Here is a 144,179-nt window from a genome sequence, read left to right on the forward strand (position 1 = left end):
CGCGATTCAGGCCGCGGAGCCACCGCGAAAAGGATACAGCGGGTCTCGCCCATGGTGCAGCAAATGCAAGTATCACCACGAGGGTGAATGCGCAAGAATCGAATGCGCCAAATGTGGCAGACCAGGGCACAAGACGATGAATTGCCGTATCAGAGAAGCTGGAGCGAGCGACAACTGCTACGCATGCGGGAAGCCGGGGCATTTTAGTCGGGATTGCCCGCAAAAGGGAAACCAAGCTCGCGGGAGAGCTTTTGTGATCGGCGCGGGCGAAGCAAAAGAAGAGCCGAATGTGGTAACCGGTACGTTTTTGCTTAACGGCCATTTTGCATCTGTCTTATTTGATACTGGAGCTGACCTAAGTTTTATATCCGCCGAGTTTAAAGACTCCCTAGGCCTAGCAACCAGTAGGCTAGACACACCTTATACTATAGAACTAGCCAATGGTAGGCAGTTATGCGCGAACGAAAGAACTGAACAATGTGTAATAGTCATGGGAGGTCACGGGTTCAATATTAACTTGTTGCCAATAGACTTGGGAAGTTTTGACATTGTGATAGGTATGGATTGGTTAGTCGAGAACCACGCGGAGGTTATTTGCCATGAGAAGCAGGTTCGGATCCCACTGTTGAACGGAGAAACCTTGGTGATTCAAGGGGAAAGAAGGGGAGTTGCGACGAAACTGATTTCGTGCCTAAAGGCGCGCAAGTGCCTAAGGAAAGGGTGCTACGCCTTCCTGGCGCATGTAGTATAGAAGAAAGGAGATGAGCGAAAAATTGAAGACTTACCAGTAGTGCGCGAATTTCCAGAAGTTTTTCCTGAAGATTTGCCCGGATTACCGCCGCCGCGACAAGTCGAGTTTCGTATTGATTTAGTCCCAGGAGCTGCGCCAGTAGCTCGAGCGCCTTATCGACTAGCTCCATCTGAGATGCAAGAGCTATCCAATCAGTTACAGGAACTATTGGATAAGGGTTTCATACGCCCAAGCTTTTCACCTTGGGGAGCTCCAGTACTGTTTGTTAAAAAGAAGGATGGTTCGTTCAGAATGTGTATTGACTACAGGGAGCTGAACAAGCTGACAGTCAAGAATCGGTACCCCTTGCCGAGGATTGACGACTTATTTGACCAGTTGCAGGGATCCAGTTATTATTCGAAGATAGATCTACGGTCAGGATACCACCAACTTAGGGTCCATGAGGAAGATGTGCCGAAAACAGCCTTCCGAACTAGATACGGCCATTATGAGTTCTTAGTGATGCCTTTCGGGCTAACTAATGCGCCGGCTGTATTCATGGATCTGATGAACCGCGTGTGCAAGCCATACTTGGATAAGTTTGTGATTGTATTTATAGATGATATTCTGATTTACTCTCGGACCAAGGCCGAGCATGAGCAACACCTGAGATTGATTTTGGAATTGTTGAGGAAAGAAAAGTTGTATGCGAAGTTTTCAAAGTGTGAGTTTTGGCTTAGAGAAGTTCACTTTCTCGGTCACGTTGTAAACGAGAAAGGAATACACGTTGATCCTTCCAAGGTCAAGGCCATCGAAAACTGGGAAGCGCCAAAAACCCCAACTGAGGTGAGGCAATTCCTAGGACTAGCTGGCTACTATCGACGCTTCATTGAGAACTTCTCCAAGATAGCTCTACCTCTGACCGCGCTAACTCAGAAAGACAAGAAGTTTGTTTGGGGCGAAAATCAGGAAGCGGCGTTTCAAATGTTGAAACAGAAGTTATGTAGTGCGCCAATTTTGTCTCTGCCCGAGGGGACGGATGACATCGTCGTTTACTGCGACGCTTCACATCAGGGACTCGGATGTGTCCTTATGCAGCGAAACAAAGTCATAGCGTATGCCTCGCGCCAACTCAAGACCAATGAAAAGAACTACACAACGCATGATCTGGAACTTGGAGCGGTTGTCTTCGCGCTAAAGATTTGGCGCCATTACCTCTATGGTACAAAGTGTATAATCTTCACGGATCACAAGAGCCTTCAACATATATTCGATCAAAAGGATTTAAACATGAGGCAACGAAGATGGGTGGAGTTGTTGAATGATTATGATTGTGAAATAAAGTATCACCCTGGAAAGGCGAATGTGGTAGCAGACGCGCTAAGTAGGAAGGAGCGAATAAAAACGCTACGAGTCAAGGCTCTAAGGTTGACCATTCGCGCAGAGCTCTCTACCCGCATCCGAGACGCTCAGCAAGAAGCCTTGAAACCAGAGTTTGCTAAAAACGAATCCCTTGGGGGTATGATTAAGAGTTTGGAACTTAAAGAGAACGGCAATCTATATTTCGCTAACCGCATATGGGTCCCTCTCAAGGGAGGATTGCGCGAGCAAGTATTAAACGAAGCTCACAAGACGCGGTATTCCGTACATCCTGGCGCAGACAAGATGTACCAAGATGTTAAAGTGCTGTATTGGTGGCCCAATCTTAAAGGCGCCATCGCGATGTATGTCAGTAAGTGCCTGACGTGTTCGAAGGTAAAGGCTGAATACCAGAAACCATCAGGGTTGCTTCAACAGCCAGAAATTCCCATGTGGAAGTGGGAACAAATCTCTATGGACTTCATTACCAAACTGCCAAGGACACCTGGGGGTTACGACACGATCTGGGTTATTGTAGATCGGCTAACTAAGTCAGCGCACTTCCTGCCGATCAAGGAAACCGATAAGATGGAAAAGTTAGCCCGATTGTATATTCGAGAAGTAGTTTCAAAACATGGAGTCCCAGTGTCCATCATTTCTGATAGAGATAGTCGGTTCACCTCAAGGTTTTGGAGATCGTTACAAGGGGCTTTAGGTACTCGTCTTGACATGAGTACGGCTTATCATCCCCAAACGGATGGGCAAAGCGAGCGAACAATCCAGACATTGGAAGATATGCTGCGCGCGTGCGCAATCGATTTCGGAGGTAGCTGGGATACTCATCTCCCATTGGTTGAATTTTCTTACAACAACAGTTATCACACAAGCCTCAAGGCTGCGCCGTTTGAAGCTTTGTATGGGCGCAAGTGTAGATCCCCACTGTGCTGGGCTGAAGTGGGTGACAAGCAAATGACTGGTCCAGAATTGATCCAAGAAACAACAGACAAGATTTTTCAGATACGGGATCGCCTTAAGACAGCGCGCGACAGACAGAAGAGCTACGCAGATGTGCGAAGGAAACCGTTGGAGTTTCAAGTAGGGGATAGAGTACTTTTGAAAGTCTCTCCATGGAAAGGAGTCCCCCGTTTCGGCAAGCGAGGAAAGTTGAATCCGCGCTACATTGGACCATTTGAGATCCTGGAAAGGATCGGTCCGGTTGCTTATAAACTCCGTTTACCCGCCGAACTCAGTGGAGTTCATGATACGTTTCATGTGTCCAACCTCAAAAAGTGTTTATCTGACGAAACGTTGATTCTACCGTTGGAAGAGATTCACATCGACAAACAACTGCACTTCGTAGAAGAACCTATAGCAGTAACCGATTGGAAAGAACAAAAGTTGCGCAGAAGTCGAATCAAGTTAGTAAAGGTTCAATGGAACTCAAGGCGTGGGCCTGAATTCACTTGGGAAAGAGAAGATCAAATGCGCCAGAAATACCCACACCTCTTTCAGAGCATGGCTTCTGCCAGCGACGTCTCCTAAATTTCGGGACGAAATTCTCTTAACAGGGGGAAAATGTGACACCCGGTAATTTCCCAACCCTATAAACTAAGTAATCAACCTAATAATTAGGTGATTGTGAATATTATGCGCGCTATATTAGAATCAGCGCGGGCATGTGTTATGTGCGCCGTGCGCGAGCGCGCTATATTAGAATCAGAGCGGGCATGTGTTATGTGCGCCGTGCGCGAGCGCGCTATATTAGAATCAGCGCGGGCATGTGTTATGTGCGCCCTGCGCGAGCGCGCTATATTAGAATCAGCGCGGGCATGTGTTATGTGCGCCCTGCGCGAGCGCGCTATGTTGGAGTCAGCGCGGGCACGTTATGTGCGCCCTGCAATGTAAGAACCAGCGTGCGCATATGTTATATGCGCCATGCGCGAATGTTTTGGCTTTATGTTTTCATGTAACTTAACTTTATGTTGTCTAATGGGTTGACCGTCCCGCATGATGCTAAGGCGGGTGCATCCCAAATCGTTTATGCGCGTGCGGAAGGGGAACTAACCTCCCCGCATGGCGGGAACATTGAGAGCTAGTTTGTCTGAAGCTCCAAGATGGAATTGACTTCAACATGACTGATCACTATGTTGAAATACCAAGACCACCTGGAGAATTTACAAATGAAACTCAATGTCCCTGACTGCGAGAAGGTTACGTACCTACCCGCAGCAAAGAAATGTCCTTCACGCAGAAAGCTATGCGCACAAAGTGATACGCGCAGAACACTTAGTCTATTCTCCAGATGTAAGGAGATTACTCCCGCCCAAAAGGAAACACTAGCGTGTTTCAGAGATTTTCCACTCTTTACTGTACACTGACAAAAGTACCTGAAAAAGCACACTGTAACATGAAAAGTCAACTGTCAGCCACCCTACTCCCACCAACCACAGACCTGCATGTCCTGTCCAAATCAAATCAAAATCTTTTATCCACTACTCCACTTTTAAATAAATAATAATAATTTCCATACTTTACCATCATTACACCTAGATATGAAAAGATTACAATCCCCTAAAGCAAGGGATTGTGTTCCCTGAATCTTGCCTATAAATATGTAACCCAAATTATCACCCAAAACACACTTCAAACTTCTCTCTTAAGAACTGCAAACTTGCACTAATCATCTCCCAAGCATCCGTTGTTTTCATTTCCGATCCTGTTACTAGGTAAGCCGAGATTATAACCTTGAGATCTACTTTCCAACCCTTATATTCTCCTATTTCTTATATACTTCTTGTTATTTAATCGTATTCTAGACCTTCAATTCCGAGGCCAACACCAAGAAAACCCGAATCTCGATTAATCCCTTAACAAGAACCACAGGTGAGTCTCACAGCCCCTATTTTCACTGTTTTTAAACTGTTTTCGGGGCGAGGGACACGTACTTAAATTACGATTTATCATGGTATACTTACAAGTTATGCGAACGATTGTGTTTAAATTATGTTTCATGATGAGCAATGCAAACGGTTATCTATGGTTTACGATGTATGTGCGCCAGAATTCGAGTAAGTGATCACTTTACCATTGGAACTCTAAGGGTAGGGACTGCTGGTTTGATCCACCCACTCGTAGGGGTCGCACCTCTTTGCATGGACGAGTGCCTAGTATGGTCATGGGGCAGTACTATGGGGTTGAGCCCGCTCGTAGGGGTCGCACCTCTTTGCATGGACGAGCGCCTTGTTTTCCAGCACAACGTCCGCGCGTAACCCGCGGAACGGAATTATTGATTAGCTCGTAGGGGCAGCGCCTCTTTGCATAGACGAGCACGGTTTTTCAGAAATGTCCACGCGTAACCCGCGGGACGGCATTACATTATTTAGCTCGTAGTGGCAGCGCCACTTTGCATGGACGAGCACGTTTTCCAGAAACGTTCGCGCGTAACCCGCGGAACGGATCTATCAGAAATATGTTGTCAGATCTATGTTTTCATACGGATTATCAAGCATATGTTTAGACATGAAATCAGAAATGTGTTTCAATATGATTTTTATCAAGACTATGATGCAATACGATTTATCAAGTTACTAAAACTTGTGAACTCACTCAGTTTATACTGATTCAAATGTTTTACGTGTCTTTCAGGAGATAACTAGGTAGCGCATGGAGTCACACTTAGAGCACCTCACGCTGAACATCTAAAACTAGCTTTTTGGAAGATTTTAGTTCTATCCCTTCGATGCGCGTGGTTGTTCCCGCCGCGCAAAGGGGATATGGCATGGAAATCTTCAACAGTTTTTATACTTGGATGTTTTATTGTAATTTTTAAACAATGTAATGTATTTGTATTAAACTTTTCATGCGCAATGAAAATCTTATTTTGAATGTTTGCAATGGCCCGTGCTTAATTATCAATCCCCACTCGCGCGCGCCCGGCTGTTTCCGCCGCTCAGGGCCGGGTGTGACAAAATGGAATGTGTTAAATTAATTTTTAACTCTAATTTTCTTATATATATGTTAAATTTTGGTATCTAAGCGTTAGACAATTTTTAATGGGGGGTTTTGTTTTGAGTAGGGATGAGCATAAAATCGAATTAACCGAACCAAAACCGTATAACCGAAAAAACCGAATCGAAAAAAACCGAACCGAAGCATTAACCGGCGGTTAAATTTTTAGTTTTTCAGAAAACCGCTTTTTGGGTTTAGGTTAGGTTATCCATTTTAAAAAAACCAAAAAAAACCGAACCGAACCGATTAATCGAACCTATGTTTTCTACGTGTTTTTTTTAAGATGTTATGACCAGAAACATAACAACAAAAGAATCTACCATTAACGGTGATGAAGATGATCAAGATTGAGTCTAAACTTTGAAGATAAATAAGACAATGAATGAAGATTCGGGAAACCTTTAGTTTTTTTATTAAGAACGTTATTGAATTTTAAACTCTACTACTCAAACAACTTTGTATTTGTTTAGTTCCACATAACACGTGCCTATTTTTGTATTTTGAATTCAATACGTATGAGGTACTCTATTTTTTTTTTTTTGAATTTTTTTTTTTTTTGTAATGTCTACTCACAATAAAAAAACCGAAAATAACCTAAACCGAAACCGAAAATAACCGAAAACCGAATAACCGAATAATCGAATAACCAAAAACTGATTGGTTGGTATTCTAAAATAACCGATAGCTTAGGTTTAGGTTTGGGTTTTACCCAATGACCGAACCGAACCAAACCGTGCTCACCCCTAGTTTTGAGTACCGTCACGAGCCTAATTGATACCGATTAAATTTGCGTCAACTATCAACCGAATTCTTGTCGTGTTAAATATGTTTTTTTTGTCATAAATCATACGAGTTTCAATACTATTATGTGTGTTTACTAATTTATTTTTTGGATTTACCGTCGTTACTATAATAAACTTGATCGATACTGATATGTGGTGCCACTGCAACGTGACGGTTTTTTACCTAGTTTAATTTAAACGTTATGGGTTTAACGGTTTTAGTTTTTTACACAATATTTGGTTTAATGCTAAGTTAAAAGATGTCCTCATATTTGGACACACATAAGTCGCTTGTCCATTGAGCCTCATCACATCCCACATAAGTTAGTTACGTTAGTTATGTCTTAAATGGCTTGTATTTCCTCTTTTCTTTTCTTTACTTTCTTTATCAATCAAGTTTCTTCATTTCCTTCAAACTTTTTGGTTCTTTTCATTATCAATCATCATCATCATACTCTACCCATCAAACATAATGATCACATAACAATCCATCAATCCCTGCGGCCAAATCAACCGGAAAACACCATCTCGCCATCATGAAAGCAATAGAACACGAAATATCGGGTGATCAACATCCCAAAGCTCGAATTCTTCTTGGCCTATGGTCTTTCTCCCTTTTTACTCTTTTCGTCATTTATCTTGGATCAAACAAGGACGGATCCTTGTCGATAGCAAACATGACCAATAAATTTTACCGTTCCAATCCCCTAATATTACCATCAGAATCAGAATCAGAACCAGAACCAGAATTACCATCACAATCACAATCACAATCACAACCATCTATGGTGAGCTTCCTCATGATATCCTCAAGCCCTATACATGATTTCATGGATCCCTTATGATCATTAGCGCTTAACCGTGTATGTTCATGTCAACATTTTGTAGCCCGACATGCACGAAAATACATGTAGAGATGAGTTAGGAGAGGCATTGGCAGGAGCTTCAACCAAAACCAATACCGTGATCATAGTCGTTGCTAATAAAGCCTACACTGAAGGCGATAAACCCATGCTTGACATATTCCTAGACGCCTTTTGGCTAGGTGAAGGCACTCACTCGCTTAAGGAACATCTTTTGATCATTGCGGTTGATCAAACTGCCTATGACAAATGCATGTTTCTAAAACTACACTGCTACAAATTGGAAACCGAGGGTGTCGAGTTTGATGGTGGTGAGAAGATGTTCATGTCCGATGATTTCATAAAGATGATGTGGAGAAGAATACTTTTCCTTGGAGATGTTCTTAAACATGGTTACAACTTTATTTTCACGGTAAGCTACTCAATTCAACTTTTCTATTTTATAAAAACTTAAAAAATATAACATATTTCACCTTTCTAATTGTTTAAAACTATGTTCATTTGTGTGCTAATTTATTGATTGCAACATACTTGTGTTATCAGCTTTTAAATTTGGTGTCTGATCCTTCATATCAACTAATATCGTTTGTTTTGTCCATTAAAATTCGCACAACTTTCTTTACCAATCACCTAAACGGAGTCTTTTTTTTCAACCACATTCAGCGCGTCCAAAAGCGTTATGTACTGCGTTCAAAAACGTGTTACTGTCAAATTTCTTATAAACCGAATATCTCCCGTTCATGACCGATATGAAATCTGCCTAGGGACCTGCTATATATAATAACCGCATCAATACCACTTAATATAATACATTGCACACAATTGTACTAGACATGATTAACTATTTTGAATCCAATATATAGTGAAAAGAAGTGTAAGTTTTATACATTAATAAGCAAAATAAAAGATATATTAAATTTTGATGTAATTTATTTTCTTCAACATATTGATGATATTCTATATCTAACTCTATGTTCTTCAAATTTGTAGGATATGGATATATTATGGCTAAGGAATCCATTTCCACAGCTAATGATGGACGAAACCTTGGACCTTCAAATCAGCGTAGATCGTTTTAACGGTGATCAATGGTCACACAACAACCCGATCAACACAGGTTTCTACATGATCAGATCAAACAAAAAAACCATTGCATTGTACGACGAATGGTATCAAGAGAAAGATAACTCAGAAGGGAAGAAAGAACAAGATGTTCTATACGATTTAATGAGAAAAGGCGCTTTTAAACGGTTAGGCCTTCGAGTTAGGTTTTTAGACACGGTATGTTTCAGTGGATTTTGTCAAAATAGTAGAGATGTTAAGGAGGTTTCGACGGTTCATGCGAATTGTTGCCAGAGTATTAAAGCTAAAGTCACTTATTTGATCAAGGTTCTTCATGATTGGAAAAGGTTTAAGGCTTCTTGTGAGGATGATATGTTGAAGTTTCACTGGTCTGATCACGCAGCATGTCGACATTCATGGAAACAATGATGTTGAGAATTGAGAGAAATGGAGTGTGTATATATTATCTTTTGTAAAGTTTTGTATAATGTGCAACAAATTATTTTGATCAGAAGTTGTATTATGTTTATTTTATAAGTTTTAGAAATTTCATCTGTATTTTGTTTTTAAACCACAAGATTTTTGTATATTTGGCTTTGATATATGGACCTTTGAACTTTTTATTTTATTTAATTTGTAAAATGTAACAAACTATTTTCATAGTTATTTTCATAATAAGTCATATTGGGGCTTATGATCCACATCTATTAAGACTTTACGCTTTGGGCCTTATTATGTGTTAGTGGTAGAGGTGTACAAAACCGGTTTTCCCAAACAGAACCGGTTTGGTCAAACCATGGTCCAAACCGGTTTGGTTTAGAAACCAATTTAAAGTAGAGCTGGTCCAAGTCGGTTCGATTCGGTTTAGAACCGGTTTGGTAGATCATAAGGGGAGCTGGTACTAGAACCGACGGTTTTGGTCGGCTTGGTTTATAACAAATCATTTTAAGACATATGATCTATGATCCGTGTGTTGTTACTACATAATTTGGTCTCATGTCTCATTGATAGTGGGTTGTTTGGGTTATACAAACACACCTTGGGACAAGTATTTTGAGCCTTATGATCTATATGTGTTGTAGTTGTCGTAGATGGCTACAAATTGTTTGTCAAATTAAAATTCAAACTTGGATATAAAGAATAAGTATTAGTTATGCTTAACTAACTGTTGTTCATCCGGTAACGGTAAGGTTAAATTATGGTTTCGCTCTCAAAACTTTATGAAAATTACACGTTTGGTCCTTTAAGTTGGACGTTAAAAATATATTAAAATTGACATAAAAATTACTTTTAACAGTTATAAAAGAATACATAATATAAATTCTTCATTTTCTTCTCATACGATCTTTAACAACACATAAGGGATGCAATGATGCACCCAGATCTTAAGTAATAATCAGATCATCAAAGTCATCTACAACGACGATGCATATATATAGCTTGTGTGAGAAATACGACAATAATTTTTTTCTACATCCCGCTTAAACGATTAATATGTTACAACAATAATCTTGACATGTCAGGTAAACTAGATAACAAAATCTTGGGTCACGGACACGATTCGGTTTTTAGTTTATTTTTTTTCGGTTTTCTTTTTCCACACCCGAGCTGCTAGGCAAAACACGACCAAACCACGCTATATCAAATAAAGTACCAATACCGAAAATCCCATTATAAAAAATGTTCGGGTTCAATGCTAGTTTCGAATCCAAAATTTGAAAAATATCTAAATTACCAAATACAGAGTTGATGACGTAATAACCGTCCCAGTCGCCGGTCATCAAACTCTCCAATCTCGCCGGAAACACACACTCTCCACGTCACCATGGGCTAGCTAATTCACACAGTTCAGGTAATTATAATAATAATAATCTATCGTTGATTTAATTTGTGAAGTTGAATCTATTAATTATTTCTAAAACCTCAATCAAACATTTAAATAGGCCAAAATTAGGGCTTGAAATTGAACCTAGGGTCACTTACTCGATAGTATAGTATTCGTTCATATATGTATCTGTTGAATGTTGATTTGGTTTTTAATTGTATGCATTATATGCTATAATTGGATATATTCATCAGTAATCTGGACTACAGTTGTAATGAGAATCACATTACTTGAGATCGGTTCGATTAAAAGGCTCGAAATGAACCGAGGTTTATCGAGCTCAAGCTGAGCCTCAAATAAAGCGCGCTTAGTTATCGAGCTCGAGCGTTGTTTGGGAAGCTTGTTTAGACTCGTTGAGGCTTGTATATATTTAGGTTTAATCTCGTTTGGACTACGGGTGCAAATGAGCCGAGCCGAGCCAAGCCCGAGCTCGACTAGGCTCGAGCTCGGCTCGGCTCGTTTAACTTACACAGAGCTCGAGCTCAAGCTCGGCTCGTTTCGAGCTCTATTTTCAAAGCTCGAGCTCGGCTCGTGAATGGATTTTGAAGCTCGAGCTCGGCTCGGGCTCGGCTCGTTTACTATTTATCAATTATTTTTATATATAATTATAATTATTTTATATATTTTTTTCTATTATAATTTTATGTATAAAAGAATATATATTATTTAGTTATTTTAATTTATTTATTCATAACATTAATTTATTAATTAATAATTATTAAATATATATTATAAAAAAATTATATAAATGGTAGGCTCATTTAGGCTCGCGAGCCGGCTCGAGCTCGATAAGTAAAGCTTGGGCTCGGGCTCGATAAAGCTCGGTTCGAACGAGCTTTTTAACAAGCCGATCTCGAGTAGCTCGGCTCATTTATCCCCTAGTTTGGACTTCTATTATTAGTTTTACACTGCACAACCGAGCTCGAGCCTAGCTTTGGCTTGTATAAGGTACTACATGACCTCGAGCGGAGCTTCAGCTTGTTTAAGGTTTTTCTCAAAGTTATAAATATAATTAAAAACATGTATAAAATAATTGATAACCGAGCCGAGCTTAAGCTATCATAGGTCAAAACAAGCCTAAAAGAAAACTCGTTTAGTTATTGAGCTTGAGCTCGAAACTTGTATGGGAAGCTTGTTCAGGATCGTTGTGCGTTAACAAGGCTTGTATATTTCTAGGCTTAATCTCGTTTGGACTTCTATGTATTAGTTTTACGCTGCACAACAAGCTCGAGCCGAGATTGGCTCGTTTAAGGTACACAAGCTCGAGCTGAGCTTAGGCTCGTTTAAGGTTTTTCTCTAAGTTATATATATAATTACAAAAAAATGTGTATAGAATAATTAATAAATGAGCTGAGAGTAAGCTTCCATAGGTCAAAACGAACCGAGCTCGGTCTTGACTTGGCTCGTTTACACCCCTAGACTAGGGTGCTTGAGAGTTAAGATGCTTATTACGAATCTCTTTTGAGATGAGTGAACCAGAACTTTTTCTTAAGTGGTCAAAATCTGGTGTTTTTGTAGTTGGTCAAAATGTAGACAAAACAAGCAACTGATTTGGAAGTTTGCGTGATGAATTCCAGTTAGGTACACTCTTTGTTTCTTCGAGTCACATAAAAATTGATTGTTGAATTTTAAACGTGTACACTGTACAGGGCTAAAATAAACATATCATTGTTCTGAGAGCTTTTGATTGTTGAATTTTTATTAAATTCTTCGGTACACAAAATAAAATTTAGTTTTTACTTGATAATGAAGTCCTCTAAGTTTACTATTAATCTTGAGACTATTGTAGCCTAAATTTTATCGTAGAAGGTTTAAAACAACATTTAATGTAACTGGCTTCTGTAAATTAATACAAAATCTATTATAATCTTATTGAGTTGATTCCTGATCTTTTGTATCATGGTGAAAACATTAGTTGAAACATAAATCTGTCAACTGCAAAATAAGAGAAGTGATTAAATGTCACCTCTAAAACAAATGTTAGCTTCATGATTAATTTCCCTCAAGTTGAATAAAGTTTGTAAAACAATTATTGACTGGTATACTATAAGATTGCCTACTATGAGAGACAATGTCATTTGATAATCTCAGGACAGTTGTTTCTTAAACTCACTTAATTTGGATGACATTTAAGTTGTGTCTTAAATGGTTCTCTTCAGTCACAACCGATAGTACATCATCCACTTTGATTGGTAGTTCTGCTCATAGTTACCAAATACGCTCCATGAAGCGCGAATAGCGTATTGGTATGGAGTGTGCCGAGACGCAATACGGTAGCGTACCGAACGCTAATGAAATCGCGTACCAATTCCGATGGTACGTCGATTCAATACGGTAATTTAATCAATCAATACACTAATGAAATCGTGTTTCCGGTGATGTGAAATTCGTCAATTGGATCGTTTTTTTAGCGTTCCGATCGATTAGAGTTCCCTGATTTTTAGCGTTCCGTCAAAATTGGCCACGCTTCTGTTCAACTTCTACGTATTTGGAGGGAAAAAGGAAACGTGCTGATTAGTAATTTTAAAATCTGTTTCTATTTTCGTGTTTTGGAACTTTCGTTTTAAGAATCTGTTTCTGTTTTGGAACTTTTGTTTTGGATTATCTGTTATGGTTCTTATTGAATTATGCATAATATTGTAATATGTTATGGAATTATGGATAATCTTTTTTGGATAATATGTTATGGAATTTTAGTTTTGGATAATATGTTATGGATAGCATTTTGTTATAGGTTATGGAATTAATGTTTTGGTAATTTTTGTTTTAAATTGGTTACACCGAACCGGATACTATGGTACACCGTACCGGTTCGTACCGAAATGAACCCACCCCCCTCCGTACCGAATACGTCACGTTGAGCGAATTGCGTACCCGTATTTCGTTCCCGTACCCGGAGCGTACCGCGATTTAGGTAACTATGGTTCTGCTACAAGAAGTTATTATATGACACCCTTTGTTAATTTCTTGATTCATAATGGCAACTTTAGGACACTGGTTGTATGATTGTGTTACGGTTATGAGACGTTGCGAGGCATTGTCTATTGTGAATCTGTGTCACTTTGTTTATAGTGTCGGTATTTGAAATATTAGGCCCTCAATGAATACATTGTTATTTGAGATATATCTTGTATTACACGGTACTTTAGTGTTTACTATCTTGTAGGGTGTTAAGTTTTAATTATTCTGCCTTTGGGGCCTTGGGGGTTGTAGTTGCATTGTTTATTAATGCGAAGTTTGATTGTTATTAATTAAGATGTAGGGGTTAAGTTGAAACTTGTACGATTATATATACGATGTTAGATTTATAGCCCAACACACTAAAAACTACATCATACATTTGAAGAGGGGAAAAGTTAGGGTTTGAAGTAAAATCAATCTTGAAGAGTTTGAAAATGGCGTCAGTAGCTACAAGTTCAGGGTACAAATTCCTTTTATTCATTTGATATGCGTTAATTGTTAATCGATTAGATCTAATATCTTTATGTTAATTTCATTTGTTTCTCGCCCGATTAGGTATTTGTTGATTGGTTTATACTTGTATGAGTTCTCTTTGATTAGATCTATCGATCAGTAATGTGGATCGCATTAGTTATGTGTCTGAAATCCTTGATATGTTTATTACGAATCTTTGAGATAGAAATTTGTTTCTAAGGTGGTCAAGATCTCGGTTTTTGTGTTCGTCGAAACTATACTAGAAAAGGAAATGATTTTAAAATGAAATTCATATAAAATCGGTTTTAATACCGATCGGGTACACTCTTCATTGTCGGAATCACAAAATGTTATCTACAACTTTTGTTTAGAAATAATTTTCTGAAAGTGTTTTAAAACAGGGGAAAGTCTTGGACTTTTAAAATGCACATCATTTTAACTGGATTAGTTCAACATTTGTAATATGCAGGCTTGCAGGGGACCGAAGTGCCGAAAATACGGAGTTTGTGATATGGCGTCAAACAAGAACAGCCCCAGTCTCACCTGTTGTTTCTCATGAAATCGAGTATGTTTACCTTGCATTTTGTTGTATCTATCTTGACAATTAAGCTTTCTTTAGACAGTATATGGCGTCTATTGCATGTGCAGTATTATTTGCTTGTGTTTTTTCTTATATTGTTATTGGTTCTCCAATCAGTTATTTGTGTCTGATTGCCAAATTATCATTTTTGCAGTTACTTCAGTGATTCGGAACATATTCTTTCTCAATTGCCCGAGGAAGAAAGAGAAGCAGCAAAAGAAAGCCTGTCAATTTATTTGAGGCCTTTAGGATTTTACGACCTTATTCAAGACCGGGCTTCTAGAAATGTAATTTACTTATTTGTTAATTCTTCTCCGTTTTGCTGATACATATGTAGAGCGTTATTAACAGTTTGTATGATCTTTGTGCAGCCACCATTTCTAACAAGATGTTTGCGTTACAAGATAGAAGAGAAGAACAAAACAAAGTAAGGGATACTACATAATCTCAAAGCCTTTTCAACTCATTAACTATATATTTTATTCACTGTAACATTATCTTGTTTCTTTATATCTTATGTTGTTTACATAACAAGTCAGTTATAAATCCTTTGTTTCCTATTTTTTGTAGATATTTAAGTGATGAAGGTTAAATGCTCACTGTTTGTTGATTGGATTGTGTTTTTTTCAGGGTACAATTATCAGTATCCACTAACAGACTTCATGATGATGGACTGCAAACATTGTCCATCTTTCCTCTGTATGTACTATTGGCAAGATCAGTGCCTACGCCAGATGGGGAGGTAGTTCTGTGTGTGTGTGTGTGTGTGTTGTATTTGGATTATACTAATGCCACTGTTTGATTTTCTTGGTTGGTTTCTAGACGCAGCAATCTAGCAATTATAGGTTCAAACGAGCCTGCAAGGTGACTGCTTTTGATGGAGCACTGACAATGGCTTCCAAATTTGTTCTTCATGAGATTAACAAATTATCAGCACAAGTCAAACCTGGCTCTCTTGCAGTACTTCTGGTTAGCTTTGGTATGGCATGCTTGCTAGTTTGACTGCATTTGAAAAATATTCTGTTTTTGTTTGTTTAATTTGTGAGCTTTTTTGTTTCTTTCAGCTAATCAAACAGAGATTGATCTGACTGAGGGTCGAAAGGTTTTTCCCTGTAAGATACAATTCATATAACTGATATCATGCGATGTTCAGTTTCTTTGGTTTATTTTCTTACATAAGATTTGTTCCTGCTTTTGTAGCTAAAGAGGGTTGCTGTTTAATGGGGAAGTCTCCAGTTGACTTTGTTCATTTTTCAAAGGAAAATTCTCCTGATATAAGTCTAGGAGAGAAAGCTTGGCTTATGTCAACTGTAAGCTTGAGATCATGTTGCATGAAGGTAAACTTATTGAGTATATTTAATGAAACAATACTAGAGTGCAACACAGTTGATGTCAACGACTGTCAGCTTGATTGGTGTTGGGTTGATTTACAGTTGAGCTGTTCAGATGGGAAGAAGTTCGTATCTTTTAAATTTCAACCAAACTCTGAAGAAGAAGGGGTACGTATCTTCTTGATTGTGTTCTTACTGGTTATTTTAAATTGCTTACCATAGAGTATATTGCAGCAAGTACATGTTGCTATAACAGCACAGGAGCTTTGGGCAAAAGATATACCCCTTCTGGACTTAAATTCTACACATAATCCGCTTCAAGTTGTAAGGTAGTTAATGTTTGAAGTGTATCTCTTTGCATTCCATTCTGGAAACAAATTTACAGTTGGTTATGCTTTTGTTGTCAGGCCTAGAACAGGAAAGGTGGTATACATATACAAATACTACGATAATAAGTTGCAGAGGACTGAAGGTATCTTTTGTTTACTGTATAATAAGGGTTTCTACTTTTTTTTAGTATGTTTCCTTGTTGAAATCTGAGAACATGCTAAATATTATGCAGTGAAAGAGGATTACACTTGTCCAATTTGCACCTTGAATTATGCAAGCTTCATGGTAAATATGGACTTATTTGTGTATAATATTTTTCAGTACTTATTTCCCTTAAAAAGAGTATTATGATGTTGATATGTATTTCTTGGTGTCATCTTTCAGGGACTTAAACGTCACCTTCCAGCTTCTCATGATCTTTTTAACTATGAGTTCTTGGTTGGTTAATTTCATGAATCGAACATGGTTTTTAATTTCCACGTTAAAATAGAAAACAAACTTACCATAGCTTATAATGCTGCTGTTTAGGATGAAGGGGGTCACCAGCTTGTGGCTATATCTATCCCCACATTATCATCTGAGGTCATATTTCTGTTTTTTCTTTTCTATGATTGCATAAAGTTTTTTTTTTTTTTTTTTTTTTTGTAAGGTTTTTTTATTCTTGAATTCAGACATTTGGCGAAAAACTTCATACTGGAGAAAGGGAGTATTTCTTTTGGAAGTGAGGCTGTTTTATAGGCTTTTGCTTTTGAATACGTTCAAGCAAATTCATTTTCATATTTAACTAAACATAATCTCATTTTTCACAGCCGAAGGCCCACGAGAAGAATGGGTTCAACGATACAAAATCAAAATGCAAATCGTGCGCCCTTACTTGATTTCGACTTATATATGCCTGGCAAGATAGGATAGATCATATTGACAATTGTTCATTAATTTTCTCTGAAATTAAGTTTGAAATTTTGGTTTTGCTTCTTTCCAAATTTCAGGTGGTTTACACAATCCTACCGCGGCTACTGTAGCTGGAGAGTCAAGTGTTGCTGCTAATGCTACTGATGTCATATTTCCTGTGCCAGAACCGGCTCCCACATTAGCATCTGGACTCGGCATCCCACCAACCACCAGGCCGCGATCTGCAAGAAAAAGATCATCAGAAACAAGCATCACTTCTTTCCAAATGTCTGTTGGTTCTGAGCCTCTGGATTGGGAATTGTTATACAGTCCTACCGCAGCTGGTCAGTCAAGAGCTGCTGCTGCTGCTGCTGATGCTGTTGGTGGCATTTTTTCTGTACAAGAACCGCCTTCCACATCAGCACCTGGACCCAGCGCCCCATCCACCAGAGGTCCGCGCTCTGCAAGATCAAGAAGACACAATGCTAGAAAGTATGTTGAGCATTTTTAAATTTCTTTTCATAGAATTTTAAACATGATTTTCTTCTTTTCTTGTTTCAGCCTATCCCGGCTGGAGAGACGGGATTTCGTGCATTCTCATACAGCTCAGGTTCTCACAATCTCACCTTTTAATCCTCTATTTCTTTATTGTCTGTAACTAACTTTACAGCACGCAATCAGTATCTAATTCTGGTTTTTCTACTTTTAGCCAATGTCTTGGCGGAGGTGTTTGCTGAGGCAGACAGTGAAGACGAGGTTGATAAGGAGGTTGCTGCTATCGAGGACATAAGGGTAAGTGTTGGTAACAGATAACAAGTTTAATAACAGTTACATGCAATAATAGATAATAAATAATAAATAACGTACAACGTTTACTTGAATTCAGAATTTGAATCATCGGTTTGGCGGTGCTACCGAACCCCAGAAGCGAATGATGCATCTGTGGAACGTGTTTAAGGAGGACCAACGGTAATTCAAATCTACTTTAATTTGTTTTTACGATTTAACTTAAAAGAGTAAAAGTTGAAATCGTTTGTGATCGTGGCGTTAGGGTGCTGGCTGATGGCCATATGCCCTGGGCCTGTGAGGCGTTTTGCATCCAGCATAAAGAAGAGTTGACCAGTCTCCGGAATTGGTCATGTATGTATTCAACCCCTTCTTATCATCATGCAAATAGTTTAATATGCTATAAATATAAATGCTAAATAAATTAACAAAATTAAAAAGGTGTTTGTGAATTGGCTGCAGGTCTTGGAACGCATTCATGCGTTTGCTAAATGGCATTGGGCTTCTGGATACAAACAAGATGCACAAGTGTCGATCCATACTAAACAGCTAGACACCAAATTACCGAAAACAAAAACGACGGACAAGTAGCTGTTGTTGTGAAGATGTAAATTGTTTCTTTCTCATACCAGTATAGTACGTTTGATTAAGTAGCCAAATTGCTTGATAGCGAGATTGCGTTGAAATTACGCTAATGGTGCAAGTTATGTGGATGAGTAACCAAGTAACATATGTAATGTGTTTGGCGAAACAATGTGTTAAGCTAATGTTTGCTTGTAATAAGTAAATGAATATAATAAGAGTGTGTGGGTTTTGTTGGGTGGGGGGGGGGTGATTTTGGACATTGTCCACTACGCACGGTCTAATGTAGCTAGGGTGTAGAACACGAAGCCAATGGTTTAATTCATGTAGAGTTCAACAGTTAGACGTTAAAAAAACATATATTAATAGAAAAGTAGACGACAATGTGAAAACAGAGTAAAATTCATTTTATAATTAAAAAATATGTATAAAACTACGAGAACCACATAACATACTTAGGGTGTGTTTGGGATTGCTTATTTAGGTGAAAAAGGACTTTTGATTAAAAGGACTTAAAAATTTGATGAAATTTTGAAAAGAAGTTTTTAAAAGAATGTTTGGATTAACTTATGTGTTGGGATGACCAAAATGACCAAAATGGACACTCTTTTTAAAAGGAGTGTAATGGGGTTTAAGGGTGGGAGGGGTGTAATAGGTAAATCAAATTCATTAAGTTAATAAGTTGCATATTTCTAACTTTTCAAAACCCCTCTATTTTGCCTTCACCATAAGTTAAAATCCATAAGGCCTTATGGTTTGCCAAACACCTTATACACCTTATTAACTTTTCAAAAAATTTATAAGTTATAAGTTGATGAAAATAAGGAATCCCAGACACCCCCTTAAACAAACTAATAAATCATGTTATACAATAGACGTAACATAACCGTCTCACCTTCTCTCTACTATTTTAATTATATTTATATATTATAATTTAATATAGCTATCTAGGTTCTTCAATAGAGACAGATGTTCGATCCCCACAAACATAACTTTGGTAAGGGCATAGATGACTCAATGAAGGAAAACTAGGATCTTTATAATATCCAGTTCAAAGGCATGTGTTTTTTCCTAGAACTGAAGATAACTTAGAGATGCTTAACGACTCTGTACAGCTGGGTTGGGCGCTAGCGATGACCTTTCACCATTAGATTACCTCATACAGAGTAACTAAACCAATCTTGGTTTGTTGGTCGTTAAAAAAAATAAAATAATAATAATGACATTACCATAAATTATGTGTATATTGCAACATGGAAATGTATTCGATCAATGTTCATGTGATAAATTATGTGTTAATTATCATAAATAAATAAAAAATTGAATTTCAATCAGGAAGACATTGCAAAGGATGATTTTCTGATTATTATTGCAGTCACTTAAACGAAAGTCACCCGGTTCATGTGTAAGTATTCAAACAACCTATGAAATGACATTACCATAAATTAGAATTGTGGTCATAAATGAGGATTGAGATTGACTAAAAGAATAAAATGCAACTACGGTTAGAACTTATGATTGCATTTTTCAAAATATAAAAAATAGAAAATCAAATGGATTTAAACGTGTTATAAACAGGTTAGGCGGGATTATTAAGCACTTTAAACAGTCTACTTTAATCACGACGACTATATTTTCCGTTAAGTAGAACTTACATCTAATTAAAAATATAAATAAGTAAAAAAGTTAATAATGAAGCCAACCAAAGGTTAAAAGCAGAATAAGATACCGGTTTAGAACCAGCTGTAACGGAAACGAATTCACCTCTTCTTTTCCATGTTTAATGTTTTTAAATAAATAAAAGAAATATAATAAACTTTTATTTTACATATATAACAAAAACTATTAACATAGTCCCACTTAATTAAACACATATGTTTGATATCACAATTCAAACATTCATGTCAACTTATATTTTAATATATCTTAGCAACTGGCGTTTTAAAGGTCGGGTGGTAAGGTGGAATGCGGCAGGCATTAACGAGCAGTTTTGGCAAGGTGGTACGGTTGAATCCTTTTCTTATATGGGTGGCAATGTGTCTTTCTTCCAGTAATATTTTCAATATCGTAGGGTACGGCCCTGCCACTTTAGAGTACGGGTGAAAGCAACAGTTCTTCATATCTTGCCCCGAAAACCATGTGTAGCTCCCAACCATTTCGCCACAGCCTACGAATCATAAAAGCAAGCAGGTTTGTTAGCCTGCATTGCAACAACAAAGCATGGTACCATAGATCATGCAACCTATAAAAAATCAGGGGTGAGCAAAAAACGGTTCGGAACCGTCAGAACCGTAGAACCAGAACCGAACCGGTGCCTCAGAACCGCTAATGCGTGTGCCATTTCGGTTCTCGGTAAAACCGGCGGTTCCAACCTTAAATAGTGTCATGCGCTTATGAGCAATCGTTGCACCCCGGCATGTTCCGCCGCCTTTGGTCGGGGTGTGACAAACCCCGATGCCCCGCTCTGGCCAGACTATCTTGTCTTAATCGGGTTCACACTAGCTTCTGAGTTTGATTGGGCATTCTCTCGGGAAACCATACCGCTGACTGCCACTTGATAGCCGTTGTGCCACCACAAGAGCAAAACTCTCTGACGTAACACACAATAAGACGAAAACCCAAGTAAACTCTATGTTCAAACTGAGAACCGTTTTACAAAGCTTAACTCAAATTCTTCGTATATTTATGTATTATGATATTATATATTGCCCTATTAAAACATATTATCAGCCACCTCGATTTTCCCAACGCAAAAATCAAACAAATTCAGACCATCAACTTCTTTTCAATTTTCCACCACCCAAATAAGATATACAAACCAAACCAAACCAAACCAAACCAAAACAAGTGTTCATCATATCATATCATATCATTTCAACACCTCAAACTCTTGTCATAATATTACTATTCTCAAATCAAATGGCTTCTTCTTTTGCTACTTTATCCTTAACACCACCACTCACTCTCCACAACACTCATAACAAATCATTCAACTTAACCACCAATCGTCCTGTTGGTAATAATAATAATAATCCATGGTTCAAAACATCAAGAACCACCCGAATATTCGCTTCGGGTGGAATCGACTTATTAGGAGACTTTGGTGCTAGGGACCCATTTCCAGCTGAAATTGAGACTAATTTCAGTGATAATGTTGCAACTTTTGATACTGAACATAAGATTTTGATTCCCAATATTGCTGCTCTCTCTTTGGCTCAACATCAATGCTCTCCGGTTTCGCCATCGCAGCCTCCGATTTCGGAGAATGATGCCAAGAGTTTGTTGAGAAAGGTTTGTTTTTACAAATTATAATATACCCTTGTGGAGTATTTTGTAATTCTCTCATTTTATTGGTGTTTAGTTAATTGTATTAGGATTTGCATCTAGTAAGGGTGTAAACGAGTCGAGAGCTGAGCTTGATCTTGGCTCGTTTTGACTTACGAGGTATAGAGTGCGGCTTGTTTCGAGTTTTTTTTTTTCCTAAAGATTAAGCTCGGCTTGTGAGTTGGTTTTCAAGCTTGGGCTCTGTTCGTTTATTATTTATTAATTAGTTTCGTCTCCTTGCATTTATTAATTAAGTTATTATTATTATTATTTATTAATTAATTTATATACGTTTTTTTGTTAATTTTATATGTTTTGAGAAAACTCTTAAAAGAGCCTGAGCTAAGCTTAGCTCGAGCTCAGCTGTGCAATGTGAAATTAATACATAGAAGTCCAAAAGAGGTAAAGCTCAAAAATACGCAAGGCTCGACGAGCCTAAACGATAAAGGTTTGTTTTACTCTTTTTTTCTTTTTGTTTTTTGTAATTGTCTTGTAATGCTGTTGATCGAGATCGGATTGATAAAAAAATCAAAATGAGACGAGGCTTATTGAGCTTGGGCCGATATGAAATGAGGCTTGTTTAGTTATCGAGCCCGAGTTTGAGCCTTGAATGGGAAGATTGTTTAGGCTTGTTGAGTCTTAATAAGCGTTGTGTATTTTCAAGTTTAAATTGTTTTGGACTTCTATATATTAATTTGACAGTGCATAGTCGAGCTCAAGCTGAGCTTTGGCTCGTTTAAGGTACCACACAGTGCACACGAGCCTGAACCGAGTTTAGGCTCGATAAAGTTTTTTTTTAAATATATAATATTAATTAAAAAGGTATATAGTTCTAATTAAAGAGCTTGAAACGAGCCGAGCTCAAGCTCAAGCGAATATCGAGCCTCAAATAAAGCTCTTTACTTATCGAGCCAGAGCTCAAGCCGAGGTTTGGCTTGTTTAAGGTACTGCACATGAGCTCGAGTCAAGCTTCGGCTCGCTTAAGGTTTTCTCAAAATATATAAAAGTTCTAAAAAATGTATATCATCTAATAAGTAATAAATAATAAACGAGTCGAGCCTGAGTTGAGCTCAAACTTTAAAAAATGAGTCATGTGCGGAACTTGGGCTTGGTTGGGCTCGTTTACACCCCTACTAGAAAGTATAATGGAAATTCTAACGACATTTGCTACAAGTGAGAGGATAACTTGGTGTGTTTTTAATTGTGAATCTCATTATAATTTAGGATTTGCAGGGTCATAGTTTGACTTCAAAAGTCAAAAAGATTCATTTTCTGTTTGGTCTGCTTGTTTGCTGTTGTTTTAAGAGATGATGATTATGTTTTAAGTTAAAGACTTGTGATGTTTATGCAAAACAAACACCACTGACACACCTGGGTCGTATGAGAAGCAAATCATACGGCCCATATGCTGGTTGTGACCGCAAAAAAATGATTCGTGTGACCATCGACACATTCATACGGCCCATTTGATGATTCCGCCCTATCATACGGCTCCCAAGATGTGACAAGCTCTAGTATACAAAGTTGATTTGACATCATACGGTCGATATGATGTGATACTCTTGGGGGTGGTGTATTTATACTAGTGCCCTTTAAGAATCAGCAACAAAATATATATGATTTTTTATAAATTCTGAGTATGTTAAATAAACTTTGAATTTGATATAAAGCTGGTTAAATTTTTTTATAACCTTTGTATCTGCATTATCCTGTAGGTTATTGGTTGGAAACTAGTAAACGAAAACGGAATATTAAAGTTGCAGTGTTTGTGGAAGCTTAAAGATGCTGAATGTGCAGCAGAACTCATAAACCGAATTTCTAAAGCCGTTGAATCCACAGGTCATCCTCTTAACATTCAACAGGATCAGTCATATGTCACGGCCGAGCTCTGGACCGCCACAATCGGTAACCACCATTTCATTTATCTGTATCAATTTTTTTTCATTTTTTTTTTCTGATTTTGAGTTGAACTTTTTGCAGGAGGTTTGAGTTTGAATGATTTCATTGTTGCTTCAAAAATTGATGAAATAAATATTAAAGACCTTGTTCCCAGGAAAAGAGCTTGGGCATAATTTGCAGAAAATATAAATTTTCTTTTTTTTTTTAATTTTTTTTTATGTATTATGTTTAGTATTTTGAACTTTTTATAATTATTACACATTGTGTTGATTTGATTGCCCCACTGGAAGAACATAAATCAGTTATTGATGGTGGTTTTTAAATGCCTAACTATTAAGAGCCAATCAATATTATGTGTATGTTTTAAAAAAATATATAGTTAAAAAATGTTTTATGTTTTAATTGAATCTTAGTTGTTTATGTAGTTTTTAATTTGATGCACTTAAATATTTAACTAGTTTTGGTATTGTATTAAGTAGTGAGCGGCTTGTTAGTTTGTTTAAAAAACAAGGATAAATATCCTACGAGTTCAGCCTGACAATCGGATGCTCCTATTACACTCGTAGTCTCTGAAGGATGAGAACCAACTATGTAGCATCTACACCGAGAATTCAAGTATTGTATACGTCATTAGTCTGATCCTTTGTAGGAACTACCCGTAATAACGAACTTGCAAAACGGATCTGTTTATCATAAAGAGATTCGTCGTTCCTGACCCTGCTTCACCTTAATTGTTATTTGAACAAGTAAAAGTTCTGTCTTGGTCGAGAGACTAAAAAAGAATCCAAAATTTCTGCTAGATCTCTTCTTATTTCCCTGGGATTGTAGTTCAATAGGCAAGAGCACCGCCCTGTCAAGGCGGACGTTGCGGGTTCGAGCCCCGTCAGTCCCGAACTCGGTGCTCCATACGTGAAAATTTCCCCTCATCCGGCTCAAGCAGGTACACTAAATAAAGAAAGGTCGAGAAAACGCCCAAACAACAAAAGGATCTACTCCTTACTCAAGTTCCTAGTTGGGAATAACAAAGCATCAATTTTGAAATGAGCACGTCAATATATGAATTGTTTCATTATTCGACGAATCCTGCATGTGTTCCTAAGAAAAGGAATTTGTCCATTTTTCGGGGTCTCAAAGGAGCGTGGAAACACATAAGAACTCTTGAATGGAAATGGAAAAGAGACCTTTCTAGTGGCTTTTTCCCGTCCCTTTTGGGACCATTCACCCTTTTCCCAACCAAGCATAGGTAGAAGCCCTCTTTCCCATACACAACGACGGTTCCAGGCAAAAATTTGTATCCATTTTTCATGATATTATGCATGGATCAGATATATCATGGCGAATTCTTCAGAAAAAATTATGTCTTCCAAAATGGAATCTGATAAGTGAGATTTCGAGTAAGTGTTTCCATAATCTTCTTCTATCCGAAGAAATGATTCATCGAAATAATGAGTCACCATTGATATCGACACATCTGACAAATGTTCGGGAGTTCCTCTATGCAATCATTTTCCTTCTTCTTGTTGCTGCATATCTCGTTTGTACACATCTTCTCTTTGTTTTCGGGGCCTCTAGTCGTGACACTTTGGTTACGAAGGTTATCGGGGTCTAGGTTTATGGATGGATTCAGTAATCGAAAGTCCCTCCAACTCAATCAATATCAACAACATGTCGTGACCGGTTAGGCTTGGTTGATTTTGTCAGAAAAGAAAGTAGGTTTCGGGGGTTCATTGATTAGTTCACCCTCGGTGCTGGTAAGGTCGGGACCGTGGTCGTACGTCTCCGGTTTGCCGGCCTATCTTCTTTCTGAGATTGACCAGCCAGCTGGGTTGGTTTGGCTATTCTTTTCTATTGAAAAGGAGTCAGCTGTCTGCGCGAGTCATCAGGAATCTTTAGAATTACCACTGCTTAGCTTTCAATTCGCCTCTGACCATCAAATGAAATGTGCTGCTACGTACGTTGACCTTGACTTGACAGATTCATCCAATTGAACCCAAACTCAAAGGAGGACCACAAGCTCGGGGCTCGACGAAAGAGAAAGTCTCGGCATTAAGAAAATGGGGTTCGCTGTGAAAGAAAGAGCCCGGCATTCATTTTTGAATATTCATAGCTGAGTTTACTAAAAGAGGGACCAGCTCATCGTAGTGATTAGAGGACACCTCTGATCGTTCACCTCTAATGTGACACGTTCCCTCCCAGTTTGATCAACGGGATCAGTCGGCTAGAGAGCGGGGCTATTCTTCTTCCGAGGAGACAAAGTAGTCTCTTGTAGTGCTTCCGGGTGCTTGCCAGTTCCGAATGACTTCACTTAGCTTGCCATGTTCTTACAAGAAAGAATCTCTTCTCCGAATCGAATCTACGCATATCGAATTCAGTAAAGACTTGAATAGATGCCTTCCTTCAAATATAGTTCATCCTGTTGATGGTATTTACTACACTAAGGCTAGATCCGGACTAATCCTAGCCTATTCTTATGAAGGAAGGTGAGCATGAAGCAACTGCTAGATCCTCACAGTAGGCAGCTTAGCTGTGATTATGAAGTCAGGTGAGAAGCGTTATGCAATAGAGAAGTCAGCTAGTGCACTTTTCATCTTAGAAATCCCGGTCTTAGGGGGAGACCACACTGCCAAGGTATATATAGGAATAGGGGAAAGGTAGATTTAGATGTGGGCAAATCGGGTTTTTATTATTTTATTTTTGAAGCGGTCGGGTAGGAATCTGTTCCATGTATGGTCGGGATTTTTACTGGGTTTTGAGCGGTTTAACCGGGTTTTATCAGTTTTTGTCGGCCACGGGTTTTGACCGAGTAGAGGTGGAACTTGTTCCGGCCTTCCGGGTACCGTTCTTTTTTAAGAATTGGAACCTGGTTTGTATCTGCGAGTCAGATAGGATGGGTGCGGTTCCGGGTTAAACATTATTGGCTAACTAGTTTCAATCCCAAAACATGGGCCTTCATCCAAAAAGCCCAATGTTATTGTTTCTCTTTGAAAGCCCATTCTTGATCCATCTTCCCAAGTTTTCCAAATACCCTTCGGTAGAGGTGTATCGGTTTGGGCCCGGTAAACCGATACCTAACCCCTAAAATTGGGTTAGAACCTATTTGGCCGAACCAGTAACCCAACCCAATCCATAGGTTTGGCATCAGTTCGTATTCTCAATCTTTGAAACCAGTCTATAACCCCAACCGATAGTAAAAATAAAAACGCTTAAAAACGACTTTTTTTTCCTAAACTGGTTACCGGTTTTGATCATGGGTTGATCAAACGGACCGATTTTAAACCCGAAGCAACTTTTACATGTGTACCCGTCAGTATTAAAAAAGTCGTATATAATTCATAGACAAATATTTGAAATGTGATTTAATTTATTAAATTAATTTAATATAGTTTAATTACTTTACCATATATTATAATTCTGAAGTTAAAATTTTCACTTTAATTAATTCATTAATTAATAAAAATTTTCTGTTCAGAAAATGTTTTTAAATTCACTCAATATAATCATTCAATGATTAACATAATATTTTTTTCCTCACAATTTTCTACTTTGAAAAACAAAATATTATTTTTTTGCATAATTATGTTTATTAAAATTTTTTAATAATAATATTACAATCTCCGGCCAGATATAACCAAAGAAAAAAATAGCCTATAATTATTTGTCACACTTTCATCACAAAACAATAAATTTACTTTTACATATATTTTATTAATATTATTTCCAAACTCAACTACCATCGTAACCGTCACCACCGTTATATAACCCTCTAACACTCCCGCCAAATTCACTCTTTAAACATATTAATATTATTAATATTATCATTCATATCATATTACCACACATTCAACCACTTTTTAAAATAATATGGCGCCAAGGAAGGACAAGAACAAGATTAATAATAATAACCACGAGTGTGAAACATCAACCGCCGCAAATTAACGTTTGCGGATGGACATATTAAACCGCACACACGGAGTCCCGTTCACAAACCCCTTCACTCAATTCCCATACCGTCACATGCTCGAGCCACGACGCAATGCTGTCTCAACCGATCTAGGACTCTCACCACCATCGGCGGTTCGATTACAAGAAGTGGCTCAAGATGATGGTTTGGTGTCTGCTTTGGTTCCACAACATAACTTTATGGTCAATTATCATGTAAGTGAATATATACTATATATTTTCTCTCTTTAATTTGTTTGATTTCATTTTATTATTATTATTATTATTATTATTATTATTATTATTATTATTATTTGTTAAAAATGATTATTTGGTGCTTGCATACTAATGAAAAGCCTATGATGATTTAATGATGCATAAAAATAACAAAAACATGCATTTCTTAGATGGATACACATGTTTCATAATTAATATTTCTTTTATTTTTTTTCCGTTAATTATAATTATGTATTTGATGAATTTTTTTTTCCTTTCAAAAGTGTTTAGAAATCATTTCGTTTTTGGTATTGTTTATGAGACGTAATTTTCACATATAGTGTTGCCGTGGTTTAAAAACACGATTGTCACAATATTTTGCAAGTTTCCTAGTGTACATGTTCATTCTCAACAAATCATGGTTTCAAACACGGAAATATTAAACGTGAACAGGTCTTAAAGTGGGTTGTCACATTAAATATCTCGTGTTTGTTTGTTTTATCTGATTATCCACATGGGCTAACATAAATTTAGTGCAAAAAAAGAAAAAAAACATATTTATTGACATCTAATTAATTTATTTCATTGTTTCCTTTTGTTAATAAAAATATTATATACCAAATGAAATGCTTGTGATTAATTTGATACATAAAAAGATTAAAAACGTGCATTGCCATTTTTTTCCCAAGATAAATATACAAGTTCCATAATTATAATAATTATTAATAATTCATTTTTATATTTAATATTCTCTATTTTTAAAAATTATGCAATCACTTATTATGGGGTATGTTTTATATGATGCATTGTATAGATGAACCAAATGCTACAAAGCATTGAGGATTTCTGGCCAAAAAACGTCACGGGCGAATTCGAAAAGAGGAAAGAAATGGAACGAAGGTTAAAAGACAAAGAGGAACAAGTGGAGTTGTTAAGAAAGTTATATCTACATTATGAAGAAAAAACATTTTGTTTGGAAAATAACATAGGCCAGCCTCGGTTTGTAGGCGAACCAAGCAGAGTTGCACCTCAGGAAGATGCACACTCGTGTTTTGTTGATCCGAATAGGGGACAAAGAACGGTAGTGGATATTAAATGTAGGAAGTGCAATAGTCGACGGGCGTGTATGTTGTGGCTACCGTGTAGACATTTGTGTGTGTGTTTGGTGTGTGAGCGGAGGCTTAAGAACTGCCCGATTTGCGGTGTCAAGAAGACTGGAAGCTTTCAGATTGATCTGCCATGAATGAAACTATGAAATTGTCTATGCATACGAAAAAACAAGTGTATATGTAATGGTGTTATGGATACAAAAACAAGTTATGATAATAATAATAATAATAATAATAATAATAATAATAATAATAATGTTACCATTTGATAATAAAATGAATGGACAAATTATGTAATTTGAAGAAAGAAAATTGTGTGGTGTATATAATATCTTTAAATTCAAAATTATCTAACTTTTTACCTCCTAAAACAATTTATTAGATCTTTTTAAATTTAAGTATAACTTTATCTAGGTAATTTTTAAAACACTAATAGCTAGTTTTGAAATAATATTAGATAAAATACAATGAGATGAGTATTTTGCGCACAAATTCAAGTTTTAATAAAAAAATAATAAAATAATAAAACTTAAGTTATTTACATTTGACACATTATATGCATTGCATGTTCAAAAGTTAGCGTGTGTTGTGGCAGGGACACGAGGAAACTAGGACAATATCGGTTTAATTTCTTATGGTAAAAGTATTATGACCAAAGTTCAAAACGCAGATGCAATAATATATTATATTTATACCTTCTAAATTACATATTTTTAAATTTAAGTAAGAATTATTAATAATAACATTATCAATTGTTTATTTAAATAGTATATGGCATGTGACATCTCCAAATAAAACATAAAACATAAGTAATATTATAAATTTGTGAACATAGAACTATTGAAGTAACTAGTTATTTGTTATACTATTACCACATTTGACTCATACAACATGCATTTATCATCTTATAGAAGATGATTTCAAGGACAAAATACTACTATACTGTCTACTCGACCGTGGCGGTGGCCCAAATCTCCCATAACCGAAGCGTCTCATCAGCACCAGCCGAAACTAACGTCAACCCATCCAGGTTCTGAGCCAGCTGCAACACCCTAGCCGAATGGCTCGTTAAATCACCGACTTTAACCATCGACGGGTACTTCCATAGAGACAGATTATTATTCTTACTTGCATTATGTATACTATACCCATGTGCACTAACTATCTCCTTATAATGCCTGTTCCACTCCAATGCACAAATCTAAAAAAAAAGTACAACTGTTAATGCACAAGTTACAACTACACAAAGCAGTGAGATTAAAGTTAAAAAATTAAAAAAAAAAAAAAAAAACTTGCCTGTGCTTCTGTGTTGATACTATTAATACAAGTGCCTTGTTGAGTGTCCCATAACTTAATGCACCCATCATTTGTGCCACCACCAGAAGCCAACACTTGAAAGTTATAAGGACACCAAGCGAGTGCCTTGACCGCAGCCACATGGTTCGTGAACCGGTGCACGAACCGGGCTGAGTTCATCCTTGAAGCTTCCCATATGTACACAACACTGTCATCACCACCACTAGCTAGTAAGTTGCCCGTTATCGACCATTTCAGACCGCAAACTTGGTTTCTATGCGCCTTTAAACACGACACCAGACTGTTTCCAACCCTCACTGTGAACAAAAAATTAAACATTTAAAAAAAATAATAATAAAAATATATATATATATATATATATATATAATAATAATAATAATAATACCATCATGGTTCAAAATGGCTTGGCTACTGCCTGATGTTAATATGTGACCATTCCATGAAGTTGCTCCTACCATTGCATGATGACCTTCTAGTCTATTAATCTGCACAAATGTTCATTTTTCTTAATTTATTATTATTATTATTATAATAATTATTATTTTTTATTTATTTTTTTTATTTTATTTTTTTGACCAGCCAAAAACATTTTTATTAAAATTTAAATAAAACTTTTATTTATCTACTATAATGAGATAATAATTCTTACGAGTGTGCTCGTCTGCGAGTCAAAAAGCTGAATTTGCGACTGTGAAAGACCAACTGCGAGCGTTTTGCCATCGTGAGACCATGAAATACTAGACGGGCGGTCATTTGAACCCTCGGTTGAAAGCAAACAATCCACAGCTTGATTCACCGGATTCCATAAGTACAACTCTTGCCCCAATGCAATTGCAAGAATGTTATTCTTCCCCCAATCCATCACATTCATGTAGAAATCGTCCCGAATCAAAGGCGCATCCAGCATTTTGGTTTCTTTCTGAACAACAAAACAACAATTAATAAAGTTAATATTTTTATATAAAAAGTTTTATATTTTTAAGCAACAATTGATAAAGATATTACCTTTGGTAATTTTCTTTGTTGGTTTATATGATGCTTGTTTTGGAAATTTTCTTCGTCATCGCGACGGATTTCGTCAACGTATTTAATCGATTTTCGACTTGATTTCGGGCTTCCTCTGAAAACAAGCAGTCGAAAGGGTCTTCCTTCGCTATCTAACGTCAGATTTCCCTCCATTATTCTTCGGTATTCTTTCTGTTACAAAATGCAAGAATTTCAAGATTCATTAAAAACATGAAAACTATTTTCAAGATTTGCATGACCCATATACTAATTTGAAATACCCTTTTAATTAAACTGCATAAATTTAAAAAATAACAAAAAATAAGCAAAAAAGTTAAGATCTTTTGAGGAAATACAAAACCCAAAAAACACTATAAAGTCAACTAATACCAGTTTGACATACCCTTTCATCAAATTGTATAAATTTGAAGAAAAATACAAAAAATAGATAAATAAATAAATAAACTTCAAAAATCCTGATTTGACCATGGTCAAACTCTTTTCAAGAATTTCAAAATTTGGATGACCCATATACCAATTTCAAATACCCTTTTGCCAAATTTAATAATAAACCCAAAATAAGCAAAAAATATAAAATCTTTTCAAAAAACACAAAACCTACAAGAATCTTGAAATTCAGAAGAATAAACAAGAAAATGAAATATTTAAAAATATTGATGAGAAAATTTGATAAAATTAGAAGAAAACCAACAATGAAATTGCATGACCCGGATACCAATTTGATATACCCTCTTACCAAATTGTATAAATTTAAATAAAAAAACCAAAAATAACCCAAAAAATTTCAAAAATTTTGACTGAAATAGCCTTTTATCAAATTGCATAAATTTTAATAAAAACCCCAAAATATACAAAAAAGATAAAATCTTTTCAAAAATCACAAAACCCACAAGAATCTTGAAATTCAGGAAAAAAAACAAGAAAACTAACACTGAAATTGCTTTTGGGTGGATAATTGGTTCTACTGGTCAACAAGGTGCAAGCTTGATCAAGATCCATCAAACTCCTGTTGGGTATGAATCGATCGCCCTGAATAAAAAAAACCCATAAAGGAAATCAAGATTAGATTATTATTATTATTATTTGATTATCAAGAAATGATGAAAAAGAGGTGGATGATATTACCGGGAAATCGTATTCGACCGGGGTGTGGTGGAAGCGAGTTGGAGAGTACCAATCCGATTGCGGTTTCCAGTGTGTTAATGTTTGTGGGTTTAATTCAAGTTTCATGGTTTGAGTGTTGGGATGAGTTGTGGAGGAAGAAATAAGGTTTTTGGCGCCAAAATTGGGTGTGTGTTAACAGAAATTTGAAGTGGGTGGTAACTGCCAAAGTGTAAGTGGTAAAAATATTGTTTTGTATTTAAACAAGATGAAATGAGGGGTTAAATTGGGTTGTAAAAGTTGAGTAATGTAGCAAACTAGATTTTGGATAAAACGGTCAAATGGGACAGGTTTAATTTAATTTTTTTTGTCTATTTTTAGTAAGAATTAGGGGTAAAGAAACATAATGTTTCATATTGGTCATATGACAGGTAAAAAGTGGTCATAAATAGTCATATAACGTGTTATAAGAAGACATCATACGAGCTATAATGTTTATATGGGTCGTATAGGTTAGTGATTGTCAAATCGTACAAATTGTATGATGTGTTAGACTGACAAACAAGTGACTGATGTGACGGCGCACGATGTCATAAAGCCCATAGAACCATTTTAAACATGTAGTAAGGCTTGTATGATTATAGGGCAGTGAATGTGATGGTATATAGACGTATAAGACAACATATAAGGTAAGGTTGATTTGATTATTGGAGTGATGTGATGATACTGTAACACATAAAGTAACTAGAAATTCCTAAAAATTGGTGTCCATGTAACATTACCCCTTTATAAAAAGTAAATAAACAACAATAATATTGTTATTTAGGAAAAGCAAAAATAAAATAATAATATAATATTTTAATAATAAAATTGAATAGACTAGACCTTCAACTCTAGCATAACTTTTGAAATTATATTATCCATTGAGATAAACATATTTACGTAAGTTTGTACACCTATTGTATTAAATGTGACAGGTAGAATGCACATAACAGCATCTGTTCCTCTAAATGATTATATGTGGATCTTTTAGTGCTTACGTATTGAACACGAACACGCTCTTGTTAAGTGACTTTGAATAAAGAAAACGCAAAAACCAGACGTAAAATGATTAAAAAAAAAGGCATGCAACAGACAAATATCAAGATCCCACAAAACTAACCAGAGAAAACTACAAACATGCAGCCCTACATTGTACATGAACACACACATAATAAACAATCTCAAAAACTAAAATAACAAAATAACCATAAAGAGTTATATAACAAGAGTTCTGTGCAGCTCTATACACTCATCTTCCGTCTCGCCCAAAGCCCTTCCAAAAAGCATCCAACTGGTTAATTACTCGTACCTTTACATGTTCCAGAAGCATACCGCGCTGAAAATAAGAATTTGTTTTTAAAGATCGGTTGAAACATATAATCTTTAAACGGGCCGGGCTGGGTTGGTAATAGGTTGACTCTCAAAACAGTTTCTTGTCCATTTTTGAATGTTAAGATTTTAAAGGTAGTATTTGTTAAAAATGATTTTGTGCGGATTTTAGCAAGCTTGACCCTTTTCGTTTTGTATTTGACCTATTCATGAGTAAATTGGTCAAAATCATGTAAAAAGCTCAGAACCAAAGTTCACCTGTATAAGGAAAGGTAGAATGTATAATATAAAGTTCGGTTGCTTTCTTTGATTATTCTTTAATGATGAAGAAGCTTGGTTTCATTGGTCTTGTTGCCCCTAAATGCTGAAAGAGAGAAGAATGACCTTGTTGCTGAAAAACAAAAGTAGCACAGAATATCGGAATTTACAAGCGGTATAAAAACTAAGATTCAAAGATTTAGATTTAGATTACAACAATATAGTTTATGTAGTCATAATTAACATATTAAATATTTACAAAAATGTTAAATGGACAAAAAAATGTTTGTGGGTCAACCAGGCCCGTTTGACCTATTTTTACAAATATTCAACTTCAACCCGAACATGTTTTGACTCATTAACCTGAGCTCGTATGAGAAGAAATTAGTAGACTTTACCTTTTGTTGTATTCATGGAAGCCTGATTCTGCACATTATATCTAGTCAAACTTGATTGACCTGCATGGATAATAAAATATTATATACTCCCTCCGTCCCATTATAAGTGTCCATGTTTGAAAAACACAAAGTTTAAGGTGGATTGAATGATTACTTTTTCTCTTACCAAATGACAATAAGGCTATGTGTAGTGGAGGGGCTACAAAATGGGGCGTTTTGCGCCATATGACGCCCAATCAGCAATGGGTGGGTTTTTGTTTTTGGGGTGTAATGGTGTTGTGGCCCAATATATATATACATATATAAATATAGCACACACAAACAAATATAATAATAATAATAATAATAATAATAATAATAATAATAATAATAAAAAGAAAAGGGAAGCCGGCGACAAATAGTTCCCCCCCCCCCCCTATCGCCCCACATTTCGCCGGGGGGGGGGGGGGGGAGTTCTGCTTGCCCAAATTCGCTACAAATTGTAGCCCACTACGGGTGGCCTAATGCCCTTGAAAAGTGGGTCCATCAATAATGTTTATTAATGTTAGTTGTGTGTGTTTAAGAGTAAACTTGGAAATTGGCTAATAAATTTTGAAAGTGGACACTTGTATTGGGACAAATAAAAAGGGAAATGTGGACACTTATAATGGGAAGGAGGGAGTATTAAATATTTTCAAAGATAGGTTTAATATTGCAGATAGTAGAGTGGACCGTGTATTATTTTATACCTTTAGATTCCTCAGGATCATCCTCTCCTTCTGAAAATGCAGACGGGCTGGACCAACCAGCGGTTTGATGAGAATCAGCTTTAGCTTTTCGTGCAAACTTCAAGAGTCGTTTGAACCCTCTCGGTGCATCTTTTTGGTAGACCAGAGTGGGAGGGTGTTCAGCATTTCCCCACTCATCAATTTCCACTTCATTGCTGTCTTCAAGAAGCATTTGAGATAAAGAGTGACGTACACGTGGACGCACAAGTCCAGCTGGCGGTTCCACATTGGCTGGAGGGCTTTCCTTGCATGGAACTATCTCATCCTGTTCAGGCTCTTCACTTACCACCCATGCAGTTTGCGAAATTTTCAATTCTTCTTCGGTTGGAATATTAACTTCGGACATTTCTACCCCTGAACCGTCACCATCACCACTACTTTCTAATTCCTCACATTTGGTTGGGCTAAGGCTAAGGATAACAACCCGAGGTTCAAAATCTATGTTAGCACATGTTTTGGGTGGTTCATACTCATTCTCTTGTGTTTGACCGGTTATATTAATCTTTGTAACTGTCTTATTCTCCTCGGTTTTCTGAGCCATAACTTTGGTCTTGATGACTGGACTAACACTGGGACCCGTCCCAGAGCCCTTACGAAGAAAAGGCTTTGTTTCCAAAGGAACCACACTACTTTTCTTAGTAACTTTGTTATAAAAATTCGGTTTAACAGTAGCAGAAGCAGTAGTGTCGGTTTTAAGAATCTTAACATTGGTTTTTGCCATCCTTTTGTTTTCAGTCACTTTAGGCTGCTTCTTCTCATTTGTAAGTGTAACTGTCTTATTAGCATCTTGTCGTGTTGCCTTCGGAGTCTTAGATTTATTTTGTGAATTTTCAACTTTTGGACTCGAGCGGACAGTTGACGAAGCAGATTGAGGTTTTCGGTTAGTTGGTGTAGAGTTAGTTGAAGTGGGGCCTGTTTGTGTTCTAGCAGGTGAAGGTGTTGAAGGCCATGACTTGCGTGTCGCAGACAAAGTTGGCGGTTTTGATGCAGATTTCTTCACAGAAGAAGGTTTTGTTGTTCTGGAGTTAATCAACTGAGTCGAGTTCTTTTGAGTTTTTTGAAGTTCATTTGCAGCATTAAGTCTTCTATTAGTTCCAATCACTTTGGTGGAAGCCGAACCCGTCTTCGTTTCTTTCTCAACTATCTTTCTCGAAGCTTCCCCTTGTAACTTTTCTTTTCTCTTTTTCTTACAAAGTTCATAAAAACCTCCTCTTTGCTCTTTAGGACTCTTGTTTCTTATATTATCATTTTGATGCTCGGTCGACTTGCTTTCCATCAGTTCATTATACAAGTCATTCAACTCAGCTCCTTTTTGTTGACTCCAGTCAACGGCGGCGTTATTCTTTTCACAACTTTCATCTCTTTCAGGTTCAGGCGTGTCAACTTCCACCCTGCATTGGCCAACTGTCTCAACACAAGCTTCAGTTTCATTTATATTAATATTAATATCAGGTTCTGCATTTTTAGGACTGCTTGGAGAAGAAACATCAGCCTTTTCACCGACTCCCGAACTCCATCTTTTAAGTACAGCTTTGTTTGCACCGACACTCGTTTTTGTCTTATGAATGTCGACTGCACCTTGATCTCTCTGTTTGCTTTCAAATAAACTGATTTTATCTTGCACACTCAGTTTCTTAGGGGGTCTATGTGGATCTTCTTCTTCTTCACCACTATTACCGGATGCATCTCTATGGGGTGTTGACTTTTCTTTGACTGGAAAATAGTTAAGACTTTTGATGGTTAGTGAGGCTGCTCTTCTAGAACCCGACCGCCCGATCTGGATTCTTCTCATCAGAGACGCTGATCGTCTAGGCGTTGCAGATCTTGTAAGACCCCGACTTCTTTCAACAGACGGTTCATCTTCCTCACTTGAAACGGTTGAATCTTTATCTTCTGTTGATATTGTGCTTAAGTTCTGCAATGAATCCCTGAAACAGTTGCAGAACTTGGTAATGAAAAATTATGACAAAATATTAGGGGTGCAAAGTGCAAACGAGCCGAGCTACTCGAGAGCTACTCAAGATAGGATCGATTTAGAGCATGAAACGAGCTGAGCCCAAGCCTCAAATAAAGCTCGTTTATTTATTTAGCCTGAGCTCGAGCCTTGTATGGGAAGCTGGTTTAGGCTCGTCGAGCCTTAACGAGCCTTGTGTATTTTTTAAGTTTTACCTCCTTTGGACTTCTATATATTAATTTCACATTGCACAGCCGAACTCGAGCCGAGCTTTGGCTCTTTTAATGTACTGAACGAGCTCGAGCCGAAGTTAGGCCCATTTAAAGTTTTACTCAAAATAGTAAAAAAAAATACAATTAAAAGTGTGTATACAATACACTAACTAATAAATAATAAATGAGCCGAGCTCGAGCTCTTGCGAGTTAAAACGAGCCGAGCTAGGCTCAAGCTCGTTTACAACCAAAGATGAATGACAATGTGGGATAAATACCTTAGATTCTTGGTTGCGAAATGAAAGGTGAAGTTTTTAATGTCTGAAATATCCTTAGGCGACGAATTGGAACCAATAGCCCGTTTAAACACAGAAGCTACTTCTTGTTTCAGTTCTGTTAATCTCAAATCAACTGCTAGCAGTAGTTCATTCCTATAAGTAACCACAACACATGTTAGTAATAAAACATGAAAGATAAGAATTTAAAAGACAGTAAAAAAGAAAAAAAATTACTTTGACTCGGTTGATGTAGTTATATCAACTTCAGCCTGTTAAAACACGAAACACACATTAGGCTTTGAAAATGCGTTTGATGCAAATGCTCATACACACAGAGCACGGGATGGTTCAGGAATCAGGACATACCGTATCAGATAACGAGAGTTGAAAACTTTTTGTTTCCTCTAACTGTGAAATTTCCTTTCCAATGGTAAGGATGTCTGGCAAACCGATAACGTGTAGAAATCTAAACAAATTAAAACAAATTCAGGTAAGCAGCAAGAGAATCGCAGCCTTTAAACAATGCGAACGAAGAAATCTGGAATACGAACCTTTTCAGTGTGGCTGTTGTAAACCAGCTGGCGTCGTTTACATTCTCGGGTGGTAAAATCTTGACCTTTGTGTCGGAGCCTTTGGTGGGCAAAGTTTTGATTTCAGGTGAATCCAACAGAAGCAGTTGTTCCAATGGTCCGGATGCTACATTATCTTCTCGGTTACTACTCCATGCATTTGCCTCATACCTATTTTGTGAATGACATCAAGTCATCAACATAATATTTTAGCCTGATTTTGCTCTTGTTGATGATGATATATTTCACATTACAAGTAAGATGATTATATTAATGCAAGAGAAATATTAATAACCTGTTCTGGCTGGGAAATAGGTTGAATTCGACATAATCAAGTGTTTCGTCTGGATTAATTCCTCCTTCCATCTCTATCACCTGAAACACTAGCAAAACTCTTTTAACTATTTCAGTTTCCTCTTTCAATTGGATAAGGTCATGATATAGCTACACCACCCCCATCTGATTATCAGCTCCACAAATCACTGACGGCCATTTTGACCAAAAAAGTCAAACTTTGAAAATTATTGTCTGAAGGGTTATCCGAATGATAGGGGTCATGTTATAGCTACACCACCCCATCTGATTTAACACAATTAGCCCGTTTGGGCCAAAAAAAAGTAAAACTTTGAAAATTATTGGTTAGGATGGTCGTTTGCTCAATATCCATATGGCCCATAGACGGTCAAATATTAATGACTATTGGTCAGAACGGCCATTTGCACAATACCGTAAGGCCGTTGGTCAAACTTTGAAAACTTTTTGTTAACACATTCGTCCAGCTTTTATCCAGACTGCGGTTTAACCAATATCCGCATATAGCTATACCACCCCCATCTGATTTAACACCATCAGGACATTTGACCAGAAAAGTCAAACTTTGAAAATTATTGCCGTTTGCACAATATCCGGATGGCCGTTCAAACCATACATGGTCAAACTATATGAAAAGTTTTTGTTAAAACACCCGTCCGGCTTTTATCCGGACCGCAGTTTAACCAATATCCGGATAGCCATTCTAAACCATACACAAAACTATGAAAACTTTTGTTTCAATATCATTATTCACATAAGTGAGAAATCACTCACCATATATAGTTTTTTTTTTCAAAATTCTTGGATAGAATAGTTATTATTATAAAGTGACGTAAACTCCAAAGCAGCAATAATAATAATAATAATACAATAGTAACAACAGACATGCATTATTTACCTACCGTTAGATCGAGCCGAGCAGAGCAAATCCACCGACACTTCGATGAACAAACTCAAATCAATCAGTAGTCAATAATTTCAAAACTCAATATGTTAATTGTATGCACTGCTAGTGTAAAAACACAAATGTGAACGTGTGCAGAATGTATGTGTATGCATATGATTGAATTGAAATGGATGAATAAGAACAAGTTGTTGTTGTTTTCGGATGGATATTAAATACGGAATTGAATTAAATTAAATTAGATATGGTTTATATTTATATGATGATATATGTGAGATAGACACGTAGTTTTGTTTTACTTAAGTTATGCTCTCCACCTATAAAAAAAATCCCGAAGCATTTATGAAAATAAATTTTAAGTTTTAGTGTCATTTACAAGAAATTTCAGAAATAAGTATTATAAACTAGTCGTGACGAGTATATTATGACATCGCACGAGTAGCTTGTAGAACCAATTAAAACTTGTCATGTGCCTTTAAACTAGCCGTAACAAACAAGTTCACTAATAATTTACTTGTCACGACTAAATAAGTTTCATGCCTCGTAATCAACGCACACGAGTAATTCATAAGTCCTTTAGTCGCGACGACGACTAGTCTACACGATTTACATTCTCTACACGAGTAGTTTATTAGTAGTTAACTCGTCGTGACTAGTTTAACCTTACAATCTACTCGTCGCGACTAAATGACTTATGAATTACTCATGTGCGTTGATTACGAGGTATGAAACTGTAACATCCTAAAATGATTCTAGTATTAAATAAAGAAAATTGCGTTTAGTTATCGAGTGTTAATAATTAATCTATGCTAAATAAAGAAAAGATCATGGATTGGGATTAAATAAGATGGATTAAAGGGTAATGGGCTTTAGGTCCATGGGCCTTGAGGAATATAAATATCCTCCTAAACCACCATAAAACCCTAAACCTCATTTCATTCCATCTAAATCTCTACACACTCCAAAACACACACACCACACACCACCATATACGGCTGGCGGCCGAGAGAGAGAAGCGAGCAAGATCCGAGAGAGATTAAACGTTAGTTGGTATTAGATCTTTATTACACGAGATCTAGAGTGCATAAACAAGTTAAACGAGATCCAAACGAGCACTAAAGGTTTGTTCTTGACCCTTTAAAGTTTACATTTTTATACACGTTTAATCTTGAAACTTGAACCTAGAATAAATCAAGTATAAACGAAAGATAAAGTTGTAAACTTGATAGTAAATATGAGTGAAATGAACCCGGAAATGGAAACGGCTCGATTAAATGAACCCTTAAACTAGTATTGAACGTTTCGAGCTTAAAGGTCCAAAATTTACGTGTTTTCGGGTTAAACCATATCCAAAAACGACCATAGGATTGATCGCGAGTTGGTTAAATATCGAATCCAAGAGTTTCACGTTAAAACAGATATGATTGTGGGGGATTAAGATTGAACAGAGACGGCAGCTGGGCAACTTTGCCTGCAAGCTTAACTTCGCCTGCAAGGTTAACTTCGCCTAAGGCCAAGTTCGCCAAACTGATAACTTCGCCTAAGGCCAAGTTCGCCCATGATAACTTCGCCTAAGGCTAAGTTCGCTAATGCTCAACTTTGCCTGGCATATGTTCGCCTAGGGTTAACTTCGCCGATCACTAACTTCGCCTATGCTTGAGTTCGCTTAATGTTAAGTTCGCTTATTGTTAAGTTCGCTTAATGATAAGTTCGCTGGAGTTAGCCAATTAGAAAATAAGTTAAAAACCTAATGAAAAATGTGTTAAGACAGTTAATGGAAATAAAATTTTTCCAAGCTGACCTGGCAGCTCAACCCCAGCCAGGGGCTCTGCCCCTTGGACCCTGCTAGGGGCTGCCGCCCCTAGACCCCGCTGCCAGGGGCGCTGCCCCCGGACCCTTGTTCGTTGTGGGTTATATAAAGATAGAAATACGACATGAGTAGTAGTAGTTAATTGATACATGTAAATATTATACAGTTAGCCGTGCACAGCTCAGGAAGGGAATAACGATTAACGGAGAGCGTAACAGGATTCAGGTGAGTTTCTAGCCCCACTTCCTTGTTATGTTTTCGGGGCTGTGTGCATACTCGATGTGATAGTTAATGCACTTATCTTAAGTGGTAAGTGTATGCCTTGTATGATTTATGTATGATGATTGTTTGACGGTGCGTGAACGATCTTCGGATATTGCATGTACCATCAGGTGATAGTAAGATATGATTGATAAGTATGATGAAAGATATGATGTATGTATGAATATATGATGTATGCATAATGTATGTATGTTATGATGATGGTACGTGAACGCTCTTCGGAGATTGCACGTATTGTCAAGGAAAGTATGTATGAACAGGTACGGTACAGTTACACGAAACAAAGGGACCAGACCCTAATAATATCTGTGATGTTAGGGACCAGACCCTAATAATATATGTGATGTTAGGGACTAGACCCTAATAATATCTGTGATGTCAGGGACCAGACCCTTATAATATCTGTGAGGTTATAGGGCGAAAGGCTCTTTAAAACGTATGATTATGTATGTAAAGAAAGTATAAAGGTAAGAATGAAAGTATATGCATTTATGTGTGTATGAAAGAAAGTTAAGAGGTTAAGTATGAAATGTAAGAAGATATTGTATGAGTATGTGATTAACTAGAACTCACTCAGCGTAGCTGACTTTTAGTATGCACGCAGGTGAGTAGAATGAGGCAGGTAGCTTGAGGAGGACACATGGCAGAGTTGGACAAAGCTGGCATCTGAAGATTTTGCTGTGATGTTTTATTTTAAAAGACTATGTTTTGTTTTTAAATGACTATGAATGCTCGATAAGACAAAAATTATGGTTATGGAATGTAATGGTTTGATTGTTTTTAATGTTCCGCGAATGTTTTAATTAACTTTGATATTTAGAACTGCGTTTATGAGGTATGAAACTTATTTAGTCGTGACGAGTAAATGATTAATGAAAGTGCTTGTTACGGTTAGTTTAATGACTCGTGGCAAGTTTTAGGAATATTGGATTTTAATAATCCCTATTAAATGATATTGGCCGATAATAATCCATATTCACTTTATCGCCACTGGCGGTCCCAAATTCAAAAAAGTTGGCCCTCAATGGTACCCCCGTTAAAAATGACTTAACGTCGTTATAGTTTTTTCTGAATTTCAAACCAATGTTTTAGAGCTTTTGATCGTTAGGAGGATACGAATCGATTGACGTAAAACTTAGCTCGAAACAATGATCATTTTGAAGTACTATTTCAAACTAAGTTTTACATCATTTTGAAGCACTATTTCAAACTAAGTTTTACACCAATCGAGTCGTATCCTCCTAACAATCAAAAGCCCTGAAACATTAGTTTGAAATTCAGAAAAAACTATAACGTCGTTAAATCAGTTTTAACGGGGAACCATTGGGGGCCAACGTTTTTGAATTTGGGACCGCCAGTGGCGATAAAACGAATAGGGATTATCATTGACCAATACCATTTAATATGGATTATTAAAATCCAATATTCCCAAAGTTTTAATTGGCTCTATAAGCTACTCGTCACGACTAGTTTATAATACATATTTCTGGAATTTCTTGCAAATGGCACATAAAACTTGAAATTTGTTTTCATAACCGCATATTTTCGGAATTTTCCCATCTTTATTTCACTACTAAGCAGCGCGTGGTCTTACCTTCCCGAATTAAGGTAAACTTGGTTCATTGGTTCACTTGTCAGACTCGTTTAGCTAACTCATTGTTTTTTTGTTGTAATCTTGTTTTCTTTTGTTCGGAGTCTCTAGCTTCTTGCTAGTTATTTTAATAAAATTTGTCGTTCAAAAAAAAAGTTGAATCGTTCGAAAAGTATAACCCAAATTTTAATATATATATATATATATTGTAGTTTAATGATTATGGGTAAAAATGTATAACTCTTTTAGTAAATAAACGAGCTGTCTCGACCTTAACATTTAGCTAGTTAAGATAAATGAGTTGAGCCTGAGACCAACCTGACTCGGCTTGTTTACAATCCCCTACCATATATGGCATGCATGTACAGGGACGAAGCTTAGTTGTGGTCGGAGGTGGCCCCGCCCCCCCCCCCCCCCCCCGGTTTTTTTTGCGCGTTAGTGTGAATTGACCCTTTTTTCGTCCGAAATTTTGTATACGTAGTATAAATTTACTTGTTTTTAGCCGAAAACTTGAGTCCCCCCCCCCCCCGAGATTATGATTTTTACAATACATTTTGATTCCGGCTCCCTGACAAACTTGTCCAAGCTTCGCCACTGTGCATGTACACATGTATACTCCTATGTGGCCGTGTACGGTACAACCTACACTTATATAGGACAACCAACGTGAATAAGACGATTGTAAAATGTTATAGGTTTGTACATTTTTTATTTTGACATTCATTTAAGATTATTATAATGTTTTTAGACTGACGTACTTAAATCTTACACATAATGGCCACTTTATAAGATTTGAACCTTCATTATTTTACTTTGGTGAAATAAACTTCTTTCATTATTTTACTTTGGTGAGATAAACTACTAATTGCACTAAGACAAACGACACTCCTTGTTGCATGTTTTTATCTTTTATTTGTCATTTGTCTCCAACTGGTCTTTTAGGCCAATTATTAAGTTCATATATCATATACTCCATTCCATTTATTTCAAAAAAAGAAAAATATTCTTTCCTTATCTAATAATTATAGTTTGTCTTACTATATTAAGGTCTTTTAAAATAATTGTATATTTAGTTCACTTCTCAAATCTCAAACTATCATAATTAATAACCATTTAATTTAATAATTGATTAAAAGACTAGACTTTCATTTGACTAAAATTAATAATAATCATTCTCTTATTTAAAACAAACTAGTATTTACACCCCCGCGCGTTGCGGCGGAGGTGTAAAATCTTGTATTTACATATCAACTACACTCGAAAGCATGAAGTTACCACCACCACCACCTTCGTTCGCCATCCCCTCTCCCGTATTCAGTCCCTAACGTTAACTATTAAGAAAAAGTAACAAAAAGTATACGTAAAAACTTTGAACCACACACGCTCATTGCATCGTGTTAAGACACAAAAGTTAGACCGAAACATAAACTATAGAAAAAATAACTAAGTCAACTTAACGTAAAAACTTTGAACCACACACGCTCATTGCATCGTGTTAACACATAAAAGTTAGACCGAAACATAAACTATAGAAAAAAATAACTAAGTCAACTTAACATCTACATGTTGCGATGGAGCTGTTAAGTGGAAAATAGACATAACATTCAACCACACGCATGCGTTGCAGCGCGTTAAATTCAAACGTAAATGTTAAACAAAAAAAATGTAAAAGATGAAAAGTATAGGACACCAAAGTTGAAAGTGGAAAAATATATTTTGTGACATATTTGTAAACTATGAAAAAGTGTATGGACCAAAAGAAAAAAAATTAAAAATATAAAAATGAATATTACATTATACAAACTTGAATGCATAATGTACAAGAAACTAATACATATATCTCCCACTTTTATAATTATATAAATTACTCAAAATACTTGTTTAGTACAAAGAGAACATAGTATATTCATTTATAAAAACATTTATGTCATTTACTAAAACACATTTATATCCCATAACTTACCTTTTTAAAACTTTTTGGTTGATGGACTTCTTAAAAGATTGTAAGGCAAGACCTTCTAAATTTGGTGGTTGCAGAGAATTATTCATTCAATAAAACTTCATAATGAATTTTTTTTCAAAAATCAAAGCTACCTCTTAAAAATTGTTACTTTTAACTTTTTGAAAATAATAAAATATTATTAGTCCACATCAATTCAATAATTCCCCTCTACAATAAATCAATTAAATTAGACTTGTGGTACCAATATATTTCAAATTTTCAACACTCAATAATGTTGCACATACCATTCAACTTTTACATGTCATGACTCCATAAATAAGGATATGAAGTGACACCAAATTTAAAATGTGAATGATGAACATGGGTAGTTGGGAGGTGGTATACTCTCGCCATTGGTCAAGTTAGGGCCACCACACCACCCACCACCATCAGCTTACACCACACACTTCCAAACCCATGTTGCATATGTGCTGTAAATCTGACAATACCTTATTGCTACACTTATCTAACATAGTAAGGAAAGCCTTTCATTTTTATGTTGTCTTTACCAATCTTAACTTATAAGCCCACCCTTGTGGGTCACCACCATATACCTCCACTTTTACATTATGATAAAAGTAAGGAAGAATGACCAAAATGCCCATTTAACCAGTTTTTTCACGTAATGTCTACCCTCAATCTCGTCAACCTGCATATTTTTAATCGTTAGTCAACGAGATTTTCAACCAACAAGATTCTGTCACGCGTCATTTAATCTTTGCGGAAGCCAAAAAGTTCTCGTTGAGATTTGAGAAGTTAGCTAAATATACAATTATTTTAAATAGAGTAATATCCACGTGGGTTGCCATGTCATGTGTTTTTGACAAGTAGGACAAGCACGTCCGCACGGATATAACGGAGTTACTTCTCCGTTAGTCGCGGATTGATGGAATAAAACGAATGTGAAACTTGGGACCGTTACCAGCCAAAATAAAAGTTGGGACCAGCACCGATCAAAATGGGATAGTTAGAGGCCAATAAAAACCAATATTCCTTACATTATGATAAAAGTAAGGAAAAAGGACCAAATTGCCTATTTAACAAGTTTTTTCACATAATGTCCACCATCAATCTCGTCAACCTGCATATTTTTTAATCATTAGCCAACGAGATTTGCAACCAACAAGATTTTGTCACGCGTCATATAATCTTTGCGGAAGCCAAAAATTCTCGTTGGAAGACGAGATATATCTCGTCTTCCAACAAGTTTTTTTTTGGCTTCTGACAAGAATTTTATGACAAGTGGCATAATCTTTTCGGTTGAAAACATATCGCGTCTTCCAACAAGTGTTTTTTTTGGCTTCCGACGAGATTTTTATGACAAGTGGCAGAATCTTGTCGGTTGAAAATCTCGTCAGCTAATTATTAAAAAATATGCGGATCGTCGAGATTGAGGGTAGACATTATGGGAAAAAGCTGGTTAAATGGGCATTTTTGTCATTGTCCCTACAAGTAAATGCCCACACCTTATAATGCAACACATTGTTATAATGCAGAAAACTTTAAGTACTCTGCATATATGAATAATTTCTAACCAAGGAACTAAAAGTTAAAGTTAAAAGAAGTTATAAACTGAACCTTTAGTTAACACCACACATGGATCAAACCAAGTTTATTCGCGGTATATATTTCGTTACGGTATTCGTCATAAAAGCAGGCAGTAATGTCTTATAGTGCTTCTGTAACAGAACTTGGAATCTGTCTCCTTGAGTTGCATTTGCATTCATTTATTGGGAGGTTGCTTGTAGCCTTTACTTTAACAATGCATATTTCTGTTAGAATATTGCTGATATTTATTGAACTGGCTGCATTAGGAAAAATGTTACTAAGATCAAACCACTAACCAAAACATTTTTATAAAAAATAATTTTATTAACCAAGTGAATAAGTGATAGGCATAAGGGTGAAAACGAGCCGATCCGAGAAGAGCCGCTTGTGGGCTACGTGAGCCGAGCTAAGTTCAAGCCAGAGTTCATATACCAAGCTTTTTTAGGCTCGCGAGCCTAAATGAGCCTTTTATAGTTTTATTTATACAAATATAATAATTTGTATTTACTATTTGATATAATTATATAATTATATATCAAGTAGTGTAATTATGTAGCTACATCGTAGTGTAATTAAAATTACACTACAATATAATTATACTATGTTGTATATATAATACACTACTTGATTATTACAATTAGCATGTTATTTTATTTGTATTTTATCCAAACCCTATATATTTAAACGATTAAATAACTGATATATATAGATACACAAAAAGAATTATATATTTATATAGTTTAATGATAAAGTAATTTATTAAATAAGAAACAGAAGTTGAGCTTGAAAACTTTCCCACAAACCGAGCTCGAGCTCAGTTGTTAAACTCCTAGCCTCCTAGGTATAGACATAGAGATGCACAAATCAGGTTTTAGTTCCAAATTGTTTCGGGTTAGGTCAACAAAAGCTAAACCAAGGCTCTGGCGAACCAAGTCAGGTTGGAATCAAGTTTTTTGAGGGGAAAGGATCGGTTTGAAACCGGGCTTAAACCGTTTTTGGTTGTGTTTGACCGGGTTCAAGCTGGTTTCAATGTGTAACCGATATCTTGGGTCGGTTCCAAACCGGTTTTAATACCCGGTTGTGCTCCTCTAGGTAGACATCACAAAGGCCCAAACTAGAGACATTCTACTCTGGCTGCTGCCTGCTGGCACACGCAAAGGCCCATACTGGACAACTAGTTAAGCTTCTAAAATATGGGCCAAACATGCTTAAATGGGCTGAAAGGGTCCAAAAAGGAGAGAGAATCCAAAATGTAGACAAATAAGTTCTTGAACGCTACACACTATTTTAAATGCCACATCATCATCATCATCATCATCATCATCATCATCATCATCGTACTCAGTATATCTCATCAATAGCAATGCTATGGTAGGGTCTGAGGAGGGTAAGATGTAGACAGCCTTACCTCTATCCCATAGGGATAGAGAGGCTGCTTCCGGTGAGACCCCCGGCTCGATAGTAGTTTTGCATCAAGCCTTGGACATAAGGCACATAGCACTCAATCATCGGGACACCGGCTGATTGGTGCATGTGCCCTTGTCTTTCAGCTATCAACGCCACCACATGATGCCTGATTAACCTTCCGCCACTTTTAATGTTATTTTCACGAGATTAGTAAAATAACGTCAAAATTAGTGCAATTTTACTTTTGCCCACCCGAGGGTTCACATATATACATTATATGCGCGCACCGCAAGCAGGGCGTCCACATCATCATCTACTTCACAAATTGATTTATATGAATCAAATTACCATTATAATATTTTAATTATTTATATTTCATATATATTATTTAAATAATAAATTTATTTTTTATAATTAAACTAAACTTAAAAACATACATAAAATAAAAATAAAAACACACTTAAGTAAAAAATAAAAGGATTATAAGTAAAAATGAATAATAAGATATGTGGTTGCTCAATAACTAGTATGTTAATGTTTTGATTGAATAAAAGTGTCACTTGCCATTTAAACACTTCCATTGTTTCCTCTTTCAATACAATCTATTACTCATTTGCTTAGCGAGTTTGTCAATCGGTTCTGGTGTTGCTTTTATCTTTTTTCTTTGCCCTTAACTTCTTTTGGCCGATTGAACGAAACAATTTTTGAAATTCGTCATCGAGATTGATTACATTGTCCTCAATCGATTTTGGAGCATCATAGTGCTGACGTCGATGCTGGTTGTGTGGGCTTTGGAAGCTAATATGTTATATACTCGTCGAGCTCTCCTTATGCAGTTATGCTTGAAAATTTTCTCGTTTCTCGCTTTACAAATCAACCAAATCATTACCCAAATCATTACCGTCCATATAGCTTGTAACACCTTACATTTCTCCTTTGACGTCTTGTGTCGTAAGGCCGAGTGTAGCGGGCGCAACTTTGGGGCGAAATGGGGCGATAAAGTGGTAGAACACCGCCCCTCCCCCCCCCCCCCGGGCGATAATTGGGCGAAAAGGGGCAGGGGCGGAGTTATCTTGTCGCCCAATGGAGAAGAAAAATAATAACATTATAATTAAATGACTGTTGTCAAACGGTCAAATTTTTTTTAAATAAAATAAACAATATATATATATATATATATATATATAAACATACACCCTTCTTCTCCATTTTATATCCATTTTATACACAAATCATACCCAAATTCTTACAAAAAATAAACAAAATGAATCCTAGAAACAACCCGAACCAACCGAACTACCAACTCCCTGGTTTCGGTCAAGCGTATGGTTCGCAATTGAGCCAACCGAACCAACCGAACTACCAATTCCCTGGTTTTGGTCAAACGTATGGTTCGCAATCGAGCCAACCAAATCAACAGAACTTACAATGGAACCCGAGGAACCTGAACCAACCGAGCTACCCGTATCAATTTTCCAACCCGAACCTAAACATGTACGCCAACTTTCTCAGCCCCCAAAACACAATGCCGGCGTTCGGGTCTACACCACTGGAGTCGGAGCCGGTGACGGTACCGGATACGCAAACGTCCCGGGCCTCCGGTTCAAGCAAAAAGCCGACCCGTAAACACAAAAAAAAAACAACCGGGGGAGTCGATGGCGCAACGTGATCCATACAAGCATTGGAGCGAGGAGGAGGAGGTGGCCCTTGTAAGGGCTTGGATCGTCATTTCGGAGGATCCCGACGTCGGTAAGTTTTTTAATATTAAGTATTTATTAAAAATGTATTTTGTGTTTATTAAAATGTATACTAATTGTGACAAATAATTTAAATTTGTAGCTAACTTTCAAGCCACCGGGGTGTTTTGGAAGAAAGTATTTGAAGCTTGGCTCGAGATAACCAATAAACCAGAAAACTACCGGGGAAAAGAAGTGGTTCAAGCCCACTGGAAGGGGCTTAACGCCGATCGTCAAAAATTTGTCGGCATATTTAATCGGTTGCAGGGGCCCGGCTGGCGTAGCGGGCATAACGACGGCGACATTATAACTCAAGCCTTGAGCAACTTTCGAGCTCAGGGCCAAACTTTTGAGCGGCCCGGGAAACCGTTCAAGTATTTGAATTGTTGGAAAAAACTACGCGGTTGCGCGAAATGGGCCGGGGCACCAACCGTTCCCGTCGCCCGACGAGCCGGCTCATCCCGACAATCAAAAAGGTCGAAGACATCGTCGTCGACAAATCCGAGCACACCAAACACGCCCTCCGATGCTCGTAGCTTCTTCCTGGACGACACGGTTAATTTAGCCGAAGATTTGAATATACCCGACGAAGATGAGGTAGAGGAGTTGCCTCGACCACCCGGGAGATCGAGGAAAAATAAGGGGGAAGGTTCGTCGTCAACACGATTCAATACGGAGCCCGTTGAAATAAACGAGTTGGTCGGTCGTTTGGATACAAATGCCACCGTAATTGGAGCCGACCTTCAAGCATCCAACAAACAACAAGAAAAGCTGAACCAGACGTTCGAATTAAAACAAATGAAAGACGACTACGAATCCCTCAAAGCGGAGGGGTTTCACGAGGATGCCGCATTATTGTTTCAACGCCGACGTGAAAAAATGCGCGGATATTACGGATATTAGTTTTTTTTTTAGTTATGTTTTTTTAAAATTTTTTTCTTTAGTTATGTTTTTTAATATTTTTAGTTATGTATTTTTTTGTATTTCTTTTTAATTTTAATGCATTTTTATTTAATTATTTAAATAAATTGGTTTTTATTTAATTAGTTTAATTATAAAAAGAAAATAATAAAAAAATACACTGTGGGCCCAACTTGTAACCCCTACACCATTACACCCCGAAAACAAATTTCCACTCCATGCTGACTAGGCGTCACGTGTCACAATTCGCCCCTAATTGTAGCCTCTCCACTACACATGGCCTAATGGGAACTCGAGGACGGACTGCACCAAATCGAACATGTTGCTAGTAGGCAGCTTGATCCATGATAAGACTGATTCGATCCAAAATAAAATGTATCAGTCTTTATCATTATGTTTTATGTACTATAAATTATAAAATTCATACGACACATGATTCCATATCAAAATTATATGTATAATATATCTTTAATTAATATTTATAGGAATGTGCATCACACATAGATTTAACCTAATATACTAATATAATACACATGATATCTATCACATGTTAAGAAATTCTTAATCATCGCTCTAATTAATCTCCTTTAGTTTAAGGACTATTTGTGACAGTTTTGGTCCTATGAGCACTGGTGCACATGAGTACTAGTATTTAAAGATCACCAACTGACCATGTGTTGGACTTCTTTCCATGAAGTGTACTTTCTTCCAGATTCTTTTCATGCATACTAAATATGTGTCTTGGTGGATTATTTGGAAGTTTCCGAATGATATGGTCTTCTTGTAGAATCAGTCAAAAAATTGGTGGTTGTTTGAGGATGTTATGCATTTATCTTTTTGTTGGCTCTCGAGTAGAAGGAATAACTACAGTGTTAGCTTTGAAGGAGGGCAGGGTGGTCGATGGCCACCGGCCTGATCATCCGGTAGGCCTGGATTTTTTTTTTAAAAAAATTATATATGTTTTATGCAATGTTTAACCTAAGTATTCAACTCAACTCATTTAAGCTTAAAAAAATTTACACAACCCGAATAATATACAAGTAAACTTAACAATGGGGTAGTGGTTCATTAGCAAAGGCAAAGCCTTTAAACACATGGGTTTGGAAAGGGGAGGTCTTGGGTTCAAGTCCCATTGACGACAAGCTAAGGATTAAAAAGTTCACTATTCAAAAAAAATAATAATAAACAAGTAAACTTATTTAAAAACTTAATTGTTTAAACCAACAAAAAAACTATTTTACTTAAGACCCAAAAAAATTACAATTCCCAGATACTGCTCGAAAGAAGTGTAAGGTTTATCGGATAGAGTGAATGAAAAATCTCATGTAATTCATATTGTAGTTTGTTTTTCTATGTTCGTCTAGCATCTTGCTAGTCGGTCCTTAATAAAATTCCACCAATAAAAAAAAGGAAAATCACTAAAAGCACAACATTTTAGACGTGTTACATTGTGAACAAAATCCATACCTTAAGGTACAAATCAACTAATAAACAAATGGTTCAGAAAGGTATCTAGTTAGAATTGAATGACATAATCATGTGGTTCAATAGTTGATCTACAAGCATTATTTTATAATCAAGCTGTTGTCCTCAACCAACGCCGGCTCTTGGGTGGTGCAACCCGGACAACCGGTCAGGATACCTAATTTTCGGGGGCATAAAATTATATATATATATATATATATATATATTTTTTTTTATAGTATAGGATTAAATCTTAATCCCCTTATTATATATCGGGCCCAATTTTTGTGTTTCTATAATCCATTTGTGGTATTGGGCCCAAACTAATAAAAAAAATAAAAAAGAATGATCATAACTAAAGACCGTTTGAATTCTGCCGGCAGCCCAAAATCGAAAACCTAATTGACTTGTGACCTACCTGGTTGTGAATTGTGAAGAACAGAAAGCTTGAACTCGAAGGGGAAGGAGAGACCGAAGAGCCGATTTGAAGAGTGAAGGTATGTTATATGTTATTTGTTCATTTGGTTTCCACTATCATCTACTCAACTTCACATTTGTTATTACTTATTAATATAGATATGTATAAGTGTATAATTTAATATAGTTATTTATTTGTGAGGACCAAAATCCAGTTCAATGATTGATTGATTGCCACCGTCAATGACTCGATGGCCACCGACTCCGAATAGTGGAATAAAATACTTCATTTATGATTTATACTTTTATATATAATAAATAATATAAAGTAGTATGCAATTGAGTAATGAGTATAATTGTATAAATAATAATTTTGCTTTAAAATAATAGGAAATATGCCTCCTAAACAACTATCTGGTGCTCAATAACGTAAAAAAAGAAAACGAGATGATGTCAAGAATGCTAGGAGAGCTTTACGAATCATTGGTTAAGACGTTAGCTATTATTGTATTCGAGTTTATTACTATATTTTTGCGTAGTAATTAACGAATCATTGGTTAGACGTTTTGCTATTTTTATTGTTATAACGATAATGCCGTTTAAAAAATATCTTATATATTTCTTTACTCGTTAGGGCCTACAGGCCTTTTTTTTAATGTTCGGCCTATGTATTTGAATTCTCGGAGACGGTCCTGTCCTCAACAATGAAACCAAAAACATGCTATACTTAAATAACTTGGATCTAAGCATTAGATAAGATCATATGTACATGACATCCTAAAAAACGACTGTTAGGACATCCTAAAAACAATAGAATATGTTCAGTCGGCCGTGACTAAACTATTTACTTAATCAAATCATATTATTTTATAAATGGTCAATTAATTTATTAAAATTAACAAATACTTTTATCAGTAAAATAATATATTAAAGGTATTCCACAACAAAGTTAAAATGGTGTAAAATCTATATAAAATTAATGTTTTTAAAACTAAAACATTGCATAAGTTTTTTTTTATTTATCAAATTAGTACATTTTAGATGACCAAGAGCTAAATGTGATATAAAAGTCACTAATGCACCTCAAATTATACTGATACGTACTAAAGAAAATCAATTAACTAACCTTGTCCGCATCATCGATCATCCGTTGATGCCAGTCTCCAAGTGGCATCGCTCCAAGGGCGCCCATATTTAGGAGTGCCCTTCCAAAGGTCGTGTGCACATCACCCATGAGCACCGATGGCTCTCCCATTGGAAAAGATATAAGAACATGTATGTGGTTAAAATCAATGACATTATATAGAACTCACGGAACACCGTCACAACCACCAAAGAGACATGCTTGTAAGATGAAACAAGACAATCAACATGATACTTAAACATACATCAAATGAGTTGTCTTATGATATTTAGAGGATATGTTTTTTTTTGTTGCACTTTCAGTTAAAATGTACTAGTGAAGTTTTAACAAAATAAATAAATAAATAAATAAATAAGGTTCAATACCATCTTTAGGAGGGCTTACCACCCTCTAAGTTGCATATAAATCAATACATACATGCTATGCGTAGAACAAGAGGGCTCTGGCAATTTCAGAACTAGCTTGACTCATTCCAGCCAGTTTGGGGTGAACGGAACTAGTTCATCACCAACATGCTTAACTACTAATACTTTTGAGATTGAATAACCAAAAGATGGTGAAAGAGAGGCTAGATAGAAGTTCAAGTGAGGACAGTGAAATATGGCCATTAGTTAAGTCATTTTTTGTTTTGGTCATAAGTTGGTTAGAGAGGAGTAATTAGTTCAGTTTCAGGGCATACACTAATATACACTAATGGTAGGTTATGGTCAAAAGAAAGAGGGAGTCAAGCCAATCAACGGGCTAAGAGGACTATTCAAATTCAAAAGTAGATATTCATGCTCGTGCAGTTGCAAAATGACACTTGACAAAAGGCATACATGGAAATTAAAAAGTGTCTATCTTATCTATCTACATGAATGCTACGCACATGTGCGCAAGGTAAAAAGAACGAGGGAGCTCCCTTCAGTCCAAGCACAAATGGCAAAGGATGAAAACTGTCTCCCGCATCATTCACTCAATCAAAGTAGCATAAAATGGATCCTTTTCTACTGAGTGGTTAAATGAATGAGTCGGCAGCTAATTCAATTCCTTAATCACATCCATGAGTGGGCTGAAGGGAGCTCCCTTCATCATAATCTCACTTCTATTAACTATAAAAATAACATTAATTTTTCAACCAAGAAAAGGAAAGCAAGTTATTCAAGAAAATGGTTTATATATAAGCATAAGTCATGACTTGTTATAGTACACATGGCAAAAGTAGAATTTGTGATGAATATCAATTCTTTTGGCTTTGTACTTATTGTACTCATTGATTATTGCTTCTTTCGCTTTAGCATAATCATGTTCACAAATCAAAGTAAAGAGAGTACAAAAATTATGGCAAATATTGAGTCAATCAAAGAAAGACTAAGATACACCAAAAACTCTATTGGCCCAAAGGTAAAAACCTTTCTTTACCAACATTAAATCTCCTAGCTTTTTTCTCTTTAGTTTGTCACAAATAAGTAGGATATTAAACATGATAATGATGCATACACAAAACAAAATATTATTGCTATGTGATCATGAGTAATAGCATCAAGGCCAATTTTAAACTACAAGAGTTGTCTTTTTTCATTTATAATAACCCTAGCGATATGCGTTCATTATTCGATTTGAAACTAATTAAACCGAAAAATGAATCGTAGAAAACCAAACAAACTAAAACCGAACCATTTTCATATATAATAACCCTAGCAGTATGTGTTCATTATTCAGTTTGCAAATAATTGAACAGAAAATGAATCAAATGAAACCAACTAAAACCGAACCAAATTACAAACTCAGTTTTCAGTTTGGTTTTAAACCAATCAGATTTTTTTTTGGGTTCTTCATATATATATATATATATGCTACAACCCTTAAATAACCCTTTTTGGAGCATAAAAAGGTAAACAGCCTACAACTCAATAAAACCTTCCCTTTTTAGTTTTCTTGTTCTTGATATGCTACAAGTTTTTTAAATGTCAACAGTTTCCTTCCCAAGGATCTAGAAACAGTAACATAACAAAGAACAAGAACCCATAATAAATAAATAAATAAAAAACTGATCAACACAACCAATAATACTGATTTTCAAAAATCAAAAACTTAAAACAACAAAAAAGAAAAAAATATATAATAATAATAATAATAATCAAAGAGTTACCAAGAAACCCTAATCTTGAAAACTTGGAAACTATGAAGTCATGTGTTCTAGAGAGATAGAGAGCTTAACTGAGTGTATGGATCTATATATCCATATATAAACCAAGATGATTGAAATAGTATTAGTAATTCACTGGATATATATCTGAAGCGAATGTTTACAGAAGGATATGATTCAGTGAATTTATAATTACATAAAAGGAAACAAATACCTGATGGGTCGCTTTTATCATGAGAGTCAGAGTCAAATCTTTTCTAAAGTTAAAAATAATATATGTATATATATATTATGTAATAATTAAAAACAAACAAAAGCTTTCAAAGATCTTCACCAAATCTTTCACTCCACAAGAAATACACAAACACTTTATACACACACACACACACACACTCTCTCTCTCTATATATATAGATGTGTGTGTGTGTTAACTGTAGATAGAAAGAGATAGGGGGCACAGTCTGGGAAATATATCATTGATTGTTCATATAAAATCCCACTTTCACTGTGTGTGTGAGGTAGATGAATCTAGAGAGAGAGAGAGAGATGTAATGAATAATAATATAATGAATTAAGATTATTGCAGCAGCAATGAGTCAGTGTGTGAACTTTGTTTTACCCTTTGACCACAATTTTACTCCCACATAGTTATGTGGCTTTTGTCCCTTTGTTTACATATAGGTAAAAACAAGAAAAATCTACCAATAAAAGTTGAATCTATACAATAAAGTTACATTATTAATATATTATTTTTCAAATTTATTTTCTTTGTAACAATAATAAAAACAAGACTTGTTTGGAGTTTTATATGCTGACCATTTAAAGGCATGACTTTGTATGCCTATAGGTTTATCAATTTAAAAATATATAACATGTTTATCTTTCAACTATATGATAGGATGATACCAAGTTACCAACTACTCAGCTAGTATCTAGTATGACTTTGTATGTTACTTGAGTACATAAAATTATAAGGGTTGAAAGAGACCTTTCTAATTACTTTTATACAAACAATTTAAAATATCATCTACCAATCATGTATGATTTATTTTTATCAAAAAAGTCTTAAAAGGGTTGTGACGGTGGTTCCACACAATTAAAATTAGGGGTGAGCAATAACTGAATCGTTAATCGAAATCGAACCAAAATCGACGAAACCGAATCAATATAACCGAAAACCGAAATTAACCGAACTGAACTCTTCATTTTTTTAATATTTTCAAGTCTTTCCCCCTCTATTTCATGTATTATATGTATTAATAGTTTAATACTATCATTTTCATGTATTTATATCTTTATTTCATATACTAATATCTCAATTTCATATATTATACCTTCATTTCATGTGGTTATGCATTCATTTCATGTATTTAAACATTCATTTCATGTATTTTTAAGCAAAATTTTAGCCCAAGTTTAAAAATGGTTATTAACCAAAATTAACCGAACCGAACCGATAACCGATCAGTTAGGTTGGATTATTGCTAATAACTGAACCGAACCGAACCGTGCACACCCATAATATTTCAAAGTATACAGGCATGCTTTTCAACACAAAGCCAATCAATATCATTGGGTAAAACTTCCCTATTAATTAATTATCCGAAAGTGGACTGTACAATCTAAAAGTCGAGCACCAGCAATAAGTTTAAAGCACTGTGATACGTGCGGCATAATAAAGACCACAAGAGATTATAGTGTTAAAGGTGCGCGGGGTCTTTCAAATAGGGCCAATGTGTTTTCTTGATTGAGTGGTCATACATTGATAATCTGTTCGTCTAAGGTGAACTTGGTTTACCATGATGTGATGACCCCTATTTATTGATGGTATGAAAGTATGATAGAAAGCTACTAAAGTTTTCAATAACATGTGGATGGCTAAAACCCATGTGCATATAAAAACTCTGTCGTCCAATTACCCACTTGAATCCGTACAACTTCATCACATATATCCGGTCGATATAGACTTAATAGTGTTTGTCCTTCATGCACATCTTTTACTATTTTTTCTAAAATATATTATATAACATTATAATTGTTTCACATTTTGTTATGTGATTTTTTTTTTCACTTTTCTTTTTTTGCTTTCACTGGTGCAAATATTTTTAGCGTTCTTTAAAAAGCATATTTGTTTCTAGTTTATATTTATCAATCTGTTATAACGTGTGGGTAAAACATCCATGTGAATGGATGGAAACATTTGCATGTGAAAGTCTTCAACTAACGTGTGGGTAAAACATCCATGTGAATGGATGGAAACATTTGTATGTGAAAGTCTTCAACTAACGTGTGGGTAAAAATGTGGATGGTGAAAGTCTTCAATCAAATTATTAGCTTATGTCCCCCAAATAGTGAATGTAAAGTGTGTATATATATCTTATATTTGTAACAATAAGTGATACAGACAATCAAAAGGAGTTACGAAATATATATGTCTCTTATGTTCTTGTTTGTTTTGTCATCTTCAACTCTTCAAGTTTAAAGGAATAATTGCTAATCTTGTAGTAATATTATAACACGTTATCAGCACGAGCCGCTTATATCCTAACCAAGAAAGGTAATAGACACAAAGGTATCTACATAAGCATCATAAACACTTCTTTAATTATGTACATTAGATATATATCTATGCATATACATATACTAACTAATATACTGAGTAATAGCAATAATGTGTATAAACATTGTTATTAAAATTTGATAACTATTCTAACTTTTATTTATATATGCACACTAATATCTCATTTAGAAGTTAGATTTATTTACACTAACAATTCTATTCTTATTATTGTGCATACTAATTATATATATTTTATAAAATAAACTGTATTTAATATCTTAATTATTATCTTACTTTAAAATAATTAATATTATATATTATATATATACACACACACAAACGGTAATATTACCGTTATAAACGGTAATATAACCATTATAAATGGGTTATAAACTTCCACTATAAATAACCAATAATTAACCCCATTTCATTTACAACAAACATTCTTCTTATTAAATTTATCCAAGATAAAATTCTCAAAATGATTCACCCGGTTTTGATGTTGGTCACTATAATGCTTATACTACTTCTCATTCTAATTTTTAATCTCCCATCTGAAGAGTTCGGCATGTTCTTTTTCTTTTATATGTTTATAGCTCTACCAATGTATTGTATCTTATTGTTGATTGATATATATAGATTCTAATATTTATCTTATTATTTGCTCTATTATGTTTAGCAACAAAATGTCAAATATAGCAAAACTCGAATTCCCAGCACCCAACATTTCTGGAGAAAATTATATGTCTTGGACAGCAAATGTCAAAAGACATTTAAAATCTATGGATGTGTTAGACGCAATCCAAGAATACAATGATTGCTCTGACCAGGATAAAGCAAGAGCTGATGTTTTCATCCATAAACATATTGATGAATTGCTACAGCATGAGTATTTTAATTATGATAACCCATATATGATATGGGAAGATTTGAAAAGCAGATTCGGTCATCTAAAGGAAGTTTTACTTCCTACTTCTAGAGATGAATGGAACAGTCTTAGGTTCCAAGATTTTAAGAGGGTAAATGATTACACCTCTGCTTTATACCGAATTTGTTCAAAGATAGAATTTTGTGGGTATCCCGTAACAGAGGAAGAAAAGTTAGAGAAAACTTTCTCCACGTTTCATGCATCAAATATAAACTTGCAAACACATTATCGTTTGCAGAATTTTAAGAGATACTCTGATCTAAATGCATTACTCCTTGTAGCCGAGAAAAATAATGAATTATTGATGAAAAATCATCAATCTCGTCCCACGGGTTCATTAGCAATACCAAAAGCACATGTTGCTCACAAAAGTTCTCATAAAAATTCTGATCATAAATGGGAACAAAGTCGAGGACGAGGCCGTGGACGTGGCCGTGGTCATTTTGACAAAAGGCATTTTAATTATCGTAAGCATCCATTCAAATGGAACAATAACTCTTACGGTCGTGGTCGTGGCCGTGGTCGTGGTCGTAACCTGAAAGCCAATAATTGTCATGTCCCACACAATACTAATTCCAACCACCAAAATAAATGGAATGAAGCTGGTAGGTCCGAAAACAATGGCACTTCATGTTTTAGATGTGGAAGTACAAACCACTGGGCAAAGGCTTGTCGCACAGCTCCACATCTGTGTGAACTGTACCAAGCCTCTCTAAAAGGAAAAGAGAAAGAAGTGAACCATGTTGATAACTTTAATAATATCAATGCTGAGCTGAGCGTTGAAGACTTTGGGATGGAACTTTGAAACAAAGTTGCTTGACTACTATAATTAGATGCAATTATTAAGTGTGTTCTCATTATCTTTAATTATGTAGTTTCTCTTCCATGTACTATTTGTGTTTCAATTAAAGTTCTTATTAAAATATCATATGTCTTCGTTATACACTTATTTTTTTTTCTCTTAATATTTTTCAAGATTTAAAATGAAAATCACCGGAGCACAAGATCAAACAAATGAAGAAGATATATGTATAGCGGATAGTGGAGCCACGCATACTATACTTAGATCTAAAAAATATTTTTATGAACTGAAACCAACAAAAGGGATCATCAATACAATATCAGGTCCTACAAACTTGATAGAAGGAGTGGGAAAAACTAATTTAGCATTACCAAATGGTACAAAGCTCAAAATAGAAAATGCTTTATTTTCCCCAAAATCAACAAGAAATTTGTTGAGTTTCAGAAACATATATCATAATGGATATGATACTCAGTCAAGGACTGTTAGTAATGAAAAATATTTGCATATCATAAGCAAAGATCAAATATTGGAAAAATTGCCAATGCTCCATTCTGGTTTGCATTATACATATATAAATGTGCCTCAAGCACATATGGCAGTCAAAGAAAATTGTTGCGATTCTGGTATCATAAACTTATGGCATGACAGATTAGGCCATCCAGGATCCACAATGATGAAAAGGATCATTGAAAATACACATGGGCATCCACTGAAAGGTCAAAAGATCCATAAAATAGATAAAATGCCTCAATGTACATCTTGTTCTCTTGGAAAATTAATTACAAGGCCTTCGCCATTAAAAGTCGATAAAGAAACACCAATGTTTCTTGAAAGAATTCAAGGTGACATATGTGGACCAATTCATCCACCATGTGGACCATTTAGATACTTCATGGTCTTAATAGACGCATCCAGCAGATGGTCTAATATATCTTTATTATCGACTCGTAATGTTGCTTTAGCAAAATTTCTTGCTCAAATTATCAAATTACGTGCACATTTTCCGGATTATACCATTAAAAGAGTAAGGCTTGATAATGCGGGAGAATTTACATCACATGCTTTTGATGATTATTGCATGTCTGTGACACCCGGTAATTTCCCAATTCCATAAACCAAGTAACCAACCTAATTATTAGGAGATTGTGAATGTTATGCGCGCCATTATCAGCGCGGGCATATGTTATATGCGCCATGCGCGGATGCGATGCGCGCCATGTTAGGATCAGCGCGGGCATATGTTATATGCGCCATGCGCGGATGCGATGCGCGCAATGTTAGGATCAGCGCGGGCATATGTTATGTGCGCCACGCGCACAGGTTTTGTGTTTTCATAACTTAATTTCATGTCGTTTGTCTAATGGGTTAGCCGCCCCGCTTGATGCTAAGGCGGGTGCATACCTCTTCAATAATCAAATCATTTGTGCGCGTGCGGAAAGGGAACTAACCTCCCCGCATGGCGGGAACATTGAGAGCTAGTTTGTTTGAAGCTCCAAGATGGAATTGACTTCAACATAACTGATCACTATGTTGAAATACCAAGACCTCATGGAGAATCTACAAATGAAACTCAACGTCCCTGACTACGAGAAGGTTACGCACCTACCCGCATCAAATAAAAAGGAGTTATGTGCGACACCTGCGGGAAGAATCCTCGCGGGACACCTTAAAACTAAACCCTTTACGCATGAACGTCTGCACAGAAACCAACCACCTTCTCGCTTAAATCCAAAAGTTCACCCTGTTAATAAACTCTGAGAACGCTGGTTCCAGCAGAGCCAGATGGACTCGCAGGATTCCTTATAAGGACGCCTGCGCAGTGATACGCGCAGGATTCGTTACAAGGACGCTTGCGCGAAGACCAACTGGAGCCGCCGGACCCACAACGTTCAAAGAAATGGCCTTCACGCAGAAGGCTATACGCGCAAGGCTACACGCACAAAACACTTAGTCTATTCTTCAGATGTAAGGGGATTACCCCCGCCCAGAAAGAACCAGTTGCGTGTTTCAGAGATTTTTACCTTTTGACTGCACACTGACAACAGTACCAGGAAAAGTATACTGTAACACGAAATGTCAGCTGTCAGCCGCACCTACTCTCACCAACCACAGTCCTGCATGTACTGTCAAATCCATCAGAATCTTTATAACCACTCCCTAGGACCATCACCCCCATCCCTAAATAAATAATAATAATAAACCCTATACCTTGTCATCATTACACCCAATATGATAAGATTTCAATCCCCTAAATCAAGGGATTGTGTTCTCTTGAATTTGCCTATAAATAAGTATCAATTCTTGAATAAAAATATCACACAAACACACTTCAAACTCCTCTCTTAAACCTGTAATTCTGCACTAACCATCTCCCGAGCATCCGTTTCCAGTTCCGTTTCCATCACTAGGTAAGCCGAAACTTTAGTCTTGAGATTTACTTTTCTGACCAGCCCTTATATTCTTCGATTTCTTGATCTTAATATACATGTTTCTTGTTATTTAAACATATTTTAGACTTCCAATTTCGAGGCTAACATCAGGAAACCCGAATCTCGTTTAATCTCTCTCTAAACCATCACTTAACAAGAATCACAGGTGAGTCTCACAGCCCCTATTTTCACTGTTTTTAAACTGTTTTCGGGGCGAGGGACACGTGTTTAAATTATGATTTATCATGGTATATTTACAAGCAATGCAAACGATTATCTGTTAATGGTGTTTATCTTGGTTTTCAATGTGAGTGCGCAAGATTTAGAAAGTGATTACTTCGTCAATGGAACTCTAAGGGTAGGGACTACTGTGTTTGATCAACCCGCTCGTAGGGGTCGCACCTCTTTGCATAGACGAGTGCCTAGTATGGTCATGGGGTAGTACTACTGGCTGCAAAGCCCGCTCGTAGGGGTCGCACCTCTTTGCATGGACGAGCGCCTAGTTTTCCGAGCACAACGTCCGCGCGTAACCCGCGGGACGGTATTGTTTTAGCTCGTAGTGGCAGCGCCACTTTGCATGGACGAGCACGGTTTTCAGAAATGTCCGCGCGTAACCCGCGGGACGGCTTTATCAAACATATGTTTTAATGATGTTATCAGAAATATGTTTCAATATGGTTTTATCAAAGATATGATGCAATACGATTTATCAAGTCACCAAAACTTGTGAACTCACTCAGTTTATACTGATTCAAATGTTTTTACGTGTCTTTCAGGTGATAATTAGTAGCGCAAGGAGTCACACATAGAGCACTTCACGCAGAACATCTATAAAAATGGTTTTTGGAAGATTTTAGTTCTATCCCTTCCACACGCGTGGTTGTTCCCGCCGTGTAAGGGGATATGGCGCGGAAATCTTCAACGTTTTTCATATGTGGATGTTTTTATATGTAATTCTAAACAATGTAATGTATTTTGTACTAGACATTTCATGCGCAATGGAAAAATTTATTTGAATGTTTGCAATGACCCGTGCTTGATTTTCAATTCCCACTCGCGCGCACCCGGCTGTTTCCGCCGTTTAGGGCCGGGTGTGACAGATTGGTATCAGAGCACTGGTTATAGCGAACTAGGAAAGAAGTTTTAACCTAGACTATAACCGTAGGGGAATCGCATGAAATATTTTGCAAAGAAAATATTTTCAAAAGAAAAACCACACACACACTTAGGAACACGGGTCACACAATGTCTAGTGAACACTAGGGATAAGAACATTATGTGCTCAGGGTACATGCGCTAAGTTTGATATATTTTCGTTCTCTTTTAAGAAAAACGAGAATGCCTCCAACCAAAGCCAAGGGAATTACCATGACACCCGAGGAACTCGCAGAAATAATCGCACAGGCGATCGCAACGCATGAGGCCAGCAAGGCCGAATCAAGTCAGGGTCGTCAAGAGACCGAAACCCCAGAACCCGAATCAGGAGCTTTGGACAAAGGATGCTCCTATAAGACATTTATGGCCTGTAAGCCTTGGCCATTCAAGGGCACCGAAGGGGCCATTGGGCTCTACAACTGGATCGACAAAATGGAGACGGTTCTCTCCATTAGCGGGTGTAGTGAAAATCAAAAGGTCCTTTACGCGACCTGCATGTTTCAAGAAGCGGCCTCGTCTAGGTGGAAGCTTCAAGTGAAAACATTGGGACGAGAAGTTGCTCTCCACAAGACCTGGGAGGAGCTGAAGGAAATGATGATGAAAAAGTTCTGCTCTCGCGCCGAAATTCAGAGTCTACAGCAGGAATTTTGGAACCACACCATGATAGGAACTGATATCGACGCCTACAACAACCGATTCAACGAAATTTGCCAGATGGTGCCGGATATGGCGAACACGGAGGAGAAAAAGATCGAGAGGTATATCTTTGGGTTACCCCATGTTATCAGAGTTCCGCTCAATGCCGCAACGTCTCCAACCTTTGATGAGGCAGTGGCGCGGGCCATCACTCTTACAAGAGATACGGTCCGTGCGGGCATGTTGACCTCGCGCGGGAACGAGCAGCGAACCTCTGACCCCAAGAGAAAATGGAACTCTCACCACCGAGGGACCGACTCCAAGCAACCACCATTCAAGAAACAGGAGAGCGTAAGGGCTTACGCGATACAAGCCCTGGAGCCATCACGAAAAGGGTATAATGGGCCTCGCCCATGGTGCAGCAGATGCAAGTATCACCACGAGGGTGAATGCGCAAGCATCGTATGCGCCAAATGTAGCAGACCAGGGCACAAGGCGATAAACTGCCATAAGGAAGCTGGAGCAAACGACAACTGCTACGCATGCGGGAAGCCAGGACATTTCAGTCAGGATTGCCCGCAAAAGAGAAACCATGTTCGCGGGAGAGCCTTTGTGATCGGCGCGGGCGAAGCAAAAGAAGAACCGAATGTGGTAACCGGTACGTTTCTACTTAACGACCATTTTGCATCTGTCTTATTTGATACTGGCGCTGACCTAAGTTTTATATCCACTGAGTTTAAAAACTCCCTAGGCTTAGCAACCAGTAGGCTAGACACGCCTTATACTATAGAACTAGCCAATGGTAGGCAGATACGCGCGAACGAGAGGACTGAGCAATGTGTATTGGTCATGGGAGGTCACGGATTCAATATTAACTTATTGCCAATAGACTTGGGAAGCTTTGACATTGTGGTAGGCATGGATTGGTTAGTCGAGAACCACGCGGAAATTATTTGCCATGAGAAGCAAGTTAGGATCCCACTGTTGAGCGGGGAAACCTTAGTAATTCAAGGGGAAAGAAGTGGAGTTGCGACAAAACTCATTTCGTGTCTAAAGGCGCGCAAGTGCCTGAGGAAAGGATGCTACGCCTTCCTGGTGCACGTAGTAGAGAAGAAAGGAGATGAACGAAAGATTGAAGACTTACCAGTGGTGCGCGAATTCCCGGAAGTTTTCCCTGAAGATCAGCCCGGATTACCGCCACCACGACAAGTCGAGTTTCGAATCGACTTGGTTCCAGGAGCTGCACCAGTAGCTCGAGCACCCTATCGACTAGCTCCATCCGAGATGCAAGAGCTATCCAATCAGTTGCAGGAACTATTGGATAAGGGCTTCATACGCCCAAGCTTTTCACCCTGGGGAGCTCCAGTACTATTTGTAAAGAAGAAGGATGGTTCATTTAGAATGTGTATTGACTACAGGGAACTGAACAAGCTGACAGTCAAGAATCGGTACCCCTTACCGAGGATTGACGACTTATTTGATCAGTTGCAGGGATCCAGTTATTACTCGAAGATAGATCTACGGTCAGGTTACCACCAACTTAGGGTCCATGAGGAAGACGTGCCGAAGACAGCCTTCCGAACTAGATACGGCCATTATGAGTTCTTAGTGATACCTTTCGGGCTAACTAATGCGCCGGCTGTATTCATGGATCTGATGAACCGTGTGTGCAAACCATACTTGGATAAGTTTGTGATTGTATTTATAGATGATATTCTGGTTTACTCCCGAACCAGAGCTGAGCATGAACAACATCTGAGATTAATTTTGGGGTTGCTGAAGGAAGAAAAGTTGTATGCAAATTTTTCTAAATGTGAGTTTTGGCTTAGAGAGGTTCACTTTCTCGGCCACGTTGTAAACGAGAAAGGAATACACGCCGATCCTTCCAAGGTCAAAGCCATCGAGAATTGGGAAACGCCAAAAACACCAACTGAGGTGAGGCAATTCCTAGGACTAGCTGGCTACTATCGACGTTTCATTGAGAACTTCTCCAAGATAGCTTTACCTCTGACTGCGCTAACTCAGAAAGATAAGAAGTTTGATTGGGGCGAAAACCAGGAAGCAGCGTTTCAAATGTTAAAGCAAAAGTTATGTAGTGCGCCAATTTTGTCGCTACCTGAGGGGACGGACGACATCGTCGTCTACTGCGACGCTTCACATCAAGGACTCGGATGTGTCCTTATGCAGAGAAACAAAGTCATAGCGTATGCCTCTCGTCAACTCAAGGTCAATGAAAGGAATTATACAACGCATGATCTGGAACTTGGAGCAGTTGTTTTCGCGCTAAAGATTTGGCGCCATTATCTTTATGGTACAAAGTGTTTGATTTTTACGGATCACAAGAGCCTTCAACATATATTTGATCAAAAGGATTTAAACATGAGGCAACGAAGATGGGTCGAATTATTGAATGATTATGATTGTGAAATAAAGTATCATCCTGGAAAGGCGAATGTGGTAGCAGACGCTTTAAGTAGGAAAGAGCGAGCAAAGACGCTACGAGTTAAGGCTCTAAGATTGACCATTCGCGCAGACCTCACTACCCGCATCCGAGAAGCTCAACAAGAAGCCTTGAAATCAGAGTTTGTCAAGAACGAATCCCTTGGGGTATGATTAAGAATTTGGAGCTCAAAGAGAACGATTCTCGATATTTTGCTAACCGCATATGGGTCCCTCTCAAAGGAGGATTGCGCGAGCAAGTGTTAAGCCAAGCTCACAAAACGCGGTATTCCGTACATCCTGGCGCAGACAAGATGTACCAAGATGTTAAAGCGCTGTATTGGTGGCCCAATCTTAAGGGCGACATCGCGACGTATGTCAGTAAGTGCCTGACGTGTTCGAAGGTGAAGGCTGAATACCAGAAACCGTCGGGGTTGCTTCAACAGCCAGAAATTCCCATGTGGAAGTGGGAACAAATCTCCATGGACTTCATTACCAAACTGCCAAGGACACCTGGGGGTTACAACACGATTTGGGTTATTGTAGACCGGCTAACTAAGTCAGCACACTTCCTGCCGATCAAGGAAACCGATAAGATGGAAAAGTTAGCCCGATTGTATATTCGAGAAGTAGTTTCAAAACACGGAGTTCCGGTATCCATCATTTCTGATAGAGATAGTCGTTTCACCTCAAGATTTTGGAGATCGTTACAAGGGGCTTTAGGTACTTGTCTTGACATGAGTACGGCTTATCATCCCCAAACAGATGGACAAAGCGAGTGAACCATTCAAACATTAGAAGATATGTTGCGCGCGTGCGCAATCGATTTCGGGGGTAGCTGGGATACTCATCTCCCATTGGTTGAATTTTCATACAATAACAGTTATCACACAAGCCTCAAGGCTGCGCCATTTGAAGCCTTGTATGGGCGCAAGTGTAGGTCCCCACTGTGTTGGACTGAAGTGGGTGACAAGCAAATGACTGGTCCAGAATTGATCCAAGAAACGACGGACAAAATTTTCCAGATACGGGATCGCCTTAAGGCAGCGCGCGACAGACAGAAAAGCTATGCATATGTGAGAAGAAAACCGTTGGAATTTCAAGTAGGGGATAGAGTACTTTTGAAAGTCTCTCCATGGAAGGGAGTCCCCCGTTTCGGCAAGCGAGGAAAGTTAAATCCGCGATACATCGGACCATTTGAGATCCTGGAAAGGATCGGTCCAGTTGCTTATAAACTCCATTTACCCGCCGAACTTAGTGGAGTTCACGACACGTTTCATGTGTCCAACCTCAAGAAGTGCTTATCTGATGAAACGTTAATTTTACCATTGGACGAGGTTCATATCGACAAACAGCTACACTTCGTGGAAGAGCCTATAGCAGTAACCGATTGGAAAGAACAAAAGTTGCGAAGAAGCCGAATCAAGTTAGTAAAGGTTCAATGGAACTCAAAGCGTGGACCTGAATTCACTTGGGAAAGAGAAGACCAAATGCGCAAAAAGTACCCATACCTCTTCCAAAGAATAGTTCCTACCAGCGACACCTCCTAAATTTCGGGACGAAATTCTCCTAACAGGGGGAGAATGTGACACCTGGTAATTTCCCAATTCCATAAACCAAGTAACCAACCTAATTATTAGGAGATTGTGAATGTTATGCGCGCCATTATCAGCGCGGGCATATGTTATATGCGCCATGCGCGGATGCGATGCGCGCCATGTTAGGATCAGCGCGGGCATATGTTATATGCGCCATGCGCGGATGCGATGCGCGCAATGTTAGGATCAGCGCGGGCATATGTTATGTGCGCCACGCGCACAGGTTTTGTGTTTTCATAACTTAATTTCATGTCGTTTGTCTAATGGGTTAGCCGCCCCGCTTGATGCTAAGGCGGGTGCATACCTCTTCAATAATCAAATCATTTGTGCGCGTGCGGAAAGGGAACTAACCTCCCCGCATGGCGGGAACATTGAGAGCTAGTTTGTTTGAAGCTCCAAGATGGAATTGACTTCAACATAACTGATCACTATGTTGAAATACCAAGACCTCATGGAGAATCTACAAATGAAACTCAACGTCCCTGACTACGAGAAGGTTACGCACCTACCCGCATCAAATAAAAAGGAGTTATGTGCGACACCTGCGGGAAGAATCCTCGCGGGACACCTTAAAACTAAACCCTTTACGCATGAACGTCTGCACAGAAACCAACCACCTTCTCGCTTAAATCCAAAAGTTCACCCTGTTAATAAACTCTGAGAACGCTGGTTCCAGCAGAGCCAGATGGACTCGCAGGATTCCTTATAAGGACGCCTGCGCAGTGATACGCGCAGGATTCGTTACAAGGACGCTTGCGCGAAGACCAACTGGAGCCGCCGGACCCACAACGTTCAAAGAAATGGCCTTCACGCAGAAGGCTATACGCGCAAGGCTACACGCACAAAACACTTAGTCTATTCTTCAGATGTAAGGGGATTACCCCCGCCCAGAAAGAACCAGTTGCATGTTTCAGAGATTTTTACCTTTTGACTGCACACTGACAACAGTACCAGGAAAAGTATACTGTAACACGAAATGTCAGCTGTCAGCTGCACCTACTCTCACCAACCACAGTCCTGCATGTACTGTCAAATCCATCAGAATCTTTATAACCACTCCCTAGGACCATCACCCCCATCCCTAAATAAATAATAATAATAAACCCCATACCTTGTCATCATTACACCCAATATGATAAGATTTCAATCCCCTAAATCAAGGGATTGTGTTCCCTTGAATTTGCCTATAAATAAGTATCAATTCTTGAATAAAAATATCACACAAACACACTTCAAACTCCTCTCTTAAACCTGTAATTCTGCACTAACCATCTTCCGAGCATCCGTTTCCAGTTCCGTTTCCATCACTAGGTAAGCCGAAACTTTAGTCTTGAGATTTACTTTTCTGACCAGCCCTTATATTCTTCGATTTCTTGATCTTAATATACATGTTTCTTGTTATTTAATCATATTTTAGACTTCCAATTTCGAGGCAAACATCAGGAAACCCGAATCTCGTTTAATCTCTCTCTAAACCATCACTTAACAAGAATCACAGGTGAGTCTCACAGCCCCTATTTTCACTGTTTTTAAACTGTTTTCGGGGCGAGGGACACGTGTTTAAATTATGATTTATCATGGTATATTTACAAGCAATGCAAACGATTATCTGTTAATGGTGTTTATCTTGGTTTTCAATGTGAGTGCGCAAGATTTAGAAAGTGATCACTTCGTCAATGGAACTCTAAGGGTAGGGACTATTGTGTTTGATCAACCCGCTCGTAGGGGTCGCACCTCTTTGCATAGACGAGTGCCTAGTATGGTCATGGGGTAGTACTACTGGCTGCAAAGCCCGCTCGTAGGGGTCGCACCTCTTTGCATGGACGAGCGCCTAGTTTTCCGAGCACAACGTCCGCGCGTAACCCACGGGACGGTATTGTTTTAGCTCGTAGTGGCAGCGCCACTTTGCATGGACGAGCACGGTTTTCAGAAATGTCCGCGCGTAACCCGCGGGACGGCTTTATCAAACATATGTTTTAATGATGTTATCAGAAATATGTTTCAATATGGTTTTATCAAGGATATGATGCAATACGATTTATCAAGTCACCAAAACTTGTGAACTCACTCAGTTTATACTGATTCAAATGTTTTTACGTGTCTTTCAGGTGATAATTAGTAGCGCAAGGAGTCACACATAGAGCACTTAACGCAGAACATCTATAAAAATGGTTTTTGGAAGATTTTAGTTCTATCCCTTCCACACGCGTGGTTGTTCCCGCCGTGTAAGGGGATATGGCGCGGAAATCTTCAACGTTTTTCATATGTGGATGTTTTTATATGTAATTCTAAACAATGTAATGTATTTTGTACTAGACATTTCATGCGCAATGGAAAAATTTATTTGAATGTTTGCAATGACCCGTGCTTGATTTTCAATTCCCACTCGCGCGCACCCGGCTGTTTCCGCCGTTTAGGGCCGGGTGTGACAATGTCTGTGGGAATTGTTGTAGAACACCCTGTTGCTCATGTACACACACAAAATGGCTTAGCCGAGTCGTTGATCAAACGCCTTCAGCTAATAGCTAGACCATTAATAATGAGGACAAAACTCCCTGTTTCTATTTGGGATCATGCAATTATGCATGCTGGATCGTTAATCCGCATGAGACCAAGTGCAAATCATAAATACTCTCCCACACAACTTGTTTCTGGAAATGAGCCAAATATCTCTCATCTTAGAATTTTTGGTTGTGCTGTGTATGTTCCTATTGCACCACCACAACGCACAAAAATGGGTCCCCAAAGAAGGTTGGGAATATATGTTGGATATGAAACATCTTCCATCATAAGATACCTTGAACCTTTAACAGGTGATGTATTTACAGCACGTTTTGCTGATTGTCATTTTAACGAGACAATGTTCCCAGCATTAGGGGGAAAAATGAAAAAGCAAGAAAGAGATATATCATGGTGTGTGCCATCATTGTTACACCTAGACCCAAGATCAAAACAAAGTGAGACAGAGGTTCAAAAAATAATACATCTACAAGAAATTGCAAATCAGTTACCTGATGCATTTACTGATATAAACAGGGTCACTAAATCTCATATACCAGCTGCTAATGCTCCAGCTCGAGTTGAGATTCCAAGCAAGCAAAACCATAATAATGCGCCTCATGAATCTCAAAAACGTTTAAAACGTGGAAGGTCAATCGGTTCAAAGGATAAAAATCCTCGAAAAAGAAAGGGTTCTGAGAAGGATACTGACCCTAAGGAAGGAATGACTGACAAAACCTTCCCTCAGGAAAGAATAAATGATATAACATTTCCTCAGGAAGAAATAAATGATTACAATAAAGAATTGTCAATAAACTATGGTAAATCACATATAATGTGGGATCGAGATGAAATGGAAAATATTGATGATATATTTTCTTATTCTGTGGCAAGCGATATCATGGAAGAAAATGATGACCCTGAACCAAAATCTGTAGATGATTGTAAAAATCGACAAGATTGGAACAAATGGAAAGATGCTATGCAAGCTGAATTAAACTCACTAAACAATCGAAAGGTTTTTGGACCTATTGTCATTACACCAAAGTCAATGAAACCTGTAGGATATAAATGGGTTTTTGTGAGAAAACGAAATGAGAAAAATGAAGTTACAAGATATAAAGCAAGACTTGTAGCTCAAGGTTTTTCTCAGAGGCCAGGAATTGACTATGAAGAAACGTATTCTCCTGTCATGGATGCTATTACGTTTAGATATTTAATCAGCTTAGCAGTCTCTAAAAAGTTAGAGATGCGTCTTATGGATGTTGTCACAGCTTACTTGTATGGATCACTAGATAGTGACATCTATATGAAAATTCCCGAAGGATTTAAACTCCCCGATGCAATAAGCTCAAAGCCTAAGGAAATGTATTCCATCAAATTACAAAGATCCTTGTATGGACCGAAACAATCTGGAAGGATGTGGTACAATCGTTTGAGTGATTATTTGATAAGCAAAGGATACACAAATAATCTTATTTGTCTATGTGTCTTCATCAAGAAGACAACATCAGGATATGTGATCATAGCTGTGTATGTTGACGATCTAAATTTAATTGGGACACAAAAGGAAATTAATGAAGCAATTGCTCTTTTAAAGAAAGAATTCGAAATGAAAGATCTTGGAAAAACCAAATATTGTCTTGGTTTACAAATTGAGCATATGCATAATGGGATACTTGTGCATCAGTCAACTTATACTGAGAAACTCTTAAAACGTTTCAATATGGACAAAACAAATCCTTTAAGCACACCGATGGTTGTTAGATCACTCAATGTTGACAATGATCCATTTCGTCCTTGCGAAGATAATGAAGAGATTCTTGGTCCCGAAGTACCATACCTCAGTGCAATTGGAGCACTTATGTATCTTACTAACTGTACAAGACCTGACATTTCTTTTGCAGTTAACTTATTGGCAAGATTCAGTTCATCCCCTACTAAAAGACATTGGAATGGCATTAAACATATTTTTCGGTATCTAAAAGGAACTGCTTATTTAGGTTTATTTTATCCTAACGATTCAAAAGAAGGGTTAGTTGGTTATGCAGATGCAGGTTATTTATCTGATCCCCATAAAGCAAAATCTCAAACTGGATACATATTTAAGAATGGAGGAACTGCGATTTCATGGCGTTCTCAGAAACAAACACTCATTGCAACATCTTCAAATCATGCTGAGGTCATTGCATTGCATGAAGCTTCAAGAGAATGTGTATGGTTAAGATCTATGTCACGACACATATTGATTTCTTGTGGACTAGAGAAAGATCGAATTCCAACTCCTATCTATGAAGATAATGCAGCTTGTGTCTCGCAAATGAAGGAAGGATATATCAAAAGTGACAGAACAAAGCATATACCACCAAGATACTTTGAGTATACTCGAGACCTTATTAAAGACAATTAGGTTGAAATGAGATATGTCCAGTCCAGCAACAACTCAGCTGAGCTTTTCACAAAAGCACTTCCCACAGCAACATTCAGGAAACATGTTCATGATATTGGCATGTGCCATGTACGAACAATGTAACGACCTGCAATTTGAGGGGGAGCTATATACTGCACTCTTTTTCCCTTAGCTAAAGTTTTTTTCCCATTGGGTTTTCTTTAGCAAGGTTTTTAATGAGGCAGTAATTCAATATCCCGAAGTTTGAAAATGTTTCATCCAAGGGGGAGTGTTATAACGTGTGGGTAAAACATCCATGTGAATGGATGGAAACATTTGCATGTGAAAGTCTTCAACTAACGTGTGGGTAAAACATCCATGTGAATGGATGGAAACATTTGCATGTGAAAGTCTTCAACTAACGTGTGGGTAAAAATGTGGATGGTGAAAGTCTTCAATCAAATTATTAGCTTATGTCCCCCAAATAGTGAATGTAAAGTGTGTATATATATCTTATATTTGTAACAATAAGTGATACAGACAATCAAAAGGAGTTACGAAATATATATGTCTCTTATGTTCTTGTTTGTTTTGTCATCTTCAACTCTTCAAGTTTAAAGGAATAATTGCTAATCTTGTAGTAATATTATAACACAATCACTTTTATTTATAATAAATGTGAATGTGATTCTTTGAGATTTTTATTAGGGAAAATTACTAAAATGTCTATTTTGAACACCTAAGTTAAAGTTTTGTCCAAGACAATACAATATTTCTAAAATGTCCATCTAATTTACAGTCGTTTCCTCCCTTTTACTCTTGTTGGACGCTAGCATTGTAAACCAATAGTATATTTACACGTGACGCAAATATCGGCGGCCGAAGGAAAATATACCCTTTTAGGGCGGAGGCGACGGCCAATATGAAGTGTTAGCTCGCTGAATACCACTGTAACAATCGTTAGTGGGGCCAGAAACCACCACCATTGTTGGGACAACTTCGTTTCACCGTCGGATAACCGGCTGTCGCCTTCTTGGATCTTCTATTGTTTTTGAACGGTGGTCTTTACGAAGTGAAAGAAAATGAAAGGGTAGTGAGAAAACTATAATTGAGGTGGGTTTGTTGTAAAAGATTAAGAAACAAGTTTTAAAAATATTGTCATGTGTTATGTTTTTAGTGGGTTGTCTGACAATGAAAATAAGCAAAGATCCTAGTATATTAGCCATGGACATTAGGGGACTAAAATTTTTTTAAACAAATATTTGACCATGGAGATGAAAATAGACATGTAGGTAATTTTCCCGGTTTTATCATGTTCTATCGTGTGGCATTCATTTAAAAAAAGAACAGTAGTATTTTGACAACGTGAGAGTCGTACGACATACTTGCTAATATTAGTTTGTATGTGATATATAAAATGACTAGCTTTTGAACCGTTTATTACACATGATTTGTTAAATGATAAGGTTTGCTATTTGAAATTAATGAACATAATTAAAAAGAAAAAAGAAATGAAATATATTCTACAAACAAGAAGTCTGGAATCTCAAATTTTATAAATTTGGTAAAATCTCTTTATATACAACATTTGTTGTTTTATCACAAGTATTTAAATCGACTTCCAATATAAACAAATTTAGACCGCGTCTGTTGTTACCCTGAATAATGCAACATATAATGTTTATGAGAAAAAAACTGAACATCGAAGGAACAAAACAACTTTAGAAAAAGATTGTTCTTTACTATTTTCTACTTGTTTTCATATTTCTACTTGTTTGATCTTCAATCAATATTTTACTCTTAATTTCGTGACTACTTAATAATCCAATTGTCAAAATGGTTTTAACATTACTCGTTGATAACTAGTATGATGAGATGAAATATTTGAATGGAAAAACTATTTTATAACCCAATTGCCAAAATAATTTCAAGCCATAGCCCATGGAGGTTCTTGCCCAAGGTTCTTGACCAAAAATTTGAACCCCCATTCCTTCAGAGTTCTTATCCAAGCTTCACCATTGTATGACCGTAAGGAAATCTCTCGATAATATACTTTTTTATAATAATATATTATATGTTGGTTATTGTGATTTAGTCATCTAAACTACTTTAGTCCAATCGTCAAACACTCAAATGCATTAAGCATTAAGTCACCCTAGTTTCAATATCAACATTTTCAATTAATTCACTAACTTTGTTGGATTATTCTCTTAACTAGAAGGAAATTGCAGTCATTTACACATAATATAAGAATTATATATTAATATGAATATGAAAAATAATCATATAAAGTTTATTTCATAACTTAAATCAACTACACACATTTGATAGATTATGGGTGTGTTTAGGATTCCTTATTTTCCTCTTCTTGTGACTTATGATGGTTGAATAAGTCCTTTTTGTGTTAACAAAGTGTTTAGGAACACGTAAGGTCTTCCATTTCTTCTTATCAACAAAGCCAAAATAAGGGTTTTCAATAAGTTAGAGTTTGTTAACTTATCTTAAGATTAGAATACCCAATACACCCTTCCAAGTTCCATTCCACTCAGCTCTTAACACTCCGCCTACCCCCTACCATCGATCATTATTCTCCACCCTAACCCTACTTCGATCATTAAATTCACACACCCAACTCATCAATTCGACTAACTGCCACTCAACATTGAATTTGTTCATATAATCTCCTTATAATAAGAACCTTCCTCATCTCCTTCTATAAAAAACGCGGTGGTGTCCAATTCGAAAAACACAGGTCACCAGGATTGTACAATTCGATTTTAAGGTTGTTTGATTCTCATCTAATTGGTGTTTAAATCCGTTTGCGAGTTTTTTTGATTGAAACATGTTTGGTGTTTTGGTGATTTTAGTAGTTAGGTTTATGCTTATGCGGCTTAATGAAGTTTGATGTTTTAGTTACTAGTGTTATTATCTATTTTGTTGTTTTGTTTACATTCTGAATATAATATTAATATGGTCTAATCAAGAAATTATAATATACGTAAACAAATTTTATGATATATATTTTATAATTTCTTTTCAATATGCTAGAGATGATTTTATAAAATGGTATAAATAAGCAATCCCAAACATTTTTTAAAACACTTATATAAAAATGTCCATTTTGATCATTTTACATCAATAAGTTAAACCAAACACCTTTTATAAAACAACTTATTGTCTTATGTTAATCCAAACACTTTTTTAAAAGCTCCTTATTAGAAAGCAATACGACATTTTCAACTTATCATAAAAAAACCTTTATAACTTAAATAAGGAATCCCATATACACCCTATATAAAATGATATGGTTTTTTTCCCTTTACTTATAAAAGTGTAAAAACTATATGTATAAATAAAACAATAAAGTGTTGCTATGAAAACTAAAAATATAATAAATAGTTAATGATGGGTGGGTTGTATATATGGGGGAGTGAACCAAAACAAGACCCATCGGCCATCGATGGGTTCTGCCAACTGCAAGTCTTTGATGTGTGTGCTCTCTCAGTCTTGGCCAACTCCCCTATCACTTAGTTTCTACTTTTTTTTAACGGCAAACGAATCTTTCAAATGAGTCACTGGCTAAATTTACTACATTAGGATGCACTCGTCTTTCGATTTGAGAAAAACTCTCATATAAGACCAACGTTCGTAAACATTCGCTGAAGGTATGACAATGCAATGAGATAGCACCCATTCAGTTCAAGTATCCAACTTAGTGAAAGTTGCGTACTCACCATGTCTCCCATCATCACCATGACACTGCTTAAACTAGATGCTAGGGGCAGGATTCGAACAGGAGTCACACTAAACACCAAGGGTATGTTTGATTGAAAGGAATGGAATGAAAAGGGAATGGAATGAGAGAAGGAATGTAATGAACAAAGGAATGAAATGGATCATTCATTCCTTTATCTTGTTTAACATATGAGAATGAAATGAATAATTACTTTATGTTGTTTGGTATCGAAAAAAAACTTTATGAATGAAATAGAAATAATAAAAATATTCTTATCCCAAAATATAGAAAAAATTACAAATTTTATCCTTTTGAATTACATAAATTATGGAATGAGTCCTTTATTAAAAATAGTTTCACTCTTTGTCATTTATTTGGATGTTTGCAATGTTTTATGTCCTTTACACTAACGAATGTTAAGTTTCTCAGTTAAGTCATCACATGTGCCCTACACATGAGGGCATTTTAGTCCTTTAACAATTTCACTCTTATCAATTTGTAATCTTGAAAACCCTACCACTGCAAATGTCATCACCATCACCACCGCCGCCAAACCCTACAACCACCCCACCGCCGCCGCAACCGCCGATTTCTTGAAATCAATGGCAAACCAAAAACCCACAAAACAACAATCACACCCAGCAATCTATTACAATCCTCAACACCCTTTTCCACCGCCAACACAACCCACTTCAAGATCCATCCATCAACAACAGCCGCCGGCTGGAGTTCTTTTTCAGCCCAATTCCGGCAGAAGCTTCCCGCCTCGACCAGTCTCCGGCTACCACAACCCTTATGCGGTTAATCGGCCACATGGGTTATCGAATTCCGATCAATTGGTTAACCCCCATTTGCAGCAAACCCTTATCGGTGGCGGTTCGATGGTGGGTTCCGGTTCTGCTCACCCAAAGGTTTGATTTTTATTATTCCTTTTTATGTTTATGTTTGAAGTTGACTAGAATTAATACTTTGACGTTGACCCGCCACAGAACCGTCACATTATCAATGAAGACAAGTTAAGGATGGAGCTAGGGTTAGGGTTTCAGTGACGGTGGCGTGATGGTGGAGGTTTGGGGTTGCTGCAGGGTAACGAAGGAAGGGGTGGTGGTGTGGTAACAGAGGTGGGTGGATTTTAGGGTTTGTTAGTGGAGGAAATGAAATACAGATGTGAGGTGTATAAGTTAAATACATTTTTTACGTATTACACAAATAGTCCTTTAAATTGTTAAAGGATTAAAATGCCCTCATGTGCAGGGCACATGGGATGACTTAACTGAGAAACTTAACATTCGTTAGTGTAAAGGACAAAAACCATGGCAAACATTCAAATAAAGGACAAAGAGTGAAACTATTTTGGATAAAGGACCCATTTCATAATCTATGTAATTCAAAGGGACAAAATTTGTAATTTTTTCCAAAATATATATATTTTTACAAAAAAAAAAAAATGAAATGGCAACGGTGGTGGTAGCTTTGGAGATGAAAATGGTGGTGGTGGTGACGACGGTTGTGGTGGTGGTGGCGATCAGGAGGCGAGGGTGGTGGTGGTGGTCAAGCGATGGTATCATTAGTAGTGATGGTGGTGGTAGGGTGGTGATGACGGTGGTGTTGGCGGTTATGGTCGGGTGGCGACGATGGTGGCGGTGGTAGCTTTGGTGTTAAGGTGGTGGTGGTAGAGGTGGTGATGACGACGGTGGCGGTCAGTTGGTGGTGGTGGCGACCGAGGTGGTGGTGGTGACGATGGTGGTGGTGGCTATGGTAGTGGTGGTGGTGGTGGCAGTGGTGGTTGTTAGATGATGGTGTTGTTGAGAAAGTAGGTTAAAGGAGGAATGAAAAGAAAAAAAAGAAGGGGGTGGGAAGGAATGGTTTTAATGGAATGGAATTCCATGTGTAATGGATGATTCCATTTTATTGTGCAACCAAACACCTCTTATTTCATTCCCACGTAATGAATCATTCCATTCCGTCTTTCATTACTGCATAACAAACGTTACCCAAGTTTCTTCCATATCACTCTACCACCAGCTCATTGGCATAACTGTTTTCTACTACCCCTTGATGTTCTTTCTTGGTGTTTTGTTTTTATTTTTTATTTTCAAAATAAAATACGTTTAAAGTATCATTTTTGTACGTGAGGTTTCTAAATCTTGTCATTTTCGTCCGTTTCACTAATCCCGTTAATTTTATAACATTAAGTTAGGATCATTTAGGTCTTTTACCTATTTGAATGATATAATCAAAGTGACAATTCTGAACAACCTTGGAGACGATTTTATAATCTGAATATTACATATTTACTCTTTCAGTATACCGAGTAAAGTACACTCTTGGGTTCATGTGGTGAAAGAACGGAATCGGCTTGTGACCCTATTTTAAAATTTCAAACTCTTAATCTTTACTTTTTCTTTCACTTTGAAGCTCTTAACATCGCCTTCTTTTCCCTTAAAAATACGAGGCCTAGGGAAAAACGTCTTGTCACCCATACATTAATTATTTTACTATTATCATTATTTTAGGCACCACCCTATCCCCCCCCCCCCTTCTCCGCATCTTCATCTTCAAGATCCCACCACCGTCATCTTCATTCTTCTTCATCAACGATCATTGTAAATCTGGTTAGGTTAACGGATAGAAACTTTGAAATTCGAGAACAGATTAATTCGATAAGCATTGGTCGAATGGGATACAAAAACACCACCTGATTCAAAATGAGGATCAATCCAATACGGTTTTTAAGGTATAGAAAACCACCGCCTAAAACCGGTGATTAGGTTCCAAAGAGCACCACCCAAATTGCTAACTTGGATTAGCAATGGAAAAGGAACCGGTTAACCCGAGAGAGAAAACGCAACGATTAAATTTAACATAAAAACCACCACCTTTCATCATTATCAAAGTGTACATAAAGGACCGTCCATCATGGAGTCCCAATTGATTCAATTTCGTGGCCCGGTGGACAACCCTCCGGTAGAGATGGTCAAAAAAACCGGTCCGGGAACCGGTTTGCCGGTTTAAACCGGAAACCGGTTTTTACGAAAACCGGTTTTTTAAAAACCGGTTTGACCGGTTTACAAACCGCCGGTTCGTATTTCGGTTACAAGTTTTAGAGCCAAAACCGGTTAACAAACCGGTTAATGGAAAACCGGTTTTTTTTAAAACCAGTTATTATGAAAAAACCGGTTATTAACCGGTTATTTAAAAAAAAACCGGTTAACCGGTTATTAACCGGTTTCTAAACCGGTCCTAACCGGTTAGACCGGTTAGGGTTTTGACATACAAAAACCGGTTATTAACCGAACCGGTTTTTTTTTGGCCAAAAAAAACCGGTCCGGTTAATAACCGAACCGGTTTTTAAAAAAAAACCGATTTGTGCACCTCTACCCTCCGGTTTCATATGAGCCGATAATTGTAAATAACTCACTGCTATCAATTGTGAACAACTTTCTTAAGCTTCAAATATTTAGTACTGTTCATCCAGTAGGATTTGAGTGTGGGGGTGTAAATTTTTTACACGAAAAATTCATGAGTTATAATTAGCCCGAACGAGTTCCGATCGGGATCGGTTTCGGGCTGAACGCGCTAACACATTTAGAAAAATAGATCGCGTTCGTTTCAACCTCACGTGTTCCCAACTTTACCCTTTGAACCCAACTTTTAAAGCGTGTTCTACATAATAACCAAAACTATCTGGCCATTTTTAAACCAAAATTATTATTTTTCAACAAATAAACGATTTTCGATTTCATATCGGGTTCAGCCTCAAACACAACCTGTCTAGCAGCCCTACATGAGTGCGTAAATTGAAGTTTTAGATTTTACATAAGGTAGTTTCATCTTGCGAAGAAGACCATCATACAAATCTACAGTTTGAGCTCAACCAAGATAACAATCATGTTTTTAACATATTAGATTGTTGTATGTATGTATATTGTGTATATCAATATATCACTGCTAATATTTAGCCACAAGTAAAGCTTAACTGTACAATTTAGGGGAAAAAGACGCCAAAAAAGCAACGCAGCAATAGCTTCGGGCAATTGAAGATCAGCATCAATGAAGAAAGCACACAGTCTGCATACCCTGATGGAAACTTCTAGAAAAACTGGAAGAACAAACTCGTTGATCCGTCCCCAAATGATTTTATATCTGCTGGTCTCACCGTAGCTCTGCATAATGGGCAAGTTCTCTCTCTTTCAAACCTGAAAATAAATGAAACTATTTAAAACCGTAACTTAAAACAAGATGAAAATTTAGCATTTTTAGCAAATATTATTAACACAAAACAGGAATTGCTCACCATTCTGAGACACAGTCTTCGCAAAAGATGTGTTTACACCGCAACAAAATTGGAGCCTGCATCTTTTCCTGGCAAATAGCACACACGTCTCCCGCCTCGCTCACCTGATAGTGTAAAAAAATAAGTAAAATATTTGAGTAAAAAAATAATTAAATTGCAAAATAGTACCTGTTCTGCTGTTGGATGTGATCCATAATTGACCTCTTTTCGTGATAGAGCCTTCAACGCAGTATAGAAAGATCCAATCTGATAAACAAAACAAGGAATACAATAAAATTATCAAATCAATTTACTTCCAGATGCGTAATGTCAAAAATCAAACCAACCCATACCTTCTCAACAACTGATGTGAGCTTTAAGGTTAAATACAGCCCGGTTGTTAAAGATGAAAATAGGCTCCCATATTCTTTGTTCAAAAAGAACCGGTACCAAACAGGGGCAGGTAAAAATGCACGGTATAACAGAAGTGTGTACTCAACCAGAGTCAAGATTTGACCCTGAAATGCCAAAAATAAAAACACAGCTGTTGAGCCACATTATTATAACACATGGTATATGCATTACATATATACATTATCATGTTGCATCACATTACCTACCTGCCTACGATAACTATGGCCCCTGCCATTTTTATAGTACACAAGCAATACCAACTTAAAAGCCATTGCTGCTTGTCGAACCATCGTATCTACAATTAATAAATTTAAATTAAATAAGACAATGACATGTCATCACTAGAGAAGAGGTAATAAAAACTTGAAAGAATATACGTACCATTTACAATGATGATGAATATAGCATTCCAGAATGGTGGTATTGCTTTAGGAGGAATCATGAATAATGGATTGCAAAGATCATCATTTTGGTACCACCAGTAAACTCCAGTCACATGAAGCATGAAAAGTATGCAATATCCAGCAAGAACAGATAACTTTCTCTCACCCTAAAAAATCATTTAATCATTAGGCTCAATAGGTGACAAGTGTTTAAATTTGTGTAGGCATGTAAACTGAACGTTCAGTGAACAGCTCGTGAACCATATATTGTGAAGTTCATTTATTTAATTAATAAACGAGCATGAACATAAATTTGTGTTCATTTAGTTAAATGAAAGAACATGAACACATGTCTCTTTCATTCATGTATGTTGGTGAACATCCGCTTACATTCATTAATTTTCCTTAGTTACATTTGTTTGAGCTCGTTCATTAATATATTCATTAAAAAGTATTAGGCCCGTTACAACTTAGTTTTAATAACTTTTGAGGCTCAACACATTGTTTTTCACATTACCTTTTAACTAGTTTTAGCTTAGATATATTCAATTTATCTATGTTCAGTTATGGTCGTTCATTTACATTCGTGAACCCTTTGTTTTTACTGTTCACGTTAACGAACGCAAACATTTTCATTTTCTTAACGAACAAACACAAACAAGAAAACTCTGTTCATTTAACTATCCGCGTTCCTCGTTTGTTTGATTAAACTTAAACGAACAAACACGAACATGCTCTGTTCGTGTTTATTCCGTTCATTCACAAGCAGCGATCAACATTTAAAATCCAACACCAAATACATACCTTCAACGCGGTCTGCTTCCGTAGAATATCATTCGACTTGTACATAAACGCCGTCACATAAATCGTAACAAACAAACCTACAAATCACACAAACTTCATTTCACATAACAGAATTCACTTACTCTAACTAACTAACAACTTCCAAACAAAAGCCTAACTTATTAACAATACCTTGCAAATGCTGCCGAACGAAAACGAGCAACAACAACAGCGCAAACGGCAGTATCTGTTCAATCCACCTCGACACCTGCTGCAAGTCATGCCGCTGCTGATACGCCGAATCCACGTTACTATTACTACTACTACTATTATTATTACCACTGCTGACGTCACCGCCGGAATCAGCAGCTTCACGTTCTCCAGTCACCGGAGCTGACTCAGCACTCGATATCCGAATCGAAACCTCATCGTTAACATTATTATTATTAGTATTTGGAATTAAACTATCGGATTCATGATAATTACCGGAGTTTGACCGTCTGAGAATACCGGAGTATTCGATTAAAGTAGTTACCGGTGCTTGTAAGAACCGAATAACCGGAAACGAAGCGTACGGCGTTGAAGATGAGTGATTTGACGGATCATTTGATGAGTTTGGACTCACGGCTGGTGGTTCCATGGATTGAATTGTACAGAACGGTGTTGAATTAGCAAAAGCCCCAAATTATGGAGGTGATGAGGGTTAGGGTTTGGAATTGATTTGAAGGTTTTGATGGGAGTGTGAAGGGTAGTATTGGAAATGTGGAAGAGTAACGTCTGATTGTTGCAAGTTTATTAATTATATGTATGAATTTATTTTTATCAAGAAGGGATTGCGTGGGTATTTTATACGAGGTGATTTAAAGACAAAAGACTATCGTCAGTTGGTTCGACTCAGTCGTACGGAGCTTTAAGCGTCTACAAAATATCCCTTGTTCGGGGAAAAGCTATCCGCCCGAAGACAAGGGCCGGCCCTAGGGGGCACGGGACCCGCCCGACACATCGTTAGGCCGGAATTTTTTTTCAAAAAAAATTGTATGAATTTTTATGAAAAACGATATGTATATATAATTATAAAACCAAATTACATAACAACTAGCCTGATCTAGTGAAAAAAAAGGATTCTAGTCTCATTTTAGAAATGGTTAAGCCTATTTTTATACATAAGTTTTTTTAAACAATCCAGATCATAACCAATGAAACCAGTTTAAAAATTAAATTGTTTAAACCCATAAAATAATCATTTTATTTAAGGCTTAAAATATTCTTCACCTTCAACCAAATTTTTTTTTCCGTTCTCGAAGCCAGCATTGTCAAAGACTCACTGATGGTAAAATTCGAACGCCTTTAAAATTAAACCAGAGATAATAATAATTCCAGTCTTACTTCATTGAATCAACCGTAATCTCCAAAATGTTGTCTGCAGGTGAGCCGGGTCTTGATTGACAATTTTATTGATTATGATTATTATTTTTGTTTGGATAAAGTGAAAAGGTATAATAATATTATTTTTGTGTTTTTAAATGAAGTAAAATAATATTCAATTGTTTTCGAGGAATAGTGAAGTCGTCAGCTTGAAAACCAACGAGTGATAGTGTGATAATGCAACAACGCGTTTGTATTCCAAATTACCAATATGCCCTTAGCTTCTTTTTCTATTTTGAATTGATATATTTGTGAATATTTCTCCTCTTTTGTAACGTACTCGATGGTTAACTTAGCTCATGTATTTGCATAGGGTCTATCTAGGAACAGACGGATCACTTTGCGATTTGATGTACATAGACTTCCCAACTTTGTGTAGAGACTGTTTTTCACAGTTTATATTCATAATATCAATGTCACAAAGCAACAACCTTATCAGTTGCTCTCATGCTATCTACGCTTTTAATATAACTTTATTCTTGTAAGATATATGTGATTTGACTAATTAACACTTATCAATAACTCAATAAGCTACCAACCAGTGACGGATTCAGAAAATTTAGTCAATTGATAAAAAAACAAGTCCAGCCTAAAACTCGTCAATTCAAACTAAAACAAGTCAAATCAAAATTGGTCGTTTCAAACCAAAACGAGTCGAGTAATAAATTTACATTAAACAAACTACGTATAGAAATGTAAACAATAAGGAAGTGGGTGCGACATAATTTTATCTATGTTGTGCATAAAATATCACCTTGTTTCTATTTTTTATTACTTTTTTTTGAACGGCTAAACAATTATTTATATATATTTATAAGAATAATGACTATCCATACTTTGAAATATTACAACCACCAAAAGATTCCACCAAATCACCTAACTAAAACATTTTCATATTGTAAAACTTCTCTGCTTCTCTCAAGTTATACCCCTGACCGGTCATTAATCTAAAGAAGCCCGAGTGGTTTCACCCACCACACTAGACCCTTTTCTATTACTACTTAATATAAAGTTAACTGTTTTAAGCTTGATTGAAAAAATAGTCTAAATTATGGCCATTATGTTAAAAGACACTTTCCTATCATATGAAGATTCCTACTTTTGGCTTAAGAAACCATCACATTAAAAATACATAGAAGTTTGAGAAATTAATTATCTGCATACTCTACCAACCATCAATTTTTTCCAACTATCTTTTATTCATTTAGCCGATAACCTTTTTAGCATTGGAGGAGAATTGAGGATTTCAGATGAAGACCTTAAGTTCTCAACTTTGAATCTAATCTTAACCAGGTAACGGGGTACGCGGGATACGCTTACTTGCGTTTTGTCATTAGGTTACTCTGATCTCTGGGTAGTCAAGCTTTCTTTGTTGGCAGTTCAAAAAAGTATATTTTATTCATTTAAAATACAAATAATAAAGGGAATATAAGAGCATTTGGTAGCTTCTAATGCAATTCTTATATTTATAAAATTGTGTTAATGAAGCACCATTTTTTTAAGTGTAGACGCTAAAAAGGTCTAGACAACATATAAAGCAATATACCCAAACCCTTCTAATTCACATTATACCAAGTACACATCAAGAGAATCCTTTAGAAACCCCTAAATCCAAATTTGACTCCTTTAATGTTTATAAAAAAGAAAGCACCACAACATTATTCGCCACCGAAATTATAAAGATCAGGATTGAAGCTCTACACAAATACAAAGTAACAAAACCACTTTCTTCAAACCCTTCTCACATCTCGAAATATTCGTCATTCAGGCTCGCTTACAAATTTGAAATCCTAGTAAACCAGAATAGGATGATATGAAAGATTTTTAGACATAATAAACATAACAAGAGCCTGCCTTTTAATGGCATACATTATTATTACATACTTTGGTACTTATAAAACGTGCATAAGTAGACGTGACAAGAAACTATAAACAAGTTTAACTGGTTAATTACCCTCTCCAGTTATCCTTTAGCTCCCTAATCTTCCTCAATGCTTCAACAGCGGACTTGCATCCAACCTTCTCCTGCATTTTATTTAATAATATTAATATTTTGGCATCATGAAAAAGATAATAAGTCAAAATGGGAGTGTGTTATTTATGGTTTAGGAAAAACAGTAAGACCTGAACTTCAGGTAGATCAGCTCGCATGAACGGATTTATTTCTAGTTCTTCTGCAATGGTGGATGGAATGGTCGGAAGGCCCGCTTGCCTCTGCTGTTGAGCCCATGATAATTTTTGTGATATCTTGGTGTTCTCGGGTTCAACTGTTTGAGCAAACTGCAAATTCTTCACTGTGTACTGCAAAGTAAAATAGTGTTCACATTATTATTGTTATATAAGCAAACTTAATATATGAAAGCATAATATAAACTTACCTCGTGACCACAGTAAACTCGAGTTGGTTTTGGCAAAGACGCCAAAGTGACGCATAGTGACTCATGCATCTGCTCTGCTGTGCCCTCAAAAAACTTGCCACAACCAGCAACAAACTACACATTTATAAAGATTGGAATGCATTTTTAGTAGTGTTTGTAAGAACTTCGATGGAATGAAATAACTAAATTAACCCACCAGCGTGTCGCCTGTGAACACAGCAGGTTCATCTTCTTCTTTTCCAGTCAAATAGTAGCTTATATGTCCTTTCGTGTGGCTAAAAAACAATAAACCACATTATATTGTAATCTTTACACTTTGAGAACACAATAACAAACACTAAACTAAAAGATTATAGTGACTAGACAATAACAAACATAACATACCATGGTGTGTGGAGAGAGAGTATATTAATATCAGCCCCAAGTGTTAGCTTATCGCCATTGTCCACCTTATTAGTACACCCTTTCACGTTATCAATAGAACCGCCATAAACTTTGATCCCAGGCACCAGCTCTTTTATCTTCTCATTGCCACCAGCATGATCCCTATTACCAATTTAATATTATAATTACAGTATATAGATCAATGACAAAATAGGACTTTGAATTCCATTTTGATAGTTGCCAACGAATGAGTTAATTACACAGGCTCACAAACATAATAACATTTAGTGGTGGTCCATGTGTGTTTTCAAAATGATTATTGCCAGTTAAAAAATCATAATAAGAAATCATAATCAAATCTAACATAATTTTACATTGTCTCAATAACCAGTTTTATCAAACTATCCAAAAAACCGATAAGGTGGCCCTAAATAATCACTACTTGAGAGAATTATATAATCAGTCAGTTTCATGTGTTTTTAAAAGAAATACCAAACACCTTTATCCTCACTATACTTGTGGAGCAAACAGGAGTACATTTTATTAGGGGTGCAAACAAGCCAAGCCGCTCGAGATCGGATCGATAAAAAGCTCTTAACAAGCCGATCAAAGCCTGAGCCACAAAAAAGCTAGTTTAGTTATCGAGCCCGAGCTTGAGCCTTGTACCGAAAGATCGTTTAAGCTCATCAAGCCTTAACGAGCCTTTTGTATTTTCGAAATTTTAACTCTTATGGACTTCTAGGTATTAATTTCACAGCGCACAACGGAGCTCGAGCCAAGCTTCGGCTCATTTAAGGTACTGCACACAAGCTCGAGCTGAGCTTAGGCGCATTTAAAGTTTTCTAAAAATATACAAAAGTAATTAAAAATGCATATAAATTAACTGATAAATAATAAATGAGTTGGGCCTGAGCCGAGCTCGGGCATGGAAACTCGTTTAAGGTTTTGTCAAAATATATAGAAAAATTAAAAATGTATATACACTATTTGATAAATAAAAAACGAGTTGAGCCCAAGCCGAGTTCGAGCTTGGAAAAATGACACATGAGCCGATCTCTAGTAAGTCAAAACAAGCCAAGCTTGAGCTTGGAAAATGACTCATGAGCCGAGCTCAACCTCGAGCTTGGAAAATGACTTACGAGCACTTAAGCTCTTGAAAGTCAAAACGAGCCGATCTCGAGCTTTGAAATGACTCACGAGCCAAGCTCGGGCTCTCGTAAGTCAAAACAAGCCGAGCCAGAATTCCCATAAGTCAAAACGATCCAACCTCGAGCTCGAGCTCTCATAACTCAAAACGAGCAGACCTGGGCTCGGTCTCGGCTAGTCTGCACACCTAATCTTCATAATCACAATTCATTCTATAACCAACACACTCTTCCATCTAACCAGTAACTACCAAAACTAAACTTTCAATAACTTTCTTCTCAAACATACAACATCAATAACCAACCAATAACCTAATTAACCCCAAATCAATCTAAATCATCAACTAGCAATAACACCTCAAACACAAGGTGAACAAACAAGCAAACTAGTGGTGACAGGAATAACGCTTGCTTAGTCGTCGAGCCTTTTCCAAGCTTTGTGTATTCTCGAATTTTAACTCTTAGGACTTCTACGTATTAATTTCACGCAGCGCAAGCCGAACTTAGCCTCATTCAAAGTTTTCTCAAAATATATATAAAAAAATTAAAAACGTATATAAATAATAAACGAGCTGAGCCCGATCCGAGATCAATCTTGGAAACTCATTTAAGGTTTTCTCAAAATCTATAAAAAAATAAAAAAATTTAATAATGGATATCAACTATTTTAATGAATAATAATGAGCAGAGCTCGAGCTTGGAAAAATGATTCATGAGCCGAGCTCGAGCTCTCATAAGTCAAAACAAGCTCGAACATGGAAAATACCTCAAGTGCTAAGCTCGAGCTTGGAAAATGACTCATGAGCCGAGCTCGAGCTTTGAAAATGACTCACGATCCAAGCTCGAGCTCAAGCTCTGGTAAGTCAAAACAAGCTGACCACGACCTCAAACTCTCATAACTCAAAACGAGCCGACCTCGTCCGCACACCTAATCTTCATAATCACAGTTCATTCTATAACCAACACACTCTTCCATCTAACTGCTAACTACCAAAACAGAACTTTTAATAACTTTCTTCTCAAACATACAACATCAATAGCCAACCGATAACCTAATTAACCTCAAATCAATCTAAATCATCAACTAACAATAACACTTCAAACAAAAGGTAAACAAACAAACCAACCAATGGTGACAGGAATAAAGCTTGTTTAGTCGTCGAGCTTTGTGTATTATCGAATTTTAACTCTTTAGGACTTCCACGTATTAATTTCACACAGCGCAAGCTGAGCTTTGGCTCGTTTAAGGTACTGAACAGTGCACACAAGCTCGAGCCAAGCTTAGACTCATTCAAAGTTTACTCAACATATATATATATAATAAAAAACGTATAAAAATAAACTGATAAATAATAAACGAGCCGAGATCAATCTTGGAAACTCATTTGAGGTTTTCTCAAAATCTATAATAAAAAATAAAAAAAATGCATATCAACTAATTTATATGAATAATAAACAAGTTGACCCCAAGCCGAGCTCAAGCTTGGAAAAATGACTCATGAGCTGAGCTTAAGCTCCCATAAGTCAAAATGAGCAGAGCTCGAGTCTGGAAAAATGATTCATGACCCGAGCTCGAGCTCTCATACGTCAAAACAAGCTCGGGCTTAGAAAATAACTCACGTGCCGAGCTTGAGCTTTGAAAAAGACTCACGATCCAAGCTCGAGGTCTCGTAAGTCAAAACGAGCCGACCTCGGGCTCAGTACCTAATCTTCACAACCATATCTAATTCCATAACCAAATGCAAGTTTACACAACATGAATAACCTAATTTAGCTCAATCAATCTCAACAGCTCAAATTCACATCCAAACAATAGCACTTCAAACAAAAGGTTAACAAACCAGTGGTGATGAGTAGTGAGCACAAGCTTAACTTCAACGCCGTGTTCTTTCGCAACTCCGATAACCTTCTCCGGCTCAACCGGATCCACCACTGCTCCTTGCTTCGTTTTCTCATCAATCACACTGCGTAATTAACCCTAAATCACTGAAACTAATAATTAAGTAAAGGATTATTATTATTAGATTAGAAGATGATACGTACAGGTACGAGTAGTTGTCTTCCAAGCACGGGATGTGAATCACCTTCATCTTCAGTTCTTCAACGATTTGGTTGATTGATTGTAGTTGGTGGAAGTGTGTAGAATAATAAGAAAAAGAATAATAATAATATTCAAATGCGATCGGTGTGATAAGTAATAAGGGGGTGTTTGGTACAGAGAAAAAGAATGGGAAGAAATGGAAATAGAAATGGGAGAGAAATGGAATTGGAGAGAAATAGAAATGGGTGGAGAATTGACAATCATTTCCTTTGTTTGGTACAATAGAGAAATGGGTGGAGAAACGGGAGCAGAGACGTGATTAGGGTTCCGCCTCGGCATCATCATGGTGGAGAAATGGTGGCTCAGAGACGCGTCGCAACACCGCGAACGGAGTAGAGCGTCATCATCATCGCCGCGCAACATCAACACCGCGATTTAGGGTTCCGCCTCGCAACACCGCCTCGCGATTTAGGGTTTCGTTTTGGCTCAGAGACGCGAACGGACGTGGCTGCGGCGTCGGCCGCCGTGCCGGACGTCGGCATCATCATCACCATCGCCGGTCGGAGCATCATCATCATCATACGCGAACGGAGTAGAGCAGAGACGCGATTTAGAAGCAGAGAGAATTCCATTTCTCTTCCAAATGGAGAGAATTGGATTTCTCTACTTTTTGCCTACACCCAATTCTCAGAGAAAACCAATTCTCCGCCCAATTCTCCGCCTAATTCTCCCAAACAAGAGAAAACCAATTCTCCACCCTCAAATCTCTCTACCAAACACCCCCTAAGAGTCAGTTAGTTACACGTTTGGATTTTGGCCCGAATCAGGTATTTTCAATACTATTATGGTATGGAACAGGTTTCGTATTTCTGTGTATAATCAGGTATGCAGAAATTCGGTGTTGGTTATAGCTGGGTCGGATATAAAACTGGTTATTGGCTTGAAAATCTTACCCGGTGTCACTAGTTTCGAGTAGGCTATGGAACTGTGCACCCGAGTATTTCAATAACCTAATTTCGTGTATAAAGAAAAGAAAACCTTGTTTTCATATATAGATTGATATCTTTAAAAAGCCATATGATGTGTTTGAGCATTTATGACCAATTTAATTTATAGAATAATATCTTATAGAGCAAAAAATTCAGCATAATTCAAGATAATTGGAACATGCATCTGGGTGACAAATTAAAAATCCTAAACAGAGATAATAAAGAAAAAACAAAAGCTTGAAAGAAAAATTCAAGAGCTTAACAAAGGGAAAAAATGAATTCTATCTCTAAAAAACTAGGTACCTTTTTTTGTGTATTTTTCGAGTATAGATCGAGTATTTAAAACACTATGGTCTGTGTATTGGAAAAACCTTGTTTCGGGTATAGAACCGAATCCGGTTTTCGGGTATTATCGAATACAAATCGGGTTCGATTACGGGTTTAGGTGTTAAATTGTATACCCTATGGACAGGGTCGGGTCCAGGTACTAAGGAAACTCGATTCCGGGTATTATGACTGGGTACGGTTTAAAGTTTGGGTGTTTATGTCCCTCTAACAAAAACTAGGTATGTGTTTGCTCATTACGGTATCTTATGGGGTTGTCTGTGTAAATAATGGAGCATGATGATTACCATATTAAAAAATTAAAAATGTATAGGGTTCGTTGTGTAATCAATAGAACTTGCGGATTACCGTGTAAACAAATTGTGGGGTTAATGGTGTGAAACTTGCGAGGTACTCTATGTAAAAGGTGTTTAGGCTAACTGTGTAACTAATAAATTAATAAGGCTTGAGGCTTGAGGGGTGCATATGTAAATGTATGAGCATGAATTTCAAAACTACATATTGACCTAGTATTTTACCTGGTCAGGCCATATTAACCTAGTATTTTACTTGACATGTGTTAATATTATTATATAAATTAACACATAATAATGATAGTTTAAAAATTTAACTTATAAAAAGTAACTTGTAAAGAATCGTGTATGAAACTTTAGGTACTATGGTTTCTTTACCCATATTTCAACTGGCTAATAGTATTAACATGCGGTCAGTACAGGCCACGCCCTAGAAACGCCTTTAATCAACACGGCAACAAACGGGCTACCATAATTCGACCACGATATTAATATTATGCCTGTTTTAATATATAGCCAACCTAAAAATTTTTCATCCATGACTGTTTTTTTTTTTTTTTTTTTTTTTTTTGAGTCATGGTTTATGACTTATATCATCTGGGTTAATTCAACACTTTGGGATTTAGCTTGTCATTAAGCTAAATAATAATAAAGAAAAGTTAAGTATACTAACCTTTAAAGGGATTATGTGCAGATTAAGTTGTCTTTACAAACTTCAGATTTTTTTTATTTTATAGAGAGAATTTTTACAATAACTAAGATATTATAGATACTAGAGAAGGAAGCGATGCCTTCCTGAATTAATCTGAGCTCCTTTTATAATGAGAGTCTCAGTATACAAACAAACTACAATAATTTACAATAATTCTGCTTTTTGAAAATTTTTAAAAGTCTTTATAATTATGTCTGCTATAATTGAGTAAAGCAGCCTGCTTTATTAAAGCAGATTCTCCTTTATTAAAGTAGTCAGCTTTATTAAAGTAGATTCTTCTTTATTCAGTATTATTGGACCATCTTTTTCTTGTCTTTCTGTGTTGTCAGGGATTCCTTTAACGATGCTAATTCAGCTTCCAGAAGTTCTTCATCAAGCTCTTCATCTTCATAAACATTTTGAGCATCTTCAGCTGCTTCATTATTTTCTAAAGATGTTATAGACATATCAGACCTTTTTTCTGGTTGAAGGTTTTTAATTAGGTCCTTCTTGACTTCTTCTAAGTACTTCTGAATAATTTCATCTTTTGATAATTGATCATTTGATAGTTGAATCTTCTTGACAATTTGTCTCAATGGACTAGGAGCCTCTTTCTGTTGTTTCAAACGTATTTGTTCTTCATATTCTTCAATTGTAGACTTTATTAAGTCTATCGTTTCTTGGCCTTCAATATTACCTTGATCATCCATTTTATTCATTTTCTTCCAGAACGTTGTATAAAAAGTCCTTCTTAAACATGGGATATTTTGTTGGGTATAACCAACTTCTGGAGACCACTTCCAGATCCAAGGGATTCCAAACTGAGTGAAATAATGTAATGAAGATATTCCTTCAATATTTATATTATTATACTCCATTTCTATTAGAATTGGAGAAACTTCAGACCATTTTTGAAATAATCCTTTATAAGGTTCAGGTAGAATTTTTATAGCTGGACCATATGACATCCACCATTTATTAAACCAATTTGGAATATCCAAGTTATAAACTTGTGGACATATTTTGAAGAACCAAGAATGCTTCTTCTTTGAATTTTCATATAAAAAGGCTTTATTAAATGCCTCTATATAATCCCAATAATTAAATTTTAATGGTGCCCTAGATTCAGGGTGATAAACTTCTCTTTCTTTAAGAGGAGATGTTCCCCATGTCTCAACAGATATTATCTGTTTAATTATTACTTTGCTGAAATTGTAAATCTGGGTATTACCCGAATTATAATGTGTAATCTCACAAGATTCTGTGGATCGTAGAATCGTCTCATAATATAATCTGGGTTTATAAGATCCTGCAGGATATGATCCTGTATCCATATATTTTTGGATTAAAATCCATGGTTGATCTTTATATTTAAGATCTTTAAATTCTAGGAGCAATATTATCTCCTTGTATGGAGTCTGATTATATGCTCCATCATCTGGGTCTTCTGTAGTAATATCCACATATGAGGGTTTATTAGCCTATTTTCTGGAGTTTTTCCATGAAAGGAATTCTTCTAATAAAGAATCCTGGTTTTCATTACTTCCAGTATTACTAGAAGTGGTTGCAATATTTGCGATATTAGCAGCTATTAGCCTTTGTTGCCCAATTTGCGCAATTACTCTGCTATTATTCTGACTAGCTCTCCCTCTTCCTCTATTAGAGGAATGAAAATAATTTCCTCTTCCACGAGGATACATACCTGAAATAAAATATAAGTTATCCACAAGAAATTATTTTCTTGTTTTCCTTTAGAATCTCAATTCGATCCTTGTAGCAGTTATATTGCTGCCATTCGTAATTTAAAAGAAATTGTTTTTGGTGAGATGATAATGAAAAATCCATGTTTAAATTATGGATATGAAAAGCATGCATTGTGCTCATTTGATTATAAAAATTGATTCTTCTATCTATTGATGAAATAATTATTCTCAGGGGTCCCTTATACACCATCATTCCTGCAGAATAGGGTTAAGATATTCTCTTGTTAAATAATCCGGTAAACTATTATCAGTACCTTTTTTATATATTATGTCGAAATCAAATGGTGCTAAATTAGACTGCCATCTTGCAAACATTTGTTTGGAGACATCATGTTTAAAATCTTTATTAAACATATATTTAGCAGCTTGACAATCAGTTTTTATAATAAATTTTTGATTATATAAATCGTCTTGGAATTTCAAAACGCATTTGACTATAGCTAAGATTTCTTTAGCAATAGTAGCATAATTCTTCTGACTTTTATTCCATTTTCCTGAATGGAATCTAACAAGAAATTCTTTCTTATCAATTGGAGATATTTGTTTTAATATGCCACCGTAACCTATTTCACTGGCATCTGTTTCAACAACTTTTTCCCATTCTGGGTTAGCTAACATTAAACATGGTAGGTTTTTTACTTGATGTTTAATTTTTTGGACTGCCTTAGTATGATATTTAGTCCAAGGAGGAGGATTATTTTTTAATCTATCATATAAGATAGCAGTATCATCTGCTAGACCCTGATAATAAGGAGAAATATAATTCAAGCTTCCTAAAAATCTTTGTAATTGGGTTTTATCAACTATTTCATCTGGAAATTTTGAAGCAAATTCTATACTTCTGTTAATAGGAATTATATTTCCTTTTTCAATATTGTGTCCTAAAAACCTTATATTAGTTTGAAATAAAACCATCTTGGGTCTACTTATAACCAAACCATTTTTGATTATTATATTCTTAAATATTTCTAAATGTTTAAAATGTGTTTCAATATTTGTTGAAAATACTAAGATATCATCAATATATACGATGATAAAATCACTATAAGTAATGAATATATCATTCATAATATTTTGAAATTCACTAGGAGCATTTTTTAATCCAAATGGCATTACGTTCCATTCATAATGTCCTATTGGAACCGTGAAAGCAGTTTTATACCTGTCCTTTTCTTCTATTTGGATTTGCCAGTATCCTGATTTTAAATCAAATTTTGAAAAGATTACAGCATTATGTAATCTATCCAATAAATCTTTTTTATTTGGAATAGGGTATCTAATCCATTTTAAAACTTTATTCAATGGTTTATAATTTATTACTAATCTTGGAATTCCTCTTTCCTGTTCAGAATGTTTATTTACATAAAAAGCTGTGCAGGACCAAGGAGATTTAGAGGGTCTAATAAGACTTTTCTCAATTAAGGTTTTTATTTCTTTTTTGCATAATTGTAAATATTCAAAATTCATTTGACATGGTCTCGCTTTCGTAGGTATTTGGCTTTCCTTGAAGTCTTCTTCATAAGGAAGAGAAACAATATGCTTCTTTCTATCCCAAAAAGCATTAGGATGGTCATTACATATTTGTAAAGAGAATTGATGTTGGACTAAATTTATTTTTTCCTGTAATTTAGGATTTTTTAGCTTTTCTTCTATTGTAATGTAATTTACTTCTTGTTTAAGAAAGTTTATTTGATTCTCTTTTGCTTGTAACAAAGATTCTTTTACATTATTTATGAACCTTGTGATTGGTTCAGAAACAAAATTAAAAATTACCTGTTTCCCCTCATATGTTCCAACAATTGAATTTTTATCCACCCTTTGTAGAGGAAGAATTTGATTTAAAAAAGGTGTTCCAAGTATAATCTGATTAGTAAGGTTTTTGACTAAAATAAAGCTATTAGCTATACACATCTTATTATTGCAAATATAAGCTTTAGGCAGTTTATAATTAATTTGTAAAGGTTCACCATTAGCTGAACTAAGTCTATGAGTTGTTTTCTGAAAATATTTTGTTGGTATAATACCTTCTTGGATACAATTCAAATCTGCTCCGCTATCAACTAGAGCAATCAAATCTTTTGTGAAATCTTTGTTTATTAACAGTTTAATTTTTATATGCCATTTTTGTGACGTTATCCTTTCAATTACAGACAAGAAATTTTCTTCTTCTTCAATACTATTGTCAATGGACTTTCCTTTTTCTATTCTTGTTAATCTTTCTCCAAGATATTCATTATTCTTTTTTAAATTTTTTATCTCAAATTTTAAATTATCAATTTCAATTCTTAATTCTTCAATACTAACTGGTTTATTAACCTTATATTTTTGATTTAGTTGATTCTTAACTTCCATTAAAGTATATGGTTGAAAATCTTGAGAAATTTTCTTATCAGATGTTTCTCCCTGATTTTCTTTTATCATTTGAGAAATTATTCTCTCTCTTATTTCAGAATCTTTTATGACTTTAAGAAGATCCAGTATATTATTAGAAATAACATTTATTTCCATATCTTGAAATTGAGCAATAAGTTGATAGAGATTTTCTTCTTCTTTATCAGAAGAGTTTAAACATTGTTCACCATTTCTGCAAGGAATACATTCCTCATCTGATGATGTTAAACTTTCATTTTCTAAAATGTGAATATTATTCATTTCAATAGATGAAAATTCTTGAGATTCAGAATCAGATTCAGAATTTATCAAAATATTTGATAAAGTTTCTTTCAACTTTTCATCTGTTAAATTATTAATTTTTCTTTTTACCCAGCAAGTTTTTTCGTTGTGTCCAGGACGACCACATTTTTTACATATAATAAAAGGTCTATTAGGTTTAAAATCTCTTTTCCTCTTAAATTTTCTATCTTCTTTTCTTTGTTCTTTCTTTTATTTTCTTTTGTAAACTTTATTAGCTCTTTGTGATTTGAAAACCTTTTTATTCTTAGGATCATGGATTTCTTCCATTCCAAATTGTGAACAAAATTGTCCTAACTGTCTCTTTTCATTAAGAGAGTATTTCTTAATTTGTTGATTTAATTTTATTTCATTACATAAAGATAATCCTTCCTGGATACAAGTACCTATTAACTTGCCATAAGTATAATTTTCATAATTTATGTTAACTTCCCATTTTCTAAGAGCCTTTCTAATTCTCTCAGCAAATAAAGGAGGCAAACCATCTATAAATTTGGATTTCCAATGAGTACTATTGGACTCTGGGAGTTCCATAACTCTGCTTAAAAAAGTATCTTTATACCACCTAAAAGATGTAAGAGTTCTGCATCTAAGGTTTTGTAAAAGAGTTCTGATATTTTCTGAATTATCAGACCATCTTCCTGTGAAATGTTCAATTATATTAATTACTAATGTGTAGACAGCATTTGGCTTTTGGACATTATCTTCTTCCTTAACTGCATTTAGTATGACTTCTCTATCATGTTGAGATAAATAATTATCCCACCAACCTTTTAATTGACCTGTAAACCCAGCTACTATCATTCTAGCTATGTTTGTATCATTATTGCCATTATTTCTACAAATTGTACTATACATCATCATTCTATGGACAACATTATAAATTTGTCTTTCTGTATGACCATCAATATTCCATTCGTAAATATTTTTTCCATGATAGGAATTATTAACAACATATTCTTGTTCTTCTATTAGTACGTCTTGGGGAGTTGGTCTAGGATAATAATATAATCTTTGAGTAGGTTTTTCAGCAAACTTTTGGAGTTTATTAATCTCTTCATTTATCTTTTGTTGATAATTATTATTATCTATAGATTCCGCAAATTCTTCTGATAATGTATTAATATGTAAAGATTGGAATTTTTCTCCAAGATTTTTTAACTTATCATCAAGTAATTTTGAAATCTCTTTGTTAGATTTTAATTTAAAATCTTTTACCTCTGGAGGAGGCTGAATAGATGGTGTAGCTATAATTTCTCCATCCTTATTTTTATCTTTATTTAAAGAATGTTTTATAAGTTCATTTATTGTGTTATTTAAAGCACCTAATTGTTCTCCTATAACAACCAAACATATATTGGTATAATTATTTTGTCTGAAAAGATTGTTAATATGCATAATTGTTATGGGCAATGTATCATCCTCAAGTAATTTTTGAAAAGCTTGGTAATATCTTACCTCATTATCTCTTTCTAATTTAAAAGGTAATTGTGGAGGAAAATTTGTTTTTTGGATTTGACCATTTATATTATATTCTCTTTGTATAACTGAAATCATATTATTTGTATATTTGTTCAAAAACCATGGAACAAACGGAATAATATTATTCTGTTCTTCTCGTTCATCATAAAATTCTTTTTGAAAGAATTCAAAATCTTGACTTTCAAAATTTTTAAAGAACCATTTTCTAAATGATTCCCATTTGGTTAATTTAAATTCTTCACAAATTTGTTTTCTTGCCAAAGAACCTTGGCTAAAATCTATTTTCTTTCCAGAATCCATTAAATTGAGAAATTCATTTCAGACTCAGTTAATTCTGGGTCTTGAGGCTTAAATATTCCTCTAACTATATTTTCAGAATTTATTCTTAATTCCTCTATTTTCCTGTCAGGAATTTTTTCTCTGATTTGAGAAGTAGAAGCTCTAGATGGACTTCTAACAGTATATTCAAAAGGGGATATATGTTGAGACGAAGCTTTCGAAGACAAAGATCTAGTTATTCTAGGATTTATTTTTTCAAATTGTATTTGGATCGATCCTTCATTTGTTTGTATTATTTCTAATGGATTATTATCTACATACTGTTGTGAATGAGTACAATTATTAATTACCCAATTTTCTGGAAAATTTATTTCTTCCCATTTTATTTTTCTTCTGGTTGTAATATTAGATTTTCCAAAATTAGTTTCTATAACTATTGTTTCATTTAATGGTTTATCAACCATCCTACAATGGGGATTCAAAGTAAATAACGGTTTGTAATATATTCTATAGCAAATACACATCACTTCTGACCCTGGAGCATAATTATATCCATGGGTTTTGACATTTAAAGTGAGAGCATCTGTAATATTAACATCAGATAGTGATAATTGTAGATTAGGATACACGTTAAAATAGACTGGACCATGTGCCAGGCTAGATTGAATTATTCCTACTAGGGATTGTTTCTAGTTTAAATTTCTACCATCCCTTAAAGCTGCAATGAAGCTTTCTGGTAACCCTTCAAGGGTTAGTGGTTTGAAAGCAATTTGAACCAAACCTATATGTATAAATTTATATTTATCTTTTTTATATTTTTCTAAATCTCTGTTATTAAGGAGTTTTATTATCATATCTTCTTTATTAAGAGAAATCGTTTATTCAGTAGTTTTTACTACCTGTTTTAAACCAATTCTTTCAAATGTTCCTAGTTTATAAACTAGTTTATAATCAACCTTTGGAATTGTCCATTTATTTAATAAATTGTAAGGCCCCGAACCCTGTGGCCCTACTTTCGTGTCGGATTTACTCATAAACACAGTTCTTCAAATCAGAGTTTATTAAAACATTTACGCGGAAAATAAAACATCAATCATTTGTTACAAAACATTAAATCTTTTCTTTGATACCATAACACAAAACTTTATTTTTAAAACATCTTTACTTCTTTCTTCAGATGCCAGCCGTTCAATCCATGCCATGCGTCATCCTCTTGCTAGCTCTGTAATCGGCTCACCTGCGTGCATACTAAAAGTCAGCTACGCTGAGTGAGTTCTAGTTAATCAGGCAACATACAATCTATTCCCATATATTACTTTCCGTATCCGAAGACACATATTACTACCTTAACCTTGTATAAATATCCATAGGAGGATCGTCACGTAATATCTATTAAAAGTACCATTACCATTACCCTACCATATATAATTTCCATAGGAGGAACACTATACTATCCATAGAAGGAACACTCTATATACTTTCCATAGAAGGAACACTTTACTATCCATAGAAGGAACACTATACTTTCCATAAAAGGAACACTATACTTTCCATAAAAGGAACACTATACCTTCCATAAAAGGAACACTATACCTTTCATAAAAGGAACACTATACCTTCCATAAAAGGAACTCTATACTTTATTATTTAATATCCATGTAAGGAGCTAGTCACATCCCTTGACGATACGTGCAATATCCGAAGATCGTTCACGTACCGTCAAGCAATCAATCGTATCGATCACATATACCATTCACGGCATACACATAAAATTATATCCTTTCGTTCATACTTTCTTACTTTCTTTTGTATTATCTTACTTTCATATCTTACGTTATAAAGAGCATTACGCCCTACATTCCTCGAGTATTACTAGGGCTCGGAACCCTCTTCGTAACCATACAACCATACGTTATCATTTCTTTCTTCTATTATCTCTATCATGTTCATACACATAAACATACATAACATACTTACCTTATTCTTAGCGCCGCAACCTGACAGTACGTGCAATATCCGAAGATCGTTCACGTACCATCAAGCAATCATTCATATATTTCACATTATCCATATAAGGCATACACTTATCTCTTAGGATAAGTGTATTAACAAACATATTGAGTATGCACACAGCCCCGAAAACGTAACACATAAATGGGGCTAGAAACTCACCTGAACACGGTTACGTTCTCCGTTGATCGTAATCCATTTCTTCAGTTGTGCACGGCTGACTGTATAACAAGTATACATATCAATTTAACTATCACTACTTATAACATCTTTCTAGTCTTAATTACTACCCACAACGAACGGGGGTCCGGGGGCAGCGCCCCTGGCAGCGGGGTCTAGGGGCGGCAGCCCCTAGCAGGGTCCAAGGGGCAGAGCCCCTGGCTGGGGTCGAGCTGCCAGGTCAGCTTGGAAAAATTTTATTTCCATTAACTGTCTTAACACATTTTTCATTAGATTTTAAATTTATTTTCTAAACGAACTTGGCTTTAGGCGAAGTTAAACCTCAGGCGAACTTAGCTTTATGCGAAGTTAAACCTCAGGCGAACTTAGCTTTAGGTGAAGTTAAACCTCAGGCGAACTTAGCTTTAGGCGAAGTTAAACCTCAGGCGAACTTGTCATCAGGCGAACTTAGCTTGCAGGCGAAGTTCATCAGGCGAACTTAGCTTGCAGGCGAAGTTCATCGCTTGAAGGCGAAGTTGCCCAGATGAAGGCGAAGTTGCCCAGATGTCCGCTGTTTCGGTTTCTGATCAACATTTCGGGCGATTTTAACACCCTTGTTAAGGTTCAACACCACCCACTACACTTCCCGACCATTTTCGGTCTTTTATACACTAAGAGCTCGGATCTTTAAACTTCCAAGATCAAGAATCATACCTTTTGAGCTTGTTTGGATCTCGTTTATCTTGGTATCACCACTAATCTTTCTCTCTTACCCGGACCTCGCTCGATCCTTCCTTCTTTCTCGGCCCGGCCGGCGGCGGTTTTGGGTGTGCTTGGTGTGTGTGTATGTGTGTGTTAGGGAGTTTGGTGAAATATGAAAGATATTTTGGGATTTTGGGGGTATTTATATCCCTGAAATCCCATTCTCATTTAACCCATCTCAATTAATCCAAATCCATAACCAACGTCCATTACCCGACACTAGCCCGACCCATACCAACTCATACTCTTTTATTTATTTCCTGATAACCCGAGTAAACTTTCCCTCTATTATTAAGTAATATAATTAATATTATCTTGAAATTTCGGGATGTTACATAAATCTAAATTATGAGGGATATCATACTCTTCCTCAATACTGTTTTTAACAGTATCTTTATCTTTAAGGATATTCATAAGTTTATTTTCAAGTGTTGAATTTCCCCAATGATACCAGTTAACCACCATGGCTCTGATACCATTTTTTAAATATTTTTAGTTTTACATAATAATGATAGTTTAAAAATTTAACTTGTAAAAAGTAACTTGTAAAGAATCGTGTATGAAACTTTAGGTACTATGGTTTCTTTACCCATATTTCAACTGGCTAATAGTATTAACATGCGGTCAGTACAGGCTACGCCCTAGAAACGCCTTTAATCAACACGGCAACAAACGGGCTACCATTTGTTGGTTAAGGATATTGAACCAAACTATCATTAAACAAACGGGCTACCATTTGTTGGTTAAAAAATCCTAAATTACAGGAAAAAATAAATTTAGTCCAACATCAATTCTCTTTACAAATATGTAATGACCATCCTAATGCTTTTTGGGATAGAAAGAAGCATATTGTTTCTCTTCCTTATGAAGAAGACTTCAAGGAAAGCCAAATACCTACGAAAGCGAGACCATGTCAAATGAATTCTGAATATTTACAATTATGCAAAAAAGAAATAAAAACCTTAATTGAGAAAAGTCTTATTAGACCCTCTAAATCTCCTTGGTCCTGCACAGCTTTTTATGTAAATAAACATTCTGAACAGGAAAGAGGAATTCCAAGATTAGTAATAAATTATAAACCATTAAATAAAGTTTTAAAATGGATTAGATACCCTATTCCAAATAAAAAAGATTTATTGGATAGATTACATAATGCTGTAATCTTATCAAAATTTGATTTAAAATCAGGATACTGGCAAATCCAAATAGAAGAAAAGGAAAGGTATAAAACTGCTTTCACGGTTCCAATAGGACATTATGAATGGAACATAATGTCATTTGGATTAAAAAATGCTCCTAGTGAATTTCAAAATATTATGAATGATATATTCATTCCTTATAGTGATTTTATCATCGTATATATTGATGATATCTTAGTATTTTCAACAAATATTGAAACACATTTTAAACATTTAGAAATATTTAAGAATATAATAATCAAAAATGGTTTGGCTATAAGTAGACCCAAGATGGTTTTATTTCAAACTAATATAAGGTTTTTAGGACACAATATTGAAAAAGGAAATATAATTCCTATTAACAGAAGTATAGAATTTGCTTCAAAATTTCCAGATGAAATAGTTGATAAAACCCAATTACAAAGATTTTTAGGAAGCTTGAATTATATTTCTCCTTATTATCAGGGTCTAGCAGATGATACTGCTATCTTATATGATAGATTAAAAAATAATCCTCCTCCTTGGACTAAATATCATACTAAGGCAGTCCAAAAAATTAAACATCAAGTAAAAAACCTACCATGTTTAATGTTAGCTAACCCAGAATGGGAAAAAGTTGTTGAAACAGATGCCAGTGAAATAGGTTACGGTGGCATATTAAAACAAATATCTCCAATTGATAAGAAAGAATTTCTTGTTAGATTCCATTCAGGAAAATGGAATAAAAGTCAGAAGAATTATGCTACTATTGCTAAAGAAATCTTAGCTATAGTCAAATGCGTTTTGAAATTACAAGACGATTTATATAATCAAAAATTTATTATAAAAACTGATTGTCAAGCTGCTAAATATATGTTTAATAAAGATTTTAAACATGATGTCTCAAAACAAATGTTTGCAAGATGGCAGTCTAATTTAGCACCATTTGATTTCGACATAATATATAAAAAAGGTACTGATAATAGTTTACCGGATTATTTAACAAGAGAATATCTTAACCCTATTCTGCAGGAATGATGGTGTATAAGGGACCCCTGAGAATAATTATTTCATCAATAGAAAGAAGAATCAATTTTTATAATCAAATGAGCACAATGCATGCTTTTCATATCCATAATTTAAACATGGATTTTTCATTATCATCTCACCAAAAACAATTTCTTTTAAATTACGAATGGCAGCAATATAACCGCTACAAGGATCGAATTGAGATTCTAAAGGAAAACAAGAAAATAATTTCTTGTGGATAACTTATATTTTATTTCAGGTATGTATCCTCGTGGAAGAGGAAATTATTTTCATTCCTCTAATAGAGGAAGAGGGAGAGCTAGTCAGAATAATAGCAGAGTAATTGCGCAAATTGGGCAACAAAGGCTAATAGCTGCTAATATCGCAAATATTGCAACCACTTCTAGTAATACTGGAAGTAATGAAAACCAGGATTCTTTATTAGAAGAATTCCTTTCATGGAAAAACTCCAGAAAATAGGCTAATAAACCCTCATATGTGGATATTACTACATAAGACCCAGATGATGGAGCATATAATCAGACTCCATACAAGGAGATAATATTGCTCCTAGAATTTAAAGATCTTAAATATAAAGATCAACCATGGATTTTAATCCAAAAATATATGGATACAGGATCATATCCTGCAGGATCTTATATACCCAGATTATATTATGAGACGATTCTACGATCCACAGAATCTTGTGAGATTACACATTATAATTCGGGTAATACCCAGATTTACAATTACAGCAAAGTAATAATTAAACAGATAATATCTGTTGAGACATGGGGAACATCTCCTCTTAAAGAAAGAGAAGTTTATCACCCTGAATCTAGGGCACCATTAAAATTTAATTATTGGGATTATATAGAGGCATTTAACAAAGCCTTTTTATATGAAAATTCAAAGAAGAAGCATTCTTGGTTCTTCAAAATATGTCCACAAGTTTATAACTTGGATATTCCAAATTGGTTTAATAAATGGTGGATGTCATATGGTCCAGCTATAAAAATTCTACCTGAACCTTATAAAGGATTATTTCAAAAATGGTCTGAAGTTTCTCCAACTCTAATAGAAATGGAGTATAATAATATAAATATTGAAGAAATATCTTCATTACATTATTTCACTCAGTTTGGAATCCCTTGGATCTGGAAGTGGTCTCCAGAAGTTGGTGATACCCAACAAAATATCCCATGTTTAAGAAGGACTTTTTATACAAATTTCTGGAAGAAAATGAATAAAATGGATGATCAAGGTAATATTGAAGGCCAAGAAACGATAGACTTAATAAAGTCTACAATTGAAGAATATGAAGAACAAATACGTTTGAAACAACAGAAAGAGGCTCCTAGTTCATTCAGACAAATTGTCAAGAAGATTCAACTATCAAATGATCAATTATCAAAAGATGAAATTATTCAGAAGTACTTAGAAGAAGTCAAGAAGGACCTAATTAAAAACCTTCAACCAGAAAAAAGGTCTGATATGTCTATAACATCTTCAGAAAATAATGAAGCAGCTGAAGATGCTCAAAATGTTTATGAAGATGAAGAGCTTGATGAAGAACTTCTGGAAGCTGAATTAGCATCGTTAAAGGAATCCCTGACAACACAGAAAGACAAGAAAAAGATGGTCCAATAATACTGAATAAAGAAGAATCTACTTTAATAAAGCTGACTACTTTAATAAAGGAGAATCTGCTTTAATAAAGCAGGCTGCTTTACTCAATTATAGCAGACATAATTATGAAGACTTTTAAAAATTTCCAAAAAGCAGAATTATTGTAAATTATTGTAGTTTGTTTGTATACTGAGACTCTCATTATAAAAGGAGCTCAGATTAATTCAGGAAGGCATCGCTTCCTTCTCTAGTATCTATAATATCTTAGCTATTGTAAAAATTCTCTCTATAAAATAAAAAAATCTGAAGTTTGTAAAGACAACTTAATCTGCACATAATCCCTTTAAAGGTTAGTATACTTAACTTTTCTTTATTATTATTTAGCTTAATGACAAGCTAAATCCCAAAGTGTTGAATTAACCCAGATGATATAAGTCATAAACCATGACTCAAAAAAAAAAAAAAAAAAAGAGTCATGGATGAAAAATTTTTATCCATACTGTTTTTAACAGTATCTTTATCGTGGGCTACCATAATTCGACCACGATATTAATATTACCCATATTCCTACTAGGGATTGACCTAGCATTTTACCTGGCGCAAAGCGTCAGGCCATATTAACCTAGTATTTTACTTGACATGTGTTAATATTATTATATAAATTCATTATTATAGAATACAATTGATAAGCTTGGTGTCGCTAAGCCCTGATTTAGCCACTTGGCGACACCTTATTTGTCAATTGCATTTTGTTTTTTTTTTCAATGTCTCTTTTGTTTTGTTTTTTTTTTTTTGTTTTAGTTCTAGTATCGTAATGAAATAAAGGAAGCCAACCAAACGTCATTTTTTGTTTGATTGACTTCTGGCACACTAACAAACGTAATGGAAACAAAATGATTCCGCCTAGACTCATCGCCTCAACGTTTGAGACCGACAATGTTCGAGTTTTACCAACGACCGATTATACCGACGAACACAACCCCATTCGTGCACCTCAATTTTTATATTATCCGTTTTTCCGCTCTGGTATCGTAACGAAAACTGATTGAATGTCAATTTTGTGTTTTTTAGTTTTGGTATCCAAACAAACGTGACGAAAACCAACCGAATTCACGTAAACTCACCATATTTTGTTTTAAATCCGGTATTGTCAAGAACGTAACGAAAACCAACCAAATGCCAATGTTTTTTAGCTCCAGTACCTTAACGAACATGACGAAAACCGATTGAATTTGCGTACAATCACCATCTTAACGCCCATGATCTACAACGCTCCGGTCTTCCCAATGTCCGGGTTTTAGTTATGATACCCTAACGCACGAAATCGAAATTGAATGAATTCGCGTCGACTTATTGCCTCAATGTCCGGGGCCAACAACACTTGGGTTTTTATCAATCGACATGGCGTAAAACCATAGTTAATAAGTAATAAATAAGTCAAGTTTAAGCTTAAAACCGATATTAAGCTTTTGAACTAGGGCTAGAAATGAGTAGAGCTTAAGCTCAAGCTCTCATGGGCCAAGTTTTGTTAAGGGTGGTAAAGGTTTTGCTCCGGCCCTTACTAGGCCAAAAGAGCCCAAATAGAAAAAGTATATCTACTTCATCTATTCAAATAGTGTTTTGTAAAGCATAACGTCATAAACCCAACTTGATTTATTGAAACTTTTGGTGAATTAGCGGTGAACATCCACACGATCATAGTGTATTTGATGTGTTGGATTAAAAGATTAGCAATCCAATCCGATGTATGGTAACGAGAACCGTGAATTAAGTGATATTGAACAATAATTAGTAAGAAACTGGTTCACCTTTTATTAAAATAAATAATAACGAACTCTGGTTATTCGTGGGAAATATACGAGTACAAAACGAACAAAAATAATGTAAGACTCACAAGTTACAAGTTTATATGATCGAGATGATTGGGATTGTTGTCAATATATTCGACTACAAAACAAGCAAAATAATCATTGAAAATTGTGGCTGAGGATTTCGTGTTCAGTTCCAAAAATAAATTTCGAGTCTCCCGTGAAAAACTCGTTTGTCCCTAGATTGTACAACAACGGAAACAATGTGTTATGTCGGAGATGGCTATACGTACCCAATTGTAACTTAAAGAAAAGAGGAGATTATTTAATAATTGTTGGAAATTCTTTATAAAGAAAAATTGAGAAAACTCCATAAAAGGTGTGTTGTTTAGTACATTTTCCTACCAAGTCTTACTTTGGTATATATTGTTTAAACACCCATTCTCCATGACATGAAACCCCTATCTACATAATTAAACCATGAGTTGAAACACCCTCTTCTCCATAAACCAAAACCTTGAATGTATTCTTCATGACTTAACACCCTTATCTACCTTTGTTCACTTCTTATCAGGCAAGCATGAAAGGTTTAAGGATAATTGTAGGTCGGTGGCTACCTAAGGAAACTCCGATTTGATCCGCCCCGGCCAGGTTGATCGACAATGACAAAGGCTTGCGAAACCAAGTAGGTTTAAACTTTACACTGTGTTTCCGAGTTTCATTTAAGGAGAGAAAAGAAATAAATGAGAATTGAAAGAGAAAAGAAAGAGAGGGGGGGGGGGGGGGAGAAATGTGTTACTTCATTTCATGTTCCCGAGTTTAATGAAAATGAAAGGAAAAGAAAAAATATTTAGGAGTTAATAGACAGTTAATGTTATATACACACATTTTCTCTCATAATCTCTTCAAATTAAAAGGATAAGTATGGACTTAAATTTTCTAGTCTCTTCTCTCCATTTTCCTCCCCTCCTCTCCTTCAAAATATCTATGGAACATGATTCTTTCACCTTTTCTTCTTATTTCCTTTCCCTCTCCTCTTTAAATGAGACTCGGGAATTTGTTAAATGGATTTTGAAGTGCTTAACTTTGCTCTTTCAACTGATATTTTACTAAAACATCTTCCGGTATGAATTCAAAGTTGAAACAACTAAATTTGAATTCCATAATCTAAAGTATATTATTTTCATCTTTTTCACATAAGTTTCCAACAACCCACACACGCAAAAACAAAACTAAGGCGGTGTTTGTTTTTTTTCTGGAAATGTCTTCTTAACGTCTTTTGTCTACGTGGCGCAGACGTTTAGGTTTTTAATATGTTTGTTTTTGTGGAAGACTTTTCGAAAAAAAAAGGTGTGCACGCCTAATTATCCTAGAAGACCCGGACTATTGTCTTCTAACCTCATCAAAGTGTGAAACCCTAATCGTTGTAAAGAAAAAAACATCGCCCATCTCCTCCTTCATCATTCCTGTTGCCATCCCCCTCTCCTCCTCCCCCCATCACCGGCGATTCCCCTCTCATCCACCCCCACCAGTGTTGCCCGCCTCACCTCCACCCCCGCAATCGTATGTCGTCGAATGTCCTCAACCCACCTAGTAGTCGCCCCCTCACCTCCATCCAAATTGCCGCCGCCTCCGTCGGACCACCTCTTCCAAGCCACAACCGCCGACAAATCTTCACCCGCAGGTAATGTAACTGATTATGTTATGTTTTGTGATTATAATGTAAGTTTGGATTTGGCATTGGGTTTGAATATGTTTAGGTTTCAGTTGAGTATTTATTTATGCCCTGAAAATTGTTTATGTTTAGGTTTGAATCGAGTACTTGAAAAATTGTTCATGTTTAGGTTTCAATTGAGTACTTGGAAAATTGTTTAACTTTCAGTTTGTTTTAGCAGTCTACAGACGTTAAAAAAAACAATCTTCTTTTTACAGACTGCATATGTTTAATCCATCTCCACTTCTACAGATGTTTGCAGATGTGGTCTGCAAACATTTTACCTTTGAAAAAAAAACAACACCTAATTTATTTTCTTACGTGAAAAGCTCTTTTCACATATTTTTCCAACATGACTTTTGTATGTTCACAAATATGTTCATATGTTTGCAGATATGGTCTGCAAATATTTTACCTTTGAAAAAACAAACAACACACCTAATTTATTTTCTTATGTGAAAAGCTCTTTTCATATATTTTTTCCAACATGACTTTGTATGTTCACAAATATGTTCATATGTGTAGGTTTCTACATTTTTTATGTGAATCGTTACTCTTTGGTGACAGACGGTCACCTAAGTTTAACTTTGCGTATTAAGTTTCTTGTGAAATTTAACGAATTAAACATGGAATACACACAAATATCTTAATGTTTACTAGCTATTTGACTTCTTTTAGCTATATTAAACTAGTCTCACACATAACATACATTGCTAATCTTATGATATGGTATTGAAGTATAGTAGGGCATTAGATTTCCATAAAAGGGAGGGTGTTGAATCAAAATCACCAACACGATGGCACAATAGTCAAAGTAGTCCTAAATTTCTATAATTCTTGCAAACATAATCGAATTTGAGGTCACAGAAAATGTAGGTTATGAAGAAATAACATTTGGTAACTATTTCAACAAAAATGTACTAACTGTTTTATGAAGAAATGGTAATCGATTAAGATTATATGTTACACTAAATGCTATTAGATCACTAACGATCCTTTTTATGGTTTTTTACAGTTTGCATCAGAATCTTGTCAGGGCGTTTATGAGAAATGCATACAATCATTATAATAACACACAAGATTAGGAAGCCCTATTCATTCTGCAATCTTGAGCATCTGGGCACATGGAGGACCTCATACTAGTTTCTTGTGATAACGTTGACATCAAATCTTACCCAGGCTACAAAAATAAACGTGGTGATGGCATGGATGCAAACATCTCGTTTGAGCTTGGCGAATGGGCCATATTTATGTGGTTTCATCAACTTCTAGCGATGGTTTTCACCTTTTACATTTTTATCCACACTCGAGTTCCTCATGCGATGTAGATTATGATTAAGAAACATCCCACCTTTTTATTCCGAATCAAAGCAACACTTTTGATACTAAACTGCAATTATTCTTGTAGTGAGTCAAATAGTCCCAAGAGACTGTTGAGCATAAGCAAACCATATATGTATCATTAATCTAAGCATGCTACTGCTTGTGCCATTCATATACTTAATGACACCATTGTTGCTAGAACCATTGTCGGTATACACACATACACTCCCTTATATTGTTTTCATTTTTATAGGGTAGAATGCATCTGTGTTAATGATTTCTCAAAGCACCTTTGCAAGAAAGGAGATGGTGATGATGATGAGAATTATAAAGGATTTTGTAATATAAGAATGTAACTATATCGGTGTAGATAATATGATATGATATGTACGGCGTTTAATGGAGATAGTGTCTTGTATTCAAATGAGCAATTGAAAAACTTCAAGTTGTTTTAGTTTATGTTGCTTTGTATCTTATATGTATGTGATATATTTTTATTTAAATCAAAGAAGACTTCAAAAGCAATTAGAGTTATGTGTGAGACTAGTTCACTAGTAAATACAAACATGCAAAATTAGCCCCACAAGTCACCAACTAGCCAACATTAATATATCGTCATGTGTATCATTTAAGTGCAATAAATTGTAAAAAAAAGAAAAAAAGCAAGAACATAGTGATAGCAGGTAAAAACATTTTGAAACCAAACATTTACATTATGATACAAGTTTCTTTAGTGCCAATTTAGTCATGGTTTTTGCTACAATGCAAATTATAGACAGAAATCCTCTATTAATGGGTTAACAGATGTGTGTATTCATAACATATTATTTTCATACAGATAGTTAAATAAGCCATTCGGATTATGAATTATGGGTGTTCAACAATTCGAATTTCGAATTTTTGAATTTTTCAAATCAATGTTGAATATTTAACGCTAGATTCGAATTCGAAATAGATTTGACAAAGTCAGTTTGATTCGATTCAATTCAAAATAGGCAATTCGAAAGTCAATTTGATTCGATTTTAGTTCTAATTCGAATAGATTCGATTCAATTTTTGTTCTTAATTCTAAAACCACTACAAACTTGAGTTTGTTAATAACAAAAACAAATTTATAAAACAAATAAACTGTTAAAAGTTATAATATTCTAATTATTTAAAGTGATAGCATTCAATTACATGTTGATAACAACTAAAAGTATTATGAATTAATTACCAAAATGATAACTTTCAGTTTACTTAAAATACTTTTGTAATTTATTTATTTTTATAAATATGTTCCTATGTAAAAAATAATATGCATTATATATATATAGATATGTATATAGATGTATATGTGTGTGTGTGGTGGTGGTGGTGGTGGTGGTGGTGTGGTGTGGTGTGGTGTGGTGTGGTGGGGTGGGGGGGGGGGGTTACATAATATTAATCTGAATTTTGAATCAAATCGAATTTATACAATTTAAAATTTGATTAGTAAATCAAATTCAAACCGAATTGAATTCGAATGAACACCCCTTATTCAAATTCAAATAAAGCTCTCCCAAACACCATAAGAAAAGCTTTATAATTTCTTCAAGCATTCCTAATGTAGTGAATGAAAGAAAATAAAAACACACACAAAAGTTTGTCAACCAGATCAGTTCATATAAATTGGTATCATTTATATATTAGCACCAAAAGAAGAGCTGATAAAAAAATATCATGGATAGGATTAAGTTAACTATATGTTGTTTTTGTGAAAGCTTGAGCTCTGTTTGGCACACTTTACTTGAAGGCATGTTTGGGTTTTAATGATTAAAGATATGGGAGGTCTTTGGGCCAACCATATATATCTTTATTAGGGTCTATTTATATTTTTTTTGTTTTTTAAGAGGTTAATCTATAAACCTTAGAATAATTTCTATATATTGTAATCATTGTACTTGTAAGCACTCATCATGAGTGTTAAGAGGCAATTATAATTAAATTCATAGTTTGAGCCCGTAGACATAGGTCAACTTTAACTAAACCACATAAATCCTTGTTCTCGTGTTCGTTTATTTTATGCAGTTTGATTGTGTGCGTGTTTTCATAACCAAACCACATATTTTTGTAAGTCAGAATCATAAACTAGAAATAGACTAGCAATGATTAACCGGACCACTTTAGGAGGGTACGAAACATAACACAATGACATGTTAGTTTTTAAGAATTATTACTTGTTATATACAATAATAATAAAAACTAAAAGCATGTTACACTAACATAACACAATGACATGTTAGTTTTTAAGTGATATACTAATATACATAATTAAACATACAAGCAGCCAAGCAGGTCCCCAAAATTTGGAGGTATTTACTATGTAGTCATTTTTCTAAAAACACGACTTAATATTTCATAGGGGTATTTATATTTAATAATAAGTGATCTGATTAAAACAACTTTTAAAATTGGTTACTATTTTCTTAATATATATATATATGAAAGTAGTTGAAACAAATTATCTTTTGATATTATGAAAACTTTTTTTTTCCAAACCATAAACTTTTATAAACACAAACCCAAACAACAATCCACCCACGAACTGCCTCTACAAGCCGGAAGCAACCACAAACAAAAGAGAATTACATGAAATCAAAACTGCACCAATTCGACTAAGTTAGAGATCTAAGTTTAGACCTATACTTATACCAAAGAAAGCCATTAACCTTTATATCTCCAATAATTTCAATAAAACTTATCTCATTTCCTTCAAACACTTTTTCGTTTCTCGCGTGCCAAAGTCTTTAAAGAGCAATTATGGTTATCCCATGAAACACCTCCTTTTTAATAGCTCCAATATTGGTGGACTTGTGGAGCTCTAAAAGATCTCCTATCAAGAAGCCGAATCGGGGGAACTTTGCACCAACGGCTTATATAGTCCCAAACCATCACCGAGACTCCACACCCCGTCGTGATATGATCTACCGTCTCCACCTCCAAATCACATAAAGGACAAACACTATCTGTAACGCGAATGTTCCTTCGTTCAAGGGCTCTTCGAGTCGGGAGTCTATCCATTTCCGCCCTCCACGTGTGGATGTTGCATATGTTCGAGACTCATTTGCTCCACTTCATAATATAGTTATTTACAATGTTTTTAGCATTCACGATTAACTTTTTAACCGACTTGACTGAGAAGCCGCCTTCCTTGTCTCCTAACTAATCCCACCAGTCCGACCCGTTATTCTGTTAACCCATACCGCCGCGCACATTAGCCCAAAGCACTTCTCCACTCTATTATCCGTAGCTATTTTAAAATGCCAAGTAATAAAAATTTATTAATTGTTTAGTTATTATTAGTTGCATTTTAAAAACTAATTTTCTTATTTATTTTAAACCTGTTGTTTAAAAAAATTATATAATTTAATAAATATCGTCTAAATTAAGGAACACCATGATTGGCCTATTAGCTCAGTTGGTTAGAGCGTCGTGCTAATAACGCGAAGGTCGCAGGTTCGAGACCTGCATGGGCCATTATTCTTTTTAATTTTTTTACTTTCATTTAAAACTAGTTTTGCTCATTCTTTGTTTATAACTTAATATCGTGTGCTTTGTTTGTACCAAGATACAGAGTTGGCGACGTAATAATTACGCACAAGTCATCAACTCTACAATCTCGCCGGAACACACTCTACAATCTCGCCGGAACACACTCTGTACCTTACGAGCACATCTCACGTAGGTGTTGCATCAATGATTCAATGGCACTAAAACCTTAAGCAAATTAACATTTAAATTTTAAAGAGAGAAACTATTAAGGTCTGATATAGATTAAGGGTTTGAAAATATAGTTTTTTTTGTAGCTTGTTGATATGAGAGCAAAAAAAATGATTTTAGAACATTCATATTGTATGCTCTTAATTTGTTGGAGTCATATAACAGTTTTCTAAAACTGCTTTTAACTTTTAAGAAGGAGAACACCTGCTATTGCTAAAATTAGTATATCTTTGTTCTGAAAACTTTTGATTGTTGAATCTTAAATAAGATGTTTGTTAATTAAATACAATTTGATTTTGACTGCACTCAGGTCAGGTGATGAAATCCTCAGAATTTGCTATTAATCTTGAGACAACTGTAGCCTTTTAATTCTTTGGAGGGTCAAAACAATGTGTTCATAATTAGGCGTGATTTCTAATTCGAGTAGAACTAATTTATGTAAATTAACACAATTTTTTTTATGAATCTTATGAGTTAGTTCTTGATCGTTTATAATCATAATGACATATTTACGACACCGATTGTATGACTGTTATAGTTATGAGATATCGAGAGGCCTTGTCTTTCAGTAATGTTTATAGTGTCATAATTAAACTATCAATTCCTTCATGAGTATATTTTCATTTGATATATATCTTGTATTACAAGGTACTTTAGTGTTTGTTACTGTGTCGGCGATTAAATTTATATCCTTATGTCTTTTGTGGGGTTGTAGTTGTGTTATATATTGATACGAGGCTTGATTATAACTAATTAAGATATATGGGGGTAAGTTGAAACTTTTATGGTGTCTTTTAGGGGTGTAGTTGCATTATATATACGGTGTTATATGGATAGCCGCAAAGCAAGAAAACCTAAGTCATACATTTGAAGAGGGGAAACCTTAGAGGTTGATGAAGGCGGCGTTCGTAATGAGAAAACCAGGGTTTTATTCATTTAATATGTATTGATCTACTCCTTTCATATTCATATTCATATTCATATTAATATTCATTTGTTTCTCACTTGATTCGGTATGTTGATTTAGTTCATACGTTACAATTCTCTTTGATTAGATCTATCAATCGTTACGACGATATGAGGATCCTTCAGTTATGTCTCTGAAATACTTGAGATGTTTATCACAAGTCTCTTTAAGATGATTGAAGCATAAATTTCTTTCTAAAGTGGTCAAATATAGTGTTTTTACAATCGGTTGAAGTTATCGGTGTTCATTATTCGAATCGGACTCGAAAAATCCAAAATACGATATGAATTTTAATCCTGATTTCGAATAGTCAAATCGTGGAATTTCAAATCGAATGTGTGTGCATGTGTGTATATTGGTACTTTTGTTTCATTTGCTTTTATACAAATTAGTATTTTTGTTCACGAGTGATTATTTTTGGTACTATTGTTGTTCGTATGTTTGTATCTTTAAAGAAGTTGATAAAAGAATAGTTGGAGTTATAAAATTTACAAGACAAAGAAATGATTGGAAAAAAGTTAATACAAAATCGATTTAATTCCGATCTGGTACACTCATCATATATATTTTTTTCTAAAACGAAGATGCCATGAATAATGTTTGTTGCCTCTAGGATGCAAAAAACTTTAATTTTTATTAATAACTAAAATCGTATTAACCGCCACATGTGTTTCATTACTGATTGATTTGATAATTGTATGTGTTTAGCTTTTGACACGAGTGGAGCAATGACTATGAAGAAGAATACACAATGTCATCATTGCTCAAGGATGTATATGTAATCTCATGCAATTTAAATATTAAATCAAACTGAAACTATAGTAGTAAATAGAAAATGTTAATTTTTCACAAATTTTAGTATATAACAAAAGTTAATAGTAATGTCAGCTATAAGAATGTAAAAGATTTACTTGATCCTCAAGTAACTGGTTGATGTTCTTTTTCATACTCATTGCTCCACTCGTGTCAAAAGCAAATACACTATTCAAACATATACAATTATCATATCAATCAATATTGAAACACATGTGGCGGTTAATACGATTTTAGTTATTAATAAATATTAAAGTTTTTTGCATCCTAGAAGCAACAAACATTATTCATGGCATCTTCGTTTTAGAAAAATAAAATATATGATGAGTGTACCAGATCCGTTTAAATCAATTTAATTCCGATCTGGTACACTCATAATATTTTTTTTTTAAGCGAAGATGCCATGAATAATGTTTGTTGCTTCTAGGATGCAAAAAACTTTAATATTTATTAGTAACTAAAATCGTATTAACCGCCACATGTGTTTCAATATTGATTGATATGATAATTGTATGTGTTTGAATAGTGTATTTGCTTTTGACACGAGTGGAGCAATGAGTATGATGAAGAACATCAACCAGTTATTATTATTATTATTATTATTATTATTATTATTATTATTATTATTATTATTATTATTATTTTCTCTGCTACAAAGACACAGTTATAGTTTGTTATTGTTGGTTCAACGTTCATGGTTTGATTTAATATTTGAGTTACATCAGATTACATATACATCCCAGAGCAATGGTGACATTGTGTATTATTCAAGAAATTCAGGTATCTATTTATTATTTCAGTTCTCATATCATTTTTAGCAAGTCAGTTTCTTTATATGATGTTTTCTCTTTCAGTATCTAGTCTGCATACTTATACACAATCGTGAACATCCCCATTCCACCTCCATCACCACCTTCTGGATTGCCAACACCTAAGGTCAAAACAAAATCGGGTTTTTGCATGGTTTGCGATAGGAACTATTACCACAAAAAGGTCCTCAACGGCCATATGCGATGGCATATTCGGGTTTTTGCCCCATGCATTTCCAAAACTCGTTTTAGAGAAAACAATGGTAATTCGACTTTCTACTTATGAGTATATTTTACTCTCATGCTTTAACCTCAAAGTTGAAAGTTGTTTGTTTGTTATGGTGGTGGCAGTTGCACGTATTCCCTGGGCTTGTGAATTGTTTTCAACCAACCATAGACAAGGCGTACCCTTGGTCCACAATTGCTCATATAACAAATTAATTAAACCCTTCTTGTTACCATATGATTTAATTAATTTATCATTGAATTAAAAACTAGTTGTGATTTGGCTGCAGGTGTTGGAACTTACTCATGGATGGGACATTCGTTTTCTTGATGCAAAAACAATGAATAAGTTTCAAGTCATACTAACCAGCTATGAACAAATATATCAGCAGTCGATAAGAGTTTTGTGTGTTGATGTAAAGAAGTAATCACCGACCAATTTAATTTAGGCAGATTGGAAATAAATAAAGTTCACCTTTTGTGTATTGGTTGACAATAATCCTATCTTTAAAAATCCTTGCCAACAGTTCATCCTTTCGACTATTTTTCTCTCAATGGACCTTCGTTAAAGAACACTTAACGTCATTAAGTGTTTTTACGAATTTCAGACTGATGTTTTAGGCTTTTGATTGGAAGAAATATACGAGTGGACTAATGTAAAAATTATCTCGAAACGATGTTAGATAAGAGTTTTTCTTTTTAAATGGTGCGGGTTCAAGTCCTTGGTGGACAAAAATATGTAATTTAGGAGTACAATTCAAGTGTGTGTGTGTGTGTGTGAGAAAGAGAGAATTGCTTTAGGCTTGTTCTTTCAATAAGATTTTAATGGTTTTAAAAAAGATAGTCTTCTAACCTCATTTGATTTCTACTTTGATTTGGAAATACATAACTAACTTGTAAGAAATTTATAAAAACCTTTAATGAAAAACCTTAAATAAGGTTTAACTATCAAATAAAAATTGAGAAGACATAAAGATGGATGCAATCTAAGGAGGTGGCAACTATGTTTGTTAGCAAGCCAAATGCACTTACTCGAACAATGGTTAGATCAAAGTCTGGCATTATTCATTATAACTTCTTATTTCTATTTGATATGTATCACCATCCTGATAAAAACTAGCTATCTTAAATTTTGGTGTCTTATGTGATGGGCCTTTTAGACATGATATCACACTCAACATTATATTTGAGCATACGAAAACAATTTTCCTTTTTTGTTAAGAGGTAAGGCCAAGTGATAGTGGAAAGATAGCTACAAATAGTTTTAAGGTTTCATACAAAATAAGTTGACACACTATCAAAGATAGTGATTGACATTAAAGGAAAGAAAAAAAAACCTTGAACCGTCTCAATACCAAACCCAAACTGGTTTCCATCCGATCCAAACCGTGGTATGTGCACCAGTTAACCGGTTTAAGACCTGACTCGATTTGAAAAATAACCCCGCTTGTTTACCCTAAACTGGCTTATACACTGAACCGAATCGATTTGATATGTTCGAACATTTTTCCTCCTAAACCGATTTATAACCCGAACTAGTTTGGGCCAAATTTTGGCCAACGCGTTGACTAACCCGAACTGGATTGGGCCCATTAACCAATTTGTACACCTCCAATCAAAGGCAACCCAGTAGTAGTTGAGGGTGCAAACGCGCGGAGCTCGAGATTAACTAGGCTCGAGCTCGGCTTACTTAACTTACACAAAGCTCGAGCTTGGTTATTTTTGAGCTCTATTTTTAAAGCTTGAGAACGGCTAGTTAATAGTTTTTTCAAACTCGAGCTAAGCTCAACTCAGATCGCTTACTATTTATTAATTAGTTTATATATAACATATGTTAATTAATAATTATCATATATACAATGGGAATTCGCGAGTCAGCTCAAACTCGAGTTCATTTAAACTCGACTCAATCAAGCTTTTTTATAAGCCGATATGGAGTAAGTTACAAGCAACTCTACTTCATTTTCAAAATCCAACCCACATTTTGTAATATTTAATTTTTAGGAAATAATAATATAATAATAATATATGGCCACCGCCCAGTCCCAGTGTCCCACTAACTAACTTTCTATCCTCCAAATTTCCAGTTTTCAAAACGACGACGTATCACCAATCACACAGACACACACACACACTCTTATCTCCATTTCGTTTCTTCTGCTGTTTCAACCAATTCTCACCGGACGACTGACGGAAACTTGACGGTAATCTAACTCCCTAATTTCACTTGTTATTATTATTATTATTATAATAATATCCTGAATTTGAACGAGCAATGAATAACATGCATTGGATTATAAACTTTGCCTTTTAATTTGATATTGAGATACGAGTCATTGTATGTTAGGTTTTGGAATTCGTGAAATGTGAATTTCGTTGAGAATGTAGCTTTAAACCTGTTCAAATAGGCTCGTTTTGACTTACGAGAGCTTGAGCGTGGCTCGTGAGTTGTTTATTATTTAGTAATTATGATTATTATGTTATATTCAATTTTGATTATGTTTATGTATTTTGAGAAAGACTTTAACTAGCCTAAGCTTAGTTCGAGCTCGTTTAACTTATATAGAGCTCCAGCTAGGCTCGTTTGCTATTTAGTATTTAAGTTATATACACTTTTAATTTTTTTTATTAATTTTGAGAAAGACCTTAACTAGCCTAAGCTCCGCTAGGGCTCGTGTGCAGTACCTTAAACGAGCTCGGCTGTGTAGTCAGTAGTGTGAAATTATTACATAGAATTACCAAAGAGTTAAACCTACAAATGAATACCGCAGTGAGTGTAGGTGTGCAACTGAGCCGAGCTCGAGTTCGGCTCGTTTATTATTTTGTATTTAAGTTATATACACTTTTAATTATTTTTATTATATATCCTGAATTTGAACGAGATAATGAAAGACATGCATTGGACTGTGAACCGTGCTTTTATAATATGTTATTGAGATACAAATCGCTGTATGTTAGGTTTTGGAATTTGTTAAACGTGAATTTCGAAATGTAGCTTTAAACCTGTTCGAATAGGCTCGAGCTCGGCTCGTTTTGACTTATGAAGAGCTCGAGCGTTTCTCGTGAGTTGTTCATTATTTGGTAATTAAGTTGTATACGCTTTTATTTGTTTTTATGTATTTTGGGAAAGATCTTAACTAGCCTAAGGTCAGATCGTTTATTAGTTAGTATTTAAGTTATATACACTTTTAATTGTTTTTATCGTTTTCATTTCATATAAAAGGATCCAATTACAATAAAGAGGCAGTTAAGCGGGCAACAAGCTGCGCCGCCACCCCCTTGTTTTTATGTATTTTGAGAAAGACCTAACGAACTTAAGCTCGGCTCGAGCTCGGTTGTGTAGTCAGTAGTGTGAAGTTAGAGCATGTTTGGGATTGAGTTTAAAAACAACTTATTGGCTTATTGGTGTTTTCAAAAAGCCAGTAAGTTAAAAAGTGTTTGGCAATCACAAAAATTCCTTTTATTTTAGCTTTTTGAAAAGGTTAAAAAACAAATTTCTAAAAGCCCAAAATCCTGGCTTTTCAAAATGACTTTTTGCAAAAGTCAATAAGCCGTTTTCAAACTCAATCCCAATCATGCTCTTAATACGTAGAAGTACCAAAGAGTTAAAATTTAAAAATAAATCCAGCAATGAGTGTAGGTGTGTTGTTTAATATTTACTATTTAAGTTATATACACTTTTAATTGTTTTTATGTATTTTGAGAAAGACCTTAACTAGCCTAAGCTTGGTTCAAGCTTGTGTGTAGTACCTTAAATGAGCCAAAGCTTGGCTCGAGCTCAACTCTGTAGTGTGAAATGATCACGTAGAAGTACAAAAGAGTTGAAACTTAAAAATACACTAGGCTCGTTAAGGCTCGACGAGCCTAAACGATCTTCCCGTACAAGGGTCGGGCTTGATAACTAAATGAGCTTTATTTAAGTCTCGAGCTCAATAAAGCTTGGCTCGTTTTGAGGTTTTTATCGAGCCGATCTCAAGTAGCTCGTGAGCGGCTCCGCTCAGCTCGTTTGCAGCCCTAGCTTTAATCATGTAGTTTCAGTTGGTTGATTTGATAAATGTTATTATAGTATATCAGGTGCAAAATGAATTAATATGTTCAGTGGAGATCTAAAAGATCCCATTTGATGTTACAATTGAGCAAGCCATTTCATCAGGCTACTTTAAACACTATAAAACTATTGAAAAGGGCATAATAAGTTGTTTTTGCTGCAAAAATGTGTTAAGTTTTTTGTTGTTGTTTTGATGCAAATAAGTTATTTTGCTATTTATTTACTGCAGATCAACTGTTTTCGTGGTGCACTGTCGTTTTCTGGCTACTCTTATGATCTGTATTTTTATGGTAATTATTCTAGGCCCCACGCCACTGCATAGTGCATTCACCCATACATACAATTATAAAATCTGAAGTTACACTTTATGGTTATAAAGTCCCACATTGTAAAACCATATCCTTTTAGAAAGTTAGATGGCAGCCACCAGCATACGCCATTGTATCGCTCATTATATGGAACCAGACTCAACCAAATCCAACATCTTAGATGCAACCAGAAACACTATCTACACCCCCACCCAAGTAAGCAACTCTAGATTTGTATTATATTATTATATATTTATATGCTTAATTTGGAGTGTATCTTTATGCATCAGAGATATAACCATTTTAGTTCACTATCCATGAACGGTTGCCAATCTCGAGACCCTAGAACTCCTGTGGGGATAACAGAAACCCGAACTTTTCCATTCGTTTCAACCCCTGCAATGGCAATGGAACGATTAGATTCTGCAATTACCAAGTTGGGCTTTGAACCGCCTGTGTTAGGGTCTGGAATCATAAGGCTTGAGGTAATTAACTTGCTAGCAACGTGTCAATGGTTTTTACTTGTAATCATATAAGATGGTAGTTGTTATATTTGTGTATTGAAGGTCCCAATTGAACAACAAATAGAAGCAATCGACTGGCTGCATGGTCAGCAACATTTTCAGCATCTCCCTCGATGTTTTTTCTCGGGAAGAAGCCAAAAAAGAATCAATGGATTTCATTCTCATTCCATTTCTTCTATGATTAGCGGAAATGGTTTATCCGATTCCAATCCGGTCAGCATTGCTGGTTTGGGTTCTTCTGTCTTCTTTCGCCATGTCAGTCCGTTTTCACTCCATGATTGGCGATCTATCAAGAGGTACATATATTATGTTTATGATATCTCACTGTTGAACTCATAAGTTATTATATTGAAGGTTCATGTCTAGGAAGTGCCCACTGATTCGTGCTTATGGGGCTATTCGTTTTGATGCATTGGCTAATATATCATCTGAATGGGAAGCTTTTGGGTCATTCTATTTCATGATTCCTCAGGTAAATAAAGCAGTTTGTTTATTACTATATGTAGCAAGTATAAAGGACTCATGCTTTGTGTGTGTGTATAAAGTACAGGTTGAGTTTAACGAGTTTGAAGGAAGTTCAATGCTAGTTACTACCATTGCTTGGGACGAATCTCTTTCATGGACATTTGATAAGGCGGTACATTCACTTCAGACAACCATGAGTCAGGTTACTGCCAAGTTTTGCTTTTGAGGATGGTAATACGATAAAAATGTAAATAAATAAATAAATCACGTATTTTGTTTTTCATCAGGTTTCGTCTGGTATCATGAAGTTAAGAAAAGAGGTTCCTAATACATCCATTATCAGCAGCAATAATGTTCCCAGTAATAAACTGTGGGATTTTGGTGTTAATAGAGCATTGCAGATGATAAGCAAAGACAACTCACCCCTAACAAAGGTGTTGCTTTTGAACTACAAAAACTAATAATTATTCAAAACATAGCATATTGCTGAAAACATAATATCGATCACTCGTTTGGGTTTTATAAGGTTGTGCTTGCACGTAGCAGCATCATTAGGACCTCCCCCGATATTGATCCTTTGACATGGTTGGCAACTTTACAGGTGCTTTTTCATTTATTATGCTTTCTTCATTTTTCAACCCATTTTTTATTAATGTATGGGTTGACTTGGTCAATGTAGGTTGAGAGTGAAAATGCTTATCAGTTTTGTCTTCAGCCTCCCGATGCACCCTCGTTTATAGGGAACACTGTAAGTACAGCTACATACCATAAATTGTTATATAAAATATAAATAAATAAAAATAATTAATGAAGGTGATGTTTCTGTGTTCTGTTAATCACTTGAATCTTCATGAATAGCCAGAGCAATTATTTCATAGGAACAGATTGGATATTTATAGCGAGGCGATGGCTGGAACCCGAGCTAGAGGTGACTCAAAAGCCCTTGATCTACAGATAGCCCTAGATTTACTTTACAGGTTATAGCTTCAATTGATATTCATTCAATCAGCTTTTAATGTTCTTTTTGGTCATTTCAAATAATTCATAATCTCCTACAACCTTTTGCAGCTCTAAGGATGACAAGGAGTTCTCTATCGTGAGGGAATGTGTAAGGAGAAAACTAGAGGTACACGTGATAACATGAACATTACTCGGTTGGGTGTTTTTGTGTACTTGGATTAAGAATGGTGATATAATTTGTGCAAATGCATTTGTAGGCTGTATGTACAACAATATTGGTTGAACCGGAGAAAACAATACGAAAGCTGCGAAGAGTACAACATCTTTATGCTCGATTAAGAGGAAGACTCAGAAGTGAAGATGATGAGGTATGCTATATATTGTCATTCATAGCCCAAGAATTTGCTAAATATTTGATTTGATCCTTTAGGATATAAAACATATCCCACATTGACCTAGGGGTGTTCATCGAATCGAATAACGAATTTTCAAGTTAAATCGAATCGAATAATCCGAATAATTATTTTTTTCGCCAATGTTCGTATTCGATTAAAAGTTGAACTATTCGATTCGTATTCGTATTATATGCCCTATTTGAAACTCGATTCGAATTCGTATTTGAAACTCGAATTCGAATAATTTCGATTTGAATTCAAATAAATTCGATTTGATTCAAGTTTACCTATGCCAAAAACTTCAAAAACCATAATTATAATTTCAAAACAAACATATAAATTTAAAGTAGCTACAATACCACATGATAACAAGTTCAAAACTAAAGTACAAATAGTCTAAAATTCAAAATATGCAAAACAAGAAATCAATAACACCCATAATAGTATGGGTTAAGAAACAACAATATGGCCTATTGGGTTTAATTAATTTGTAATGGACATTTATTATTTATGGATTTGACATAAATTAAAAAAATAATTTGAATTCGAATTTTGAATCAAATCGAATAATAAATCATAAATTCGTATTCGATTAATATTCTCGAATACGAATTTTTTAAAATCGAATTAGAATCAAATTTCGAATGCAAATCGAAATCTGAACACCCCTTGATTGACCTATTCATAATATAATGGGACGAATTTGCTACCTCTAATTTTAATGAAGATAACAAATTGCTGTTTAGAATAAGCATGAAAAGTAAAAAATGCTAATAAGATCTTATCACAGCCTCACAGGATCTAAAAAATAAAGCCAAAATGTTTGTTCTGTTTTCAAATATATAAAATGAGTTCATTCCCTGCAGTTTGATATTTTGTCTTCACTTCATCCCACTCCAGCTGTGTGTGGATTCCCTACCGAAGAAGCACGAGTTCTGATAGCAGAAACTGGTACATGTATATTCCCTCATCTTCTTCTCTATTAAAACAAACCGTGGATCTCATTTTTAAGTTTTATATTCCCTGATTCTTATTTTGTTACACTTTAACAATTGATGGGAAACGTGTACCACGAGGAGAGTGATAGCCTAATATATTAACTCCCGGTCTCAAGATAAATGTAACAATTTCTTTATTTTACAGAAATCCTGTTTAGAAGTTGGTCATATGTTTTTTTTACTGTATTTTGGCTTTGCTATTTTTGATAAAATTTTTGTGGTGCACAGAAAATTTCGACCGAGGAATGTATGCAGGCCCGGTTGGATGGTTTGGAGGAGGAGAGAGTGAGTTTGCTGTTGGTATAAGGTCAGCCTTGGTTCAAAAGGTAAGTATTTCCTCTTCATATTATTATTAGTTTACTTTCTTAATATATAGGTACCAAAATGATCAATAACCGAAGTATAACAATGTAACAGTAGCATAACCTACGGGTGTACAAGAAATCAAAAAAACCGATCCGCAACCGAAAAAACCGAAAAATACAAACTGAAAAAACCGAACCGAAACAAAAACCAATGGTTTAGTTTTATGTTTTTGCAAAAACCAAACTAACGGTTCGGTTTTGGTTTTGCATATAATAAAAACTGAAAAAACCAAACCAATTTCTAACTTTTGTTTTTACATATTAAGTAATTTATAAGAATTTAATAAATATATAACTCATATATTTTTGGTCAAATATATAATAGTCTATTACTTTACAATTAACAAAATTATTTATACCTAAATTCATTATTTTATGCCAACTTTTTTTTTCGGCTTGAAATTTTCAAGCTCAAATGGCAAAAACCGAAACTGAACCGAAACCAAAACAAAAACCGAAAAGCCTAAAACCAAAAATATATGATATAACAGTAGCATAACCAACTCTTAACTGTGTGAAAAATAATCGTCTAATAATTTCCATGTTAATTACAATAAATGTTAAGCAGTTTAATGTTAAAATGATATAAATAGGGACTAGGGGCACTAATCTACGCTGGGACTGGGATAGTCGAGGGAAGTAATTCATCACAGGAGTGGGATGAACTGGAACTCAAGACATCTCAGGTTCGAACCTTAAATTTCATGCCATGTGTCGTTGTTTTGAACTGTCGTCTTAACTTAAATCTTTCAAATGATGTTATTCAGTTCACGAAGCTGATGAACTGGAGCGCTCTCTCTTGATACAACGTTATCTCAAAAGTAAAAACCGGACACTGTAAAGGTTCGTGATTGATGTCTACTGTAAACCTTTCGGTATCTTGTAAGCGCACATCTAACTAACCATGGTTGTTGTCAGGAAATACGTCAATGTGAACCAACCACTTCATTTATTCGGTTAATGAGGGGACATTAACATATGCATATATCAGTAGTCAAATATCAAATGTCATCCGGCTTCCACATAGGAATATTATCTCGATGCACCTTGTTGAAGGCTCGTAGAATCGTTTTGAGGTAGCTAACCTTGTTTTTCTTTTTTTCGCTTTTTTTATATTGGACAACCTAAATTTATTCGGCTGGTTTTAACTCTCTTTTGGGTTCCAACACCGGCTTCAAATATTATTACACCAATATTTGTATATGTATCTATGTTTTGTAATTAATTCATGTCACACGGAGAACACCATGTTTTGATTGTTTTATACAACTATTGAAAAGAGAGTGCGGACAAATCTCCATAAGCAAGTCGTGCAATAAAACAAAGTTAGTTAGACGTGCGAACGTTGATTTGAGATATCACACATAATGTGTCATACAAGTATAAACTCAAGATGGGTGATAGCACGCAATTGTAATCCGTAAGCGTTTTAGGTGACTGATTGCGCGTAATTGTAACTAATAAGTGTTTTAGGCGTCATGCCAATACGGCTAGTTATATTAATTGAACTCTGATAGTATCATTTATATGTTTTCTATCTTGAAAAGATACCTAGTAAAAATAATAATATAATATATAATACTTGGAATATAACTTGTTCAACAATCAACCATTTTTTATAACTTTATAAGCAAAATATTAACTTTTATACAATTAACCTATTTTACACAATTATATAAATACGATAAATAACAAGCTATTTATCGTAATAAACAATCTAGTTTTTAATGTCTTATAAATAAATATAATAAGTTCTTATATTTTATTATAAAGTTATTACTTCAAAATCTTAATTTTTTTACTTCTTCATATAGTTTACGCTTATATTAGAATTCACAACTTTTAGTTAATCAAAGACTGATAACCATATTTATAAATAAAACTCAATCAAAAACTACTAAACAAGAAACCCTAACAACCATATTTATAAATAAAATAAACATTTGGGCCGGACCGACTTAATGGATCGGATGCTTCTGCATCTTAATTTTTTATTATAAAGTTTATCGTAATAAACAATTTAGTTTTTAATGTCTTATAAATAAATATAAAAGTTCTTATATTTTATTAAAAGTTAATTATTACTTCAAAATCTTAATTTTTTTACTTCTTCATATAGTTTACGCTTATATTAGAATTCATTAACTTTTAAAAAGTCTATTGATTGTAACTCATAAAAATTTAAAAATAAAAACAAAAAATAATTGCTCCACTAATTTACCCGCGAACATCTGAGCCAAAAACGCTAAGTGTGCATACTTTGCGATATGTCCGATTGTGTAACGTTTTTGCCTGTCTTTGAGCACCGAATTGTTCATTATCCTTTCATATTTGAGAAAAGAATTTTATTTGTTACAGAAAAAATAAAAGTTTTGATTAACATTAACACCTTAGTTTCAAATTATTGAATTACAAAAGGCTGTTTGATATATAAGACAAGTAAATTTTTATTCTTTTTGGATTATTATGTCCATAGTAATAAAAGCAAAAAAAAAATTTAATTAACAAATAAAATAATTAAAATAGGCAACCGAAAGAATTAAAAAAAATTTTATTGAATAACATACTGGAATTTATGAATCATTTACATATTTATAAATATTCGATATATTTAGAGATTTTATTTTAAAAATTACCAAAAAGTTAATTCAATAGATATGGAAAAAAAAAGAGATAATGATGCATGCATGATATTCTTCATATAAATACTAAGATAATTAGTCATTACAACATGCACAACCAAGACAATAACTTGATCGTCCAGTGGCCGGTGATTAATTTAACGCGTCGATAAGCCAACGCGACTCGAGGTGAGACGATGGAGGAGCTAGTGAAAGCATGCCAAGACACCCTGGTGCGCGAGCTACATGAAACTGCAGCGCCAGCAGGTAGTTACCAGAGGAAGGTAAGGAAACAAGCTCCATCGGTTGTGAATTCGGGGAAGAAGAAAGGTATTCTGTGGAGTGTTGAGGAACACTGGTATTACGTATGCTAACTCTTTATATTATAATTATATTGTTTGTAGTTTTTTAATTGTTTCTTTATGAACTAAATGATCAATCTGCATGAATGAAACGTTGTTGGGTTAATTATTACTTTTGTTTACGGCCGGGGGGTTCTTTGGTTTTTTTTTCGTGTTTGAGCTCAGATTAACCCAAATAAGATCAGGTTATTCGGATTTCTGGTTGAACGGGTCGGGTAAATTCGGGTAACAAGTTAAATATATATATATATATATATATATATATATATATATATATATATATATATATATATATATATATATATATATATTCACGCTTTAATTAACAAGATCATATATAAGTTTTTTTTGCTTGTAGTCAAGCTTGTGTTGCCATTATTATGTCACTATATGAATATCAAACGAGTTTATGCTATGACTAAAAGCTAGTAGAAAACAACTATAAATAGATTGTATTTTAATTATGGAAAACAAAGGACGTATCATGTATTTTTTTGGTTATATGGTATGTTGTTTGATTATCTTTTTTTTATAAGACCCGACTTAAACGACTAAACCGGATCGAAAAAGAAATTATAAATCGATTTGACCCGACCCGTTCAATCGAACCGGACCGAAGAAAAATTTATATAGTGATAAGCAACCGAGTAACGACACAAAAATTTTCCGACCCCCGTAAAAAAAATTTCTTGGTCCGCCACCGGTATAGTGCAGTCAAAACTATTATCAACTAAAGGGGAATAATATATTATTACAAATTAATATTATGATATACAACAAAATTGGAAATCTGATAAACTTTTGTCTGAAACTAAACATATACAACAAAACTTTTGAGCGTTAAACTAACTACCCTATAAAAATCTGGGATGCATGCACCTGAATTTGGGGTTTTCAGCCCAAATACCGACCCTAATATTTGATCTCGGGTTCGGGTTAGGAGTTAAATCAGTTCAGGTGTCACTTCGTGTCGGGTTTGGTATTCGGGCATGGTTAAAAAACACACCCCTAGTTACAGGTCATCGGTTCGTGGTTACGGGGCATGGGACGGTAGGTTAATATGTTAACGTGTAAGACTTAGTTCAGAATGACCAAGCTAGGTTTCATGGAAGTTGATTCTTGACTAATCTGGTTTATGTTTACAGGAAGTTCTTGATCGGGCTGGGAATATATGGAAAAGGAGCACAGTTGTCGGTATCATCGCCACTTGATTATTTATATGGCAGCCAAGTAGGGGAAGCACCACAGCCATTATCTGGCGTGTATGAGAGCCAAGGAGGAGGAGAACTGTTGCCAATGTCTACTTTATTTGACGGAAATGGACCAGCACTTCCATGGTATGAGAATAGTTACTACCACGCCAGTGACTATTATTAACCATCAACACTGGCTTAAATGTCGGAAACTAACAACTGTCAATAGTTTTTGGATTTTGATTTGGATTCGTTTATTTTGGTAACTTGTTTGATGAACAACCATTATTGCATGACTTTCTGCCTTTATGTTTACCATATCACTCCATATAGTACTAGATTTGAAGATTGTTTGCCACCTTTTTTTAAAGAATATAAAAAGGAGAAAAATCTAACGCATAAAGTGGTTAGTTGAAAGGTTAAAAAGATTAAAAGAAAACACATAGCATAACTTGGTTGCCACAAGTCTTTATGTATTGACTTTCATATTATATGAACAAACATCATGAATATGATAAAACTGAGTTGGTGCCTGTTGTAGTAGTCTCTAGTCGGCAGGTGAGGTAGGGGCTAGCGAATTGCGAATCGGGATTCACTTGGTAATTAATCAGCGACAAGTCATGGTTTTTTTCAATCATGACTACTTAACATTATAAAAACTTAATTATCTTGGTTTTTAATGTATATGAACGAAATAGAACACTAATCACGGTAACAAGTAAATGACAACCGCTAACCACAGTTGCATTAAACAACAAACCACAAATAAATGTCATTAAGCCATGGTCACATAAGTCTGGCCTTAAAGTGACAACAGTGACATACAAACTTCAAACTTCCAAACATACGACTTTTAATATTCAAATCCGCTATCTTGTCGTATGTCATTTTCGTTTCTTCACCCAACAAAAAGAGTGATACAATTGAAACCTCTTATTTTTTGCAACCAGCTGAAAGCAAACCAACCCGAATCGCCCCTATGCTGTTAGAAGATAACAAAACAAGAAAACTTTACTATTCCATTTGAAGTAAAAAATACAGGTTAATGCAGCCCGGCATCTAAACATTGATTCATATTATTGAGCTTCAAAGCCAGTTACAAACCGATTAACTGAAACCAGTGTTGAGTTGTTTCTTTTTTTAAACCGGTTTTGAGTTAATCTGTTTGTTAACCACTAGCCCATAACAAATCTATTCTTAAGATCCTAAAAGCCCACTGACCCATATCATATGCATTTGTAAAACCATATCCTTTAATAATGAGTGATTAAATTGAAAAAGAATCATAAATATTAATTATAAATATATTAAAACTAATTAATAAATAGTTAACGAGCCGAGCCCGGGTTAAGCTTGAGCTTGAAAATCTACTCACGAGCCGAGCTCAAGTTCCGTGTAAGTTAACCAAGCCGAGCTCAAGCCTAGTCAAGCTCGGGCTCAGCTCATTTGCACCCCTATTCAAATTGATGTCTACCGTAAATACGTCAATGTGAACCAACCACTTCATTTATTCGGTTAATGAGGGGACATTAACATATGCATATATCAGTAGTCAAATATCAAATGTCATCCGGCTTCCACATAGGAATATTATCTCGATGCACCTTGTTGAAGGCTCGTAGAATCGTTTTGAGGTAGCAAACCTTGTTTTTCTTTTTTTCGCTTTTTTTATATTGGACAACCTAAATTTATTCGGCTGGTTTTAACTCTCTTTTGGGTTCCAACACCGGCTTCAAATATTATTACACCAATATTTGTATATGTATCTATGTTTTGTAATTAATTCATGTCACACGGAGAACACCATGTTTTGATTGTTTTATACAACTATTGAAAAGAGAGTGCGGACAAATCTCCATAACCAGGTCGTGCAATATGACGTGCGAACGTCGATTTAAGATATCACACATAATGTGTCATACCAATTTAAACTCGAGATGGGTGATAGCGCTCAGTACGGCTAGTTATATTAATTGAATTCCGATAGTATCATTTATATGTTTTCTATATCCGAAAGTAACCTAGTAAAAATAATAATATAATGATTGGAATATAACTTGTTCAACAAGAAACTATTTTTTATTACTTTATAAGCAAAATACTAACTTTTATACAATTAACCCCAATTTAGTTTTTATCACTTTATAAGGAAAATATTAACTTTTATAAATATAATAGGTTATATTTTATTATAAGATTTATTACTTCAAAATCTTATTTTTTTTACTTCTTCAATGTTGATCGGTTAAAATTTATATAGTTTATTGACACTCTTACAAGAATTTACAACTTTATAAGTCTATTGTTTGTAACTCAAAAATAAAAAATAAAAACAAAATAAATAATTGCTCCACTAATTTACCCGCGAACGTCTTAGCCAAAAACGCTTGCAAACGTGCATACTTTGCGATATGTCCGATTGTGTAACGTGTTTGGCTGTCTTTGAGCACCGAATTGTTCATTATCCTTTCGTATTTGAGAAAATTATTTTTATTTGTTATAGAAAAAATAAAAATTTTGATTAACAGTTAACATCTTAGTTTCAAATTATTGAATTGCAAAAGGCTGTTTGATATATAAGACAAGTAAATTTTTATTATTTTTGGATATATTACGTCCATAAGTTATAAAATTTGATATATAATACAAGTAAATTTTTATTCTTTTTGGATATATTACGTGCATAGTTATAAAAGCAAAAAAGAAAAGTTAATTAACAAATAAAATAACTAAAATAGGCAACTGAAAGAATTAAAAAAATTATTGAATAACAGGCTATATAAATCATTTACATAATTATAAATATTCTGTATTTTTAGTAGATTTTATTTTAAAAATAACCAAAAACTTAATTCAATAGTATATTATTTGATATTTTGATATGGAAAAAAATATAGGATAATAATGCATGCATGTTTTTCTTCATATAAATACTAACCAAGACAACAATAATTTGCCGACATGATTCGAGGTAAGAGGATGGAAGAGCTGGTGAAAGCATGCCAAGACACCCAGAGTTACATGAAACTGAAGCGGGTAGTTATCGGATCAAGAAGGTAAGAAAACAAGCTCAATCGGCTGTGATTCAGGTACGAAGAAGAAAGGTATTCCATGGAGTGTTGAGGAACACAGGTATTACCTACGTTAACTCTTTTTATTTTAGTTATATTGTTTGTAGTTTTTTAATTGTTTCGTTTTCATGAACTAAATAACAATTTGCATGAATGAAACATTGTTGGGTTAATCAGTTTGGTTTTAGGGCAGGGGTGTTCTTCGGGTTTGAGCTCAGATTGACCCAAAAACCGACCCAAACAAGATCGGGTTGTTCGGGTTTCTGGTTGAACGGGTCGGGTAAATTCGGGTAACAAGTTAAAAATATATATGTATATATTCACGCTTTAACAAGATCATATATAAGTTTTTTTTTTTGCTTGTAGTCATGTTTGTGTTGCCATTCTTTTGTGTATAGTGCGGTCAAAACTCTTATATTTAAACTAGCATGACTATTTAACAGTATCATATGCATGATGTTTGTTCATATAGAATACATAAATCTTTTTATTGTAATCAAGTTATGCTATGCGTTTTCTTTTAATCTTTTTAACCCTTCAACTAACCACTTTATGCGTTAGTATTTTCTCTTAAACTAGACATACTTTTTATATGGGTTAGGCTAAACGTATCCCCCTTGTTTACTTGTCATACCCCCTCCCCTAGACTTTCAGTTCCTTTAATAATTTTATTTGACATATTATTACTATATAATATATTTTTGTAAAGTTTATCATAATAGTTATATTGATTATTTTTTGTAAAACTTTTTTTTTATTTTCTCTTTTTTCGTGTTTATTATTCTTTATCATAATAATAATATTTATTATCATTATAAATATATTTAAAGAAATAATTATATAATATTTTATAAAAACGATAAAACGATTTGTATATTTTTATCTTATTATATGTCCACTGTCCGACAAAAAAATAAAAATCCTTTGAGTATATTTTGTTAGATTCATGCGTATAACATTATTTTCACATTAGAAACGAACCAATTTGTTGATCAAATCGATAAAAATATACAAATCGTTTTATCGTTAATATAAACAATATTTTTATTACGTTTGAAATATGTGGTGTATCATATTAGAAAAAGAAAAAAAAACCTTCGATGTTTTTTACATAAACAATTTGTTTTTAGTCATTAAGAAAACAAAGAGTCAATCACATCTTTTCCTTTAAAGTTATTTGGTTAATGAATTTAAAGGTTATTTAATTACAAAGTATATGGGCATGAAACCACTACGTATAAATTTGAAAAGGCTTCATGTCTAAATGATTGGATTTTTTTCACTTCATAAACAAATATCCTAAGGCATGGAAAACCTTAAATAAGGTGTAAATAAGACGGGCCACTTGTAAGTTAGTCGAGATAGTCTCACCAAAGTTTCAACTAAATAAGTTGTAGTCCCAGTCAAAGTTGAAGCTTATCATATAAACGAGCTCAATGTTTATAATAAAGGATGAGTATGCTTGGCAGCTTGCAAGCTCAAATGGGCCACTTATTAGATAAATGGAGTCCCCTGATAACTTTTTTACGGATTCTCTTGAGAGATGTTTATTTTTGACCAGCTGATATTCTTGTTTTAGGGTAAGGTGGGGGGAAACACGCATGTGTGGATCTTACATGAGTGTCTCCTCTTGTTGGGCTCAGGGACCGTGGGTTTGTTGTGAGTCAGGCTTTATTGAAGGCTGAATCGGACAAAGTTGTTAAACACAAGAAAGCTTGTTTAAAGAATCAACTTGTGTTTCTCCTATTTGCTTTTGATACATTTGGCTATCTTAGTAGTGTTCAACGTGTCGTACATGGTACCTCTTCGGCTCATATGTCCCAAAACTTCGTTTCTAGTAGGATTGACTTTGCTATTCAAAAGGGGTCGCGGCGCAGCTTGTTGCTCGTTTACCTGCCACGTTATTGTAATCGGTTTTGTATTTAACCTATATATTTATTATTAGAATCTTATACAAATATAATAAATCTTATTCATATAACACAATTACATTGTAGCTTGAATATCTATAATCTATAAAAACGAAACCTTTAAAAGCTCTCTGGTTGCTCGTTATTTTTTCTCAAGCCACCAGATTGCTTTATTTGTAAATTGAGGTTTCTCGTGCATTTGATCCGAATTTAAGAGTATGGGTCTCACCAAAGCCAGATAGTTCTTAAACGGGTTATAACATCTCATTAAATTTAAAATTAATCTCACCAAACATCTGATGTGAAAATCCTATAAAATAGGGATATACTAAAAATTTATATATAATTTTGTACTTTTTAAATATATTATTTATAACTAAGAAACAATTTTATTGTACAAAAAAATAAACGGGTATTAGGTTTCACAAACCCAGATAGTTTTTAAAACAACCCTCGTAACACTAGAGATAAAAACTAGTAAATATATAAAAAAAAGGAAATTAAGTGAGCCTAGCTTAACTCGTCTATAACCTGGCCTAACATCCTAAATATTAAATATTGAATTTTAAAATGTGAAGTGGCATACAAGAAAATAGAAATCTTAGTATATTACCAAAACCAAATATGTCTATGTTGTAATAATATAATATCATGTGAAATGGCAAAACACAAAGACAAAACTAATTTTTACCATGTAAACTATACAACGTTAACTATCCGATATCATTTGCTAAGAAAGAAACACTTATTAACATGGAAATGTTATTTAATATATAAATTTATAAAGTAAACTATTTTTATATTTAAAATACTTTTCTCTCTCTGGTCATTATTACTACATAAATATATGTTCTTGGTTATTATAATGATTTAAAGAGTCTCAACTCTCAAGTAACGCTTTACTTATTTTAGATTCGAATATTTATTTCGATCTATATAATTTAACTAGAAAATAAAAATCACTACCTTATTTAAACTTTATGTATCTTTAAAAAACATCTAACATCCTACCCTTAATCATTATATCCACCTTACTCACTTGTCACAATCAATTATTTTATTATTTTTTCTTTATTTTATACATTATTGATGGAGATGAATAGTAAGCCCAACTATACAGGATCAGTTAGCTTTCTATAAAACTTTCTCTATTAGGCTGGGTGTAGTGGACGTGGGCTTGGGCGACAAATGGGCGCGAAGGGGCTAGAACACCCACCCCCGGGCGATAATTGGACGAAAAGAGGCGGGGGCGGGTTTTATTTGTCGCTGGTTGGAGAAGAAAATAATAATATTATATATAAATGACCGTTTGGCAACGGTCAAATGTTAAAAAAATAATAATAATTAATTTAAACTATATATATATATATATATAAACATACACCTTCTTCTCCATTTCATATCCATTTCATACACAATTCATACCCAAATTCTTCAAAAAATTTAGCAAAATGAATCCTACAAACAACCCGAACCAACCGACACTCGTGGAACTCGCCGCTACCATGAGAGAAATCATCAAAAAACAAGAAAAGTGTGTCGAGGAACTCAACGATGCCATGAGAGAAACCAACAAACAACACGAAAAGATTGCCCAAATGTTGGAATTGCGGGAAATGAGTAAAGAATACGAATCCCTCAAAGCGGCCGGGTTACACGAAGAGGCCGCATTATTGCAACGACAAGGAATTGAAAAAATGCGCGAATATTATGGATATTAGTATTTTATTTAGTTATGTTTTTTAATATTTTTAGTTATGTATTTTTTTTAATTTTAATGCATTATTAGTTATGTTTTTTAATTTTTTTGTATTTCTTTTTAATTTTAATGCATTTTTATTTAATTAATTAAATAAATTGGTTTTTATTTGTTTAGTTTAGTTATAAAAAGAAAATAATAAAAAAAGATATTGGGGGCCCAACTTGTAGCCCCTATACCATTACACCCCAAAAACAAATTCTCACATCTTGATGACTGGACGTCACGTATCATAATTCGCTCCCATTTATAATCTCTCCACTACACATAGCCTTAATGGAGATGATTAGCAAGCCTCTAAATATAGAGTAGGATCATTTTACTTTTCTATAAAACTCCCACTATTATAGAAGCTCCAATGTATCGAGTCTTTGAGTTTTAGTTGTTTTCTCTGTATTTAGAGAGAAAGTGGGATTTAAAGGTTCAAATGTAAATGCTTTTATATTTGCATAAACCTCATGTGACAAGTTGTAAGCGCGTGTTCGTTTTACAGAATTCGTGGGAATTCAAAGGAATTGGAATTAAAATATCATGACATGGCGTGTTCGTTTTGTTTGAATTAGAATCTAAATATCATTTGTGTGTGTTCGGTTGACAAGGAATTGGAATTGGAATTGGAATTCAATTCTTTCAAATTCCTTTAAACAAAGGGATTCAAAATCCTTTCATCATGTGAAGGAATTCAAGTAAATTTGATGGAACCTTAAATTGGGCGACTAACATGGTCGCGTTCGGGTCGACAATTCGGGTGTGTTCACATTCAGGTCGACGCTCCGAGTCTTAGCGCTTTCAGCTCAGTGCTCCGGGTCGGGTCGCTTTTGGGTCAACGCCCCGGGCCAGCTCGCATTCGGTTCGGCGCCCCGAGTCAGTATGTGTTCGGTTTGACGCCAGGGTCAGATCGGCTAAAAAAAACAACATAAACAAACCAGAAAAATCGAAACGGGCCGAAATCAAAAAAACTGAATAAAATAAGCAAAAAACGAACTTGAAGCAAACATAAACCAAAAAAAACATCATAAACGAACCAAAAAAACCAAAACGGGCCGAAACCCAAGAAAATGAACAAAATAAGCAAAAAAAACAAACTTGAACCAAACAAAAACCGATAAAAACGAACAAAAAGAACCGACACGGGCCGAAACCCAAAAAACTGAACAAAATAAGCAAAAAACGAACTTAAACCAAACAGAAACCGAAAAAACGAACCAAAAAAACGAAACGGGCCGAAACCCAAAAAACTGAACAACATAAGCCAAAAAAACGAACTTGAACAAAACAGAAACTGAATAAAACAACATAAACGAACCAAAAAAACCGAAACGAGCCGAAACCCAAGAAACTGAACAAGATAAGCAAAAAAACGAACTTGAACCAAACACAAAACTGAACAAAAGAAGCAAAAAAAGGAACTTGAACCAAACAGAAATAGAAAAAAACGACTTAAAGGAACCAAAAAAACCAAAACGGGCCGAAACCCAAAAAACTGAACAAAAAAGAAAAAAGGAAAAAACGAACTCGGAGAAAATAGAAAACGAAAAACCAACCTAAACGAACAAAAAAAATTGAAACCGAGCTGGAACAAAACCCAATAAATTAACCAACTAAAGAAAAAAAACGAACCGAAATGACACTGGAAAAAATAACGAAACAAAAAAAACGAAAGCGGGTCGGGTCGGGTGGAAGCGGTTCGGATCATCAGCGGGCCGGATCGTCCAAAAACGTTGTGGGTCGTCGGTAGAGTGGGTCAAAGTGATTACCTCCGACTCATTGGCCAACCAAACACGTTAGATAGAATTGGGATTCCAATTCCAGCAAATTCCTTTCCTATGAAAATGTTTAAATTTTAATTTCAATTCCTTTAAATTCCAATTCATATGCAAATTTCAATTCAAATTTCATTCCATTACGTGAAACAAATGCGCTCTAAAAGTATTTTGAAGTCAAGAATCTATAAGGAAGTTAATAACATCCTTTTGATAAAACTCAATTCGTGGAATGTATTTAACAAAAGCAATTTGTATTACAATAATAAAAATAACTCTTAAAAACAAAGCAAATGGTTGTCCACAAGGGCGACCATGTGTCCAAAAACAAAGAGAATGAATGGCATCCTTTTGAATAATGAAACAATCATTTATGACAGTATTATATTTTGTTTTGTAACTTATATTTTTTTAAAAAAAAATAATAGGCAAGTAATTTTGTACTTGTTTAAAGAAAGCATATGACTAGTAATTAAGTAGTTAACATCCTTTTAATAAGGTATATTTGAAAATTGTGGACCAAAATGTCGTTATACAAACAACACTTACGCACTATGTGCATGGCCATACATGGCGTACGATAAGACGAAAAGTGGTCAAACGAGTCGTTTTGATAGTAATGCGGATTGTATGATAGGCAAAAAGGTCTTATAGGTCGGCAAAGTCATATGGTTTGTATGCTAGTTTGGTCGACAAATCAACTTTTGAAGCGACCACTAACAATAGATGTACAGAATGTTTGACATTTCTGGTTTTTTCCCTATTCATACGCCACATATAATATCATATGACGTGTATGAAAAAGCAGAAAAAGATTATACGGCCCGTATGATGTGACAATTAAGTTAGTGTATACCTTCGACATGATATACTTATGTATATGCCGTTTTTTGGATCTTGGTTTAACCACAAGTTCATGATGAACCTCTTGTATACTTGTATATGTTTTAATGGTTATGTTTTATTGGATAATGGATGTTAGCATACTACGTGGCATATCATTATTGGTAGGAGACTGAGTAATAAAGCCTAGAAGTCAATGTGGTTGACTTAACTTTTATTAATCAAATTAAAATTTAAAATAAACAAACACACCAAGTAATTCCAGTTTCTTAACATAAATAATGAGGGGCAAATTCAATTCCGTTAACTTTCTTTTGTAATGTTTCAGGTATTCCTTGGTGGTTTGAGTTGTAGTTGGTTTATCTTTATTTATATGTTCACGCTTCTTGCTTTTACTTTTATTATTATTTTTTTTTTGAATATATTTGACTTTTCTTAAAGAGAAATTAATGGATGACATCATATAAAAATAGCAAAAATAAGTGATAACAGGCATCTTATGATGGTCTATTATTATATGAAAAATATATTCATTACAAACTGTTTATTTTAATAGCTCCAATATATTCAATTATATTAATATTATTGATGTGATTACTGATTGAATGAATACTAACAATTTATTTATGAAAAAACACATCAACTATCATCCATCATACTTCTCACATGTACCATTTTTAATGCTGGTTAAAATAAAAATAAATCGAGCTATTTAATTTTGTACATTTATTCTAGAACACATATTAATTATTTTCAATAATGATTTAAACAAATATAAAAACTGAGTATATTAACTATGAATTTAAACTAGCAATATAGAAAAGGTGAAAGGAGGTAATGTCTCGTGTATAGCGTGCAGTTTATAGAATATGTTAAACATGATTATAGTATATTTATAGTATGCGTCAGGGAGTTGACTCGGTGAGTATGTATGAATTAAGGAACCGGAGAAAAAGATGACTTGGTATCATTTCTTTAAGGTGAACAACACCCCCTACCTATACGACATAGGGAAGGGGAGCTGGGGAGGTGCGAGTTCGGCGTTGTTGCGCCGATCAAACCAAAGGAAGGTGATGAATCATATATATAAAATGTTATTCATATTATTATTGTAATATAATGTAGGGTCAAGTTATTCTTTAAAGGATAACAAAAATGAGAATGATGGGAAGCCATAATTAGTTGACATGTGTCATGTAGGGACCAAAGGAAAAATGGTAGAAAAGTATTATTACACATTTTCTCTCTCCACATGCAAGTCATATGTTAATTCTCCCATTATTTTTAAACGTCTATAACTTTTTCATATGATATTTTTTTTTAAAATAAACTTCACCATAATTACAAGCGTTTTTTTACCTTTAATATGAGTATAATTTTGTTATATAAGAATAAAAAATAATTTACGTCGTTATGTCTTTTTGCTTACCATTGTGTCTTTTTTCGCCATTGTGTCTTTCTGTTTGTTATTGTGTTTTTTCGCCATTGTGTCTTCCATCTAATCATTGTGTTTTTTAAAAATACTAATAACACCGTTGTGCAATAGTATATATATATATAATGAAAAATACTAACAAATTATCTAATACATAAAACAAAATGATGAATGCATATTACACAATAACCTAAAACGTAAAACACAATAATGAATACATATAACACAATGGCCTGAAACGTAAGACACAATGGTAAATGCATATAACACAATGCCTGAAACGTAAGACACAATGGTAAATGCATATAACACAATGCCTGAAACGTAAGACACAATGGTAAATGCATATAACACAATGGCCTGAAACGTAAGACACAATGGTAAATAAGTATAACACAATGGCCTGAAACGTAAGACACAATGGTAAATACGTAAACGCAAGACACAATGGTAAATACGTATGACACAATGGCCTGAAACGTAAGACACAATGGTAAATACGTAAGACACAATGGTAAATACGTATGACACAATGGCCTGAAACGTAAGACACAATGGAATCTATATATTACACAATGCATTGAACGTAATACACAAACAACATATACTATTTTTCTCAAATTAAGTGAATATTGATCACAATAACTAAAACACAAAGATAAGTATAAGACAAATGTTGAGCACAAAGACACAATGACGCATGAAAGACACAATGACGTAATCTTTGTGTTAGTTTTTATTTTTCATATGAGTATCAATTAAAAAACACAATGACCGAAATATATAACACAATGCATTATAAAACCCAATTAAAAACACAATGGACAACCAAATAATACAATATAAAAAAACCCACCAACTTTTTTTTATTATTTTTATATAACAATATGATATTCATATTAAAGATAAAAAAAAATGCTTGTTATTATGGTAAAAAAATTTTCTAAAAAAAATGTCGTATGAAAAAGTTATAGACGTTTTAAAATGATAGAGGAATTGACATGTGCCTTGCATGTGGAGAGAGAAAGTCTTCATAAGTGGGTTATTACCTTCATGCCCTTCTCATATGTTTTTATTCAATTTTTATTATTGAATTAATCTCCACCATTCAAATATAAGAACAATAGATTAGAATTTTTCTCACCCTTCTCATTTTTGTTTTCCTTTGTATTTTAACTTTACCCATATAATGTATAAACAAACTTTATTGCTATATAATAATGTATAAATAAATACACATTTAAAAATTAAGAAAATAAACATTATTGATCTGCATTTAAACAAACTTTATGTAAATGTTTGGTATTTTGAATGACGAAATGCAATTTTCTTCTAAAGTTACATTTTTTTATTATTAAAGAAATTTGATAATATTATTATTTAAATAACAGTTTTAATTATTAAATAACATTTTTAATTAATAAATAAACTTATTTTTATTATTATAGAAAACTATTTTTAATAAGAAAGTTTTGAGCAGCACCTCCCTTAGACTACTCGTGGATGTTAAAATGAGAGACACCGAAGCCACATCATCCCAAAAAAAAAAAATTTAAATCCATAACATAATAATTAAAATTAAAGTATGAGTTAGTTAAAGCTCATTATCATGGTTTTAATTAATTATCATAATATTTATGATTATGATTATGTAATATAATATTCTTGTTTTCAAAATATGATGTAATTTAATATGAGTTACGTGGGCTTTAAACGTATCACAACCAACTTCGTCTCTGTGACACACACATCACATTTAGAGAGAGAAAGACATAAAACTCACACAAGACTTCACAGAAGCTTTCATTACAAGAGTTGCAAACAACACACTTTTTCTTTTTCATCCCACCAAAAACTTTTCTTTTTTCTAGAGAGACAAAGCTCCAGGTTTCCACAGGATATGATGATGATTATCATGTAATCAACAACATTTATCAAATAATAATATTCAGGTGATCTTCATTTCTATTCATTTATTACACTTAATAAATAATATTTTTATTCTTATTCATAGTTCTTGATTTTGATTATATGTTTCAGAGATTTAGATCTTTGATCAATCAAGAAATTGTAGTTTTTTTTTTCTTATATATATATATTAATACTTTTTATTAATGGTTTAACACTCAGTTCTTGATTTATTTCCATGCTTTAGAATCTTGAATCTTTTTTTATCAAAAAAACATGATTTTTCAGGCTCTTCATTAACACACATGTCTTGATTTTCAAGAAATGAGTTGTTTTTTTTAATGATTAAATTCACAGTTCAAGATTTTTAATAGGGTATGATCAATTTCTTGTATATAAATAAATAAATAAATAAAATAAAATTTTGGTGGATTAAATGAAAATAAAAAATATTAAATTCCAATATTAAAAAGAATAGAAAATTGAGTTGTTTGACTTTTTGTAAATCTTTTAATATTTGACTTGCCCCAACCAACTATAATTCATATTTGTCCAACTGTCTATTGTTATTAAACAAGATCTGATGAATCTCCATGGTTGTAGCTATTTAACCTAGACAGGTTCAAACTTTGATTGACTTGGCATGGATTTTGGATTGTGTTCTCATTTTTTTATTTTATTTTTTACTTAAAAAGAATGAGTCATTCGTTAAATTTTCTAAAAATAAGACACATTTTTGTTCTATTTGAGGTTCAAAGTTAAAACCAATTTATTTGGCAATCAAAGGTGAAATGATGTCTTTTTAGCATTTGTTAATCAGGTCGTATCAAATCTGACACAACACACCACTATCACATCCGTCAGTTTCAATAAAGTTATACAAGCCATAGCTCGTATAAAACCTTATTTTATTATAGTACGGGCACACATTAACCTATTCAACATATCACACGAGCGGTGTTATCGGCCCGTATGATATGTTGAAAATGTTATACAGCCCGTATATATATGTCATTAGCGTGTGTATAGCTAATTTAAATGTTTGCTGTTTAAATAATTACAGGGCTTTCAAAAGTGATTTGACTGAACATTTTCCTAATCATGAATTCTAAGGTCCGGATTGTAAAGGGTCCGAGATGCCGGAGAGTGCTGGCCGAGCCATCGGATGTTCCTGTGTACGCATGTGGAGGCTGCGGTGCAAAACTTCTAGGTTTTTACATATAACTACTATGTTTTATAGTTCGAGTTCAAAGATTTGTGTTTTTTGTTTAAATGCTTTAATGTATTAATGCAGCAAAGAAACGGATTAGCAGTACCGTTGACACCACATCACAAAGACCCGAGTCACCGGGCAAAGATTCTTCAGAAAACCCGAAATTGGACCGAGTTTTTGGTGATCAAGAAGCTGGCAGCAGCTTAAATCAACAAGATGCAGCTAAGAAAGCGGTTAAGGAGTATTCAACCGAAACATTAAATATAAAACAACTTTGTAATGATCAAGAACCCTGCAGCAGCTCAAATCAACAACCAGCGGTTACTTCAAGCGATGAACATGAACCCGATCAAATTATGCATAACGAGCCTCGTAGCTCAACTGAGTTTTCTGGCCATGAGGATCCAGAGTCGTCGCCCGAAGCCACGCCTCATAACATAATAGAACAAGAACAAGAAAAGTATCAGAATGAAAACATTACAGTTGTTGGACTCGAGCATCCGTCAAGCAAACAGCAATTCAAGCAGCTTTCGGATAATAATGAAACCGACACAGAGTCATCGCCAGACGCCACACCTCATAACATAATAAAACAAGAACATGAACATGAACAAGAACAATATCAGAATGAAAACATTACAGTTGTTCAACTCGAGGATCCGTCAAGCAAACAGCAATTCGAGCAGCTTTTAGATAATAATGAAACCGACACAGAGTCATTGCTTGAAGACACGGCTCATAGCAATGTCAACCGACACGAGACTGAATTCGTAAGCTGTAGAAACGATACTGTAGTTGAAAAGAGTGATAGTGAGTTTGATGAAGCTACTGTTAATACAAGGATCATTAGTGATTTGGATGGTGGCTCGAAGTCGAGCTTTAAGAACATGATTGCAGAGAAGTTGCTTGATACACGACAGAAAAAACC

The 144,179-nt window shown here is 35.1% G+C and overlaps 11 protein-coding genes and 1 non-coding gene across 14 annotated transcripts in view; 8 read left to right on the forward strand and 4 right to left on the reverse strand.

Moving 5' to 3' along the window:
• Window positions 1–7,414: 7,414 nt before the first annotated feature.
• Window positions 7,415–9,233, forward strand: LOC143620679 (uncharacterized protein At1g28695-like). The gene is made up of 3 exons (XM_077092316.1): window positions 7,415–7,667; window positions 7,768–8,154; window positions 8,733–9,233. Exons 1-3 carry the CDS (start codon window positions 7,416–7,418, stop codon window positions 9,231–9,233), a joined length of 1,140 nt encoding a protein of 379 aa, XP_076948431.1. The 5' UTR covers window position 7,415.
• A 5,313-nt stretch (window positions 9,234–14,546) lies between these two features.
• LOC143620647 (polycomb group protein EMBRYONIC FLOWER 2-like) lies at window positions 14,547–17,078 on the forward strand (the record flags this gene model as incomplete). Its single annotated transcript, XM_077092290.1, has 13 exons — window positions 14,547–14,689; window positions 14,859–14,991; window positions 15,076–15,131; window positions 15,335–15,446; window positions 15,527–15,683; window positions 15,769–15,816; window positions 15,905–16,041; window positions 16,138–16,203; window positions 16,270–16,364; window positions 16,443–16,507; window positions 16,598–16,650; window positions 16,750–16,803; window positions 16,894–17,078. Coding segments are annotated over 13 exons (1,239 nt in total), but the record flags the coding sequence as incomplete, so codon positions are not given.
• Window positions 17,079–17,101: 23 nt separating this feature from the next.
• Window positions 17,102–18,782, forward strand: LOC143620730 (uncharacterized). The gene is made up of 6 exons (XM_077092354.1): window positions 17,102–17,227; window positions 17,355–17,748; window positions 17,818–18,048; window positions 18,143–18,225; window positions 18,308–18,396; window positions 18,505–18,782. Exons 1-3 carry the CDS (start codon window positions 17,194–17,196, stop codon window positions 17,912–17,914), a joined length of 525 nt encoding a protein of 174 aa, XP_076948469.1. The 5' UTR covers window positions 17,102–17,193; the 3' UTR covers window positions 17,915–18,048; window positions 18,143–18,225; window positions 18,308–18,396; window positions 18,505–18,782.
• Window positions 18,783–20,261: 1,479 nt separating this feature from the next.
• On the reverse strand, window positions 20,262–90,580 carry LOC143620732 (hydroxyacylglutathione hydrolase cytoplasmic-like). 2 transcript variants are annotated; one of them, XM_077092356.1, is made up of 8 exons: window positions 90,434–90,555; window positions 90,232–90,354; window positions 87,246–87,407; window positions 87,058–87,136; window positions 86,862–86,975; window positions 86,608–86,784; window positions 86,399–86,508; window positions 20,262–20,274 (listed from the first exon to the last, which is right to left on the reverse strand). In XM_077092356.1, the coding sequence occupies exons 1-7, from the start codon at window positions 90,478–90,480 to the stop codon at window positions 86,434–86,436; spliced, it is 777 nt and encodes a 258-aa protein (XP_076948471.1). In that variant the 5' UTR covers window positions 90,481–90,555; the 3' UTR covers window positions 20,262–20,274; window positions 86,399–86,433. The 2 variants fall into 2 exon arrangements, with proteins under 2 accessions (XP_076948471.1, XP_076948472.1); XM_077092357.1 differs by lacking the exon at window positions 20,262–20,274 and having other exon boundaries at window positions 86,190–86,508; window positions 90,434–90,580.
• Window positions 21,439–24,147, forward strand: LOC143620680 (putative pterin-4-alpha-carbinolamine dehydratase, chloroplastic). Its single transcript, XM_077092317.1, has 3 exons — window positions 21,439–21,915; window positions 23,664–23,853; window positions 23,929–24,147. The coding sequence occupies exons 1-3, from the start codon at window positions 21,544–21,546 to the stop codon at window positions 24,018–24,020; spliced, it is 654 nt and encodes a 217-aa protein (XP_076948432.1). The 5' UTR covers window positions 21,439–21,543; the 3' UTR covers window positions 24,021–24,147.
• On the forward strand, window positions 27,793–29,245 carry LOC143620648 (putative BOI-related E3 ubiquitin-protein ligase 3). The gene is made up of 2 exons (XM_077092291.1): window positions 27,793–28,002; window positions 28,817–29,245. Exons 1-2 carry the CDS (start codon window positions 27,793–27,795, stop codon window positions 29,243–29,245), a joined length of 639 nt encoding a protein of 212 aa, XP_076948406.1.
• On the reverse strand, window positions 29,901–32,725 carry LOC143620681 (cell division cycle 20.5, cofactor of APC complex-like). Its single transcript, XM_077092318.1, has 7 exons — window positions 32,580–32,725; window positions 32,385–32,483; window positions 31,434–31,625; window positions 31,078–31,347; window positions 30,814–30,913; window positions 30,408–30,724; window positions 29,901–30,312 (listed from the first exon to the last, which is right to left on the reverse strand). The coding sequence occupies exons 1-7, from the start codon at window positions 32,682–32,684 to the stop codon at window positions 30,058–30,060; spliced, it is 1,338 nt and encodes a 445-aa protein (XP_076948433.1). The 5' UTR covers window positions 32,685–32,725; the 3' UTR covers window positions 29,901–30,057.
• LOC143620649 (uncharacterized) lies at window positions 34,064–38,728 on the reverse strand. The gene is made up of 8 exons (XM_077092292.1): window positions 38,658–38,728; window positions 38,345–38,533; window positions 38,160–38,259; window positions 38,028–38,062; window positions 37,794–37,946; window positions 35,311–37,277; window positions 34,583–34,642; window positions 34,064–34,317 (listed from the first exon to the last, which is right to left on the reverse strand). The coding sequence occupies exons 1-8, from the start codon at window positions 38,726–38,728 to the stop codon at window positions 34,244–34,246; spliced, it is 2,649 nt and encodes an 882-aa protein (XP_076948407.1). The 3' UTR covers window positions 34,064–34,243.
• Window positions 80,783–83,805, reverse strand: LOC143620731 (uncharacterized). The gene is made up of 8 exons (XM_077092355.1): window positions 83,251–83,805; window positions 83,080–83,156; window positions 82,274–82,442; window positions 82,099–82,187; window positions 81,832–81,996; window positions 81,668–81,745; window positions 81,500–81,603; window positions 80,783–81,401 (listed from the first exon to the last, which is right to left on the reverse strand). The coding sequence occupies exons 1-8, from the start codon at window positions 83,696–83,698 to the stop codon at window positions 81,296–81,298; spliced, it is 1,236 nt and encodes a 411-aa protein (XP_076948470.1). The 5' UTR covers window positions 83,699–83,805; the 3' UTR covers window positions 80,783–81,295.
• Window positions 90,581–113,979: 23,399 nt separating the features above from the next.
• TRNAI-AAU (transfer RNA isoleucine (anticodon AAU)) lies at window positions 113,980–114,053 on the forward strand. The gene has a single exon. It is a non-coding gene; the product is annotated as a tRNA-Ile (tRNA).
• Window positions 114,054–120,429: 6,376 nt separating this feature from the next.
• LOC143620733 (isochorismate synthase, chloroplastic-like) lies at window positions 120,430–126,836 on the forward strand. Its single transcript, XM_077092358.1, has 16 exons — window positions 120,430–121,682; window positions 121,757–121,951; window positions 122,033–122,286; window positions 122,345–122,462; window positions 122,541–122,657; window positions 122,743–122,889; window positions 122,982–123,056; window positions 123,135–123,203; window positions 123,314–123,432; window positions 123,524–123,581; window positions 123,673–123,783; window positions 124,677–124,761; window positions 125,037–125,134; window positions 125,767–125,859; window positions 125,941–126,016; window positions 126,092–126,836. Exons 1-15 carry the CDS (start codon window positions 121,575–121,577, stop codon window positions 125,974–125,976), a joined length of 1,683 nt encoding a protein of 560 aa, XP_076948473.1. The 5' UTR covers window positions 120,430–121,574; the 3' UTR covers window positions 125,977–126,016; window positions 126,092–126,836.
• Window positions 126,837–141,877: 15,041 nt separating this feature from the next.
• LOC143620739 (uncharacterized) overlaps window positions 141,878–144,179 on the forward strand; it is a 3,609-nt gene continuing 1,307 nt past the window's right edge. Inside the window, exons 1-4 of one of the 2 annotated variants that reach the window (XM_077092367.1) lie at window positions 141,878–142,082; window positions 143,102–143,248; window positions 143,333–143,895; window positions 143,968–144,179. The exon at window positions 143,968–144,179 is cut by the window's right edge and continues 1,307 nt beyond it. In XM_077092367.1, the coding sequence (XP_076948482.1) occupies window positions 143,140–143,248; window positions 143,333–143,895; window positions 143,968–144,179 (884 nt within the window). In that variant the 5' untranslated portion in view covers window positions 141,878–142,082; window positions 143,102–143,139. Of the gene's footprint in view, window positions 142,083–143,101; window positions 143,249–143,332 lie in introns of both variants that reach the window. The other variant, XM_077092366.1, reaches the window with a different exon arrangement.

Source organism: Bidens hawaiensis, unplaced genomic scaffold (genome assembly GCF_021521415.1).
Source record: "Bidens hawaiensis isolate Kalapana, Puna unplaced genomic scaffold, B.hawaiensis_p1.1 tig00002631_1, whole genome shotgun sequence".
Taxonomy (NCBI): Eukaryota; Viridiplantae; Streptophyta; class Magnoliopsida; order Asterales; family Asteraceae; genus Bidens; species Bidens hawaiensis.

Bases quoted from the DNA above. Each gene is read 5' to 3' on its own strand.
- LOC143620679 (XM_077092316.1), top strand. From the start codon at position 7,416: ATGAAAGCAATAGAACACGAAATATCGGGTGATCAACATCCCAAAGCT. The intron at 7,668-7,767 runs GTGAGCTTCCTC...AACATTTTGTAG, and splicing joins CACAATCACAACCATCTATG to CCCGACATGCACGAAAATAC. The intron at 8,155-8,732 runs GTAAGCTACTCA...TCAAATTTGTAG, and splicing joins GTTACAACTTTATTTTCACG to GATATGGATATATTATGGCT.
- LOC143620730 (XM_077092354.1), top strand. From the start codon at position 17,194: ATGGGTTCAACGATACAAAATCAAAATGCAAATC. The intron at 17,228-17,354 runs GTGCGCCCTTAC...TCCAAATTTCAG, and splicing joins ACAAAATCAAAATGCAAATC to GTGGTTTACACAATCCTACC. The intron at 17,749-17,817 runs GTATGTTGAGCA...TTCTTGTTTCAG, and splicing joins AGAAGACACAATGCTAGAAA to CCTATCCCGGCTGGAGAGAC.
- LOC143620680 (XM_077092317.1), top strand. From the start codon at position 21,544: ATGGCTTCTTCTTTTGCTACTTTATCCTTAACACCACCACTCACTCTC. The intron at 21,916-23,663 runs GTTTGTTTTTAC...ATTATCCTGTAG, and splicing joins CCAAGAGTTTGTTGAGAAAG to GTTATTGGTTGGAAACTAGT. The intron at 23,854-23,928 runs GTAACCACCATT...AACTTTTTGCAG, and splicing joins GCTCTGGACCGCCACAATCG to GAGGTTTGAGTTTGAATGAT.
- LOC143620648 (XM_077092291.1), top strand. From the start codon at position 27,793: ATGGACATATTAAACCGCACACACGGAGTCCCGTTCACAAACCCCTTC. The intron at 28,003-28,816 runs GTAAGTGAATAT...TGCATTGTATAG, and splicing joins ACTTTATGGTCAATTATCAT to ATGAACCAAATGCTACAAAG.
- LOC143620681 (XM_077092318.1), bottom strand. From the start codon at position 32,684: ATGAAACTTGAATTAAACCCACAAACATTAACACACTGGAAACCGCAA. The intron at 31,626-32,384 runs GTTAGTTTTCTT...ATTTTGTAACAG, and splicing joins CACCCAAAAGCAATTTCAGT to AAAGAATACCGAAGAATAAT. The intron at 30,914-31,077 runs GTAAGAATTATT...ACATTTGTGCAG, and splicing joins ACTCGCAGACGAGCACACTC to ATTAATAGACTAGAAGGTCA.
- LOC143620649 (XM_077092292.1), bottom strand. From the start codon at position 38,728: ATGGAAGGAGGAATTAATCCAGACGAAACACTTGATTATGTCGAATTC. The intron at 38,063-38,159 runs GTATGTCCTGAT...GTGTTTTAACAG, and splicing joins AACTCTCGTTATCTGATACG to GCTGAAGTTGATATAACTAC. The intron at 34,643-35,310 runs GTATAAAATAAT...TTATCCATGCAG, and splicing joins TGATCCTGAGGAATCTAAAG to GTCAATCAAGTTTGACTAGA.
- LOC143620731 (XM_077092355.1), bottom strand. From the start codon at position 83,698: ATGGAACCACCAGCCGTGAGTCCAAACTCATCAAATGATCCGTCAAAT. The intron at 83,157-83,250 runs GTATTGTTAATA...TGTGATTTGTAG, and splicing joins CGTTCGGCAGCATTTGCAAG to GTTTGTTTGTTACGATTTAT. The intron at 81,402-81,499 runs GTGAGCAATTCC...ATTTATTTTCAG, and splicing joins GAAGACTGTGTCTCAGAATG to GTTTGAAAGAGAGAGAACTT.
- LOC143620732 (XM_077092356.1), bottom strand. From the start codon at position 90,480: ATGAAGGTGATTCACATCCCGTGCTTGGAAGACAACTACTCGTACCT. The intron at 87,408-90,231 runs GTTTGTTAACCT...AATTGGTAATAG, and splicing joins CTCACTACTCATCACCACTG to GGATCATGCTGGTGGCAATG. The intron at 86,509-86,607 runs GTCTTACTGTTT...AATAAAATGCAG, and splicing joins CTGATCTACCTGAAGTTCAG to GAGAAGGTTGGATGCAAGTC.
- LOC143620733 (XM_077092358.1), top strand. From the start codon at position 121,575: ATGGCAGCCACCAGCATACGCCATTGTATCGCTCATTATATGGAACCA. The intron at 122,658-122,742 runs GTTACTGCCAAG...GTTTTTCATCAG, and splicing joins TTCAGACAACCATGAGTCAG to GTTTCGTCTGGTATCATGAA. The intron at 125,860-125,940 runs GTTCGAACCTTA...GATGTTATTCAG, and splicing joins TGGAACTCAAGACATCTCAG to TTCACGAAGCTGATGAACTG.